Below are 144,179 nucleotides of genomic sequence, written 5' to 3'. Positions count from 1 at the left end.
GGTGAGTACGAACTGTTACTTTCTGATGTCTAGAATTTGTTTTGATGCTTCTTTTCCAGATAGACCCCCTTCTCCCTCCAAGAAGCGGGTGGCGAGTTCCGTTGTGAGCCCAGCTGCCTCGACTCCTGCTACGCCCAGTGAGTCTGGGGGGAGTGGTTCTGCCAGGGGGCAGAGTGCTTCGGGGCTGAGTGGTGTCCCGAAGTTTGTCAAGCTGAAGAAATTCGTGTTCAAGCAATCTTCTCAGTGAGTGTAACTCTTGTTGATAGATCACTCGTCTTTGCTTTCGTACTGATGTATCGAGTACTTTCCTTGTTTTGTAGCAACCCCGATGCTCTTGGAGTTATAGTTCGGAGAAGGATATCTTCGACTCCTTGAGCACCATTGCCCAGTTGCCCCCCTAATCCATCAAAAGCTAGGGATCGTCCGGACGATTCTGCTATTCGAACGGCAGAGAGTCCTGCGACTGAGGAGGGGGAGGGCAAGAAATCTCCTGTTGCTGACACTGGTGAGTAGTTTTCCACATATAGTTGACTGGTTGTGTGTTGAGCTTTGCTGACTCTCTTGTATCTTTCAGATAAGTGGGCTGAAGATCAGCCGAAGAGTCCTGTGGTTCCTTCTAGTGCCGACTTGGTTGTGTGAGAGATGCTGCAATGAAAGGCGGAGAAGTCGATCGAGGGGTCGATTGCTGTGGCCCAGGGGATCCTGGGCCGTCATTCTGTTCTTGTTGCAAGTAACATGTGTACTCGGGTACTCATATGTTGTCGAGTACTTTATCTTGATTGTGTTTTGGTGACAGGATCTGGCTAAGCAAGTCGCTGAGCAGGCTGAGTACCTTCGGTGGACCGGACAGGGTCTCCAACTGTCTGTTGACCAGGCGCAGCAGTTGTAGAAGATGGCTGATGTTGAGCGATCTTCTCGGGAGTAGCTGGAGAAGATTAATCTTCTGGAGGTTCGAGTTGAAACTTTGGAGCAGGGCAATTCTGCTCTCCAAGAGAAGGCCTCCAAGTTGCAGGAGAAGGCGAAGGCCCTAGCCAAGGAGAAGAAAGGTATTCTTTTCTTTCTTTGATGCTTGTATTTTTCGAGTAGCTTCTTTTGCGCTCATGTTCTCCTTGCTTTAACAGAGCTTAAAAGCCTGTTGTTGAGAAAGGGTGAAATGGTGACTGACTTGACCAATGTTGTGTATCGCTAAACAGATGCTGTGGAAAAGCTGACCAAGATCAAGGCTGATTCTGACAAGCAGATGGTCAAGGACATGAAGCAAATCAAGGATTTGGCGGCTGATCGTGATCAGAAGGCCCAGCAGCTGGCTGATCTTGAGGCGGCGGCACAAGTAGTCGTCGGGATGGTCGAGGAGGGAGATGCTGGAGACAAGAGTCTGTTGGAGCGTCTTCGTGAAGCCCCCTAGCGACTTAGTAGTTTCTTCTCTGACACGTCTAGGGAGTACTTGGCTCATGCCTTAGGATTAGTGAAATCCTTTATGTCTTCTGTGAACTTGGGCCTTATTGGCGATGGGGTGGCCGTTAGCTATTCAGAAGAGAAATTCTCTGGATATGTCGCAGAGATGAAGCCTATTGCTGATAAGGTTATCAGTGGTTTGGAGCCAGTGCCTGAGGGAGAGGCTTGAACATTTTGTTGTAATATTCTTTTGGCTCTTGTGTGGATGTGTGTCCACTGCAGTACTTTTAACATTTGGATGTATAGTACTTTTCTTTTAAGTTGACGACTGATCGGGTGGTTGCCTTTTCTCGAAGTTTGTCGTTGGCTACCTTGGGTTGCGTCTTCGAGTACTGTAGTAGTTGATTTGTTTGTCATCTTGTGGATGAATAGTTCCTTTTAGGAAATGGAGATCTTGTCTTGTCTTGGGTCGAGTACCGTAGTAGTCGACAAGTTGTCATCCCATGGATGAATAGTTCCTCTTGGGAGATAGAGATCTTGTCTCTTCATAGGTCGAATACCGTAGTAGTCGACAAGTTGTCGTCTCATGGACGAATAACTCCTCTTGGGAGATAGAGATCTTGTCTCTTCATAGGTCGAATACCGTAGTAGTCGACAAGTTGTCGTCTCATGGACGAGAAATTCCTTTTAGGAAGTCGAAGTCTTGTATCTTCATAAGGTCGAGTATCATAGTAGTCGACGGGTCTTCATCTTCGTGGATGAATAACTCCTCTTGGGAGATAGAGATCTTGTCTCTTAGGGCCGCGGAGCTCATGTCTCTTAGCCCCAGCTACTCGATTCGCCATGCCTTTTACTTTGACTTAACAAAGAAAGGTTGGTATTCGAAGTAGCTGATAGAGTAACAACCCCTGAAGACAGTAGAGAACTTGTCTCTAGGGCCGCGGAGATCGTGTCTCTTAGCCCCAACTACTTTATACGCCGTGCCTTTTACTTTAACTTAACAAAGAAAGGTTGGTAGTCGATGTAGTTGATGGAGTAACAACTCCTGAAGAAGGTAGAGAATTTGTCTCTAGGGCCGCGGAGATCATGTCTCTTAGCCCCAACTACTCGATACGTCGTTCCTTTTACTTTAACTTAATAAAGAAAGGTTGGTAGTCGATGTAGTTGATGGAGTAACAACTCCTGAAGAAGGTAGAGAACTTGTCTCTAGGGTCTTTGATGACGAATTTTTCTTTCTACACTCCTCCATCAGATTCTGAAGCACTCGATTTCTTCTTTATTTTTGAATCTTACTCGGGCGGACCCAACCTATCCTTTATTGGGTGTAAGACCAGGGGTTGGCCCTGAGGGGATTCGACTTGAGTATTTGTCTTCTGCCGACACAAGTAGTTTGGATACCGAATCAGAACTCAGGCTGACCCATCCTAGCCTTTATTAGGTATAAGATCGGGGGTTGGCCCTGAGGTGACTCGAGCGAGTAGCTGTTATACTCCTATCTTGTTTTTGGTTGGTAGTTCAGGGGTGGAACCTCCCTCAGGCGGACCCATCCTAGCCTTTATTGGGTATAAGACCGGGGGTTGGCCCTGAGGTGGTTGGACCCAGCCGACTATTTTGTGTGGAGTACTTCCTCTTATTTGATTTCGAGTAGTTCGGGGGTAGAATCTGAGCTCGGGCGGACCCATCCTAGCCTTTATTGGGTATAAGACCGGGGGTTGGCCCTGAGGAGATTTAACCCATCCGACTAGCTCCTTCTTCTTTGATTGTCAAAAGAGATTTTGCTCATGTTGGCTCTTTTTCTTGTTGTCTTTGTCGGCAGAAGGTGGAGGTGCTCCGAGTGCTTTGCGAAGGATGACGCATTGGAAACTCGAGTGCTTCCCTTTGGGGTGCAGAAAACATCTTGAATGATGTTTTTGATGAGTGGAATCGATCTTCGACTGCTTGGTAGGTTGAGGAGGAGGTATTGTTCTGTCACTGTGTTTTTTTCGCGAGTTGTACTCGTAGTTCTCAGGTAGTTGATAGTTGGATGTTGGGCTGTAAGCTTCGACTTCTTCCTGATCTTCTCCTTTGTTGATGATGACTGTTTTCGCATTGCGACCAATGTTGATGACATTGTGTAAGTTGTTGTTGGAATAGTCAAATGAGTCGCCAAGTTGTTGATGGTATTCTGTCTTGAGATTGATATGTCTTTTTTTGTCTTGAATCTTCTTCGCGTTGTTGTCCAGGTGGACGGTGACCGTGATTCCTGGAGGTGGTGGAGGGATTTGGTAGCTGACTGCTACTGATTCGCTCGCCTCTACTTCAGACAGGAAATCATCATAGTCGAGGTCTTCTAGCGCCGTAGGATTGATCTTTTGATTTGTGGGATCCGACAGTATGGCCATGAAAGTTTCGCGGTCGTGACCGGGAATTTTTGACTTATTGTTGTCTTGCTTGAGCGGAAGGCCTTACTGGAACGGTAGTTCTTCGAATTCTGAAAACTATCTCCTCTCCCTCCGATTTGAGGGCTCTAGTTCTCTTTTTGTAGTAGCGGCAGAAATCAACTCCTTATTGGATTCCATCCCGCTGCCCGAAACGGACAGTTTTGCAAATCGGTTTCTTTTTGGGATTTGATCCGAGTCCGAGTAGAATTCTTTGTTTGTCTTGACTCGGGGAGATAATCCGAGAGTATGTCGCAGAAGGTCTTCGTCATTTGGGATGGTGTCCGCTGGGGGCTATCCACCTTCGATTCGGACTGAGAATTCATTTCTGAATTTATTGTTTTTGTCCAAATTGTCACGCTCTTCCAGAGAAAATAGCGGCAGCATGAGGTGATTTTCTTGTGGAGTAGGAGAATTTGGAGTTTGGATGACATTGCACCTTTTCATGTAGTCTTCGATTGGAACAGAGTCCTCTGCGGGATGAATTTCAGACAAGTACCGGTCTAATCGAGCTGATGATTTGTCTTGCGATTCATCCCATAGTTTTTTCGCTTTGGATTGTTCCGAGAGTGCTTCCAGTTTATTGGGATTTGACAGTCCTTCCATAAACAAGTCGATGTCGTTTGACCATTCGGCTAGTTCGTCTTCAGGAATTGGTTCGTCAAGTTCTTCAACATATCTGATGAATGCTTGATCTTGTTCCAGCTCTGCAGGACTGAGAGCCCAGGGGTTGGAGAGTTCTTCGAATTTATGATCTTATGATCTTTCGTTGTTGAACATGTCTTCTGCTAGCTGAAGGCAATGTTCGATCTTTTCATCGATGTTATCGATGTTTGAAAAAATGCCTTCTGAAGGCTTCTTTCTGGTGTAGTTTTCTTGAAGCTGGTCTTTGACTTTTTCTTCCGAAGACTTGGTTTAGCGAAGTGGATATAGTCGGAAGATAGAATCTTTTCGTCCATGGAAGTTTCTTGCTTGGTATCCTCTACCAATCTATCCAGATCCTCTTCTAGTTCAGAGAGTGTTTTGGTTTCAACCATGCCGAATTCGAGTTGAATTCGGGTTTCGAAGTAGGAGGCCGGATGTACGACTTCTTCGAGTTGATCAATGAAGTCATCAATTTCCTGGCGACTTGTAGCTTCTGCAATTTTTGGAGTGCTTTGATCGATTGTGCGTCTTCTGAAACCGCCTGATCTATCAACGACGAAGATCCAGGAGCCCACGCAGAAGGAGGTGCCTTCAGAAGGCACCGAGTTGTCATCGAGAGGAGCCATCGAGTTCTTCTGACGATCATTGGCGAGAGGCCCCATGGTGGGCGCCAACTGTCGGTGTTTTACCGTCGATAAGCTGACAGAGAGTGAGACTCGGCGGCTCGCTGCAGTCCTGGAGAAATATCGGTCCGTCATCTGGTATTCTCTCCAAGACTTGAAGGGGATCAGCCCCAACTTATGTACCCATGGCATCCCTATGGAACCGAAATATAAGTCGTCAAGAGAACATCAACGATGGCTCAATGATGCGATGAGGGAGGTAGTCAAGAAAGAGGTACTAAAACTACTACATGCGGGTATCATATACCCCGTGCAAGACAGTGAGTGGGTCAGCCCAGTTCAAGTGGTCCTAAAGAAGGGAGGCATAACAGTTGTCCGGAATGAGAGAAATGAGCTCATACCTCGGCGGACAGTCACCGGATGGAGGATGTGCATCGATTACCGGATGCTTAACAAGGCCACCCGAAAAGATCACTTCCTGTCGGTGTTTTACCGTCAAGTTCTCCAAGGGGTGTCCAGAGGAGAGTGGTTGTAAGTAGGGACTCGCCGAGATCAGAACGCGATGGTGCAAGGAACACAAGGATTTGGACAGGTTCAGGCCACCGGAGCGTAATACCCTACGTCCTGTGTGGTGGTTTGTATTCTCTTAGGTGTTGTTCGATGTGTTTCCTCCTCTTTTGGAGGGGTCCCTGTTCGCCCTTATGTAATCTGGGGGAATAGGGTTACATGGGAAGTCCTAGTTGAGTTTTGTTTGGGCCCTAGTCCGAGGAGTTCGGCTAGTTTCCATGTATATCGACTAGTTCTACTCCTATTCAGGTAGATACAATAGAGGTAAGGGCATATCCACGTGCCACTCCCTACTCTAGAATATTTCGTGCCTGTGAACAGTCCCACTGTCCCGGGTCTGACACTTCCCTCTACCCTTCATCGATGAGATGCTTGAACGGTTGGCAAAGCACTCATACTTTTGCTACCTCGATGGATACTCTAGTTATCATCAAATTCCTATTCATCCTGATGATCAGAGTAAGACTACCTTCACCTGCCCCTATGGAACACTCGCCTAACGGCGAATGTCCCGGGTCTGGCTTCCATTCAAAGGTGCATGATGGCGATCTTCTCGGACCTGATTGAGAACATCATGGAAGTGTTCATGGATGATTTCTCAGTCTATGGCAAGGATTTCGATTAGTGCCTTGAGAATTTGGACAAGGTTCTCAAGAGATGCCAAGAGACACACTTAGTCCTTAATTGGGAGAAGTGTCATTTCATGGTCAGAGAAGTAACAGTCCTCGGACATAGAGTGTCTGAAAGAGGGATAGAAGTGGATCAGGCAAAAATCGATGTCATCGAGCAGTTGCCACCCCCGACAAATGTCAAGGGAGTCAGAACTTTCCTGGGCCATGCCGGCTTCTACAGGAGGTTCATCAAAGATTTCTCCCGTATAGCCAGGCCCTTGACAAACTTGCTGGCAAAAGATGCCCCGTTCAACTTCGACAAGGAATGCCTCGTAGCCTTCTATACCCTCAAGAAGGCACTCATATCAGCACCCATCATTCAGCCACCCGATTGCAAACTTCCATTCGAGATCATGTGCGATGCGAGTGACCATGCCGTGGGAACAGTGCTGGGTTAGTGCAGAGATAAGCAGCATTATGCCATATCCTATGCCAGTAAGACGCTGACCGGACCCCAGCTGAACTATGCCACAACGGAGAAGGAACTTCTGGCAGTTGTATTCGCCATGGATAAGTTCAGATCCTACTTGGTCGGTGCTAAAGTGATTGTATACATGGATCATGCAGCACTGAAGTACCTCCTGACCAAGAAGGATGCTAAGCCATGACTCATCCGTTGGATTCTGCTCCTCCAAGAATTTGACTTAGAAATAAGAGACAAGAAGGGAGCAGATAACTACGTGGCAGATCATCTCTCAAGGATGCAAATACAAGGGTCGGATCTGCCGATCAATGACTATTTGAGAGATGACACTCTCTTGAAGGTTACTACAACCAGTCCATGGTATGCAAATCTGGAGTTATTCGAGTTAGAGCACACATCTACGGTCGTCGCGGTACCTTAAACGTGCCATATCTTAGGTTAGATATCCTTTCTCTTCTCCTCCATGCTTTTCTTTCCTTTCCTGGACCAAAGCACCCAAAATGCCCAGAAATAGAAAGACCGGGGAGGAATCTTACAGAAGCCCGGAGCCACACTTGACAAGGTGGGGCCGGCCAGTGTGACAACCCAGGTTTTAGGGATTAAAAATAAAAAAAATTTGTGTTGATTTAAAAATTTTAAACCATGATTTTCTATAGCAAGGGTATTTTTGTTATTCTGGAAAAATTCAAAGTCCTTTTTACAAAATTGTTTTAATGAAAAATTTCAAAATTTATGAGGGATTAAAATGCATATTTCATTTTTCACTTTTACCCTCATAAAAATGTGTTTTTATGCTTAAGGATACCCTTGCAATTTCAAAACTTAAGTTGTGTTCTTTTGCATTTTAAAAGATTTGACGGATTTGAAAATATTTCAAAATCCTTTGATCTAGTGAAAATTTGTACAACATGAAAGTTGTAGGTCTTGAAAAACTGAACAACTTTCATGATAGGCACTTTTTCATTTGAGCCCTAAAACAGTGGGAAATTTTGTGTTTACAGACAGCCCACTGTACTTTTTCCTTTTTTGCAAAACAGCCCTTGGAAGCCTTCTTCTTCCTTCCTCCACTGGAAACAGGGGCGCCGCCTCTTCTCACCGTGGTTTGGGCCGACGCCGTCGTTCTCGCCCCCAGGAAGGCTGCACCGCCTTGAAGCACCGCCCTTGGAGTCCACGTGTCGCCAGCACCCTTGCCGCCGCCTCTTTTTCCCTATGCCCGGCGCCATCGGCGCACGCCACGCCGCCGCAGCACACCCCGACCGCCGGCCGCCCCTGGACGAGCAGCAGCACCTCCGGATCTTGCCCACCGACTCCAACGAACTCACTCCCTTCCTCTCTTGCTTATCCTTCTCTTCCCTTGGCTATAAATAGCCCCATCGTCCTTTCCCTTCATCACACACCACCGCCCTGCCCGCCATGGCCACCGAGCTTTGAGCTCACCATGGAGCCCGCCCTTCCACTCCATCTCGGCCCAAATTGGCACCTCAGTGACATTCCCCTCCTCCTCCCGAAGCCCCTAGACCCAGCTGCCCCACCCCTTCGCCGCCGTTGAACCACCGCCGCGGCACAGCGCTATCTCCGGCCACCTACTCGCATGGCGCCGCCGCTACAGGCCACCTCGAGCCCCCCAAACCACCACCTACAGGTTGCTCTCAACGCCCTCTTACTCCTCCCCCACTTTCCCCTCACTCCCATGGTCTACACTCTCCGAAATCCGACCGGAGCAGAGCTCCCCACGCCGGCCATGACCTTTGGACCCAATTGCTTTGATTAGATTCTTTTCAGGGTCCCTTTTGCAAAAAGTCCAGAGTTCCTTTTATGTTTTTCTTTGTGAACTTTGAAAAATCCTAGAAAAATGTAGAAAAATCAGAAAAATGCCAAATTAATTTTGTTGTGTTCCTCTTGACTATATCTATAACTTTGGCTCCTAAAGTTTATATGAAACTTTATTTTGTGTGCTCTAGTTTAATTTTTTGCAAATGAGTAATTTATTTATATCTTTTTAACCATAGCTTTGTTATACTTGATTTTTGGAACCTAGCATCCTTTTACCATGATTAGTATTGTTTGAAATTTGTGGCCCTCATACTTGATTTTTTCTTGTTATTTCATGTATTTTATTTTAAATGCTTGGAAATTCATGCTTTATTTATATCTCATGTTCCAATGCTTTGTTATTTGAGATCTTTGAACCATGTGTTGTATATATTATGAGTAGGCTTGTATAAAATTTGTAGGCCCAATACTAGCCTCTAGCTTGGGTTCTTAAATATTTTTGATATATGATGCTTAATTCATGTTTATTTTGTGAGGCTTGTTCCTGTTAGATTTTATAGCTGAAATATTTATGCTAGCCTCTACTAGTCATGTGTAAGCTTTGGTAATTTTTGTAGCAATAATAGCTCTGTTTAGCTTAAATTTTTTATTTGTTCTTAAGTTCTAGGATTAATTCATAAATGCTAGTTCCTATTCATGCAAAAGTATGAAAATATTCTCGAGAGCTATTGCTGAGTAGTATGTCATGTCCATAAAGTTTTAGTCTCTAGTTATGCCTGGAGCTTGACATATAAATAGATCTTGTTGTACTAGTGTTGTTTTTGCTAAAATTAAATCCATGTTTGAGCTTGTTTTATATGCATGATCTTTCCTTTTAGACTTTGAGTTGATGTTTAATGTTTGAACCCTAGTTGTTGAATTCTTTTGAATTCAAATTCTAAATTTGAATTCAACCCATCCCATGCTCCTGAATAGAACTACCTTTACTTTCTTTTGATTTCAAACCATGTTTCTTAGTGTAATTAATCTTGTTATTTTGTGGAGTTCCTTATGTTTACCTTTACCCTATAAACGATTACCCAGTAAAGTAACACTTTTAAGCTAGTCTTAAATGTTTACTTTATTGGAAAACAACTTTTAGTGAAGGAAAGCTATACTTAAGCACTTCACTGATTTCGAGTACTGCATTGCATATAGAAACGATATCGCTAGTCGACGGAACGTACAAATTCATCCAGGAACCAGACGAGAATACTTCTAAAGTCCAAGTCAACATTTTGGAAGACAACGAAGACCTGAACGTGAACCCGGAATCCAAGACTGGACTACATGAAGTTCAACCAATGTCGTGGAATTAACTGAAGTTTCGAACTTCGATTCGGAAGAGCTGAAGTTTACTGACTTTATAGACTCTACTAAAGGCAAGCCCCGGTGCATAATCCTATTATTTTATGCAACTTTTTACTATTTGTTTGTGCATTTAAGTTATTGGAGTTGAATGAAAACCTTAGATGCATAATCTTAGATACCTATTGATTGAACACTAGTTCTGAGTTCTGAATAGATGCTATGCTAATAGGACCGGTAAAAGTTGAGTGATTGCCTGTCACTCGCGAGCTTTATAGGAGTTGATTGTTTACTCTTCTGCAATCACTATAAGGACCATGGACGGATTGGGATACAAGTTTCATGGTGGTAATCCGTCTGTGTTGATAAAACTTGATAAGGCCGCAGTGTGTGGTAGTGTTGATTAAGTGTTTGAAAGTACTAGCCACATGCTGTAAATATGGTACGTGGCAAGCCTAGTAACCAATCGGCCCGGCAAGTGGACATACACCCCCACTCTCTCTTAGGGATAGGATGGATAAAATGAATAAGATGGAAATTATGTTAAGTAGCGCTACAACTACGGCTATGAGGGACGAGGAGTGGTGCCCTATAGTCGGGGAGAGTGACCCTGATCCACAAACCGGAATGAATGGCAAACGTTTGCTTTGGAGTGACTCCACGGTACTCCAAGCATGTGTGTTAGATTTTACCTTGCAAGGATTGAAATTCGGTTTGAACTGTTCCGCCTCTCACGGATATTGAGACTGCTTAATCTCTTTGCCACATAGAGTAAGAAGTGAAACAAAGGTGATACTTAATCTTGTTGTATGCAAATAATTCTCTACCATGCTTGTATAGATAGGTGCAAACCTAGAATGGTTAATCAAACTAGAACCTAAAAGCTAAAACTTGAAATTAAGGATCTACTCTTTATTGCTTTTCAGCAAAATAAACCCCAGAGCCTTCACAAGCCTTGCATGTCTAGTTATAGGGATGTTATACCCTTAGTCGGGTTAGCTTTGCTGAGTATTAGTATACTCAGTCTTGCTTTTAACATTGTTTTCAGGTAACGTTTGAAATACTTGGTGTGATTGACATCATGTACGGGCTTCATCACGCTATCATATATCATCGCTAGATATCATTATCTTTTCCACTGTTTAAAAACTCTGAAGAACTTATCTACTTTCAAACTTCTGAGGTACTCCGTTTGAATCCTCAAACTCAGTTTATAATAACATTTACTATTGAAGTTTGTGTGGTAAAATTTGTGTTTATTGTTATATCTGGGCTCACCTTCGAGTGATGTATGTTGTTTCGATCCGAAATCCAGTGGTGTTATCGGGATTTTACCCGACAGACTGTCAAATTTCTCCATTTGAAGCGCGTGTTAACCATTTTAGCAGTACTAGTACTGATTAGCGCACCTAAATCGGATTAATTCTGGCGGTTCTACCACATCGAGCCTAGGGGAGGTCGGCCGGCCTGGCTCCGAGCCCATTCACCCTCATCCTTTCGTGTAACATTACACTCATTGTAAACGTTCATCTCTTGGGTGTTTGGGCCGAGTGGAGATGATTTAAACCGAGAGGCTCCCCCTTCCTCCTCATTCCAAAACTCTCCACCAGATCTCTCTTCGTTCACCCACTTCTCCACCGAGATCACACCCATGGACTCGCAAACCTCCCCAAAAACTCCCAAATCCGCATCCATGGAGACATCCACTCCAAAAGCGCCCTCCAAGTCTAGCCATTCGCGTATGTCGTCCAGTAGGGTCAGGATCCTAGGATCCCTGGAGATCACCGCCCTCTCTCTGTTGCCGCCTGCCGGCCAAGGGTGCCAGCCCCAGGCCGGCCAGCCTCACCCTGAGGCTGGGTGTCTCCCGGTTCGGCGAAGAGCATCACCAAGGGCTCTAGAGCAGGGGCCATCGTGCGCTCCTGCGTGCACAAGGGTTCTCTCCCCTAGAAAGGTTGTCACCAAGCGCGCGGGAACATCCTTCGCGAGTCGTGTCGCACAAGTCGCTGCCATCCAAGTGGTGCAGATCAACTCATCCACGTACTCCTCAGAGTACTCCCCCGCCAGTCCTAGCCCTCCACGCTATTGTGTGACCGGGGCCAAGGCTGGGCGAGGGAAGGTGCTCACCCCACTACTGGATCGCAGTGGTGTGGACTCCCCACCAGACACGGTGCGGCGCCACATCAAGCCACCACTGATCCGTGGTCCGCCGGAGATCCACGCCTACACGGATACCGAGGATGAAGACGACGATGAGGACAAGGAGCCCACCAACGTCGCATCTCTCCATGAGCAGCTCGTTGCCCTCCGGCTACACCTCAACAACATGGATGAGTGTGTAGCCGAGTCAGAGATCGAGAGGATGGAGTTGGGTGATAGGGTTGACACCCTTCGCAAGTCCGTTTGTTCAAAGATCAAACGTCTTGCGAAGGCGACCGGGAACGAGGATCTTTACCGATCCCCGGACCCGAAGTAGGTGCTAGGTCTAGTCCTAGGTTTAGATTTAGTGCTGCATTTAAATTCTTTTATTTCATTTGTTTAAGTTAATTTCAGTTGTATGCAGCAGCACCCCAATTTTCTTTGAATAAAAATAAAAAGAAAAGATGTTCCTCCTTGTGATCTTGTGGTTGGTGCACATGTGTGTGCCAACCACACCCCTGCTCTAATTTTTCACCGAGTGCATAGTGAATTCAAGTAAGGAGGACGACACCAACGCTCCTGAGAAATTCGAATGTATTCCGAGGGGAATTCAGGCCGGGCGGCCCACACCAGGCCGGGCGGCCTACATTCTCCGTCAATTTGACCGAGACACCTTTCCTGGAACTCAGCACATCGAGCCTGCACATTTGCAGAAGGGCCACAAAAATTGGCCACAGGTGCAGACTGAATCAGCATGAATACACGTACACGGCTATCACACCAAAGTCCTTTATGTGGTTGCATAAAGCGCTTCATCCCCCTGAAATAAAAAGAAGAAATATATATGAACGGCATTCCTGCCGATTCAGTAAAAAAAATGAATGAAAAGGGGAGAAATGAAGAATGCTTAAGTCAGTACCACTAAGGACATGTATCTCCAATCGCATCTGCATATAACCCGAGTGATGAACACCTTAACTACTGGGAGACATTATGTTTGCGCTTGCAATATGAATGTTTAAGATATGCAATCACCCTTACCTGAGCTCCTCATACTCCTGGAGAGAAAATGACAAGGCGAGTGAGGTTTGAAGAGGATGAGCGAATGAGTGGTTTGAGCAAAAGAGTAAGCCTTGAGTTTATCAAATCTCGAAAAACCTTCCAAGTACTACGAAGCAAGGGGTAGTTACAACCTTCATTGACTCATTCTGGAGATCAATGGGTACAGACGGCAGCGCTAGCCACCCGAAATCCAAGGTATGAAGAGAAAGTTTTGAAATAACACTTATGCATACCCGATCTTATGAACCCTGGACTTTGCTTGATCCTCAGGTTCTATTTGGACTCTTTTTGCTCGGGACGAGACGAGTCTACGTGTGGGGTCTGTTGGTGATCATTTTCAGTGAATTCTACCACCAACTTTCCTTTGGATTTCATACTTTCAGGACCATAATACCAATGTTTTAACTAACATTAATGAGTTCCACGAGTTTTGGTGCATCTATGATTTTAGGAACAAAACATACGAAATTGAGCCAAAACGGGAGAAATCCCAGGCCGGCCGGCCTGCCCCTATGCAATCTCATCATGCAACCCCTTGGAGACGGTCCTGAACACAAGATGAAGCAAATATCAAGTTCTCTACACAAGTGCCACAAGTTAAGACCGAAAGGTGTACACCAAGTCCAATTGGGTCTACTTTCAGTGACAAGATGATCAATCGGGACCCAAACCGATTTGAGAACAAATGTGCAACACGTGATCAACATGACAGAACAACGGACGGATGAGGCAAGTGTGGCAGAACCGCCTAAATTATCCCGGCTCAAGTGCGCAGGCCATCACCATAAAGGCAACATTAGCTTAAACGCACTTCAAACGGAACAATTTTTGGTCTGTTGGGTAACGTCCCGATACAACCACCGATTCTCGGATCGAACAAGCATACCCCGCACGAAGGCGAGTTCAGAGATATTACAACCACAATTATATAACACAGGCATAGTAAAGATTACAAACCAGTTCAAATGATTATTACAAAACCAACTTAAGTAAAATAGTTATACAAGCCATAAGTGTAAAGCTTCAGGGTTTAAACAGCGGAAGATGAAACACGACGACTACAACATGTCGCAAAAGTATACCAGGCTAGCCCAAGCATGGTATCACTCGTCATAGTCATTGCCGGTCGCAGACGTATCCCACTCTATGGACCAGCCAGGAGGCAACGAGCAAGGATAGGTCAAGCTAGCGATCTGATCCTCAAAACTCATACCTGAAAAAGGGTTTCAACAGCAAGGCTGAGTATTCTAATACTCAGCAAGACTTAACCGTCAACGGGTATAAGTAGCCCACTTTAGCTAGACTATGCAAGGTTTTGTGAGGCTCTGGCTTTCCTTTTTGCTGAAAAGCAATAAAGAGTACGTCCTTACTTTCAAGTTTTAGCTTTCAAGATTCTAGTTGATTAACCATTCTATGTAAGCAACTACTATTCAATCATGGTAGAACTTCTAAACAAACATCAAGATTGATCATAATATTGTTGCTCTTCTTACTCTGTGTGGCAAAGAGATCAAGCAGTCTCATTTCATCGTGAGAGGCGGACGATTCTGAATCGAAATTCAACCTTGCAAGGAAAACCTAACACACACGTTTGGAACACCGTCGGGTCGTTTCCAAACAACCGTTTGCCTTTCTTTCCGGCTCGTGGATAGGAACACTCTCCCCGACTACAGGGCTCCAAGGTCCACCCGTGCCCGGTCCACCCTTGTCCCTAGAAGTCGTAGTGTTGCGCAACATAAAATAAAACCTATCTCTAAGAGAGAGTGTTAGGTATATCCACTCCCCGGTCCAATCGGTTACTAGGCTTACCGCATACCATATTTACGGCATGTGGCTAGTACGTTCAAAAAACTTAACCAGCGCTACCACACACCGCGACCTTAGCAAGTTCATCAACACAGACGGGGTCTCACATAAGGTCATGATATCGATCACAACCCCGTCCGTCGTCCTTATATTGATAACAAAAAGTAAACAGGCAATTCCTATAAAGCTCGCGAGTGACAGGCAATCACTCGACTTTTACCGGTCCTATAAGCTTAGCAAGTAGTCGAACTCAAGTCTAGTGTTCAGTACATAGGTTCCTAGGATCATGCATCTAGGGTTTCAATTCAAATCCTAAGAACTGTAAATGCACAAGTAAGTAATAACAGTAAATGATAATAATTTGAAATATAGATTATGTCCGGGGCTTGCCTTCTCGGTAGTCGCTAACTATTTCAGCTCTAGGCTCTTCCGAACTTTGGTCCGGGGCTTCAGTTAGTTCAGCCGTGTTAACTTGAGCTTCGAGATCACCTCCGTCAGACTCTGGGATCAGCTCGTACGTCCCGTCCGATAAGGCAGTCGCGTCTATATGTAATGCAAGAACAACATTAAAAACATACATGGGCAATCGTTTATAGAGTAGTTAAATAACAAATTTAACTACACAAGGCATCATGATCAACAGCACAAGCAAGTTATACTAACATCATAAAATGAGTGGTGGTTGATTCCTATAGCATTTAACTCAAGGTTTGCTAATTAAATAAACAACTCAGATCACAAATAGCAATAAATTTAGCAAAAATTACCCTAAACAGAACATGAACAGACTAAGCTACCCTGCAAAAATCATGCCAAGACATGTAGCCAATTAATCACAAAAATTAATTCATTCAAACAACACCTAGCACAATCTTGAATTATACAGGTCAAAATATAGCAAAGCAGAGGCTCAAAAATTAACAACAGACCTACACAGGGATGATCTAGCTACTATGCATTAAATGCACTGAAATTTTACAAAAACACCCTCTACAAAAGCTATAATCAGAAATAACTATATAAAGGACCTAGCATAAAATCATAATTACACATATAACCTTTCACAATTACAAAAAGATCCTTTTTAAGAAATTCAAGCACATGATGCATATCAAACATACACAATTACTGTGCAGACACCTATTTAATTACTGTGCAAACACCCGGGGTGTTACAGCAAGCCACAGCCAGGCCGGCCGGCCTAGGTGAGGCCGGCCGGCCCCTAACCGCCACCGTTGAAGCCATGCAACCTCCACCGACCGCAAGACTCAGTCAGGAGCATCCAGGAGAAGGCGGTGGGAGATCCACAGCAATCCTAGGCCGGCCTATGGGAGGCTTGCTGGCCCCACCTGTCAACCTCTGGTGCTCTCCCTTGGCGTGGAAGTTAAGCACAACCGTCTTACCTGCTTGCAACTGTCGCCAAGCTTCATACCGACCCTGAAGCACTATAAATATAGCTCCACCTCTCACTTGTAACTTACACCATCTATTAGAGAAGAGTGTTCCATTGTGCTCTCTTTGTATTAGAATAGGGAGAGAGTGAGGTGAGAGCTTTGGTGAAAACCAAGCTAAAGGAGAGAACTCGAGTTCTCTCGGTCTTACTCCATATTTTGTATCCACCTCAGAGGAATATATCTTTTGAGTAAGTTCCTCATCTCAACTTCAGTTTCTCGCTGGCTTTCACTTTCTGCTTTAGTTACTTGTTTAATTAATTTCTTTGATCTGCGAGATCCTGAGTCTGCGTAAGTAGCAAGTTCTACTTATTTGAGGTTGCTTTCTATAAGTACACGGTAGGAGCAAGTAGCTCGATAGCTGTGGGCGTGGTGCCCAGTCTTGGCTAGCTATCTCGGGTTGTGTTCCACCCCACGGAACCATTGTGGTAGGCGGCAGGTGGTAACAGCCATGTCCGTCCCTCATAGTCCACCACGTTCGGGTGTTTTCATAGCAGTAGTTGCAGGTTGCCGTTGGACCCCCCTCTCATCCCTTTCTGAGGTCCTTTCTCTTCCAATTGCCGAAGCAGATCAAGTTAGTAGTTAGCTCGTCACTAAGTAGAATAGTAGTTTTTTTGGAGTTAGGCCCTCTTCCCTCTTACCTTTTCTCTTTTGGTGTGTCCGGTTGAGTAGTTATAGATTGGGTCGAAGCTTTACCATTCCTTGGATTCGATATCCCAGGTATACTCCTTGGTGAAGGCTACATCAGTCTCTGTATGCTTGCAGAGTAATTCGTTTAGGCTAAGGAGTGCCAACAACGACATAATTTGCGGCTCGGCGGGCGAGTCGCTCATGCTCCTTGTCCTTCGAGTAGGACTTGTTGTTGATGATGAAATCAAGGATTGGAGCTCGCCAATCTGGACCGGCGACGAGTACTTCCTGACCTAGGGCTGGCACTAGGTCAGGCTTTGTTGGAGGCTCCTCTTCGACTTTGATTGTGGGAGAGTTGAGGGCCTGTATGAAGACTCTGGCAGGGACAAGGGCCCGCTTGGAGCCCATCTTGGAGAGTACATTGGCTGCCATGTTGTAGTCTCGGAGGACGTGGTGGAACTCCATCTCCTTGCAGTAGGTGTCCATCTTCTCCTGGGAGCATTCCCAATCCTTGTTGACTTATTGTATGACGACTTTGGAGTCGCCGTAGGCGAGAAGCCTCTTGATGCCGAGGGAGACCGCGATCCTGAGACCACGGATGAGGGCCTCATACTCGGCTGCATTGTTAGTGGACTTGAAGAGTTGTTGCAGGACATATTTTAGCTGCTCACCTCTCGGAGAGATGAAGAGAATGCCTGCGACAGCACCGTAAAGGTTGAGGGCACCATCGAAGTACATGACCCTGTGCTCGGGTCGTTCGTCGGGAGGAGAATCCTGGATCTCTGTCCATTTGGTGATGAAGTCCGCCAGGTGATGAAGTCCGCCAGAGCTTGTGACTTGATGGTGGAGCGGGGGAGAAACTCGATTGATAGGGCCCCGAGTTCCACCGACCACTAGACAACTCGGCCGTTGGCATCTCTGTTGTGGAGTATGTCACCGAGTGGAAAGGAGGAGACCACCTTGATGTTGTGCACCTGGAAGTAGTGTCATAGCTTCCTTGACGTGATGAGGATCGCGTAAAGGAGCTTTTGTACTTGAGGACCGTGGGGTTCTTGTTGTGCCGGGGTGGACGATCGCCGCCTGGACGCGCCAGGTCATCGTCCCTCGGGCGAGGATGATCGACGGGATCGCGACGATCCTTGTGGCGATGGTGTGCACGCTCGGCGTCCTCCATGTCGGCGTGCTTGTTGACGACGGCCATCATGTCGGAGACAGTCTTGGGGTTGCTCTCGAACATCTTCCTCCATAGTTCGATGCTATGGAGGCCTTGGTGGAAGTGGTGGATCATGTCCCTGTCATCAACCTCCATAATCGTGTTACGGTTAGCAAAGTACCTCTTGATGTAGTCCCGTAGGGACACGGAGGGAAGCTGGGAGACACTAGCCAGATCCCATCTGGTTTTGGGACCCGGGCAGGCTGCTTGGTAGTACTGGACGAAGTCGGTGCAGAGGTCCTGCCAGCTATTGACCGAGCTGGCAGGAGGAGCTTCAAGCCAGTTAAGAGCCGGGTGGCTCATCATCACCGGGAAGTATGCCGCCATGATGTCGTTGTTGCCGTTGGCAGCTCGGACGGTGATGCAGTAGGTGCGCAGCCATGTCTTGGGGTCGGACTCACCATCGAATTTCTCGATGCCGACCGGCTTGAAGGTCGCGGGCCACTGGATGGCTCGCAACCTGTTAGAGAAGGCGGAGAAGCCGTTGAGGTCGTCCGCCGGGTTGTAGTCGTTGCCGCGAGGTTGATGATCACGGTTGTTGCGGTTGGCGCTGGGTATGTCGTACTCCTCGTCATATCGGCGGTGGCGCTCCCACTCGGTGGCGTCCCACTCGCATTGGCGGTTGTTTATGCGGGGTCGAAGATCGCGACAATCGAGGCGGGCGCGAAGATCTGGCTAATCGACCTCCTCATCCTGGTGGTGGGGGCGTACCGAGCGGTTGGAGCTCGATTGCGTACGGTAGTTGGAGTACTCCTTACTCAAGCCCTGGGTCTAGGCTGCAACATGGGCTTTTGCAATCTCAGGAGTTTGAGTAAGATTCTCGAATACCTGGAATACGGCGGCCATGTTTGCAGATGGCGTGGCGAAGACTTCATGGCTGTCGTAGTCCAGGACAAACTCGTTCTTGAGATTCCTGGGCCTTGGTGGAGATCCATGTGGAGGTGCAACCCGGGGGTTATGATGCTCGAAGTTCTCGAGGTCTTCTTCGCCCCGGTGGATGGTCTCTTCATTGGCCCGACGATCGGCGCGGAGAGTGTTGCGGTGAAGGCGATCTTGCCGATGTTGATCGTCCTTGCCGTCGAAGGACGTAGGCTGTCAGGGCTATTGCGGTTGGGCGGGAGGGTGTAGACGGTGACCTGATATTCGGCCTTAGGATGTTAGGGCGAACCAGATCGGATCTGTTCCGAGTCGGACTGATCCAACTCGGTGATGTGCAGATTACCCATGCGTACTCGGACCTGATCTAAGTACGCCGCCGAGTTGTTGTGGAAACCGTACAGTGCGGAGGCCGAGTCGCCTGGACGACCCAGCACGTTCTCGCCAAGTTGAATGCACTCGGTGATGGATCTGGTAATGCGATCTATCCCGGAGATAAGATCGGCGTTGGAGATGACAGGGCGACGTGTTGCCCTGGGGCGAATGATCGGAGGATCGTTAATGTCAAGTTCAGAAACTCAACGAGCGATGGAGCTTTGCGCCATCAGATCGGATCTGACGCTTGTGGAATTGCCGCTCTCGGTGCTCGAGGGGCTGGTGGGTGGGTTCCTGAGAACCATAGTTTCCGGGAAACTACCGGAGGTGAAGGAGAATCCGGCGGCGGCCTGCATCTGGATGCTGACGCTGGCGGAGAAGAAGACACCGGATCTTGACGCCATTGAACTCGCTACAAGGACTCCTAGGAAATCTCCCCTACCTGGCGCACCAACTGTCGGATTGCTTATCCGGCAAGTCCACCAGGGGTATGCCCGGCAGTAGATTTGTAGGTGAAGGGGGGATTCCGGAGCCAAGAGTTAGATAGTTGCGAGAAGACGCTAGGGTTTAGACAGGTTCGGGCCGCTCGAGAGAGTAATACCCTACGTCCTATGTTTTGTGTATTGTATGAGCTAGACGACGATGAAAGAATGAATTGTTTTCTATGGGTCTTCTCACGGCGCCTTTATAGGCCAGGTGCCGTGGGTTACAAGTAAGGGAGGATATCTACTCGGGTTGTTACATGGAATCAGGTCAGTTGCGATCCCTATATATCAGGAATCCTTATCCGTGCCTTGATCCTGATCCTCGGAGGAACCTTCCGACGTCCAGCCGAGTTCCTGTCCGCCAGGTAGCTGAGCAGAGTGGTCCTGCCCGAGTAGGTACCCAGTCGGGAGATAACTACTTGGTTGGGAGGTACCCTGGTGTACCTTCGTCAGAGGTACGCTGCTGAGGTCGATCGGCGATGGCAACGGTGTTGTCGGGGTCGCGCTTGTGTTTGCAGGCCTTGGAGGAGTTGGCGCGGTCGCGATTCTTGCCGTGGCAAGGTGGTCGATCGCCAGCTGGACGTGCCGAGTCGTCGCCCCTTTGACGAGGACGATCCTCCGGGTCTCAGCGATCCTTGTGGCGACGGCGGGTGCGCTCGGCATCCTCCATGTCGGCGTGCTTTTTGACGACGGCCATCATGTCGGAGACGGTCTTGGGATTGCTCTCGAACATCTTCCTCCATAGTTTGATGCTATGGAGGCCTTGGTGGAAGTGGTGAATAACATCCCTGTCATCAACCTCTGTAATCGTATTTCAGTTAGCAAAGTACCTCTTGATGTAGTCACACAGGGACTCGGTAGGTTGCTGGGAGGCGCTAGCCAGATCCCATCTGGTTTTGGGACCCGGGCATGCTGCCTGGTGTTGACGGCTCTTAAGTACCAAATCTAGGCCATCAACTCCTGCATCAATACATAAAATGTAAACATCAACATAGTGGTAGGTGTTTATTACTGATCATTTCCACGAGTGTTGGTAAATATTTGTATGCAGGTGAATTAAGAGAGAAAACTCACATCATGAGTAGGAAAACACACTCCACAGATCAAGGCAAAATGCACAACCGTGTATAAGTATCAAATGGCCCACTAGATAGCCTCACATGAGAAGGAATGCAGCCCACAAGCAAGGCGACACGTCATCAATCCATGGCAACACTTTCTCGACGAATCAGACGCATTCACGAGGATCCACGGGCCCACCAGAGCTACCAAACCACCTCAAGACAAGCCATGACCCACATAGATAACATGGGGGCCCAGCAAGCAGCCTACCAGACGAAAATGGGGCCGTTTGGCCACACTTTTCGGTCGGCCGACCAATGAGGTCGCCCGACCTAAGGTCGGCGCCTCTCGGGTCCATCTTCCATGTGTCAGCTCCTTGTGACATATCAAAGGCGGTTCTGATAGGCTTGGGGTGAAGTTACCGACTCAAGATATGCTAGGTGGCACAAGGAGAGGAGTTGAAGGCTTGGAGGAAGTCCACTCTCCCAATGCACCTCCCCCTTGCCACCCTCTATAAATACTAGGTGGGGGGCTCATATTTGAGACACACAACATCCATCAAGTGCTCAACTTCAAGCTTCCTCTTGTGTTTAGAGTTGTGTTAGCTTAGGGAGAGGGTAGAGGTACTCAGGAGGGGCGCCGGTCTTCGGCGTTCTTCTCCATTTTGTACCTCTACGAGAGTGAGAGATAAGTTCGGGAGAAGCGCCGGGGTGTCGGCTCTCTGCTCCCAGCTTGTACCTCTACGGATGCTGCTACATTCTTCAGGTTTAGTAAGTATTCGTGGTTCCTATCTCTAGTTTTATACTTGGTATAGTATATGCTAGTAGTGCTTGTAGTTGAGTGAGATCAGTTCTCTTACTCGCGGGTTCGTCGCTCTGTATTCATACAGAGTGCTGTAGTTTGGTATGGGAGATAATACGTAGTTAGACTGCAGTAGTAATCAATAGCGTAGGCATGATGTCTAGGCTAAGGGTTATCCTTCGTTTGCCTTATATCCCACGGTTTAGTAGAGGTAGTCCGTAGGTGGTGACAGCCCTATTGGTCCTTCGTAATCCTCCACGTTCGGATATAATGTAGAGCTGTTGGCCGGAGTCGACTGGCAGTCCAGTTGTAAGCCGGTGCCCGAAGCGAGTATTGTGCCCGAGAGATTGACCTTTAACTCAGCAGTAGCACTATCTTAGGAATTCTCTCTACCCTTCTACCTATCTTGGTGTGTCCTTGGACCGATTAGAATAGAAGAGAGTGCACACACGTTCCCTGTGGATTAGATAACCATTGGAATACTCTGAGGTGAAAGCTACAACGGTATCCGTGCGCTTGCGGATTTATTCATGACGCTAAAATACCCAACACCTGGTAGTACTGCACGAAGGCGGTGCAGAGGTCCTGCCAGCTGTTGACCGAGCCAGCAGGAAGAGCTTCCAGCTAGTTGAGAGCCTGACGGCTCATCATGACTGGGAAGTACACCGCCATGATGTCGTTGTTGCCGTTGGCAGCTCGAACAGGGATGGAGTAGGTACGTAGCCACGTCTTGGGGTCAGAGTCGCCATCGAACTTTTCAATGCCGACCGGCTTGAAGGTCGCGGGCCATTGGATGGCTCGCAACCTGTCGGAGAAGGTGGAGAAGCCGTCAATGTCATTCACCGGGTCGTACTCATTCTCGCGCGGTTGATGATCGCGGTTGTTGCGGTTGGGGCCGGCTACGCCATACTCCTCATCGTAGCGGCGGCGACACTCCTGCTCGGCAGCATCTCGCTCGCGGTGCCGGTTGTTGATGCGAGGTCGTAGGTTGCGGCGGTCTAGGCGGGTGTGAAGATCCGGCTGGTCAACCTCCTCGTCCCGGCGATGGGGGCATACCGAGCGGTTGAAGCTCGATTGCGCCCGGTAGTCGGAGTACTGCTTCCTCAAGTCCCGAGTCTGGGCTGCTGCAACGTGTAGACGAGTACGGGCTTTTGCAATCTCAGGAGTCTGAGGAAGATTATTGAATACCTAGAATACGGCAGCCATGTCTGCAAATGGGGTGGCGAAGACTTCATGGCCGTCGTAGTCCAGGACAAACTCAATCTCGAGGTTCCTAGGCCTTGGTGGAGATCCGCGTGCTCGTGCAACCCTGGGGCAGCAACGTTCGTGAGCCACGAGGTCGTCTTCGCCCTGTAAGATGGCCTCATCATTAGCCCGGCGTTTGGCACAGAGAGTGTTGCGGTGGAGGCGATCTACTCGATGTTGATCGTCCTCGCCGTTGAAAGACTCAAAGTCGAGAGAAACAATGGAGATCTAGCGCCGACCATCGGGGTTGTTGAGGTTGGGTGGGAGGGTGAAGACAACGACCTCGTATTCGGCCTCAGGATGCGAGGGTGAATCAGATTGGATCTGTTCCAAGTCAGACTGATCCAACTCGGTAATGCGCATATTCCCCATGCGTACCCGGACCTGATTCGAGTACACCGCTGAGTTTTTGCGGAGACCGTAAGGTGCCAAGGCCGAGTCGCCTAGGTGACCCAACTCATTCTCGCTGAGTTGAATGCACTCGGCAATGGATCTAGTAACGCGATCTATCCTAGAGATAAGATTGTCATTGGAGATTGTGGCAGACCACCAAAATTAATCTGGCTTAAGTGCGTTAACCATTACCATTAAAAATGAAATAGTCAACACACACTTTCAACGGAGTAATATGACAGTCTGTCGGGTAAAATCCCGATTAAACCACTGTATTTCGGATCGAAACAACACACCTCACTCGAAGGTGAGCCCAGAAATTACAATAGCCATAACTTTTATAACATAAACTTCAATAGTAAATGTTATTACAAAATGAGTTTGAGAATTCAAATAGGATACCTTAGAGATTTGAAAGTAGATAAGTTCTTCAGAGTTAATAAACAGCGGAAAAGATAACGATATCTAGCGACTATATATGACATCATGATGAAGCCCGTACATGACGTCAATTTGTGGCAGAACTGCCAAAATTAATCCGGCTTAAGTGCGTTAACCATTAGCATTAATAATGAAATAGTTAACACGCACTTTCAACGGAGTAATATGACAGTCTGTCGGGTAAAATCCCGATTAAACTACTGTATTTCGGATCGAAACAACATACCTCACTCGAAGGTGAGCCCAGAGATTACAATAGCCATAACCTTTATAACATAAACTTCAATAGTAAATGTTATTACAAAATGAGTTTGAGAATTCAAATAGAATACCTTAGAAATGTGAAAGTAGATAAGTTCTTCAGAGTTTATAAACAATGGAAAAGATAATGATATCTAGAGACGATATATGACATCATGATGAAGCCCGTACATGATGTCAATTTCACCAAGCATTGCAAAAGATCACCTGAAAACAAAGTTAAAAGCAAGACTGAGTATGCTAATACTCAGCAAGGCTGACCTGACTAAGGGTATATAATATCCTTTTAACTAGACATGCAAGGCTTGTGAAGGCTCTGGGGTTTTTTTTGCTGAAAAGCAACAAAGAGTAGGTCCTTAATTTCAAGTTTTAGCATTCAGATTCTAGTTTCATTAGTCATTCTAGGTTTGCACCTATCTATTCAAATATGGTAGGGATATTAATTGCATTCAACCAGATTGAGTATCATTGTTCCACTTTTTACTCTATGTGGCAAAGGGATCAAGCAGTCTCAATATCCGCAAGAAACGGATGATTCTGAATCAAATTTCCAACCTTGCAAGGGTAAACCTAACACACATGCTTGGAGCACTGAAGAGTCACTCCCAAGCAATTGTTTGCTTCTCATTCCGATTCACGGATCAGGGCCACTCTCCCCGAGTACAGAGAACCGCTCTTCTCTGCACTCATTGTCGATTGCGCAACCTATCATAACTTTCAACATAAATTAATTTCCTATCTCTAAGAGAGAGTGGGGGAGTATGTCTATTTGCCGGGCCGAGGAGTTACTAGGCTTACCGCGTAGCATATTTACGGCATGTGGCTAGTACTTTCAAACGCTTAACCACCGCTACCACACACTATGGTCTTATCAAGTTTTATCAACACAGACGGATTTCCACCATGAAACTTGTATCCCAATCCGTCCATGGTCCTTATAGTGATTACAGGAAGTAAACAATCAACTCCTATAAAACTCGCGAGTGACAGGAAATCACTCGACTTTTACCGGTCCTACTAGCATAGCATCTATCCGGACTCAGATCTAGTGTTCAATCAATAGGTACCTAGAATTATGCATCTAAGGTTTTCATTCAACTCCAATAACTTAAATGCACAAGTAAATAATAACAATAAGTGGCATAATTTAAAATAATAGGATTATGCACTGGGGCTTGCCTTCAATAGAGTCTATAGAGTTAGTAAGCTTTAGCTCTTCCAAATCGGAGTTCGGGACTTCAATTAATTCCATAATGTTTGGCCTGGACTTTGGAAGTATCCTCGTCTGGTTCCTGGATGAGATCGTACGTTCCGTCGACTAGCGATGTAACTTCTATATGCAATGCAGTAGTTGGATTTAGTGAAGTTCTTAAGTATAGATTTCCTTCACTAAAGAGTTATTATCCAATAAAGTAAACATTTAAGACTAAGCTTAAAAATATTACTTTACTGGGCAATCGTTTATAGAGTAAAAGTAAACATAAAAGACTTCATAAAATAACATGGCTGGCTACTCTAAGTAGCCTAGAATGATTTCATACAAATCCAGAGTTTAAATTCAAAGGAAGTCAAACGACTTAGATCTTAATGCAAACAAGGCATGACTCTGTAGTCAATCATTTTAACCTAAACTTGGTATACATTGGTGGAGTAGTACTTTACAAAAAAAACCCAACTAGAGGAGCATGATTACATTCACATGGCAACTAGGGTGGGATTTATGTCTATCTAAGACATGATTAAAGAACAAATAACAAACCTTACACTATAAAGTAGAACAAACATTCTAAATTAGGCATATTAAGATTTATTCATAACTCAAGTTTCAAAAAGGTTTTGAAATTTCACGAGTATGAGATATTACTCAAAGTAGATTTCAAGAATAAATTTATAAATTTCCATGGTAAGGAAATATTAATTATGAATCTAATTCTACATTCAAGGCAAAAATTAAAAACCTAAGCTAGATACAAGTAAAATTCTTCAAAATTTTACCATGAACTACTAGTAATTAGTAGAGCCCATGGTAAAAATATGACCTTAAGGAATCAACAAAAACATGCTTTAATAAAATAAACAGGAGCATATGCTAGAAATAAACAAAGCACATGAAATAATAAGCAAAAATCAAGTATTGGGGCCACAAAATTTACACAAGATTATACATGGTAAAAGGATGCTAGGTTCCAAAAATCAAGCATAACAAAGCTATGGTTAAAAAGATATAAATAAAATACCCATTTGCTATCAATTAAACTAGAGCACACAATATAAGGTTTTGATACAAACTTTAGTAGCCAAAGTTATAGATCTAGTTAAGAGGAACACAACAAAATTTATTTGGCATTTTTCTGATTTCTCCACCATTTTCTAGGATTTTTCAAAATTCACAAGAAAAACATAAAAGGATTCTGGACTTTTTGCAAAGAAGACCCTAGAAAGAATTCAAATAAAGCAATCAAGTCCTCAGTGCCATGGCCAGCACTGGGGGCTCTATCGGGCCAAATTCCGGTGAGCTCCCTCACTGGGGGTGGGGGCTTGGCAGGGGAAAAGCAAGAGGGCTCAAGGGCTACCTCTAGGTGGCTTCGGGGTGAGGAGTGATGGCCAGAAACGGCGGGGCCACGGCGAGCGGCGGTCGGCGGTGGTCCTGCTCGCCGGCGGCGGCGTTTCAGTGAGGCAAGGAAGGAATGGCTGGACTCAAGAGCTTTGCTAGGATGAGGTGAAGCTAGTGGTGGTGGTGGTTTAGGCAAAGCGGGGCTGAGGAGGCGCCACGGCGAGGTGACTTCGCCAGCGTTAATGGCGGGACGGGGCTGCGTTGGGCTTGTGCACGTGGGAGGGGAGTTCGGCTCTATTTATAGGCGCAGGGAGGAGAGGGAAGAGCGAGCTGAAGGATAAGCGTGGCAGACCAGCAAGCTAGGGGCAGGTGCTGGCTCGGCAGCGCCGCTGCTTGGTTTCCAGGGGCGGCCGGCGATGTGCGCGAGAAGGGCGGCGTGGCGCTGAGAGCAAGGGCCAGGAAGGGGAGGGGTGGGGTCGAGGAGAACCAGAGTGGGCTGGGTGGCGAGGTTGGGGCGGCGCGAGGCCAAATCGGCGGCAGTGAAAGGACGGCGGCGCCCCTGTTTCACAGAGAAGGAAGAAGGAGATTTCCAGGGATTGTTTTGCAAAAAAAAGAAAAAGGCGAGGGGGTTTTCTGTAAACATAAAATTTCCTGTTGATCTAGGGTTCAAATGAAAAAGTGTTCAACATGAAAGTTGTGTAGTTTTTCAAGATCTACAACTTTCATGTTGTGCAAAAATTCACTAGATCAAAGGATTTGAAATTATTTTGAAATTCACCAAATCTTTTTAAATGCAAAAGAACACAACTTAAGTTTTAAAATTGCAAGGGTAGTCTTAAGCTTAAAAATAGCTTTTTATGAGGGTAAAAGTGAAAAACAAACTATGCATTTTAACCCCTCATAAAATTTGAAATTTTTGCCTTTTGCAAAACTATTTTGTAAAAAGGACTCTGCACTTTTCAGAATTACAAAAATATCCTTGCTAAGGAAATCATGGTTTGAATTTTTAAATAAACATTAACACAAAAATTATATTTTTATCCCATAAAACCTGGTTTGTCACAGAGATGGCGGAGCGGCATGTCACCCTGGGGTGAACGATCGGAGGATCGTTGATGTCGAGTTCGGAAACTCGACGAGCGATGGAACTTTGAGCCGTCAGATCGGATCTGACGCTTTTGGAATTGCCGCTCTCGGTGCTGGTGGGTGGGTTCCTGGGAACCGTAGTTTCCAAGAAACTACTGAAGGTGAAGGAGAATCCGGTGGTGGCCTGCATCTGGACACTAACGCTAGCGGAGAAGAAGACGCCGGATCTTGATGCCATCGAACTCGCTGCAAGGACTCCTGAGAAATCTCCCCTACCTGGCGCGCCAACTGTCGGATTGCTTATCTGACAAGTCCACCAGAGGTATGCCCGGCGATATATTTCTAGGTGAAGAGGGGATTTTGGAGCCAAGAGTCGGATAGTTACGTGATGACGCAAAGGGTTAGATAGGTTCGGGCCGCTCGGAAGCGTAATACCCTACGTCCTGTGTTTGGTGTATTGTATGAGATAGACGATGATGAATTGAAGCGTTTTCTATGGATCCTCTCACGGGCCCTTTATAGTCCAGGTGTCGTGGGTTACAAGTAAGGGAGAATATCTATTCGGTTTGTTACATGGAATCAGGTCGGTTGAGATCCCTAAATATCCAGAGTCCTTATCCGCGCCTTGATCCTGATCCTCGGAGGAACCTTCCGACAAACAGCCGAGTGCCTGTCCTCCGTGTAGTCATGCAGAGTAGTCTGGCAGAGTAGGTACCCAGTCAGGGGATAACTACTCGGCTGGGAGGTACCCTAGTCTACCTCCGTCAGACACTTTTACCAATTAAGGACTAAGTGCGTCTCTTGGCTCCTCTTGAGAACTTTGTCCAAATTCTCAAGGCATTGATCAAAATCCTTGCTGTAGACTGAGAAGTCATCCATGAATACTTCCATGATGTTCTCAATCAGGTCCAAGAAGATCGCCATCATGCACCTTTGAAAGGAAGCCGGAGCGTTGCATAGACCAAACAACATACGTTGGTAGGCGAATGTACCATAGAGGCAGGTGAAGGTAGTCTTACTCTGGTCATCAGGATGAATAGGATTTGATGATGACCAGAGTATCCGTCGAGGTAGCAAAAGAATGAGTGTTTTGCCAACCGTTCAAGCTTCTCATCAATGAAGGGGAGAGGGAAGTGATCTTTCCAGGTGGCCTTGTTGAGCTTCCGGTAATCGATACAAATCCTCCATCCGGTAACTGTCCTCTGAGGTATGAGCTCATTTCTCTCATTTTGGACAACTGTCATGCCTCCCTTCTTTGGGACTACTTGAACTGGACTGACCCACTCACTATCTTGTACGGGGTATATGATACCCGCGTGTGGTATCTTAAGCACCTCTTTCTTGATTACCTCCCTCATTGCATCATTAAGCCGCCGTTGATGTTCTCTGGACGGCTTATGTTCTGGCTCCATAGGAATGCGATGGGTGCATAGATTGGGGCTGATCCCCTTCAAGTCTTGGAGAGAATATCCAATGATGGACCGATATTTCTACAGGACTGCAACGAGCCGCCAAGTCTCACTCTCCGCCAGCTTATCACTAATGATGACTGGCGTGGCTCTATTGTTGTGGAGGAATGCATAGTTCAGACTAGGAGGCAGCGGCTATAGCTCAGGAAGAGGAGGTTGCGGTGTCTCCTCTTCGTTGAGCTTACTCTTGCTGTCCAGATCTATTTCCTGGGTGAAGTGTGAGACATCCACTTCAAGAATGGGCTGAGTTTGCTCTTCTTGACTGATGTTCACTACTTCCTCAAATGGGTCTTGCTCTACTGGGATTCTTTCTTTGCCAACCTTAACCTCGAGGGTCGCTCGGTCTCTATTTGGGTTGACAAGTGGTTCTATTGGCCGCCCTATCTGTTGGATTGCTTATCTGGCAAGTCCATCAGGGTTATGCCCGGTGGTAGATTTGTAGGTGAAGAGGGGATTCCGGAGCGAAGAGTCGGATGGTCACGTGATGACGCAAAGGATTAGACAGGTTCGGGCTGCTCGGAAGTGTACTACCCTACGTCCTGTGTTTTGTGTATTGTATGACACTACTACAAAGTTCTATTAACTGAGTCGTTTTAAAATTGCCTCAGAGGCGGGCATATTAAAAAACCGCCTCGGTTAATGCCTTTGATTAACCGAGGCAGTCATTTTTTATTAATCGAGGCGGTAAAAAAACATCTCTCAAAATCGATCAACAGAGGCGATCATCATTAAAATAACCGCCTCGGTTAATAGTCCTATTTTCGGAGGCGGTCACCTTATAACAGTCCGCCTCGGTTAATAGACTAAGGCCAGACGAGGCCCATCTGAGCCCAATTGTCGAGAAGGAGTATATAACAGAGCAAAACCCTAACTCCCTCGCACTCCCTTCCCTCTCCCAGCCACAACCCTCTCCTCTCTCTCTCTCTGTCTCTCTCTCTCTCACACACACACGGCGGCAACCCTGCACTCCGCCCTGCACGGCGGCGGCCTCCGTCCCCTCAATCCGGTGCTCCTCGATGGCGGCCCTCCCTCCAGCACTCCCTCCCTCCCTCACCCTCGCAGATCTGGCGGCCCCCTCCCCACCCTTGGCGACGGCGGCCCGGAGTGGGTTCGTGGCGTGGTGGGCCTCGGCGGGCAGACCCGACGGTAGTCCGCGGGCGGAGGGCTCAGTGGCGGCTCCTAGCCATGGATCTAGGGGGCGCCCCCAGTGGCGGGCCTCGACGGCTGCTCCCGGCTGCGGATCCAGTGGGCAGTCCCCGGCCATGGATCTAGGGGCGGCTCCCGGCTCCAGGCCACGTATCCAGCGGTGAGTGCCCCGTGCGGCGGGCTTCGGCGGTCCGCGGGCAGTGGGGCTCCGCGGCGGCCCCCGACCGTGGGATCTGGGGGCGGTGCTCAGCAGCGCACACCCCCAGAGGCGGGGCTCGGCGGGTGTCGGATTGCTTATCCGGCATGTCCACCAGGGGTATGCCCGGCGGAAGATTTGTAGGTGAAGGGGGGATTCCAGAGCCAAGAACAAGATGGTTGCGAGATGACGCTAGGGTTTAGACAGGTTCGGGCCGCTTGGGAGCGTAATACCCTATGTCCTGTGTTGTGTGTATTGTATGAGCTTGATGATGATGAATGATGTGGATGAGATGTGCTCTATGGGTCCCCTCACGTCGCCTTTATAGGCCAGGTGCCGTGGGTTACAAGTAAGGGAAGATATCTACTCGGGTTGCTACATGGAATCAGGTCGGTTAAGATCCCTAGATATCTGGAATTCATATCCGTACCTTGATCGTGATCCTCAGAGGAACCTTCCGACATCCAGCCGAGTGCCTGTCCACTGGGTAGTCGTGCAGAGTGGTCCTGGCCGAGTAGGTACCCAGTCGGGAGATAACTACTCGGCTGGGAGGTACTCGGATGTACCTCCGTCAAGCCCCCTTGTGCTAAAGAGCTTGAGCCGAATCTTGATGGTTGACTTGTGCAAAGTTCTTCGGGACTCATGATGATGTTTGACTCCCTTCAGTCTTCAACGGGATGCGCCCCTTGGCGCACCTGTTGGGTGCAGCCCCCGAGCCTCGAAAGGTTTCGAAGAAGCTTTTCAAGCGTTAATAAAGAAGCCTTGTTTGCCTGAATTCCCGAGTTGCCTGAGCACTCAGTATGTCATGCTGCCTTGCCGCTTTGCCAATCATTCGCCAGACCGGGTCCACCTGACTCTAAAGTCATGGCGTCCAGCCCCTAAGCAGGGTCACTGGCGGAGTCGCGAAGACACGCCGAGTGGTTGCGGCGCCCAGCCCCAGAGCAGGGTCGCTGGCGGAGTCATGGTGACACGCCGAGTGGTTGCGGCGCCCAGCCCCCGAGCAGGGTCGCTGGCGGAGTCGCGGAGACTTGCCGAGTGGTTGCGGCACCCAGCCCCCAAGCAGGGTCGTTGGCGGAGTCGCGAAGACACGCCGAGTGGTTGCAGCGCCCAGCCCCCGAGCAGGGTCGCTGGCAGAGTCGCGGAGACGCGCTGAGTGTTAGCGGTGCCCATCCCCCGAGCAGGGTCGCTTGGCGGAGTCGTGGAGGCACGCCGAGTGGTTATGGCGCCCAGCCCCCAAGCAGGGTCGCTGGTGGAGTCACGGAGATACGCCGAGTGGTTGCGGTGCCCAGCCCCCGAGCAGGGTCGCTGGCGGAGTCGCGGAGACACTCCGAGTGGTGGCGGCGCCCAACCCCCGAGCAGGGTCGCTGGCGGAGTCGCGGAGACATAACGAGTGGTAGCGGCACCCGATAGTTTGTATTTTTACTGTTGGTCTTTACTGCAACGGGCAGAAAGTTACCGTTGACGGCCCGCTCCTTGCCGAGTACGACTCGGGTTGTTTCTAGAAAGTCGATTCAAATTCCACCCGATCTTCGGGGTTGCCGTTGCACGTGTGTCTGATCCTCTTTAAAAGGGGAAGGGCCTGGCCCATGGAGGGCTACCCGTTCCCTCGCCTTCTTGCTCTTGCCTTCTTGCCTCCTCGCTGGCGATCGCCCCCTTCGCATTCCTGTAGATCCGATCGCCGCCACCTAGAATGGCCAGCGAGTCACCGAAGTCTTCCTCCTCCGCGTCGGGGAGATCTTGGGGTGGAAGTGCTGCTTCGGGGAGGACTTCCCGATAGAGGACCAGCCGGAGACGTTGGTCTTCCGCTCCTTCTACGAGAAGGGCTTCGCCTTGCCCGCGGGGGCCTTCTTCCGCGGGCTCCTTTTCTTCTACGATCTTGAGGTAACACATCTCAAGCTGAACTCCATCGCGCAGATCGCGACCTTCATTCACCTGTGCAAGGCATTCCTAGGAATCGCCCCGCACTTCAATCTGTGGCGGGCGCTGTACCACATGAAGGGGTACCCGTCCGCCGCCCGCCGCAACGTGGTGGGCGGCGCCGCCTTTTCCCTGTGCTAGGGCCGATCGTACCCAGCCCTGGAGCTCCACGACTGCAACAAGGGGTGGCACAAGGAGTGGTTTGTGGTGTCGAACCCGGCTCCTTGTCTGCCTGCCCGCACCAGCCACGCACCAGACTCTCGCGCGTGCTGGGAAGAACTGCCGACCGAGGAGGAGATGGTCTAGGTAAATCTCCTTCTCAACGAGATCGCCGGCCTGTCGGCCCAGGGGCTGACGGGCGCCGTGGTGGCCTTGTCCTTCAATTAGCGGCTGGTGCAGTCGATTCGGGATAGGGTGCACCCCGGCTTTGAGTACTGGGGTCGCCCACATCATGCAGGGGGCGATCCGTGACAGAGGGTGCCAAAGGCACATTGCTTGAAGCGGCCGACCAGAGCCGTGAGTCTTCTTCGTCTTTCTATGTTGTTCTATTTTTCTGTTCCATGTTGTTCTGTCTTTGCCTTGGAGTCGTTTTTACCCTGCTTTCCGTATGCGGCGCACCTGTTGGGTTGTAATAAACTCAGATACTCTTCTTGCCTGCAGGCTAAAGTTTTGGAGTATTGGTCCCCTGCTCCCCTGCCAGAAGGGGATGTCGATAAGAATGCCGCCGCCCCAGCCAATCTGAAGGAACCGGAGGCGGCGGAAATGGAGGCGTCGTCCGATTCGTCCGTCGGGCTCCTCACCCGCCCGCGTCGGCGCGGCGGAGGAGGAGGCAGGCCATACGGAAGATCCCAGCCTCAAAGGCCGGCATGAGGGGAGCCCTGCCCAAGGGCACCCATGTCACGGCCTTGAGGTTGGGGAGCGAAGAGTTGGGGCGGATGATGCCCCCCCAGTTATCTAGTGGCGGTGCTGGCGCCGGCGTCGCCCACGTGGAGGAGGGCGAAGCAGCCCTGGGACTGATGCGTGTTGGGTCTCCCCTGCTCGTGGCCTGATCACAGCCGACGGTCGCACCGTTGAAGCTGACGTTCAACGTGCGCCACAGCGGGGGGTGAATAAATCTGGATTGTAGTCCTTTTGTTATGTTTCGATACTGAATTGTTCTTTGACACTGCCAATTTTTGAATTTTGTAGGAAGAGGAAGGCGGAGGAGTCCGCTGATGAGACCCATTGGGTCGAGGCGGCTATATCCCCTCCGTCGGCGGGGAGCCCACCACGGACCCGCGCCTATCTAGAGGCGGTGCGGGAGGAGGAGGAGGTGATTGCGGAGGCCGGGAGGACCACAACCGAGGATGCTGAGAAGGCGGCAGCTGACGGTCACTAACAACCTATTTTGACAGTCAACTCCTGCACAAAAATGAACCATAATGTGGAATGAAAGCTAGGATAGACTTATTTACTAGCGAATTCCACAGATGATGTTCTAGAATGTGTGTAGGTGGTTTTTAGCTATTTTTGCAGCATAATGGTGTGGCATGATGTTCTAGTGAATCAGGACGCAACACGTGTCAGAACATGGATTAGAGGGCCTACCAGAGCAAGAAACTGACATACCAGAGGCTAATACCCATGCCATTGACAAGTGGTCCCAAGAAGTAACCCACAAACCAAAAGGGAAGGTCGGTGGGCCCACTGGGTGGCCGGCCGACCACCCTGGTCGGCCGATCAGCCTGTGGGCCCCACCGACTTAACCTTGCCACATGGAGGAAGCTCATTGGATGCCTATGTCGGTTTGGAGAGGATCAGCTGCAGAATGGACTCCCCTTGGCCGTGGCTCCCTCCTATAAATATAAAGGGGGTGGAGAAATGAAAAACACAACACACCCAACTCAACTCACCTTTCTCCCTTGGAGCTTGAGGCCTTCATCCTAGATGCTTAGGTAGACTAAGAGGTGTAGAAGAAGAGGAGAGTGAGGAGGAGCCGGGGGAAGTGCCGGGGTTGTCAGCACTCTTCTCCGCTTGTACCTTGACGGATGCTTATTCGGTTGTAAGTCTTCGAGACTTTCTTATTTAGAATTAGAGTTTAGATCGCAAGTTATCATATTTGCCTTATATTAGTTGATGTGTATGCTTAGAGAGTAGCATTTGATCTTAGCTTAAGACCCCGGATAGAAAAGGGTGGTCTTGGCCAGGGCTAAGGTTAGTAGGGCTAAGGTCAGTTGTCTGCTAGTCCCACGATTTGTCGAGGTAGCCGGTAGGTGGTGACAGCCCTATTCGAGGCCTAGTAATCCTACATGTTCGGATATTGGATAGAGCACGTATTACTGGAGCTATCGGCTTTTATAAGCTGGTCGAAACCAGTAGCTCGAAGTATAACGATGACATGATCTCTTCTTCTAGGCATAGATTCTAGATCTTAGAAAGTCCTCTCTTCAATCTTTTCTACACTAGCGTGTGTGTCCTTGGATGAGCCTGAACCCGTAGATAGTGTACTCACGTTCCCCAGTGGATACGATACCCTGGAATACTCTTGGGTGAAAGCTACAGCAGTATCCGTGCGCATACCCTGGAATACTCTTGGGTGAAAGCTACAGCAGTATCTGTGCGCTTGTAGATTTTATTCGTGGCGTTACAAAGTACCAACAAGCTTTTTGGCGCCATTGCCGGGGAACGGTAGCTACATTATCTTCAGACTCTGTCGTCCTCGTATCTTCTTTTTTCCTTTTCCTTGATTCTACCTCAACCCCCGTTACTCATGGAGCACCTATCCCTTTTACAGCTCTCTTCACCCAAGAGCGAGTTCTATGAGCCAGTAGCCTCTGCTGACCCATGTTGACGGCTCTTAAGTACCAAATCTAGGCCGTCAACTCCTGCATAAATACATAAAATGTAAACATCAACATAGTGGTAGGTGCTTATTACTGATCATTTCCACGAGTGTTGGTAAATATTTGTATGCAGGTGAATTAAGAGAGAAAACACATATCATGAGTATGAAAAACAACTCCACAAATCAAGGCAAAATGCACAATCGTGTATAAAGATCAAATGGCCCTCTAGATAGCCTCACATGAGAAGGAATGCAGCCCACAAGCAAGGCGACACGTCATCAATCTGTGGCAACACCTTCTCGACGAATCAGACACATTCACAAGGATCCACGGGCCCACCAGAGCTACCAAACCACCTCAAGACAAGTCATGACCCACATACATAACATGGGGGCCCAGCAAGCAGCCTAACAGACGAAAATGGGGCCGTTTGGCCACACTTTTCGGTCGGCCGACCAATGAGGTTGCCCGACCTAAGGTCGGCACCTCTCGGACCCATCTTCCACGTGTCGGCTCCTTGTGACATATCAAAGGCGATTCTGATAGGCTCGGGGTGAAGTTACCGACTCAAGATATGCTAGGTGGCACAAGGAGAGGAGTTGAAGGCTTGGAGGAAGTCCACGCTCCCAATGCACCTCCCCCTTGCCACCCTCTATAAATACTAGGTGGGGAGCTCATATTTGAGACACACAACATCCATCAAGTGCTCAACTTCAAGCCTCCTCTTGTGTTTAGAGTTGTGTTAGCTTAGGGAGAGGGTAGAGGTACTCAGGAGGGGCGCCGGTCTTCGACGCTCTTCTCCATTTTGTACCTCTACGAGAGTGAGAGAGTAGTTCGGGAGAAGCGCCGGGGTGTCGGCTCTCTACTCACAGCTTGTACCTCTACGGATGCTGCTACATTCTTCGGGTTTAGTAAGTATTCGTGGTTCCTATCTCTAGTATTTTACTTGGTTTAGTAGATGCTAGTAGTGCTTGTAGTTGAGTGAGATCAGTTCTCTTACTCGTGGGTTCGTCACTCTATATTCATACAGAGTGCTGTAGTTTACTACGGGAGCTCATACGTAGTTAGACTGCAACAGTAATCAATAGCGTAGACGTGGTGTCTAGGCTAGGGGTTATCCTTCGTTTGCCTTATATCCCACGGTTTGTTAGAGGTAGGCCGTAGGTGGTGACAACCCTATTGGTCCTTTGTAATCCTCCACGTTCGGATATAGCGTAGAGCTGTTGGCCGGAGTCGACTGGCTGACTAGTTGTAAGCCGGTGCCCGAAGCGAGTATTGTGCCCGAGAGATCGACCTTTAACTCAGTAGCAGCACTGTCTTAGGAATTCTTTCTACCCTTCTACCTGTCTTGGTGTGTCCTTGGACCGATTAGAATAGAAGAGAGTGCACGCACGTTCCCTGTGGATTCGATAACCCTTGGAATACTCTGAGGTGAAAGCTACAATGGTATCCGTGCGCTTGCGGATTTATTCGTGATTCTAAAATACCCAACAAGCTTTCTGGCGCCGTTGCCGTGGAACGGTCGCTGTATCTTTCTTCGTACCTAATCGTCCTCGTATCTTTTCCTTTTGTTTCCTTCTACCTTCACCCCCGCTATCCATGGGGAAGCTGTCCTTTAAGAGCTTCTCTATTCTACGGAATTTATTCCATATCATCTTCAATTTTCTTTCTGCTACCTCAACCCCCGCTACCACGGAGCAGCCTTCCATCCGAGACTTTTCTGCTCCTATGGGCGAGTTCCTTGAGCCACAGCTCTCTGAGCACCCAATCCTTTCATCCGGCTATGAACTCCGTCCCGACCTTATCGCTATGGTTCGGGAGCTTTCCTTCTCTGGGTTAGATAGCGAAAACCCATACCTATAGAAGGAATCTATTGGTGCGGCTTGAGCCAGATTTTTACTTTTAGTAAAATCCGGCCCTGTCTTATCGTTACCCGATTATGTGTTGCTTGAACACTTTTACTCGGGGCTCGACATGGACTCCGCATCTTACCCTGACATGACCGCTGGAGGGTCTTTTGCCCACAAGACTCTAGCCGAAGGCATGGAAATCTTAGAAATTATCAGCGAGAACACTTCCTTCATAGCTGAGTCTACACCCTCTCAAGAATAGCGCAAGTCAAGTGATGAGGACATTCTAGTAGCTGAACCCAATTGTTCACTATCCATACCCTTAGATTCAGCCCTAGAAACCTCTCCCGAACCATGAGTTTTGGAGAAAGAAGAAATTCGACCTCCAGAACTCCATTTCAAATTTGAGGATAATCTTTCTAAAAATTTTGAAAACACCTCGAATTATGACTGCAAGAGGAGACCACCGGTTCCCGTTGCTTCTACATACCCCATAGAAGTTGTCTTCTGTAGGGAAAATGTTAACAAGTCAACGACCATTATGAGCAGCAAGCGGTTAAGAGAGATGGAGCTATCATCAGAAGTACTTCGGATCATCTCTCTTCCTTCAACCCTTCCTTGCACCATAAAAGGAACCCAGGTAAGCACCCTCTATAGTCCCACTGTCGAGCCTAACATCATCTCAAGCGAATGTGCATTTCGCCATTTGCAAGATGAGCCGTTGGTTCAAACCGACAAGACCTTCCAGACTCCCTCCAGAGAAATCCTGGAAGCATATGGGACTTTGCAGAATGTGTCTATTAGACACGAGGACATCGAAGTAATCCTTGACTTTCATATATTCGACGTCCAAGACTTCGATCTCTTAGTCGGGCAACCCATCGGGAAATTTCTCACGAATGCTCCGACTCAAAATAAGCTCGAAGTCCATCTAGGGAAGGAGACCATTTCTGTCCAAATCGCTAAATCCACAAACTCCACGACAGAACCATCCCTTGACTCTGAACCAATCGAAGAGGTTACGGGAATTCTCCTTGTTGACTCACCGGAATCTCTCCTTGAGAAAGATGTTGAAGAATTCATCAAGGAGGAGGATGAACACACTGAACCCATATATATATATCCCAGTTCGAGACTCCCCCTAGACCTCCGATTGAGTTTGAGCCTCTTCCCTCTGGCCCCGAGAAAGTGTTCTCGACCATGATCAAGATCCAACTACGATTTCCCATGATGAATCTCTTGAGATGGAGAATACATGGGCCATGGAATTTGATGAGGCACCGACTCTGGAGTCCAATGAAAAGGATTCCTTAGATGAGCATGGGAGTTTCACCATTGAAATACCACAAGAACCATGCTCATTTAATGCCTCTCCAGAGTCAGGCATGCTTAGTGCTTCGCGCACACACGAGAAAAGCAATCACTCCAAGGTGTTTTCCTACAAAATCTTCAGGAGGGTGGTTGTAGACGCATTTGTTTATCGTAAACATTGCAAATTTCGTGGGTGCACCGTGGCACTAACCTTATAGCTAGCTTTAACAATTGGTGGTGAAACAATGAACCATCACCAATGATGGCTACAAGGGGTCTCATGGTCGAGCTTATGACCATAAAAACAAAGCACTGCCGGGAGATAGCCCGGATTATCATTTATTTATTTACTTATTTATTTTCCTTCAATAAAAGCAAGGGCATGTTCTAGGATGTACTTTTTTCTTCGGGTATTTTTGGTCGCTAACCTTTCCAGGGGAAGATAAAAAAGAATGACGGACAAGCAACACCTACGAACATGAGAGCTACACCAACTACAACCCCTCGATAGGCCTTGATGAAGGAACAACTACAGAAGGAGACTTGAACTCCATACACTTGAAGTTTTGCAAACTCCAAGTGTGGGGGAGGTATGTGAATGCCCTGAAGTAAGTTCTTTCTCAATCCATATCTTGTCTTTGAATTGGTGCTAGTCCTCGCATCTTGCCCCTTAAAAAAATATATAAAATTCAAAAAAATATGAGCGGAATTGCCATGGTGACAACATTGAGTCTTCATCAACAAGACACCGTGGTAAGTGCTCTCAATGTCCTACTTTTGACATTAAACAAAGCCTTGCCGGGAGGTCCCCCGAGGATCACCAGGTACGTGCTCATGCTTATCTCTGTTTGAATAAAGCTCAATCATGCTTCATGTTTTCTTTGTCTGTTCTTGTATGCTCTAGTTTGAATGTGTGTCTGCAACATACATTCATAGGCATTTTAAATTAAGCATGGTGCTTAGGTTAAAATGTCCTTGTCAGTCAAACTAGACTTTGTGTCAAGTTTGATTGATGTTCTAGAGTTAATACTTGTATAGATATTGGTTGCATATGTGGACTAACCCCTGCAGAAATCTTCAAATCCGATTGGGTGAGTCATTGAGCTGAATTCAAATGGAAAGGTAAGAAAAGGTTTTGGATTAATGTTGCACAACATACTCATGTTGATGCAATCTTAGTTCAGCCTTGCTTGAGTAAGTATCTTGGTGAGATTAAACTTTAGTTTGAATAAATTCTAGAGCTCCCTGGTTCATAAAACCAGCAGAGCCATTCTTTTGTTTCCACTATCTCGTTGAATACAGCACCAGGTACAAGTACAAGTGTGGGGGAGATTTCTCAAGATCATCATCGTCATACACATTCAAGATCTCCCACAAGATGCATCGCACAACATCATCTGCACCAACATGACAAGAGACAAGGCATGGACACCAAATTCAGCCAGCCACCTAGTGGTTTGGCTGAATCACCATTGCCTTGATCCCCATCATCTTCAAAAGCGATGGCTTTGTGCATCCTCTACCTCTCAACTCTCTTTGATTCATGAGTTTGAATGGTTTTCAAATCATGCTCACTAAAATCAAACTCAAAGTGAATCAATGTGTCGCACCTGCTCTACATATTTCCTATGGTTGGCTTGCATATGTTTTATTCCATGCTTATCATCTTGATGCTTGTGAACAAAAATCCTTAGGAAACCACGCTTATCTAAGTTGTTGATGTTTGAGATATGGTTTGAATGATATGATCTTCACTCTTTATTGTTTAAGTGCTTGGGAAATTTATTTGAAAATTTGGAAAACCCCCTTGCAAGCTCCTTTTTGATATGCCAAAGTCCTACCAAAGCCATATGATGATACTTCCTGAAAACCATACACACATATGCTGCTTGTTTTTGCATTGAGCTTTGTCAAATTGTTGTGACCCTTGGGAGAATTCTTTTCATGCTTTCATGATCAAGATTCACGTGCACACCATACACCCCCTTGCTATACTTCTTTGAGAAGTCAGCATTGTACCATCCACTCATTCCACAAAATAAATGCTCCACAATATGTGTTGGTCTCCCTCTCTCCAGTTTTTGTTAAAAAAAAGAAGAGAGGCATGGGCTATCAAAAAAAAATATGGACACATGAAGGTCCAAGTATTGAAAAAAAAAGAAAGGAAAAAAATGTGGGCACATGAAGGTCCATGAAAAAAAATAAGAAGGAAAAAAAAGAAAGAAGAGATAGCCATGCTGTCAAAAGAATTTATATAGGGAGAGAGATCATACAAAAGGAGTTTCCATTCCATCCACCACAATCCATACACGTGCACATCTTGATCTGATTGTATGACTTGTTTTTCTCTTTGGATCCGATCTTTGACTTTGCAATATATGTAATACAAGTATGCCTTATCCTTCATACCCTACCTTGAGCTCCACATATAGCCATCACTAGAAGTAGGATGAAAAAAGGCAAGTTAAATGCCTTGGTAAGGACACATACACATTGAGCGATCTGAGAGAGTCAAATGAGGAGCTAAGCAAGGTTTATTTTGAAAACTTATTGAAAAATCCCAAGCTACTTGACATGAGGAGTAGAAGTGATTTGATTCGCGGCCATTCCATTCCTCAACTACCCAAGATGGCATGATAGACACTTCAAAGTTCACAAGTGCAAGGTATGGTTTGGAATAACTCTTATGCTCGCTTTATACCTTTGGAAGTCATGTTCCACCTTAGTCCTTTCTGCTTTACTCAAGGACGAGCAAAGGCTAAGTGTGGGGGAGTTGTTGATGCCTCTTAAGTACCAAATATAGGCCGTCAACTCCTGCATAAATACATAAAATGTAAACATCAACATAGTGGTAGGTGTTTATTACTGATCATTTCCACGAGTGTTGGTAAATATTTGTATGCAGGTGAATTAAGAGAGAAAACACACATCATGAGTAGGAAAACACACTCCACAGATCAAGGCAAAATGCACAACCGTGTATAAGGATCAAATGGCCCACTAGATAGCCACACATGAGAAGGAATGCAGCCCACAAGCAAGGCGACACATCATCAATCTGTGGCAACACCTTCTCGACGAATCAGACGCATTCATGAGGATCCACGGGCCGACCAGACCTACCAAACCACCTCAAGACAAGCCATGACCCACATACATAACATGGGGGCTCAGCAAGCAGCCTACCAGACGAAAATGGGGCCGTTTGGCCACACTTTTCGGTCGGCCGACCAATGAGGTCGCCCGACCTAAGCTCGACACCTCTCGGGCCCATCTTCCACGTGTTAGCTCCTTGTGACATATCAAAGGCGGTTCTGATAGGCTCGGGGTGAAGTTACCGACTCAAGATATGCTAGGTGGCACAAGGAGAGGAGTTGAAGGCTTGGAGGAAGTCCACTCTCAAAATGCACCTCCCCCTTGCCACCCTCTATAAATACTAGGTGGGGGCTCATATTTGAGACACACAACATCCATCAAGTGCTCAACTTCAAGCCTCCTTTTGTGTTTAGAGTTGTGTTAGCTTAGGGAGACGGTAGAGGTACTCAGGAGGGGCGCCGGTCTTCGGCGCTCTTCTACATTTTGTACCTCTATGAGAGTGAGAGAGTAGTTCGGGAGAAGTATTGGGGTGTCGGCTCTCTGCTCCCAGCTTGTACCTCTACGGATGTGGCTACATTCTTCGGGTTTAGTAAGTATTCGTGGTTCCTATCTCTAGTATTTTACTTGGTTTAGCAGATGCTAGTAGTGCTTGTAGTTTAGTGAGATCAGTTCTCTTACTCGCGGGTTCGTCGCTCTGTATTCATACAGAGTGTTGTAGTTTACTACGGGAGCTCATACATAGTTAGACTGCAGTAGTAATCAATAGCGTAGACGTGGTGTCTAGGCTAGGGGTTATCCTTTGTTTGCCTTATATCCCACAGTTTGTTAGAGGTAGGCCGTAGGTGGTGATAGCCCTATTGGCCCTTCGTAATCCTCCACGTTCGGATATAGCATAGAGCTGTTGGCCGGAGTCGACTGGCAGACCAGTTGTAAGCCGGTGCCCGAAGCGAGTATTGTGCCCGAGAGATCGACCTTTAACTCAGCAGTAGCACTATCTTAGGAATTCTTTCTACCCTTCTACCTGTCTTGGTGTGTTCTTGGACCGATTAGAATAGAAGAGAGTGCACACACATTCCATGTGGATTCGATAACCCTTGGAATACTCTGAGGTGAAAGCTACAACGGTATCCGTGCGCTTGTTGATTTATTCGTGACGCTAAAATACCCAACAACCCAATTCTTTCCACTAGCTATGAACTCAGCTCAGGCTATATAGCCTTAGTTAAGGGAAATTCCTTTTAAGGAAGGGATTGTGAAAACCCCTACCATCATCTGCTCGAATTTGAGCAAGTGTGTTCATGCATGAAAATTTCGGGCATGGCACACGAAAATTTCGGGCATGACACACGAAACTCTTAAATTTGAGGAGGCGAAGCAATGGTATATTCGTGTCGTAGGCTGCGTGAATGGAAGTTGGATTGAACTTCGAGACAGATTCTGTTCTGCATTCTTCCCGCTTTCACGAATATGTGCCTTATGAACGGAAATTTTAACTTTCTGTCAGAATGATAAGGAATCAATCGGTGTAGCTTGGGCTAGATTTACCTTATTGGTAAAATCAGGTCCAGACTTGTCATTAGCCGAGCATTTATTGCTCCAGCATTTTTATGCTGGTCTTGACAAGGAGTCTGCACACCATCTCGATCTTACTTCTAGAGGATCTTTCGCTCATCTTACCCCATCCGAGAACAGGGAAGTCCTTGACAAAATTTTGGACAAAACCTCTTTCATTTGTATCCACGAGCCAGTTCCCACAGAACCCGAGATGTGTCATGCAGAACCTTTAGAAATCGAATCGGAACCCTCAGAAAGCCAATCAGTAGATTCGATCTATGAGACCGCCCCTGAACTTAAATCCGAAACATCGGAGGAAGAAGACTCTATACCTCCGGAGTTTCTTCGAAGTATCGAGCCGGATGTTTTTGAAGATTTCGGCAACACCTCAAGATACTTCTGTCAGAAGCGACCACTGAGTCCCGTCACTCCTATGGATCCCTTAGAGGAAGATTTTCTTCGGTAGACGATTCAAGAGTTGATGATGTTGATAAGCAACGAATGGCTGCAGGAAGGAGAAGCATCTTTAACCCCAATCCATCTCAAATCTCCATCCTCATCATTCTGTTGCCGTCTACGAGATCAAAATGTGGATGCTCTCTATAATCCCACTGTCGGAGCTAATCCCATGTCAGATGAGTTTGCCTTAACTTTTCTATGCAACTACAAGCTCACTCCGACAGACAGACAGATCAAGAGACCTTCAGGTTCCCTTACGAGCATTTACGAGATACTCACCGATGTGCCATTTTGGCACAATGATGTTAAAGTCCGTCTAAACTTTCATGTCTTCGAAGATCTCAACTTCGAATTCTTGATAGGACATCCCATTAAGGCTCTCTTTAAGGATGTTCCTAAAGACGGATGTTTAAACATCAAGTTAGGGAAGGACACTCTCCACATTCTCGTGGATCGAGCATTGAAATGTTCAGTGGAAGATCTCCCTACTCTAGAGCCAATCGAGGAAATCATGGCCACTTCCACCTTTGAGTCTTTTGACTCAGACCTCGAGGAGGATATCGAGGAAATTCCGGAAGAAGTCAGCTAGGGAGAAGAAGACTCCGATGAGACCTTTGAACTGCCTAAGACCGAAAAGCTATCACGACCTCCGATTGAGCTGAAGCCTTTACCTTTTGAGCTTAGATATGCCTTCCTAAATAGTGATGTATGTTGGGTATTTTAACGATGCGAATTAGATCCGCAAGCGCACGGATACCATCGTAGCTTTCACCCATGAGTATTCAAGGGTATCGTATCCACAGGGAATGTGTGTGCACTAACTTAGTCGGTCCAAGGACACACCAAGGATAGGTGGTAAGACTGGAGAGGATTCGTGCGGTAGCACTAGGGATGAGTTAAAGGTCGATCTCTCGGGTAAGACTCGCTTCGGGCACTGGCTTACCCCTGAAATGGTCTGAAGACTCCGGCCAACAGCTCTACGCTATATCCGAACGTGGAGGACTACTAAGGACCAACAGGGCTGTCACCACCTGCGGCCTACCTCACAGACCGTGGGATATAAGGCAAACAAAGGTAACCCTTAGCCTAGACACCATGTCTACACTACTGATTACTACCATAGCCTGACTACGTCTGAATTCCCGTAGCAACCTATGGCACTCTGTATAAATACAGAGCGATGAACCCGCGAGTAAGAGAACTGATCTCAAACAAAAGTACTATGCAAGACAGGAATCACAAATACTAACTTACTCATACTGAAGGAAGCCAATATCCATAGAGGTACAAGTTGGAGAAGAGCGCCGACAGACCGGCGCCCCTCCGAACTACTCCTCGCCCTCCTACTACTCTAAGCACTAGCCTAGGCAGCACCTCGCCTTTGCAATGGAGCACAAGTTCTACATGATGGTGGTGTTGAATGGGGGCTCTCCTCCTCCTTTTGTAGCCTCTCCAAAGGTGGATCCGTGGTTAGACTCGTGAGGTGGTACTATGCACGCCCGGGATAGATGTAGGGGAGCCGTGGGAGACTGCTGGACAAAACAGGGCCCGAATGAGACCATTAAGGGGTTGGGCGACCTAGGGGGTCGCCCGAGCCCAAATGGCACTCCCCTGGGCTTGCCTTCCTCTGGACAGCTGATAGGTGGGCCCTGGTCTTGATCCCTGGGTGCATCTTGCTTGGCATGCCCATTTCGACTAGTTTGTGGGCCCTTCTTCTAAGTGAAACACAGGTGCAAGATATTCTGTGCATTTCTTCTGTGTTCACTTGTGTTTTTCTCATTTTACAGATGTGGGTGCCTACAAATGATAATTCACCAAAACTCGTGGAATTCGATTAGTCATAAGCCCTATAACTAAGTTTGGTGATTATTGAACAAGAAATGTTGCAGGAGTTGACGGCTGATTTTAGGACTTAACAGCCATCTACAATGTAGAGTCTCACGTGATCATTAGTGACAAACTCTCAGAAAAGGAGACACACAAGCTCATCGCCATTTTAGAGAAGCATCGATCAATCATAGGCTATACCCTACAAGATCTCAAGGGCATCAGCCCCGCTCTTTGCACTCACCGAATCCCTTTGGATCCCGAAATAGCACCTTCTAGGGAACCCCAAAGAAGGTTGAACAATGCTATGAGGGAGGTGGTGAAGATAGAGGTTCTCAAACTCCTAGATGCCAGAATTATCTATCCTGTTCCGCACAATGAGTGGATAAGCCCAGTTCAAGTCGTGCCCAAGAAAGGAGGCATGACGGTGGTGGAAAATAGTAAGAATGAGCTAATTTCGCAACGAACCGTCACGGGATGGAGGATGTGTATAGATTACAGAAAACTCAACAAGGCCACAAAGAAGGGTCACTTCCCACTACCCTTCATCGATGAGATGCTAGAGCGGTTGGCGAAGCACTCCTACTTCTGTTTTCTTGATGGTTATTATGGTTACCATCAAGTACCCATCCATCCCGATGATCAGAGCAAGACCACGTTCACATGCCCCTATGGAACATATGCGTACCGACGAATGTCGTTCGGGCTATGCAACGCACCCGCATCATTCCAAAGGTGCATGGTGTCCATTTTCTTCGACATGATTGAAGAAATTATGAAAGTTTTCATGGACGACTTCTCGGTCTATGGAATGACCTTCGATCATCGTCTAGAAAACTTGGATAGAGTCTTGCAGAGGTGCCAAGAAAAGGACCTGATCCTCAACTGGGAGAAATGTCATTTCATGGTCCGTGAAGGCATCGTTCTAGGACACTTGGTGTCCGAGAGAGGGATAGAGGTGGACAAGGCGAAGATTGAAGTCATTGAGCAACTTCTGCCTCACACCAATGTAAAAGGAATCAGAAGCTTCCTCGGCCATGCTAGATTCTATCGAAGGTTCATCGCGAACTTCTCCCAGATCGCTAGACCCCTCACAAGTCTCCTAGCCAAGGATGTTCCTTTCCAATTCACAGATGAGTGCCATAAAGCCTTTGACACTCTTAAAAAGGCACTCATCTCAGCTCCAATCATTCAACCCCCAGATTGGAAGCTCCCATTCGAGATCATGTGTGATGCTAGTGACTATGCGGTGGGGGCCGTACTTGGTCAAACCAAGGATAAGAAGCATCACGCGATCGCGTACGTAAGCAAGACACTTACTGGAGCTCAGCACAACTATGCCACAATAGAAAAAGAGCTCCTAGCAGTTGTCTTTGCTATCGACAAGTTTAGATCCTATCTAATGGGGACAAAGGTCATCGTCTACACCGACCATGCAGCACTCAAGTACCTCCTCACTAAGAAAGATGCTAAACCAAGGTTGATCAGATGGATTCTCCAACTCCAAGAGTTTGATCTAGAAATGAAAGATAAGAAAGGAGTAGAGAATTCAGTTGCAGATCATTTATCGCGCATGACCAATACTAACACCCAAGACCCGCCGATAAATGATTTTCCTACGGGATGATATGCTTCTCAAGGTAACAGCTTCGCACCCCTGATATGCAAATATTGTCAACTTCATGGTTTCAGGGTATATACCCCCAGAGGAGAGCAAAAAGAAGCTAGTCTATGAGAGTAGACGCCACCTATGGCATGCACCATATCTGTACCGAGTTTGTGCAGATGGGTTACTCAGACGTTGTGTACCTACAGCAGAAGGACGTGAGATCATAGAAAAATGTCATGCAGCACCATATGGAGGTCATTATGGTGTATTTCGCACTCAAGCTAAAATCTGGCAATGCAGATTCTATTGGCCATGTATGTATGAAGATACAAAGAACTTCGTCCGAAGATGCTCAAACTGCCAGAGGCATGGAGGGATCACAGCTCGCAATGCAATGCCCCTAAACTATAATCTTTAGGTCGAACTTTTTGACATATGGGGTATTGACTACATGGGACCTTTTGTAAGACCCGAACGATGCGAGTACATCTTGGTTGCCATAGATTACATCTCCAAATGGGTCGAAGCCATGCCATGCAAAGCCGCAGATGCAAAGCTTGCCCGTAAGATGTTCCATGAGATTATCTTCCCAAGGTTTGGCACACCACGGATGGTAATCAGTGATGGAGGGTCACACTTCATTGACTCGGCCTTCCGGAACTTTCTCAAGGAGCTAGGGACAAGGCACAACATTACAACTCCGTATCACCCTCAGACCAGCGGTCATGCAGAAACATCTAACAAACAGATCAAGAACATTCTGCAGAAGACCGTGAATGATATGGGGAAGGGATGGAAGCTGAAATTACCGGATGCACTCTTGGCATACCATACAGCATACAAGAGACACATTGGAATGTCACCCTATCAGCTCGTCTATGGGAAAACTTGCCATTTACCCGTAGAGCTGGAGCACAGAGCGCACTGGGCTATCCGGAAATGGAATATGGATCTAAAACTAGCCAGAGAATACCGGAGGCGTCAGATCACGGAACTGGAAGAGTGGAGACACAGAGCTTATCATAGTGCCCCGATCTACAAAGAAAGAACTAAGAGATGGTATGATAAGCGGTTGAAGCCCAAGAACTTCAACCCTGGAGACAATATTACTTTTCAATTCTAGGGTCAAGCTGTTTGGTCATGGAAAGCTACGAAGCAAATGGCAGGGACCGTACCAAGTCATCGACACATCATCTCATGGAGCTATCACAATACAAGTTGACGACAGTAACGCCTATAAAGTAAATGGTCAATGACTCAAGCTTTTCCTAGATCATAATAAAGCTCTTGATGAAGAGATAGATGTGATTGACTTAGTCGATCACATGTTTATATCTAATTAAGAGCCATATAAGGCAAAAGGGCAGGTGGGCCCATTATACCTCTAATCAACTCGACCCCACATGCTGACCAGCACAAGCCGGGGGCCACTGGGGCCCAGCTATGGTCGGCCGACCATGATGGTCGGCCAAGCATGGGCCGACCCCGATGTGGCCCAACTTCGGTACACGGCCTCCTTGACCCAACTAGAGCCCAAGTCCATGAGGGACGACGGCGATCCCGAGGAGAAAACAGGAGTTCTCGTGCCTCTCTCCTAGAAAACCTAAGACCCTCTCTTTTCCACCTTGTTTCCATCTACTCCAAACCTCCATTGATCCCAGCAGCATCCCACCATCTTCAACCTATGGCCGGCCAAGGAAATCCCAAAACCGTAGCCACCACACCGGCCGCAACACGTCTTGCGAGTCCTCCACCATCCGGAGCACTAAATCCTGCCGCTGAAGCGATGCTGGAGGATGAGGCGACCTTCGTGCAGCCCCTGGCGATGGTCCTTGCCGAGGGGAGCAGCGGAGGGCCGGTGGGCGCCACCCACCGGTCGGTCGATCAGCCTGGTAGGCCGACCAGGGAGCGCGACATCCACCGTCACTGCTCCGCTGCATGGTCACCCTTGCCCCTCAAGATCGCGAAATCCAGGGCACGCGCATAGAGCCTGTATAGAAGACCCTCCAAGGAAACTCCATCCCCATTGAGGTCGATCGCAAAGCAGCTCTTCAAGGATGGAGCAGGAACAGGATCGTCTGCGCCGCCTCAGATTGCGCTGACCGCTCCCATACCTCAAAGGAGCGTCACAGAGCCTGTACAGGGGGCAACCCCAACTTAGACTCTAGACACTCAAAGGAGGAGCGCAGGCGCCAGTCCATCCCCGAAGAAGACTAGATCTCAGTCGTCGCTTGCAAAGCCCAAAGGCGTCGCTGCACCAGAGGGATCTACCATTGCCGACCTCACCGCGATGGTCCACAGTTGCCCCTAGAGAACAGGCGCCTCGAGGACCAGCTTGCGGAGAGGAAGATCGAGGTCGAGGAGCTTCGGGATGACCTTTGTCTTCTACGTCGTGGTTTGAGCGCTAAGATGAAGCGCTTGTATGAGGCTACGGGTCACAAGTACCTCTATTAGGAGTCGCCTCCTAAAAAGGGTCATTAACATTAGTTTAGTTCGGGCGCTAGTCTTAGTCATTTCGTTTAGGTTTAGTTCAGTTTAGTCGCGCCCTAGTCTTATTTGGTTTATTTTGGATTGTGAACTTTGGCTCCACAGTGATAATGATGGCAGAGCCCCTTTATCTTTCATGTTTTGTTTTGTCTATGATCGATGAGCAGGTCGAAAACAAGTGTGTGGGGGGAGATCCCATGACACTACACATTCACGATCACATTCACACGTCACGCGCACCTTCCGCTCCGACTTCTGAGTTTGCACTACCTCACTTGTTTCCACCCTTTAGCGTTTCTAAACATGAGCATAACGTTCCAAATACCTGAAACTATTTAAGAATATGCTAACAGGAGTTCTTGATAGATGCCTTGCATAAATGTTTTTCATGATGCGCTTAAGTTTGTGAACCATATCTTATAGGACCCCATGATGCTTAGTTGTTGACTAACGTGATATGTTTGGTTTAAAGTTGTTCATCTCTTTCGTGCTGACCAGTTTGGGAATTTTATAAAAACAAAACTGATTTCATGGTCTTTCCTCTTTAAATACCATCCTACCAAAGCCATATGTTACATTCCACTTGAAAAATCCTATGCATATGTCTCTTGGCTACATGTTGAGCTTGATCAAATTTTGTGACCCATCATGGTTTACTTTATTTACACTCTTGATTAAGGGCTATATGTTCAGATGAAACCCATGCTCCTTAAATATTGTCTAACAAGAGTATTCAAAGAGAGAGAGAGAGAGATGAAAAGATGGCATGCCAAAGAAGCATGACCCAAAAAAAATAGAGAGAAAAGATGGCATGCCAAAGAAGCATGACCCAGCAAATAAAGTCAGACATGAAAAGGAGCATGTAATTATCTGTGCACTAGCCTAATCAGTTCGTAAATATAAGTATCAACCTATGGATCCAATCTTTGACCTTGCAACGGATTTGAGTCAAGCAGATGCCCTTCTACCCTATCTGTCAAACTCCACATATACCGTCAAAGCTGGAAAGGTAGAGTAGGGGTAAGTTCTGGTAAGCTATGAGTGACTTTGAGAGATCCATAGAAGAGAGTAATACCATGAACACCTTTTTCTGTGAAAATTCTTTCAAAAATCCCCAAGTCCGGCAGCATGACAGGATGACACTTGAAGCCAGGATCATTCCGTTCTTCAACAACTCAAGACATCATGGCAGACACATTCAAGTTCACAAGCAAGAGCAAGGTATGGAACAACTTTTGTGCAGGATGTTCTATCAGGAAGATGCCAAGGCACCTCATTCCTGACCTTTACTCGGGATGAGCAAAGGGCCAAGTGTGGGGGATCTTGTTGACGGTCTCTAACGACCTATTTTGACTGTCAACTCCAGCACAAAAATGAACCATAATGTGGAATAAAAGATAGGATAGACTTATTAACTAACGAATTCTACAGATGATGTTCTAGAATGTGTGCAGGTGGTTTTTAGCTATTTTTGCAGCATAATGGTGTGGCATGATCCAAGACTTGATGTTCTAGAGAATCAGGACGCGACACATGTCAGAACATGGATTAGAGGGCCCACCAGAGCAAGAAACTGACATACCAGAGGCTAATACCCGTGCCATTGACAAGTGGGCCCAAGAAGTAACCCACAGACCAAAAGGGAAGGTCGGTGGGCCCACTGGGTGGCCGGCCGACCACCCTGGTCGGTCGAGCAGCCCGTGGGCCCCACCAACTTAACCTTGCCACGTGGAGGAAGCTCATTGGATTCCTACGTCGGTTTGGAGAGGATCAGCTGCAGAATGGACTCCCCTTGGCCGTGGCTCCCTCCTATAAATATAGAGAGGGGGTGGAGAAGTGAAAAGCACAACACAACCAACTCAATTCACCTTTCTCCCTTGGAGCTTGAGGCCTTCATCCTAGATGCTTAGGTAGACTAGGAGGATGAAGAAGAGGAGGAGAGCGAGGAGGAGCCGAGGGAAGTGCCGGGTTGTCGGCACTCTTCTCCGCTTGTACCTCAACGGATGCTTATTCGGTTGTAAGTGTTCGAGACTTTCTTATTTAGAATTAGAGTTTAGATCGCAAGTTATCATATCTGCCTTATATTAGTTGATGTGTATGCTTAGAGAGTAGCATTTGATCTTAGCTTAAGACCCCGTATAGAAAAGGGTAGTCTTGGCCAGGGCTAAGGTTAGTAGGGAAAGGCTTAGACATGGTGTCTAGGCTGGACTATACCACTCAGTTGTCCGATAGTCCTACGGTTTGTAGAGGTAGCCAGCAGGTGGTGATAGCCCTGTTCGAGCCCTAGTAATCCTCCACATTCGGATATTGAATAGAGCACGTATTACTAGAGCTATCGGCCTGTATAAGCTGGTCGAAACCAGTAGCTCGAAGTATAATGATGATGTGATCTCTTCTTCTAGGCATAGATTCTAGATCTTAGAAAGTCCTCTCTTCTATCTTTTCTACACCGGCGTGTGTGTCCTTGGATGTGCCTGAACCCATAGATAGTGCACTCACGTCCCCCAGTGGATACCATACCCTGGAATACTCTTGGGTGAAAGCTACAGCGGTATCCGTGCGCTTGCGGATTTTATTCATGATGTTACAAAGTACCAACAGCGGCGTCGGCGGGCGAGGTGCAGACGCCGCCCGTGTCGCCGCAGAGTCTGCCACTGGAGAGCCCAGCCAGGCTCTTCCCAGCTAACCGGAACCAAGCGCCGCCTGGGGGCCATCCCGTGGAGCAGCAGGAGGCCGGGCGTAGCGAGGTTGCCGGGCTGGTCGTTGAGCTCCTTGCTGCCGCACGCCAAGCGGCAGAGTCAATCGAGGTTAGAGCTTTTTCCTTTTGCCGTGTAGTTTTCTTATGCAAACGCTACTCGTTGTTGATTGTATTTTTCTTGTCAGTTCCTGGCCGGCCTGAGCCAGCGGGCTGCCGAGAGACTGCAGGGGTTGCCGGCCAGAGACGGCCGACTGGAACAGCTCGAGTCTCGGGTGGCAGAGCTGGAGGCGCAGAACCGCCAGCTGGAGAAGCAGCGGGCGGAGACCGAGAAGGACCTCGTGAAGGAGAAGCGTGGTAAGGAATGTGCCATGTTCTATGCTGACTCCTTTGCATTCGGGCTAATTGGTACCCATTTAGGGCTGGAGAAAAGAGATTCGGGCCCTGAAGCGCGAGCTGGAGGCCTCTACCAAGGCCAATGCCGACCTGCAGGAAGGTCGGGAGGCCGCGGAGGCACGGGAGGGGGCTGCCGAGGGCAAGCTCCACCTAGACCAACAGGCACGCGAAGGTATGGTTCGGAAACCACCCTACCTTCTTTTGGCTGAACTCGCGTGGAGTTGATTTTCGTTTAATACTCAGGCGCGGAGGCTCGGCTTGCCGAGGCACTCGCTGCCATGGAGCAGTTCACCGGCAAGATGGATGCCATCCTCACCGCCTTCGAGCCGGATGGCGTGGCTTTGGCGGAGGACCTTGGGCCACGTCTGGAGGCGGCGCATGGACGATTGGAGGGCTTCGTCAACAGGGTCACTGAAGACGCGGCCCAGTACACCTAGGGGCACGTGAAGTCCCACTTCCCGGAGGTTGACTTGGAGCCAGTGGGTGACGGAGTCGCGCCGGACACCTCCGACCTTGCCTGGGCGGACTACCTCTCTAGCGCCAGGCCCATCGCAGAGCGGGTGGTGGCCGACCTTAATCTATAGCTACAGGAACTAAGAGGGAAGTGGTCAACGGATGATCAAAGAACAATATTTATTTTGTATGTAAATTGCGTGTTTAAAGTTTATTATTCCGTAATCCGAGAAGTTGCAGAGTTAGCCAAGTAGTCAGGAAAGACAACCCTGCGATGTGCCTTTACTTGCCGGGTTGAGAGCTGATCATCAAGCGCGCGATTAGTAAGAGGTGACGCAGGGTAGTTCCATGACTAGCAGGGTTGTTCTCGCAACTGCTGGTTACGTTGGGGTTGTCTATGCTGGGTAGACTTGGGCGAGTCGGGCTGGCCGAGCCCAGCCCCCGAGTGTGGTGGACGAGTTGGACTGACCGCAATGCAGCCCCCGAGGGTGCAGAACAAGTCAGAGGGAAGCGAAACAAGAACTTTTGCGAGAAAAGAACTAAAATTTTGAACTTATTTAATAAATGGTGGATCGGGTTCATAGCTCTATTTAATATTCTTCTACGGATAGAAGCGACGAAGGTGTTCGATGTTCCATGGATTGCCCACGTTAGTCCCATCTCCGTATGGGAGCCTGAAGGTTCCTGGGACGACTACACTGCTCACGATGAAAGGACCTTCCCAGGGGGAGGTGAGCTTGCCTCCGGGGGACTGGACCCGATGGATTACTAGGTCGCTGACTGTTGGCATTTTTAAGTCACTACCGGGTTTGCGAAGACCTCGGCAATGGCCTCAGAAACACCTATTGGCGGTCCTTAGTGCAATCACTAGAAATGAGGGCGCCAAAGCCATCCTAGCAACTGCACAGATATACCATTGTAGCATTTCACCCGGAGAGTAAGGGTATCGTTATTTATTTGTTCCCAAAGGATGGCAGCGGCAAAGGTATTATACTCAACATTAACCATGGCATTGTGCCTCAAGTAATAGGCAAAACTCTAACAGGGGTAAGTCAAGATAAAAAAATAAGCAAGGGTAATGTGACACAACACACAACCACACTCCAAGAGGAAGGAATAAAAGAGAGAAACGACAAAACAAGGACTAATCTATCCTACGTTAAGTCAGCTGGAGCTTAGGCTAGGTGTTGACGGTCACTAACGACCAATTTTGACCGTCAACTCCTGCACAAAAAGGAACTAAAATATGGAATAAATGCTTGGATAGATTTATTTACTAACGAATTCCACAGATGATGTTCTAGAATGTGTGCAGGTGATTTCTAGCTGATTTTGCAGTATAATGGTGTGGTTTGATCCAAGACACAATGTTCTAGCAAATCAGGATGTGACATGTGTCAGAATATAAAGTAATGGGTGCACCAGAGCAAGAAACCAACATTATAAAAGCTAATACCCATGCCAATGACAAGTGGGCCCAGGAAAGAACCCATGGACCAAAAGGGAAGGTCGGTGGGCCCACTGGGAGGCTGGCCGACCTGCCTAGTTGGCCGAATTGCCCGTGGGCCCCACCGACTTAAGCTGGACACGTGGAGAAAGCTTATTGGATGAGTATGTCGGTTTGCCGAGGATTAGCTCAAAGATGATGCCTCCCTTGGCCGTGGCTCCATCGGTAGAGAAATGAAGACACACACAACACACTCTCTCAACTCACCTTTCTCCCTTGGAGCTTGAGGCCTTCATCCTAGATGCTTAGGTAGACTAGGAGTGTAGAAGAAGAGAAGGAGAGTGAGGAGGAGTCGGGGGGAAGTGCCGGGTTTGTTGGCACTCTTCTCCACTTGTACCTTGACGGATGCTTATTCGGTTGTAAATGTTCGAGACTTTCTTTGTTTGTTTATTTAGAATTAGAGTTTAGATAGCAAGTTATCATCTCTGCCTTATATTAGTTGATGTGTATGCTAGCGAGTAGCATTTGATCTTAGCTTAAGACCTCGGATAGAAAAGGGCAGTCTTGGCCAGGGCTAAGGTTAGCAGGGAAAGGCGTTGACGTGGTGTCTTGGCTGGACTATACCACTCAGTTGTCTGATAGTCCCACGGTTTGTAGAGGTAGCCTGTTGGTGGTGATAGCCTTGTTCGAGCCCTAGTAATCCTCCACGTTTAGATATTGGATAGAGCACTATTACTGGAGCTATCGGCTTGTATAAGCCGGTCGAAACCGGTAGCTCGAAGTATAACAGCGACGTGATCTCTTCTTCTAGGCATAGATTCTAGATATAGAAAGTCCTCTCTTCTGTCTTCTCCACATCGGCGTGTGTCCTTGGATGAGCCTAAACCCGTAGATAGCGCAGTCACATTCCTTCGTGGATATGATACCCTGGAATACTCTTGGGTAAAAGATACAGCGGTATCCGTGCGCTTGCAGATTTTATTCGTGACGTTCCAAAATACCAACAAGCTCTCTGGCGCCGTTGCCAGGGAACAGTAGCTACATTATCTTCGGACTCAGTCATCCTCATATCTTCTTTTTTTTCTTTTTCCTTGATTCTATCTCAACCCCCGCTATCCATGAAGCAGCTATCCCTTTTATAGCTCTCTTCACCCAAGAGCGAGTTCTATGAGCCAGCACCTTCTGCTAACCCAATTCTTTCTACTAGCTATGAACTCGACTCAGGCTATATAGCCTTTGTTCAGGGAAATTCCTTTTTAGGAAGCAATTGTGAAAATCCCTACCATCATTTGCGCGAGTTCGAGCAAGTGTGCTCATGCAAGAAAATCTCGGCCATGACATACGAAACTCTTAAATGGAAGTTGTTCCCTTTTTCCCTTTCGGGAGAAGCGAAGCAATGGTACATTCGTGTCGTAGGCTGTGTGAATGGAAGTTGGATTAAACTTCGGGACAGATTCTGTTCTGCGTTCTTCCAGCTTTCACGAATATGTGCCTTACGAACGGAAATTTTAACTTTCCGTCAGAATTATAAGGAATTAATCGGTGTAGCTTGGGCTAGATTTACCTTATTGGTAAAATCAGGCCCAGACTTGTCATTACCCAAGCATTTATTGCTCCAGCGTTTTTATGCTGGTCTTGACAAGGAGTCTGTACACCATCTCGATCTTACTTCTGGAGGATCTTTCGCTCATCTTACCCCAGCTGAGAGCAGGAAAGTCCTCGACAAAATCTTGGACAGAACCACTTTCGTCTGTATCCACGAGCCAGTTCCCACAGAGCCCGAGATGCGTCAAGCGGAACCTTCAGAAATCGAATCGGAACCATCTGAAAGCCAATCAGTAGATTCGATCAATGAGACCACCCCTAAACATAAATCTGAAACATCAGAGGAGGAAGACCCTCTACCTCCGGAGTTTCTCCGAAGTATCGAGCCGGATGTCTTCGAAGATTTTGGCAACACCTCAAGATACTTCTGCCAGAAGCGACCACCGAGTCCTGTCACTCCCACGGATCCCTTAGAGGAGGATTTCCTTCGGAAGATGATTCAAGAGTTGACAACATTGATCAGCAACGAATGGCTGCAGGAAGGAGAATCATCCTTAACCCCAATCCATCTAAACTCTCCATCCTCGGCACTCCATTGCCGTCTCCAAGATCAAAACATGGACGCTCTCTATAATCCCGCTGTCGGAGCTAGTCTCATGTCAGATGAGTTTGCCTTAGCTTTTCTGGGCAAATACAAGCTCACTCCGACAGACAAACAACTCAAGAGACCTTCAGGTTCTCTTACGAGTAGCTATGAGATAACCACCGATGTGCCATTTGGCACAATGATGTTAGAGTCCGTCTGAACTTCCATATCTTTGAAGATCTCAACTTCAATTTCTTGATAGGACATCCCCTTAAAGCTCTCTTAAAGGATGTTCCTGAAGACGGATGTTTAAACATCAAGTTAGGGAAGGACACTTTCCACATCCCCATGGATAGAGCATTGACATGCTCAGTGGAAGATCTCCCTATTCCAGAGCCAATCGAGGAAATAATGACCACTTCCGCCTTCGAGTCTTTTGACTCAAACCTCGAGGAGGATATTGAGGAAATGCTGGAAGAAGTCAGCGATGCAGAAGAAGACCCCAGTGAAACTTCTGAACTACTCGCAACTGAAAAGCCATCACGACCTCCGATTGAGCTAGAGCCTTTACCTTTCGGGCTTAGATATGCCTTTCTAAACAGTGATGTAGAGTCTCCCATGATCATTAGCGACAAACTCCCAGAAGAGGAGACGAACAAGCTCATCGCCGTTTTAGAAAAGCATCGATCAGTCCTAGGCTATACCCTACAAGACCTCAAGGGCATCAGTCCTACCCTTTGTACCCACAAAATCCCATTGGATCCCGCAATAGCAACTTCTAGGGAACCCAATGAAGGTTGAACAATACTATGAGGGAGGTGGTGAATAAAGAGGTTCTCAAACACCTAGATGCCGGAATTATCTATCCTGTTCCGCATAGTGAGTGGGTAAGCCCAGTTCAAGTCGTGCCAAGAAAGGAGGCATGACAGTGGTGGAACATAGCAAGAACGAGCTAATTCCCAAACGAACCGTCACGGGATGGAGGATGTGTATAGACTACAGAAAACTCAACAAGGCCACAAAGAAGGATCACTTCCCACTACCCTTCATCGATGAGATGTTGGAGCAGTTGGCGAAGCATTCCTACTTCTGTTTCCTTGATGGTTATTCTGGGTACCATCAAATACCCATCCATCCCGAAGATCAAAGCAAGACTACGTTTACATGCCCATATGGAACATATGCCTACCGACCAATGTCATTTGGTTTATGTAACGCACCTGTGTCAGTCCAAAGGTGCATGATGTCCATTTTCTCCGACATGATCGAAGAAATTATGGAAGTTTTCATGGACGACTTCTCGGTCTATGGAACGACCTTCAATCATTGTCTAGAAAATTTGGACTGAGTCTTGCAGAGATGCCAAGAGAAGGACCTGATCCTCAACTAGGAGAAATGTCAGTTCATGGTCCGTGAAGGCATTGTTCTAGGACACTTAGTGTCCGAGAGAGGGATAGAGTTGGATAAGGCGTAGATTGAAGTCATTGAACAACTTCCGCCTCCCATCAATGTGAAAGGAATCAGAAGCTTCCTTGGCCATGCCGGATTCTATCGAAGGTTCATCGCAAACTTCTCCCAGATCGCTAGAATCCTCACAAGTCTCCTAGCCAAGGATGTTCCTTTCCAATTCACAGATGAGTGCCATAAAGCCTTTGACACTCTTAAAAAGGCACTCATCTCAGCTCCAATCATTCAACCCCCAGATTGGAAGCTCCCGTTCGAGATCATGTGTGATGCTAGTGACTATGCGGTGGGGGTCGTACTTGGTCAAACCAAGGATAAGAAGCATCACGCGATCCCGTACGCAAGCAAGACACTCACTGGAGCTCTGCTCAATTATGCCACAATAGAAAAAGGGCTCCTAGCAGTCGTCTTTGCTATCGACAAGTTTAGATCCTATCTAGTGGGTACCAAGGTCATCGTCTATACCGACCATGCCGCACTCAAGTACCTCTTCACTAAGAAGGATGCTAAACCGAGGTTGATCAGATGGATTCTTCTACTCCAAGAGTTTGATTTAGAAATTAAAGATAAGAAAGAAGTAGAGAATTCAGTGGCGGATCATTTATCGCGCATGACCAACACAAATACCCAAGACCCGCCGATAAATGACTTCCTACAGGATGATATGCTTCCCAAAGTAACGGCTTCGCACCCCTGGTATGCGAATATCTTGATCTTCATGGTTTCGGGGTATATATCCCCAGGGGAGAGCAAAAAGAAGCTAGTTCAAGAGAGCAGACGCCACCTATGGGATGCACCATATCTGTACCGAGTCTGTGCAGATGGGTTACTCAGACGTTGTGTACCTACGGCAGAAGGACAAAAGATCATAGAAAAATGCCATGCAACACCATGTGGAGGTCACTATGGTGTATTTCGCACTCAAGCGAAGATGTGGCAAAGTGGTTTCTATTGGCCATCTATGTATGAAGATACAAAGAACTTCATCGGAAGATGCCCAAACTGCCAGAGGCATGGAGGGATCATAGCTCGCGATTCAATGCCCCTGAACTACAATCTTCAAGTCGAACTTTTTGATGTCTGGGGTATTGATTACATGGGACCTTTTGTAAGATCCCAAGGATGCGAGTATATCTTGGTCGCTGTAGAATACGTATCCAAATGGGGTCGAAGCCATGCCATGTGTGGCGGAACCACCCAAAATTACTTGGATTAGTGCGTTAACCATCGTTGCGAAGGCAACTCTGATCCAACTCGCACGTACCTCGGCAGTTCCTCGAGTAAAATCTTGATTAAAGCCACAAAAAAACTGGGATCGAATAAGCAAACCTCACACGAAGGCGAGTCCAGAGAGTACAACAACACGCATTTCATACATCATAGAGTCTTGCAGCGGAAATTTAAAATTATTACAAACCAATTCTGAAAGTAAAATAGTAGTACTACAGAAGTTTCAACTACTACAGTTCATCAGAGTTCATTTATTCAGCGGAAAGTAAAAACACGATAACTAACGATAACATGACATCTCGATAAAGCCCGTACGAGACATCACTCGGGATTAGAAGCGTTAGTACCAGCTGAGGATCCATCCCACACCACAGACCAACCCGGAGGTAAAGCAGTTAAATCAGCAAACATATCTTCAAAAGCATTACCTGAAAACAAAGCCACAAGCAAGGCTGAGTATACTAATACTCAACAATACTTATCCGTCAACGGATATAACTTAGTCCACTTAACTAGACATGCAAGACTTTTTGGCTAGAGGGGTTTGTTTTGCCAAAAAAGCGACTAAGAGTAGGTCCTTAGTTTCAGATTTTAACTTTTCAATATTCTAGTTCAATTAACCATTCTAGATAAGCATCTACTTCTAAACAAGCATGGTAGTGAAAAACATTAATCATACAACAGTATTATCATCAACAACATATTCCACTTGTTACTCTATGTAGCAGAAGTGTTAAGCAGTCTCATTGTCCGTGAGCGGCGGAACGATTCGAATCGAGTTTATTAACCTTGCAAGGCAAACCTAACACACACGTTTGGAGCACCAAAGGGTCACCCCAAGCAACCTTTCCCCTTTCTTTCCGGGTCGTGGATCAGGGCCACCCTCCCAGAGTACATGGCCCCATGGACTATGGACGGCGCCGGGTCGTGCCAGCACGTATACTCACCATTAAATGGGACCGAAGTTAGAAGGGTTGGAGAAGTCCACTTGCCGGTCCAATCAGGTACCGAGCTTACCGATTACCATATTCTCGACATGTGGTTAGTATATTCAAACGCTTAACAAATGTACCACACACTGTGCCTTAGTACATTATCACTAAACCGACGGGGTCCCATGATCCCGCCGTGAGCCTTATGATTGCAGTATGTGGTAAACCAGTCAGAACCTATAATCTCGCGAGTAGCAGGAAACTACTCAACTTTTACCGGTCCTAGTTAGCAGAGCATCTAGTCGAGCTTAACTAAAGGTAAACAAACCATAGGAATCTAGGATCATGCATCTATGGTTACAACTAACGCCTAAAACTTAAATGTACAAATAAATAATAGTACAACATAGATTGCATAGATTGAAAATAATAGGAATTAGATGCACCAGGGCTTGCCTTCTTGGGCACTGCTAGCCTTGGGCTCTTCCGAACTTTGGTTCGGGTCTTGGATCAGTTCAAGAGCGTTCACTTGCGCATCAGCAGTGTCGGCCTCGTGCGTTGGCACCAACTCGTAGGTACCGTCAGCGAGATTGGCAGTTTCTATATGAATGCAACAATAAATTTTATTACAACATGATACAAACACATTTCTTTCCTTCACTATAAAGTTATAATCCAACATAGCATGTGTTTGTTGTGGTGATCTTAGTTAACTTTATTTTCTGGACAATCATTTATAGAGTAGTTTATAACTTTACTTTATTTCATAAAATGAACTGGGTGGCGATTTTTATTTCCAAACACTATACATGAGATCGTTTGACTATTTAATAACTTCATAACCTAGGAATAGTTTCTGGTTCTACAAAATTTATACAAAGTAGTACATCTAATCAACAACTTGCAGTAAAAATTTCAGACAAAAACAGTAAAGCATGTATATATGAAAAATACTCAAAACAGACCATGTTTAAAAGAAGATGAATTTACACAGATTAAACTACAACAGTTCTGAAGCTCAAAATTTAACAGAGAAGTCTACACATGGTTCTAAACATACTGTAAATGTTTCAGAATTTTTCAAGGATTAAAACAGAAGTAATAAATTTGATAAACTTAAACCACATATAATAAAACTAATTAGCACAAAAAGTTATATAGTGTTTCTGGATCTTAAATTTTGTAGACATTAATATATGACCAGAATAAAGTTCCACAAATATTTCCAGATTTTTCTAAGCACAGGAACTATTTATCACCATTAAAACCTACATAACAAGCTTTAAATCAAATATATATTTAAACAGATCTAAAAATTCCCAAACTTCCTCAACAGTAAGGTTTTAATGACAAGCATGCAAGGAAAAAGTTTCAGATACAGAACTACAATATTTCTACCAGAAATAATACAAGAACAAAGCTTGCAGATTTAGGAATCTTGGAGTTTTGAGCTAGTAAATGATGTCCTTTTGTGTTCAAAATTTTACCGGAGACTAGAAACAGTACAAGACACATTCTAGCCAAAAATCACATAAAGTTACTGAGTGGAACTCCTAGAACATTTAGAGCCTATTTAATATATTTTTTTACTAGATTAAAATGTAGACATGACCTGAGTATGTGTATGTAACAAAATTTGTAGATCTTGTTGCAAGGATTCCAAAACATTTGGATTTTCATTTTTCTAATTTTTGTACAAATTTCTAGGCATTTTCAAAGTTCACTATTTTGGAGTTGAGTGTTCATGTACATTTTTCGCTTAGACCCCTGGACTTTGGTTTCTTTTCAGGGGAAGTCCCTGGCTGATTGGGAACAGAGGAGGGGTTGGCGGCGTCGTTTCCGGCGAGGAGGCTCGCCAGTGGGGAAATGAGAGAGGGGACGAGGGCTACCTCTGGAGGGTCTTGGCTCGTCGGGAGATGGCCGAATTTGGGCTCGCCGCGGAGGAGCAGGGCCGGCGGTGGCGGTTCTTGCCGGCGGCGCAGGGGTCAGGTGGCTAGGTTGTCGAGCTTCAGTGGAGGTCTGGGGAGGTGGTGGTGGTGTTAAATCGGGCAATGTGTGGGTGGAGGACGGCGGTCCGCGGTGAGCTCGAGCTCGCCGGCGGCAATGGCGGCAGAGGCGGGTCAGGCGCATGTGTAGGGGGGTGCTGCTCCTTTTATAGGCGAAGAAGGAAGGGAGGAGGGGGCTTGGGAAACACCCACGACGCCTGGGAGGCCGGTTTGGCGTCTGAGACGGGCGGACGATGCCGGCCGACGTCAAATGGCGATGGCGGCGGCTCTGATGAGCTGGGCGAGTGGCGTGGCGCGCGGACAAGTGGTCCAGGACGCGTGGCTTGCATCCACGAAGCTAGCTGGCATGCCCAGGACCAAAACCGGGGGCGGAATAGTGCGGACCCAGAGGAGTTTACCGTCCCCGGGCGCCGGCGCGTACGGACGGCGTGAGGGAGGAGAGAGAGAGAGATGGGCAGTGGCATCTTTGTAAATAACTTGAACTTCATGATTCAGTCTACAGAACTCAATATTTCTCCCTCTTCTAGGCCTCAAATGAAAAACTGTTGAATACCATTTTTGTTCAATTTTTCAAGATCTACATCTTTTATTTTAGGCACTTTTTCATTTGAACAATGGTTGTGAGTTAATTTAAAAGGTTCAAAAACTCCATAAAATGATCATTTTAATTTGTTTAATTGAGTTGAATTTGGGCCCACTTCCAATTGAGCACATGTTACTAAAGGTACCAGATTTTTGTGTACAATATTTTGGTGAGGTGATTTGGATATGAAATATAGTTAGAACTTTCTTTATTTGTCCTCACAAAAGTGAAACCAATATTTGAATTTGAATATCCTTTATCTTGTGTTGTCCTTTAATACTTGTTTGCTCTCTCATTAATTCTCCTCTTTGTTCTAATTTGTCTATTAATGACTTTTGAAAACCTAGGGTGTCACACCATGCAGAGCCATAGATGCAAAGCATACCCGTAAGATGTTCCATGAGATTATCTTTCCAAGGTTTGGCACACCACGGATGGTAATCAGTGATGGAGGGTCACACTTCATTGACCCGGCCTTCCAGAACATTCTCAAGGAACTAGGGACAAGGCACAACATCGCGACTCCGTATCACCCTCAGACCAGCGGTCAAGCAGAAACATCTAACAAACAAATCAAGAATATTTTGCAAAAGACTGTGAATGAGATGGGGAGGGGATGGAAGCTGAAATTATCAGATGCACTTTGGGCATACCGTACAGCATACAAGACACCCATTGGAATGTCACCCTATCAGCTTGTCTACGGGAAAACTTGCCACTTACCCGTAGAGTTGGAGCATAGAGCGTACTGGGCTATCCGGAAGTGGAACATGGATCTTAAAATAGCCGGAGAGTACCGGAAGCTTCAGATCTCGGAACTGGAGGAATGGAGAGACAAAGCTTATCATAGTGCCTCGATCTACAAAGAAAGAACCAAGAGATGGCATGATAAGCGATTGAAGCCCAAGAACTTCAATCCCGGAGACATGGTATTGCTATTTAACTCCAGGGTCAAGTTATTTGGTCACGGAAAGCTACGAAGCAAATGGCGATGACCGTACCACATCATCGACACATCGCCGCATGGAGCCATCATGATACAAGATGACGACGGTAACGCCTATAAGGTAAATGGTCAACGACTCAAGCTTTTCCTAGACCATAATAAAGCTTTTGATGAAGAGATAGATGTGATTGACTTAGTCGATCCCGTACTTATATCTAAAAAGAGCCATATAGGCCAAAAGGGTAGGTGGGCCCGTTCTACCTCTCAAACATCTGACCCCACCTGCTGACCCATGCAAGCTGGGGCCCACTAGGGCCCAGCCTGGTTCGGCCGACCAGGTGCCCAGCTTCGGTGCACGGCCTTCTTGACCCACCTAGAGTCCAACTCCGTGAGGGGCGACGGCGTTTCGCGATAAGAAAAGGAGTCTTGCACCCTTCTTCCTCTTTTTGGAAAACCTAAACCCTCCACCTTGTTTCCATCTACTCCTCAAAATCTCCATTGATTCCATTAGCATCCCATCATCAACCCATGGCTGGCAAGGGAGATCCCAAAACTGTAGTCACCATGCCAGCCATGACTCATCTAGTGACTCGTCCAGCAATCAACACCCCGAACTCTACCACTGAAGCGACGATGGAAGAGGCGGCGACCTTCATGCAGTCCCTGGCCATGGTCCCAGCCAAGGGGAGCAGCGGAGGACCGGTGGGTGCCACCCTCCTATCGGTCGACCTGCCTGGTCGGCTGACCAGGGGGTGCGACATCCAGCGCCCCCGCTCCGCTACACGCTCCCCCTCACCTCTCAAGATTGCAAGATCCTGGGCATGCGCGAATAGCCCCTATGGAAGGCCATCCAAAGAAGCTCCGGCCCCAGCTAGGCCAATCGTATAGCAGCTCTTCAAAGATGGAGTGGCAACAGGATCACCAGTGCTGCCTCAGATTGCGCGGGTTGCTCCTGTGCCACAGAAGAGTGCTTCGGAGTCTGCACAAGGGGCAACCCCAACACGGACTCTGGATACTCAGAGGAGGAGCGCAACTGCCAGTCCATCGCCAAAGAAGACCATATCCCAGTCGTCGCCTGCAAAGCCGAAGGACGACATGACTTTAGAGGGATCCACCATCGCCGACCTCACAGCGATGGTCCAGCAGCTACGTCTGGAGAACAGGCGTCTCAAGGACCAGCTTCCGGAGAGGAAGATCGTGGTGGAGGAGCTTCGGGACGACCTCCGTCTTCTGCGTAGAGGGTTGAGCGCTAAGATGAAGCGCTTGTTTGAGGCTACGGGTCACAAGGACCTCTATTAGGAGTCACCTCCTAAGAAGGGTCGTTATCATAGGTTTAGTTTGGGTGCTAGTCTTAGTCATTTTGTTTAGGTTTAGGTCAGTTTAGCCACGCCCCAGTTTTCATTTATTCAGGATTGTGAACTTTGACTCCCCGGTGTTAATGCCGGTAGAGCCCCATTATCTTTCATATTTGGTTTGTTTTGTCTATGATCGATGAGTAGGTCGAAAACAAGTGTGGGGGGGAGATCCCATGACACTACACATCCACGATCACATTCACACGTCACGTGCACCTCCCGTTCTGACTCCCGAGTTTGCATTACCTCACTTGTTTCCTCCTTTTAGTGTTTCTAAACATGAGCATATCTTTTCAAATTCTTGAACCTGTTTAAGAAATCTGCTAATAAGAGTTCTTGATAGATGCCTTTCATAAATGTTTTTCATGTTGCGCTTAAGTTTGTGAACCATATCTTATAGGACCCCATGATGCTTAGTTGTTGACTAATGTGATATGTCTGGTTTTAAGTTGTTCGTCTCTCTCATGTTGGCCAGTCTGGGAATTTTATTTATAAAAAAACAAAAATGAGTTCTTGGTCTTATCTCTTTATCCACCATCCTGCCAGAGCCATATGTTACCTTCCACTTGAAAAATCCCATGCTATGTCTCTTGGCTACATGTTGAGCTTGATCAAATTTTGTGACCCATCATGGTTTTACTTTCTTTATGCTCTTGATTAAAGGTTATTTGTTCAGATGAACCTCATGCTCCTGAAATACTATCTGACAATAGTATTCAAAAAAAAAAGAGAAAGAGAGATGAAAAGATGGCATGCCAAAGAAGCACCCAAGAGAGAGAGAGAGAGATAGAGAAAAGATGGCATGCCAAAGAAGCATGACCCAGCAAATAAAGTCAGACATGAAAAGGAGCATGTATTTATCTGTGCACTAACCTAATCAGTTCGTAAATATGAGTATCGACCTGTGGATCCAATTTTTGACCTTGCAACAGATTTGAGTCAAGCAGATGCCATTTTACCTCATTCATCAAAACTCCACATATACCATCAGAGCCGGTGAGGTAAAATAGGGGATAAGTGCTGGTAAGAAGCAATGAGTGATTCTGAGAGACACATGGAAGAGAGTAAGATCATGAACATCTTTTTCTGCAAAAATTCTTTCAAAAAATCTCCAAGTCTGGCAGCATGACAGGATGACACTTGAAGCCAAGATCATAGATCATTTCGTTCTTCAACAACTCAAGGTATCATGGTAGACACATTCAAGTTCACAAGCAAGAGCAAGGTATGGAATAACTTTTGTGCAGGATATTCTATCAAGAAGCCACTGCTTCACCTCAGTCCTGACCTTTACTCGGGACGAGCAAAGGGCCAAGTGTGGGGGATCTTGTTGACGGTCACTAACGACCAATTTTGACCATCAACTACTGCACGAAAAGGAACCAAAATGTAGAATAAATGCTTGGATAGATTTATTTACTAACGAATTTCACAGATGATGTTCTAGAATGTGTGTAGGTGATTTCTAGCTGATTTTGTAGTATAATGGTGTGGTTTGATCCAAGACACGATGTTCCAGCAAATCAGGATGCGACACGTGTCAGAATATGGAGTAATGGGCCCACCAGAGCAAGAAACCAACATTATAAAAGCAAATACCTGTGCTAATGACAAGTGGGCCTAGGAAAGAACCCATGGACCAAATGGTAAGGTCGTTGGGCCCACTGGGAGGCCGGCCGACTGCCTGGTCGGCCGAACTGCCTGTGGGCCCCACCGACTTAAGTTGGATATGTGGAGAAAGCTTATTTGATGAATATGTCGGTTTGCCAAGGATCAGCTAAAGATGACGCCTCCCTTGGCCGTGGCTCCCTCCTATAAATATAGAGGGGGGGTAGAGAAATGAAGACACACACAACTCACCTTTCTCCCTTGGAGCTTGAGGCCTTCATCCTAGATGCTTAGGTAGACTAGGAGGTGTAGAAGAAGAGGAGGAGAGTGAGGAGGAGTCGGGGGAAGTGCCAGGTCTGTCGGCACTTTTCTCCGCTTGTACCTCGACGGATGCTTTTTCGGTTGTAAGTGTTCGAGACTTTCTTTGTTTGTTTATTTAGAATTAGAGTTTAGATCGTAAGTTATCATCTCTGCCTTATATTAGTTGATGTGTATGCTAGCGAGTAGCATCTGATCTTAGCTGAAGACCCCGGATAGAAAAGGGTAGTCTTGGCCAGGGCTAAGGTTAGTAGGGAAAGGCGTAGACGTGTTGTCTAGGCTGGACTATACCACTCAATTGTCTGATAGTCCCACGGTTTGTAGAGGTAGCCGGTAGGTGGTGACAGCCCTGTTCGAGCCCTAGTAATCCTCCACATTCGGATATTGGATAGAGCACTATTACTGGAGCTATCGGCTTGTATAAGCCGGTCGAAACGGTAGCTCGAAGTATAACGGCGACGTGATCTCTTCTTCTAGGCATAGATTCTAGATATAGAAAGTCCTCTCTTCTGTCTTCTCCACACCGGCGTGTGTGTCCTTGGATGAGCCTGAACCCGTAGATAGCTTACTCACGTTCCTCAGTGAATACGATACCTTGAAATACTCTTGGGTGAAAGCTACAGTGGTATCCGTGCGCTTCCAGATTTTATTCGTGACATTGCAAAATACCAACACTAGGTTAGGTGTCCTAGTGCTTCTATCCAAAGCTGGGGTCATGTTAGGACATGGTTAGGACTACAGGTGCCAGAAAAATGGGATAGCGGGGAGAAGTACATCCAGTCCCGTTACCTCTTTGCATAAACTCCTACACCAAACCCGAACGTTGGGGAATACGCTAAACGAAATACAACTGTTATGCTGGATGGACAGGGCTATCACCACCTACCATCTACCCCAGTCACACGTGGAGCACGGTAGTGTAGACGTCGCCCATGTCACCATCGAGCCAGCTTGAGGGGAGCCCGGCCAGGGAGCTCTTCCCTGCCATTTGGGCTGGGCAAGAAGAGGTGTCACCCGAGGCCCGCCCCGTGGAGCAGCATGAGGTCGGGGGGCACGAGGCCGCCGGGCTGGTGGAGGAGCTTCTCACCGCCGCGTGCCAGGCGGCGGAATCGATTGAGGTAATTGTTGTTCTGATTGCCAAGTTACTTTCTTGCATAAGCGCAACTTGATGTTGATGTTTCTTGTCATCAGTACCTGGCCGGCCTGAGCCAGCGGGCTGCCGGGATGCTGTAGGAGGCGCCGACTGCGGACGGTCATCTTGAGGAGCTCGAATCCCGAGTGGCGGAGGTGGAGGTGCAGAACCGCCGGCTGGAGAAGCGGCAGGTGGAGGCCGAGAAGGAGTTCGTGAAGGAGAAGCATGGTAAGGAACATGCCATGTTCTATGCCGACTCCTTCGCATCAGGGTTAATCTATACCCTTGTAGAGCTGGAGATGGAGACCAAGGCCCTGAAGCGCGAGTTGGAGGCCTGCACCACGGCGAATGCCGAACTGCAGATGGGCCAGGAGGCCACCAAAGCACGGAAGGGAGCCGCCGAGGGCAAGCTCCGCCTTGAGCGGCAGGGTCGCGAAGGTGTGGTTCTAAAACCACCCTGTTTCTTTTGGCTGGACTTGCGCCATGGTTTACTTTTGTTTGATATACAGGTGCGGAGACTCGGCTGGCCGAGGCATGTGCCGCCGGGGAGTAGTTCACCGGCAAGGTGGACACCATCCTTGCCGTCTTTGAGCCGAACGGCTCGTCTGTGGCCGAGGAGCTCGGGGCACATCTAGAGGCGGCGTGGGGACGGCTGGAGGGCTTCGTCAAGAGGGTCACCGAGGACGCGGTCCAGTATACCCTGGGACTTGTGAAGTCCCATCTCCAGGAGGCCAACCTGGAGCCGGTGGGCGATGGAATCGCGCCAGTGTTGGTACTTTGTAACGTCACGAATAAAATCCGCAAGCGCACGGATACCGCTGTAGCTTTCACCCAAGAGTATTCCAGGGTATCATATCCACTGGGGAACGTGAGTACACTATCTATGGATTCAGGCTCATCCAAGGACACATACACACTGGTGTAGGAAGGATAGGACAGAGAGGAATTCCTAAGATTTAGAATCTATGTTTAGAGGAAGAGATACTTTGCCATTATACTTTGAGCTACTGGTATCGACCGACTTAAACAAGCCGATAGCTCCAATAATAATGTTCTATCCAATATCTGAACGTGGAGGATTACTAGGGCTCGAACAGGACTGTCACCACCTGCTGGCTATCTCTACAAACCATGGGATCATCAGACAGTGGTATAGTCCAACCTAGACACCACGTCTACACTATTCCCTACTAACTCTAGAGGCGATCAAGGTTATCCTTCTCTATCCGGAGCCCAACTCTAGAGTCAAATGCTACTCTAAGCATATACTCACCTAATATAAGGCAGAAGAAATAACTTGCAACTAAACCCTAAGTCTGTGACAATCCAGGTTTTAGGGGTTAAACATAAAAATTTTCGTGTTGTTTTAAAAATTTAAACCAAGTTTATCCTAGCAAGGGTATTTTTGTAATTTTGAAAAAGTGCAAAGTCCTTTTTACAAAATAGTTTTGCAAAAGGCAAAAATTTCAAATTTTATGTGGGGTTAAAATGCATATTTTGTTTTTCTCTTTTCCCCTCATAAAAAGGTATATTTAAGCTTAAGGATACCCTTGCAATTTCAAAACTTGAGTTGAATTCTTTTGCATTTTAAAAGATTTGACGGATTTCAAAATATTTTCAAATCCTTTGATCTAGTGAAAATTTGCACAACATGAAAGTTATAGGTCTTGAAAAACTGAACAATTTTCATATTGAACACTTTTTCATTTGAGCCCTAAAATAGTGGGAAAATTCATGTTTACAAATAGCCCCTGTACTTTTTCCTTTTTGCAAAACAACCCTTGGAAGCCTTCTTCTTCCTTCCTCCACTGGAAACAGGGGCGTCGCTGCCATTTCACTGCCGCCGCCGGTTCCTCGCCCCAGGTTGGCCGCGCTGCCTCGGACCACCGCCTGCACGCGTCAAGCAATCCTCCTCGCCGCCATTCGAACCGACTTCTCTAGCCTCCCTACGCGCATGCCACATCGCCGCGCCTTGCTACCTCACCAGCCCGCCCCCTGGAAGAGCCGCCTTCGCCAATGGAGAAACTGCTCCGCCGCCATCCCTTGCCCACAGCTCGACGGAGCTCATACCATCCTTCTTTTACTTATCTTCCCTCTCCTTGCGCCTATAAATAGCCGAGCTCAAGCTCACTGCCTGCACGTTGAGTGGCCACGGCGATCTCCATTACTGCCGCCCCTACCCGCACATGGAGCCGCCCCTCCGCCACGTCTCGACCCAAACCAACCCGACCAGCACCTTTCCCTCACTGCCCTGATTCTCCTCGGCCCGGCTACCCCCTCCACACCTCGCCGGAGCGCCACCGCCGCAGTCCAGCACCGCCGCCGGCCGCCTGCTTCCGCGGTCAGCCCTCCTCAGACCACCCCTTACCCGTTTAAGACCATCTACGGGTTGCTCTCGATGCCCCCTTCATTTCCCCCAAGTTTCCCTGTGCTCCCATGGCCAAGGCTTGCCAGAATTTGGCCAGCCAGAAGTTTTCCCCGCTGGCCATGGCCCCAAGGACCTGATTGCAACAATTGAAATTCTTCCAAGGTCCTTTCTGCAAATAATCAGTCCCTTTTTCTTTTAAACCTTGTGAACTTTCAAAATTCTTAGAAATTAGTGGAAAAATCAAAAAAATGCCAAATTAATTTTGTTTTCTTCCTCGCAACTAGTTCTATAACTTTGGCTACTAAAGATTGCATGAAACCTTATATTTTGTGCTCTAGTTTAATTGTTAGTAAATGAGTGATTTATTTATATCCTTTAAACCATAGCTTTGTTATACTTGATTTTTGGAACTTAGTATCCTTTTGCCATGCATAGTCTTGTGTGAAATTTGTGGTCCAAATGCTTGATTTTTGCTTGTTATTTCATGTGTTTTGTTTAATTCTAGCAATTGCACTTGTTTAATTTACTAAAGCATGTTTTTGTTAATGAATTAGGGTTATATTTTTATCATGAGTTCTTTTAATCACAAGTAGTTTATGATAAATTTTTGGGATAAGTTTTGCATTACTTAGCTTAAGTTTTTTATTTATGTTTGAGTTTTAAGGTTAATTCATGCTAGTGTTGTTTCTAATAAAATAAGCTCCATGTTTAGACTTGATTCATATGCACAGTCCTTCCTTTTTAAAATTGAATTGATGTTTGATGTTTGAACCCTAGTTGTTAATTTTTCTTTTGAATTCAAATTCTAAATTTGAATTCAACCCACCCCATGTTCTTGAATGAAAATACCTTTCTTTCTTTTGATTTCAAACCTTGTTATTTAATGTAATTAGCTTTGTAATTCTTTGTGTTCCCTTTTACTCTATAAACGATTACCCAATAAAGTAACACTTTTAATCTTGGTCTTAAATGTTTACTTTATTGGATAATAATTTTAAGTGAAGGAAAGCTATACTTAAGCAGTTCACTAATTTTGAGTACTGCATTGCATATAGAAATAATATCGCTAGTCGACGGAACGTACGAACTTATCCAGGAACCAGACGGGGATATTTCCGAAGCCCAAGTCAACATTACGGAAGATAACAAAGACCTGAACGTGAACCTGAAGTCCAAGAGTGAACTATGTGAAGTCCAACCAACGTTGCGGAATTAACTGAAGTTCCGAACTCCTATTCGGAAGAGCTAAAGCTTACTAACTCTATAGACTCTTCTAAAGGCAAGCCCCGGTGCATAATCCTATTATTTTAAATTATGCAATTTATTTTCTTATGCATTTAAGTTATTGGAGTTGAATGAAAACCTTAGATGCATAATTCTAGGTACCAATTGTTTGAACACTAGAAACAGAGTCTGAAATAGCTGCTATGCTAATAGGACCGGTAAAAGTCGAGTAATTGCCTGTCACTCGCGAGCTTATAGGAGTTGATTGTTTACTTTCTTGCAATCACTATAAGGACCATGAATGGATTGGGATACAAGTTTCATGGTGGTAATCCGTTTGTGTTGATAAACTTGATAAGGCCGCAGTGTGTGGTAGTGTTGATTAAGCGTTTGAAAGTACTAGCCACATGCCGTAAATATGGTACGCGGCAAGCCTAGTAACTGATCAGCCCGGCAAGTGGACTTTACCCCACTCTCTCTTAGAGATAGGATGTTAATTTATGACAAAAGTTTATTATATGTTAAGCAACAACTACGGGTACAGGATGTGGACTGTTCGCTATACTCGGGGAGAGTGGCCCTGATCCATGAACCGGAATGAGAAGCCAATGGTTGCTTTGGAGTGACTCAATGGTACTCCAAGCGTGTGTGTTAGGTTTACCTTGCAAGGATTGAAATTCGGTTCGAACTGTTCCGCCTCTCACGGATATTGAGACTGCTTAATCTCTTTGCCACATAGAGTAAGAAGTGAAACAAAGATGACACTCAATCTTGTTGGATGCAAATAATTTCTATACCATGCTTGTATAGATAGGTGCAAATCTATAACGGTTAATCCAACTAGAATCTGAAGGCTAGAATTTGAAATTAAGGACCTATTCTTTATCGCTTTTCTGCAAAAGAAACCCCAGAGCCTGCACAAGTTTTGCATGTCTAGCTAAAGGGATGTTATATACCCTTAAGACGGGTCAGCCTTGCTGAGTTTTAGTATACTCAGTCTTGCTTTTGACTTATTTTTCAGGTAACTCTTGGAATGCTTGGTGATATTAACATCATGTACAGGCTTCATCATGATGTCATATATCATCGCTAGTTATCGTTATCTTTCCACTATTTATAAACTCTGAAGAACTTATCTACTTTCAAATTTCTGAGGTACCCTATTCGAATCCTCAAACTCAGTTTATAACAACATTTACTATTGAAGTTTGTGTTATAAAAGTTATGGTCATTGTAATCTCTGGGCTCACCTTCGAGTGAGGTATGTTGTTTCGATCCGAAATCCAGTGGTTTTATCGGGATTTTACCCGACAGACTGTCAGATTACTCCATTTAAGTGTGTGTAGATGATGGTTAGGGCACTTTAACTAGATTAATTCTGACGGTTCTGCCACAGCTGGTATCAGAGCCGAAACATACACATTAGAGGTTACGATGAACTCTAAAACTACTTTTGGAATAAAATATGTGCTCAACGAAGTGTTTACAAAAACTACGTTGGACTCATTAAGGAATGTGCTTAGATCATAAAGCCCTAGAGTGATCTTATGGGAGTTATAAGGTGGCTATTAGTATATATATATATATATATATATATATATATATATATATATATGCTATATATTTTTCTGTAGGTACACTAACCATGATTCGACAGGTTAAGAACGGTTAGGAATTATCGATTAGATATTATAGGGAGAGAAGTATCTATTTTGCCACCGAAACTAACCATGTAAGGCCAAAAATATTTGGCAGTTATTTTTTGTTGTGAGGACGATAGAAGGTGCATGCATTAACTAGAATGCTTTAATTCTTGTTTAAGTGAGTAAATGTTTTGTGTATCTTTCTAAGGATCTTTATAGTGCTTTATCTTGTTTGATTGGCAAGTGATAATTTGGTGTGTGCCTTGTTTTTAAAACCTCTAGCTCTACCTAAGACAACTAGCCTTTTTAGGTAATTGTGGACCTTGACTCTTTCTCAGGCTCTACCTAAGTTGTGGACCTTAGGAAAACTAGTCGTGTTTAGCTACATTAGATAGAACTTTTGTATCCTTGATCTTTTGTTCAAGGAGTTTCAAATGATCAACTATGTCTTGTTTGTAGTTTGTTCATTTCTGGATTCTTATGAAACCTTATGTTTCAATGAATCACAATCACATCTTTCCCCAATATTCTTAAAGCCATTTCAACAATCTTTTATCATCATCTCGCCATTTGATCCTTTGATGTAGATGGCAAAACATTGTCAAAATTTCTAGTCTTCCAAGATGATTATTGTTATAATATTCATGCCATCCACATATCTATTTTACTGCCCGATGCATTACCCTTGATAGACCACAAGCATCAAGCAAGTCTGACACTGGCACCCTATCTTCTAGTCCTTTTCTACTCTCGAATCTCGGGATGAGATTCTTTTTAGGGGGGAAGGCTGTGACAATCCAGGTTTTAGGGGTTAAAAATAAAAAAAAAATTGTGTTGTTTTACAAATTTAAACCAAGTTTATCCTAGCAAGGGTATTTTTGTAATTTTGAAAAAGTGCAAAGTCCTTTTTACAAAATAATTTTGCAAAAGGCAAAAATTTCAAATTTTATGAGGGGTTAAAATGCATATTTTGTTTTTCACTTTTCCCATCATAAAAAGGTATATTTATGCTTAAGGATACCCTTGCAATTTCAAAACTTGAGTTGAATTCTTTTGCATTTTAAAAGATTTGACGGATTTCAAAATATTTTCAAATCCTTTGATCTAGTGAGAATTTGCACAACATGAAAGTTGTAGGTCTTGAAAAACTGAACAATTTTCATGTCGAACACTTTTTCATTTGATCCCTAAAATAGTGGGAAAATTTATGTTTACAAACAGCCCTGCACTTTTTCCTTTTTGCAAAACAACCCTTGGAAGCCTTCTTCTTCCTTCCTCTATTGGAAACAGGGGCGCCGCCGCCGTTTGACTGCCGCCGCCGGTTCCTCGCCCCAGGTTGGCCGCACCGCCTCGGACCACCGCCTCCACGCGTCAAGCAATCCTCCTCGCCGCCATTCGATCCGACCTCGCTGGCCTCCCTACGCACATGCCACATCGCCGCGCCTTGCTACCTCGCTGGCCCGCCCCCTGGAACAGCCGCCTCTGCCCTTGGAGAAACTGCTCCACCGCCATCCCTTGCCCACAGCTCGACGGAGCTCATCCCTTCCTTCTTTTACTTATCTTCCCTCTCCTTGCGCTTATAAATAGCCAAGCTCAAGCTCATTGCCTGCACGTTGAGTGGCCACGGCGAGCTCCATTACCGCCGCCCCTGCCCTCACGTGGAGCCGCCCCTCCGCCATGTCTCGACCCAAACCAACCCGACCAGCACCTTTCCCATACTGCCCTGATTCTCCTCGGCTCGGCTACGCCCTCCATCCCTCGCCGGAACGCCACTGCCGCAGTCCAGCACCGCCGTCGGCCGCCTGCTTCCACGGCCAGCCCTCCTCAGACCGCCCCTTACCCCTTTAAGACCATCTACGGGTTGCTCTCGACGCCCCCTTCATTTCCCCCATGTTTCCCCATGCTCCCATGGCCCAGGCTCGCCGGAATTTGGCCGGCCAAAAGCTTTCCCCACCGGCCATGGCCCTAAGGACCTGATTCCAACAATTGAAATTCTTCCAAGGTCCTTTCTGCAAATAACCAGTCCCTTTTTCTTTTAAACCTTGTGAACTTTCAAAATTCTTAGAAATTAGTAGAAAAATCAGAAAAATTCCAAATTAATTTTGTTGTGTTCCTCTCAACTAGTTCTATAACTTTGGCTACTAAAGTTTGCATGAAACCTTATATTTTGTGCTCTAGTTTAATTGTTAGCAAATGAGTGATTTATTTATATCCTTTAAACCATAGCTTTGTTATACTTGATTTTTGGAACTTAGTATCCTTTTGCCATGCATAGTCTTGTGTGAAATTTGTGGTCCAAATGCTTGATTTTTGCTTGTTATTTCATGTGTTTTGTTTAATTCTAGCAAATGCACTTGTTTAATTTACTAAAGCATGTTTTTGTTAATGAATTAGGGTTATATTTTAATCATGAGTTCTTTTAATCACAAGTAGTTTATGATAAATTTTTGGGATAATTTTTGCATTGTTTAGCTTAAGTTTTTTATTTATGTTTGAGTTTTAAGGTTAATTCATGCTAGTGTTGTTTTTAATAAAATAAGCTCCATGTTTAGACTTGATTCATATGCACAGTCTTTCCTTTTTAAAATTGAATTGATGTTTGAACCCTAGTTGTTAATTTTTCTTTTGAATTCAAATTCTAAATTTGAATTCAACCCACCCCATGTTCTTGAATGAAATTACCTTTCTTTCTTTTGATTTCAAACCTTGTTATTTAATGTAATTAGCTTTGTAATTCTTTGTGTTCCCTTTTACTCTATAAACGATTACCCAATAAAGTAACACTTTTAAGCTTGGTCTTAAATGTTTACTTTATTGGATAATAATTTTTAGTGAAGGAAAGCTATATTTAAGCACTTCACTAATTTCGAGTACTGCATTGCATATAGAAATAATATCGCTAGTCGACGGAACGTACGAACTTATTCAGGAACCAGACGGGGATATTTCTGAAGCCCAAGTCAACATTACGGAAGATAACAAAGACCTGAACGTGAACCCGAAGTCCAAGAGTGCACTACGTGAATTCCAACCAACGTTGCGGAATTAACTGAAGTTCCGAACTCCGATTCGGAAGAGCTAAAGCTTACTAACTCTATAGACTCTTTTAAAGGCAAGCCCCGGTGCATAATCCTATTATTTTAAATTATACAATTTATTTTCTTATGCATTTAAGTTATTGGAGTTGAATGAAAACCTTATATGCATAATTCTAGGTACCTATTATTTGAACACTAGAAACAGAGTCCGAAATAGCTGCTATGCTAATAGGACCGGTAAAAGTCAAGTGATTGCAGTGTGTGGTAGTGTTGATTAAGCATTTGAAAGTACTAGCCACATGCCGTAAATATGGTACGCGGCAAGCCTAGTAACTGATCGGCCTGGCAAGTGGACTTTACCCCACTCTCTCTTAGAGATAGGAAGTTAATTTATGACGAAAGTTTATTACATGTTACGCAACGACTACGGGTACAGGATGTGGACTGTTCGCTGTACTCGGGGAGAGTGGCCCTGATCCATGAAGCGGAATGAGAAGCCAACAGTTGCTTTGGAGTGACTCAACGGTACTCCAAGCGTGTGTGTTAGGTTTACCTTGCAAGGATTGAAATTCGGTTCGAACTGTTCCGCCTCTCACGGATATTGAGATTGCTTAATCTCTTTGCCACATAGAGTAAGAAGTGAAACAAAGATGACACTCAATCTTGTTGGATGCAAATAATTTCTATACCATGCTTGTATAGGTAGGTGCAAATCTAAAACGGTTAATCCAACTAGAATCTGAAGGCTAAAATTTGAAATTAAAGACCTATTCTTTATTGCTTTTCAGCAAAAGAAACCCCAGAGCCTGCACAAGTTTTGCTGAGTATTAGTATGCTCAGTCTTGCTTGTGACTTATTTTTCAGGTAACTCTTGGAATGCTTGGTGAGATTGACATCATGTACGGGCTTCATCATGATGTCATATATCGTCGCTAGTTATAGTTTTCTTTCCGTTGTTTATAAACTCTGAAGAACTTATCTACTTTCAAATTTCTGAGGTACCCTATTCGAATCCTCAAACTCAGTTTATAACAACGTTTACTATTGAAGTTTGTGTTATAAAAGTTATGGTCATTGTAATCTCTAGGCTCACCTTCGAGTGAGGTATGGTCACTGCTGCGTGGCGCTCGAAGGCACGGGCGAGGTGCATGACCGTCTGGAGATCCTGAGGGTTGCGCAGCTCGACGTCCACGCGGATGTGGTCCGGGAGGCCGCTGATGAACAGTTCCGCCTTCTGCGAGGCGGACAAATCCTGTGCATGGAACAGGACGGCTCTGAAGCGGTCGGCGTACTCTTGGACCGAGGAGCCGAAGGGGAGGCGCGCCAACTCAGAGAGGCGCGTGCCGTGGAACGACGTGCCGAAGCGGAGGGTGCACAGCTCCCTGAATCGGTCCCATGCAGGCATGCCCTCGTCCTGCTCGAGGGCGTAGTACCAAGTCTGGGCGCTGCCGGTGAGATGGTACGACACCATCCACGTATGATCCGACGCCGGGGTGCACTGTCCTCAAAAGAACTGCTCACAGTGGTTGAGCCAGTTCAGGGGGTCGACCGCGCCGTCATACTTCGGGAAGTCGAGCTTGTAGTAGCGCGGCGGGTGGGGGGTGCCGCCATGGCTCGCCACCTCCCCGTAGGGCAGGGAGCCATCGGACGAGCCGGAGTGGCCGCCGTGCGCGCCATAGGTCAATGGCAACGTGACCGTCGGCTGGGAGCTCGCCATGGTGAAGACTGGCAAGGGTGAAGGAGATGGCGGCATGCTGAGCATGTGGATGGGAACCGACCCCATCCCCATCGTCGTGGATCCATAACCTGGAGACCATATTGGAACCCTGGCGACATGGAACCTTGTGGTGGCGGCGGCGGCGCCGGGTGGAGGGCCGCCAGGTGGCCGTAGATGTCGCGGATGGCGAATGACATGTTGGTGAGCACCTTGATCAGAGGGTCCTGTGACCCCTGGGCGCCTGTGGACATGGCATATGTCGATGATGATGGCGGCGGTGTGGGGGGGGGGGGAAGAGTGGAGGGCGGCGGCGTGGAGGTGGTGGGGGGATGGTGGACGCAGGCGGGGGACCTGACATAGCTGATACCAGAATGGTAGGAACTCGGGTTCCGCTATGCTAGGCGTATCAGCGAGGAAGATGATCGAGAGCGAGAGAGAGGAGAGGGGGTGGCTAGGGCTTCCAGAGAAGTCAGCAACAAAATATTTGTTGCAGCTTGATTCTTCAATGAGCAAATGTTTACAATATATAAGAGTTTCTTGGGTTTCCCTCTAATCAAAAGACTAATAATCCTATGGCCCATGGGCCATGAGGCCGGCCGTGGCTTGCTAGCCACTAGCCCGGCGCCGGCTATACTGAATGCCGGTCATAACAATTCCACTTCCAGAACACCATCCATGGTTTTATTTATAGGCATGACCACAATCCTTTATGAATATTACATTTTGATTGTGCAATTATAACTGACCGGAGTGTTCAAAATGAGAGGATGTTTGAACGTTTTCCTTTCAAATAACTTCCTAATATGAGCTGAATATGTCTTTGAAAAAAATGAGCTTAATATGTCGATTAAGATTATATAACTTGTTAATACTCCATAGTTCTGTGCAGTGAATTTCAAGTTTAGAATAGCTGGGAAAATACATTAATGATTTATAAAGGATTTGATAATTAAATATTATATTGAGTTCTTTTGTGGGCTATATCTTTCCTTTAATTATTTTCGAACTTTTGTACCTTCTGTTGTACCAATGTGCATGCCTTGTGACATCTGGGATAGCAGCAGCAGCACACTTGGTTAATGACTTGGTTTTTTTTTGTAACGCTAAAGTTTTAATCTGGTTGCAATATAATACCATGCATTTTTGTTTTTTCCACTCCTGCATGACATTGTGTGACTGTGTAATATAGTACTGTTTTCTGGGTAGCATAACACAGATACCTTTGACCTCTTGCATTTCAATATTTTGCTTTCATTGAATTCAGGTTCCTGATGACATTCTAATCGACAGATGTGTTGGAAGACGGCTGGATCCTGTTACTGGGAACATTTACCATGTAAAATACTTCCCCCCGGAGAATGAGGAGATTTCTGCCCGACTTATTACACGTTCTGACGATACATTTGAGAAGGTTCTTGTGTTGTCCACTTAGTAACTTTTTTATTTTGTTTTCTGTCATCTTAAGACCAAAGATCCAAACAAACAGTTTTTGTATGGTGCTAACAGAAACAGAAGTGACTTCCTATCACCCTCCTAAGGAAACCAATATAAATATAAACCAAAACAATTTTATTAGGCTCACAAAATGGCACAAACACTCCTCAGTTTAGAAATGAGATCTGAATATCTATTTATGCTATTCAAATAAGGTACTAGTCTGAAAACTTGAGACTGTCGAGACATGATTTGCAAGCATTCCTTTCTGTTTTGTAAGATGCTGTTGGCATTTGTGAAGTACAATTTTTTTTAACTATAAAGACAGTAATCCTTGTAGCTCGGACATGTTTGTAATATGACTTGAAGCCATCCCAATTTACTTACTGTACTTGACAACTTATATGGTTTCTTTACCCTTTTTTTTTTTGATGCAGTAATATTTGCATATCGCTGGGATGTCTTTTCTAAACTCAAGTTTCTTCTTTATTTTTCAGGTTAAATCGCGTCTTGATACATACAAGCAAAATTCTGAAGCTATTCTTCCTACATACTCAGATGTGCTTAAGCAGGTGGTTGTGTGTTCCTAGTGATTATCAGAGCAATCCAAACTACAAACTTGAGAGTGATATTTTGTTGCTCTTTTGAGCAAGAATACAGATCGATGGAAATCGCCCAGTTGAAGTCATTTTTCAGGAGATAGATTCCCTATTACAGAAGATCTGTGAGAACACTTCAGCAAACAAGTTGACCCAAACAAATGGTGAAAGCATAAAAAATAAGTTCTTTACTAGCCTCTTATGCCACCACTGAAAAGTTATAACCAACAAAAAAAATAAGTTCTTTACTATTGTGAAAAAACTATTGTCATTGATAATAACTATAGTGTGGTAGTTTTGGGTTAACTAAGAGATGTAATTATAATGGTATAGCAAACGCATGTATATAATCAATTCATCACTTCGGTCTTTTTTTCTATACACAGGAGAGCTGTGTATCATTGTATTAAGAAGAGAATGATCCAATTACATCGAGCTCACCACCTTGGATCAGAGTGATGAGAGGAGAACAAGTTTTCCCTAGAGAGGACTGTTAAAAAAAAAAGGAAGGGCCTGACCAGGAAACAAAAACACACTAAAACAAGCCTAGGTAACCCTTCCCAGCCCCAAACCAGCAAGGCCTCCGGTAGGCCTGGGCGGTCAGGTTACCCGAAAAATTCGGGTCGGGTTTTTCGAATTTCGGGTTTTGAAAACAGTAACACAATATATTCCAAAAATAAACAAAACCCGACATTTCGGGTACTTGATAATTTCGGCTTCGAGTTCGGGTTAATCTGTACTACCCGATATCGCCTCTGGCCAGCTCAAGCTAGCACGCCGCCCACCACCGCAGAGCCACAAAGCCGCCCGCCACCGCTCGCCGCCCTGGACGCGGACGGGGCCGGATCTGCCGGCTGCCGCCCCAGCGACTGCCGCGCCAGAGAAGATGAGGGCAGACTGGCGCACTGCTGGGTGCTGGCCTACAGTCGAGGACCCCGGGGCCGCCGGGGGTAAGGAGAGGAAAGCGACGCGCTGCCGCCGGGGGTCTGCGCAGTTGTGCTGATGGTGGGCATTGGCGGGGGGCTGGTTGAGTCGCGCCGCCGGGGGCCTGCACACTCGCGCCGGTGGGCGGTGGCGGCCGTCGAGGTAGAGTCGTGGTGGCCGGTGGCTGGCGGGGGCGGGGGCGGCGGCGGCGGCAGCATGCCTCTACGTGTGTGTGCGACATACCCATAGGGGATGGCGGCTGGGAGATTCGGTGCATGAGGGGCTGGGAGCGGTGGGGGTTGGGGTTGGGGGTGGGCACCTAGGGTTTTAGAACTGGGAAGGTTTGGTGGGCTATTGGGCTGGGCTGACTGAAAATGTTGGGGTTGGACTGTTTTTCGTTTAGTTCGGGTACCGTGGTCTGATATCTGAATTACCCGTAATTATTTCGGGTACTGTGGGTTGAAATCTGAATTAGGGTTCGGGTTTTTGGGGCTCGGGTTTTTCGGGTATTTTGCCCACCCATAGCCTCCGAGGCGTATCTAGGGAGTGGGCCGGGTAGCCCCCGTCCCACCCTAAGATTTGGCCCAAGCACTCTAATCCTTATATTTTCTCTTATATATCCTTATTTATTACTCACAGAAAAGTAGTTACTAATTGTTATCTTATATACAATACTAATTGTTTTCTTATATACATCAATTGATAATTGAATTCAGAAGACAAAAAGTTAGAAATTATATATTTGTGTAATATTAAATTGACTTATTCACTAATATATCTAAAAATTTGTTTATTGGACCACCGTAACTAGAAATCCTAGATTCATCACTGCCTTTAGGTCCCCCTATAATCCTCAAATGAGATTCGTTTTTGAAGGGCCTGTAGAGCGGTCGGGATGCTCGAAGCAAATCCATCGAACACACAGGCATTCTTGTGTTTCCAGAGGATCCATGCACCAAGAATGACAAGGGAGTTGAAGCCCTTTCTGTGCTGCTTTTGTACTCTCCTTGCTGATTTCCTCCACCAATCTGCAAAGGATAAAGTTTGACGACTAGGCACCGAACTAGTTAGGTTCAAAGGCTGCAAGATGTGGAACCATAGTTGCTGGGCGAAGACGCAAGAGGTGAGCAAATGTTGGGCGGTTTCATCCTCTTGGTCGCAGAGGGGACAGTGATCAGGGTGCGGAACTCCCCTTTTTTGCAACCGATCAGCTGTCCAACAGCGATTGCGGATAGCAAGCCACACAAAGGTCTTGCATTTGTTAGGAGCCCAAGCCTTCCACAATCTTTTCCATGGTTCAAACTGCAAGGCTCCGACAAAGACAGCTCTATAGGCTGAACTTGAAGGAAAAATACCTGAGCTTTCAAACTTCCATTGATGTAGGTGTTTGGTTCTTTCGATCCATAGCCAGCGCATTTGAAGCGCCCAGCACATGACCTCCAAATTGTGAATCCCCAGCCCTCCAAGATCAAAAGGCCTTGTGACTTTCTCCCAAGCTACTAAGCAGCAGCCACCATTCACTAAACTTCCGTCCTTTCCAAAGAAAACCTATCCTGATTTTGTCTATGGCATGGATCAACCATTTGGGGACTTTGAGTGCGATCAAAAGATAGATGGGGATGGCTGTGAGAACAAAATGGACCAGCACCGCGCGACCAGGTTCATCTCTTCAGTCTTAAGGTATTTCTAGGGACGTTCGAGAAAAGGTATTTCTAGGGAGATCCATCTAGGTAGGGCATCCTAACAAGACAAAATATGCAGTTGGTTCTTCACTTCTAGTGAATCAGAAAATAATATGAAAAGGATAAGAAATGAAAAGGCAGCAGATTTGGCAACATCTCTAGCCACTTAGCCACTGTACTTTAAAATTTGATTCTTTTCTCGAACCCATAAATCACTGGGAGTTTTGATAGTTATATAAATTAAGCGTTTTTCAGTTCTCATTATTTTTTTTATTTTTTAACAGTTACATTGAAATATGCTCCTATCATACATAAAAATGATCAAGCCTTTTTATTTGACAGGAAGACCATCTGATTTTGTGGATACAGGTTCAAAAAATGTATGCACTAGATAATTGTTTCATCTTATGCAAGAATTTTGAAAGTGATGTACAAAGGCTTCTATCTGTGTCATTCATGTACTTTTAATGGTTGTGACCCAGGAGTGGCGTGGAATTCCGACAAGATTGAATAACATTCCACATTCCAGGGAAATTAGGAAATACTTCTACGATGATGTATTACATGCTACAAAACGTGCTATTGAAGACAAAAAGACTCGGTTGCTGGTTGCATCTTATCTTTCAAATTCAATTTATGTTAATTTCTTTAAAATATTGGAAGCACAGGACATAGTTTAGGCACCTTGTATTATTACTATTAAAATATGTGAGCTTTCATGTGCTCGATTTATCTAGCTGTACAATTGAATAATATTTTCCAGTTCAGTTACCTACTATTTATGAATAAACTGAGATATGCTGATCTCTGTCCTCATTTCTCCACACATGCAGATAGACATCAACATTCCTGAACTTAACCCTGAAATGGTAAGAGTGCACGTGCTTATACATATATATTTTGTGACGACCATCAGAAAACACTCCTGATTTTAACTTCAACCAAATCTTTTTTATTGGCAGGATGTTTACCGCATAGGTACCCTTATGGAACTTGTAAGAGAACTTTCTCTATCCTTTGCTGATGATGGAAAACGTGTCAAGGTGATTATTGCAACAAATGTATATATTTTTTCTTCTTTTTTTTTTCTCTCGAATATGCAGGAGAACAAATGCATGTATATTATTTGTCATCTCCTTCCCTTCTCCCCAGCAACAAAAATATGAGACTAGTCACTTGATACCAGGTGTGTGTTCAAGGCTCCATGGGGCAAGGTGCATTTGCTGGCATCCCACTTCAACTGGCAGGAACCAGAAAATTTTTAGAATTCATGGACTGGGGTGACTATGGGGCGAAGGGTACCTTCATTAATATTGGAGCAGTAGGTGTGTTCCTCACTTGCACAATACTTCAGATAGCAATAGCATCAAAAGAATGAAACGAAGCATCATTACTGTTAGATTAAATCATCACCCGTTGCATCTTGAAGAGAACTGCAATTGATATAAAAATGAACTGACAAGGAATATGAGCCAAATGCTTCAGTGAAAAAAATATTCTTAGTAGAAAAATCTTGACATTCATGTTTGTATAATCATTATACTATTATGGTAGATTTTAATGTTCCAGTAACTTTTTCAACAGTTGAGTCTTGTAAATACTAACTATTGCTCAAAAGGATATCACAGCATATGCACAGTTCTTGTTCTCTTCTTCTCATCATTTGTCTGCCTGGGATTCCTGATCTTTTTAGTATCGTAATGTTTTGACTGAAACTACAGGTGCTAGCGAGGTTGACAAACAAGATGATATGTTTATCCTCATTGCTCCTCAAAATGCTGTTGGAAACTGCATAATTGATGTAAAGATCCCATACCTTCTGTGCTATTTAGTTAGTTGTATAATATCCACCTTGCGATCTTCATTGTCATTTTGGAAAATTTGCAGGATATGAGAGCTATGACTGATGCTGCTGGTGACAGACCTGTGATTCTTGTAAACCCTCGCCTAAAGGTTTTGTCCAAAAATATTTCTCACTTTTCGTCATTGCTATCATGTCTAATCTGAAGAGATCATATCTATACATTGTGCCTATTTTGAGGGATATTGCATGTAATTGTTCAAAGATTTTCTGTTTTTTTGGATAGTTACCGTTACAATTATCGCACTTCAGAGATATACTATTACTATTCGCGATACTGCAAATGTGCCATTATGATTTCACGATTCTTGAAGATATACCATTACATAGCAAAAGATCCTCATTGTTGAAACAGGTTCGACTGTGTGACAAGAAACTCTATTATTTACTCCCTCCGTCCCAAAATAAGTGTTCGTTTAGCCTTCAAATTTTGTCCCACAAAGAGTGTTGTTTTATATTGTAGCAAAGTCCATCTACACAAAAAATTGTATAGTGAAGTGCCTGGAGCCAATCAAATGCTTAATATATGGTACTTTTCAGGTTCAATGCATTTGCATTTATTGAGTATCTACTATCTAGGGAAGCAAATAAATAGCGCGGTTTTCAATCACAACTGCTATAGTTAGTTAATTAGGAATAGCATGATCATTTTCTACTACTGGTAATGTGTCTGAAATTTTCTAAACGAACACTTATTTTGGGATGGAGGGAGTAGTATGTAAGATACTTTGACATGATGAAACTGAGCTAAATTTCTGATTCTCTTCCAGGACATTGAATTTCTTAACATAGATGAAATAGAAATCATGAGGACCCTTTCACCTTTAATATTTAACTTTTCCCAGTTTCCAATCTTAGTGATTTATAGGTCCATATTTCGGGAATATATATTTAAATGTTTGTCTTCGTAATGTATAAATAAAAATATGGTGCATCACTATTGGGTGCTAACTAAATTGCTAAATTTACATTTTGTAGGATATGCCTGGATCAAGTGGTGTAATGCAAGTAAGTGATTTTTTTGAGATTAGAGCTTATCTTATTACTGCCACCAGTATATTGACTATTCAGTTGGCTTCATAACTTGTGATGATCAGACAATGGGAAGAGACATGAGGCTAAAGTATGCTGCATCATTCGAGACCTGCTATTCATTTCGGCTTCTCTACTATGCTGGCTCATTCTATCCTATCATGGGAGCTTTAAGGTTTATATAACCAGTTTCTGTTGTTCCAAATAGCACACTGTCTTACTAATGTTTCTGTTTTGTTTTAACCATTCTAAATTAAATTGACTTATTGCTACAGGATGGCTTATCCAAATAAATATGAGATTTATCGAAGGGTTGATGAGCCCAATGGGAAAGAGAAATATGTTCTTATAGCTGAATTCACAGACAAGCCAACTCCTGATGACATTACAAGTGCTTTCAAAGGACGAAAAAAGTAAGATTGAGAAACACATTATATAGGCAAAGTATATTGCAGTGGAATTAGATTGATTACTAGGGATACAAGGTACATGTATATATAGGCTAGAATCCTAGATGAGCTTATGGAAACAGAACCCGATCAGGATCCTTGTTATAACCAATCAGGCCAGGAGAGCCGCTGTCCATAACAGAGCCTAGGCTCGGTCCTACACACGCACGGCACAATGTCTTACCGCCCCCCCCCCTTCTCCCGAGTCTGATCGTCTGTAAACCGGACGTTCAGACTGGACTTGAACTCCATGAAGACCATAGAAGGTAGACCCTTGGTGAAGACATTGGTGAGGGATATGCCAACACTTCTATCCGGGTACCTGCTGTTACGATTTGAGGAGGAAGAGAGACTGAGAATGCTTATCTCTGTTGGATAGCCCCAAATGGGGTATATATAGTACATGAGCACCCAAACCCTAGACAATAGGAAAAGACTAAACTACACTTGACTCATTTACCCTTATACCCTTGTTAGAGTATAATAGTTAAGGGTATAAGTGTCATTGTACTAGTCTAGGGTTTGGGGTGTCCTCTTGTATATATAGCCCTTTGGGCATGGGCATATCTCAATACACAGTTCACTCTCTCTTCCTCTCCTCAATCGTGACATGGAATCAGAGCTCTAGGTTGCCTGATCCGGCCGCCACCCTCGTCGTCACCGCTGCGCTGCCCCTGGGAGCTTCATCTTGTTCCTGGGGGCGGCATTCCTCAGCCCCAAACATATTTTTTTCGTACCCTAGTCATGTCGCAGCAGCATGTTTCGCCGCCCCGTCGGTCCTGTGTCTTAGTAGCAGCAGCAGCAGCAAGATCTCCGCCGCCAGCAGCAGCAGCAGCAAGATCTCTGCCGCAGCCGTCCTCTCCGGTGCTCATCGCGGGTGGATCCACTCTTCCCGGCCGCCAGTCGGGAGGCCGCGGGCCTCCGTCCGCGCGACCGTCCACCTGTCTTCGCCGCTCGTCGCGGCCCGTCCCTTCCGCCGTCTTCCGCCCGTGGGGGAGGACCAGCGCCCTTCATGGATTTGCCGGCCGCCGTTGGCCACCTCCCCGCGGATCTCCGCCGTCGCGACCTCCCCGCGGGATCTCCACCGCCACCGGGCCTCAATTCGTCATCCCCGGCCGCGGATCGAGGGGGCCCGTCCTTATCTCCGCCGGTTGCAGAGCCGTTCATCCACGCGGCCGTCCGCTTGTTGCCGGCCGCCGTCGCAGCCACCTCCCTCGCTGCCGCCGTCTTCTCGGCCCTCCGTCCGTGCGAGCAGCGGCCGGCGGTCCGTCTGGCTGTCCGCCCGTTGCCGCCCCTCCTCCGGCCGTCTGTCAAATCAAGTCGCCCAGCAGCCTCTGCCCCTCCGTCCGCCCGTCGTGGACGTACTGCTGCTGCCCGCCTGGGTCTTCTTCCTAGCCTCCCATTGGGGCCTCTGCAGTGTAGACAGGGGGTGCGGGTGCAGCTGTGCTGCTCTGGTCTGCTCTGCTCATATATGAACTGCTCTGTTCTGCTACTGCCTGCTGCTGGTTGGTCTTGTTTCCTGCTGGTTGGGCTGCCTCTCGTGGCTTGCTGGTTCAATTGACATATACATCAGTCCTTTGCTGCTCCTAGTGCAAGGCTCCACTGTCTCCTTTTACCTGTTGATTGCTGCTGCTTAAGTGCTTATAGTGTTGAGGCCAATTTCCTAAATTTCATTGCATCACTGTCAATCCATCCATCTTTTGCTTGTGCTTGCTGCTTGCTGCTGCCTATCCATAGTATATTGTCATATTTCCATCAGTTTCCATCCAAGAGTGCTGCTAGCATTGGTGTCATTTGCGTCAACATTAATCCAAGTCCAATTGCTCACATTTAGTTCGTCAAAGCTGTGTGTGCCTACATCCTAGTTGCCAAATCAGCCACTTTCATTTTCTCTTCGGGTTTGCCATGATGTGTGGCTGCCCCATCAGTTGTTGATGCGACCTTTGCCCTCTTGGTCCCTTTCGGAGCCGTTTTGCTCCACATCATGATCAATGGCCGTCTATTCGTCGTCATCAACACATGTCCTCCTGCTTGCTGTCTTCAAGCAGTGATCTCTCATTCCATCCTTTTGGCTGGTTTGACACATCTCTATGTTACTGTCGAGTTCAATTCTCCAAAGCAAGGCTCATGTTTGAGGAGTTGAAGTACTGGTTTGTGAAGACTTGAGGTATTTGCTGAAGTACGGTTGTGAAGGCGGTACCCTCTTGTGGAGGAGATTATCTACGTCGACAAGTTCAAGAGTTGCACGCTTTGATGACATCTTTCATTTCGGACTTTGGATGTATCATTTTTCATGTTTATGTTTAGTCTAGTGCTTAGTATCAACTCTCCAAATGCAACGTCATTGCATTCACGTTGCATTTGAGAGGGGGTGTTAGAGTATAATAGTTAAGGGTATAAGTGTCATTGTACTAGTCTAGGGTTTGGGGTCTCCTCTTGTATATATAGCCCTTTGGGCATATCTCAATACACAGTTCACTCTCTCTTCCTCTCCTCAATCGTGACACCTGCAAGCAAATCCTTTCCAACAAGTAGATCGGGAACAAAACCTAGAGAGAGCGGTTGAACCAAGAACTTCAACAAATCTCAAGAATCAACGACACGTACTCAGCGATTTGTTTACCGAAGTTCGGTTCCAAGGAACCTACATCTCCGTTGAGGCACCCAAGAAGTACGCATACTCCTTGAGTTATCTAGCCTCACCTTAGCAACCAAGGTCACTAAGGGCTCTTGCTCGATGTCGGGGTTGTACAAACTTCCCGAGGCACACCACAAGTTTGGGTGCTCAACGGGTGACGCCTAGCCGGCTAGGAGCTTGCAGCTCCAAGAGTAATAAACACGAAATCCACCGGCTTGACGACGAACGCGGTTCTCAAGAGATGGGAAATCAGCTCACTAGCACTCTTATTTGCTCTCCCACAAATTTACCTTCAATCCCCTCACTAAATCCTACTTGGAGGCAAAGGGGAATAAAAACTAGGGTTCTTGGAAGCTCAGAACAGAGAGATTCGAAACTGGGTCGGAGAGGGAACACTGAAGGGGTATGAGGGGGTATTTATACCCCATCCCCCAAAACTAGCCATTGTGTAGTTAAGTTTCGGAGATCCGAAGAATTCTCCGAACATTCTGAACTTCTTCAGACATTCCGGAAGTTTTTTTTGATACTCCGAACAACTTGTAGAGAAAGCACTTTAAACTAATCTGATGTGAAGTGCAAGTGCAAATGTGTCTCTCATAGGTTTATTTGGTCATCTTGAGCACCTTTTCCATGCAAGTCAATAGAAATCATGTCCCTCTTGATAGTATGGCATTCCTAAACTCAATTTCAAAATATAAAACAAATTAAAACTCCATGAGTTGCCGCTTTTACCCCTCATTTCCTTTTTGGTTGCCATTTCCATGACTTAGCTTCTGCTTTCCTGTCGATACCTGCTCACGATGCTCAATAAAACTATTAGTTCCACAAGTATGTATCATTAATCCACCAAAACCCACTAAACGGTCCTAGATGTACTTTCAATCTGTCCCTTTTTGGTGATTGATGACAAGACTCTTGTGGTTCACAAGAGAAATTATTTAAAAACAGAAGTTGTGAGGCAGTCTCCCCATTAACGTGTGCATATGCATTGAATGCAACAAGACTTTGACAAAAGTCAACTTTTGCACACATTTAGAGATAAAGTTCACAATGGGTGCCTATGAGTGTGCAACAAAAATAGGTGTGAGATGCAAAATGACAGATCATGCACTTCAAAAACCATAAAAGAAGTCCAGTGGCATAAGCTCTGGAATTTCCGGAGAAATGTTCAGATTCTCCGAAAAAAGCTTTGGAGTCTCCAGACAATTTTTCGGATACTCCGGAGAATCTATCAATGGAAAGAAAAACACACAAGTCAACCAGTACAGTTTTTCAACACACTAGCAAATATCCTGGGTGACTTAAAGATTTAAACTGAGTCTAGCACACACAGATCCACACATTACAAGTTCAAGGTCTCAAGCCACATAGTCTTACACAAATAAAGTCTAGAAACGAAGTCTCTAACGATAAACAGATACAAGACAGTCGAGATACATAAATAACTACTTCCACTCCCCTTTTGGCATCAAGGCACCAAAAAGGAAATGAGCAGCATCAGCAAAGATATCTACTCGTTGTCGTCCTCCTCGGTGTCATCCTCCTCCTCGTCATCATGCTCATGGTACTGCGGCAGAATTTCCTCCTCAGTGTCATCGTCATCACCGTGGGTGTGACGGGAACGGTGTGAAGCGGCACGAGTCCTTGGAGCAGGAGCATGAGGGGCAGGATCAACATTAGCTTGAGCAACTTGAGTTTCTTGAGCATCTCTTTCAGCAAACGGATCATCAAAATCTGGAAGCTCATGGTAAGGATCACATGGCAGTCCCAAATGACTCTTTATTTCAATCATATCCCTTCTATTTTCATTTACCGCCTTAACCATGGTTTGGCACATGCAAAAGATAGAGTGCAGTACCCTCTTGATCATGGATCTGTTACCATGCCGGCGAGAAGAACTAGGAGCATCTGAAGGTGCTCGATATGGAATAGGAATAGGAGGATCATCGACAACAGGAGCAGAACTAGAAGAACTCCGATGCCTAGAAGATGGAAGTGCATCTGCATCACGAGAACTAAGGTGAACTGGTTCATGCTTGACATCCTTTTTAAATGTGATCTTGGTAACCCTCTCTATCATATACATGAGATATGGAGCATAGGGAAGATGTTTCCTTGAATCATCCATAACTCTCCTCAACTCATTCCATATGTAATCAAAGATGTTGACGGGTCTTTCCCCTAGGAGCAAATCGGTTCAGGAGATTGACTGCAAAGACATGAAGGGCTCCGGAGTCTCCTTTATAGAACATGAAGGGGCAACTAAGCATGAAGTTAGCATAGTAGTAGTATGGCAGCAAATTCTTGGTCTTCCCTTCCCATGCAACCACAGGATTATAGAACATGAAGGGGCAACTGTCAGGCTTGAGTTTCCTCTCAACATGAATTGGATCACATTCCTCATCCTTGGAACCAAGACCAAGCAAGTGGGAAAAAGTCATGTAATCAATGAAATAATGCTGTCCCTCAGTGGTCCAATGGATGGTATTTTCACTAGCCGTGTAGTAGTATGAGGCATAGAACTAACATAAGTGTTCCAGTTATACTTGAAAGCCATAATCTCTCTCAATGCAAAATCTATGCATTTGGCTATCACTTCATTCACAGTTGAGTCATGCATGTCTTCAAAGTATTTCCAATCAATATACCTCATGGGCACAATAGGAGCAAGATCCTTTATCAGGATCATTGAAAGATAGAAGTCTTTGTGAAAATCACACCAAAATCTGTACTCAAGGCCCTCATTTTTCTGGTATAGATAAACAACGGTGGCTCGCTGATTTTTGAGAGCAATGGATTGCTTGTAGTAGTCTCGAGGAGCTGCTGCAGCAAAACCATGTATTGTTCCTGGAGGCCTAAGTCTAGGATAGGTGTTATGATTTCTCTGTTCATGAGTGAATGCTGCCACAAGATGCTCAGGAGTCTGTGGGCAGATGTCATGTGCTGCCCCGTGTTCTCTTGGATCAAGTCTACCTTGGGATGCTGGCATGGTTCTCGTCATGTAAGGTGCTTGACGGGGTGGAGCTCTAGGATGTGGAGCATACCTCCCGGTCACAATGTCTTTGCCAGCTCTCCTCCCTAACCTTCTAGGCAAAGGTTGTTCCTCTTCTTCACTTTCCTCCTCATCAAAATCTTCCTCTTCTTCACTTTCATCATCATATCGGGGAGGGCGATGTGGGTCATGCCTAGCTTTGGTCCTCCTCGATGATTCTTTAGCACAATTGCGAGATCGGTCTCTGGCCATCCGGAATGAATGATAGATATAGTATGAAGAAAAGGATTTATGACCCAAGTGGAATGACACAAGTGTAGGTTTTAGGCACAAGGATCGGAGTCTCCGGAGAAATCTTCGGAATCTCCGAAAAAGTTCGGAGACTCCGGAGATTTCATTCGTAGTTTTCGGAACTCGCAGCCCAAACCCTAAGTATGGTCATGCACACGAATCCTCCATGGGAACCTAATGAAACTCGAGATCCTAGTGCTAGAGACCCTATAGAGTAGTTCTATCCAAAGGCAACAACTCAGAACCCCCTACTTGAGGGATCGGGCGAGGTCAAGATTAGAATACCTTGGAGCTCAAAAACGAGAAAGTGAAATCCAAATCCAAGGACGCCATGATGATCCTTGCTCTTGATTGAGTCTCCCACGAAGTTCTTGAAAGATTTTATTGGTGGAAGGCAAAAATCGCCCGGAGGAGTGAGTTCTAGAGAGAGAGAGATGAGAGAGACGGCGGGGGTAAAAAGAACAGAAGTTACCTCTTCAGTTTTTCACCCCTAAGGTAAATATTAAGGATGCAAGTGGGAACCCAATGGTGTTTTTTGGGTCAGCTAATTAATTACAATGGCATGCCACTCTAGTTCATTTCTCCTCTCAAAATATTTACGCAGAATGCCATTCTAGTTCATTTTGTTAATTTTTTGGGTCGACCCAATGACCCAAAATATATCTAACTTGCATCCCTATAAATACCCTGACTTCTTCAGAGTTTCCGGAAATGTTTTGGGACTCTCCGGAGATTTCGGAGTCTCTGCTCCCCCTGAGTTCATGCAAGATTTTGTAGAAAAGGAGATCTAAGAACAGAGCCAAAACTGGAATAGACTTTCTTCACGAGTTCTATATGGCTTGAGAAAGTTACAAGCTTGAGATTAGCAAACAATCAATCAAGGGGAACAATAATCTCAAGCTAGCAACTAGAAGATGCAAAGGATTTTCAAAAACACACTTAGACAACTAGGGTAAAAGATTTTAACAAAAGATTATGCTAGTGTCACTCAAACATGTGCATGGTCTCAAGCTAAGTTACGAGAATCCAATATACTTAACTCACTCCGCAAAGCATAAAACCTTTTCTCATCAAGTGGTTTGGTAAAGATATCGGCTAGTTGTTTTTTGGTGCTCACATGACTCAAAGCGATATATCCTTTGGTTTCGTGGTCTCTCAAGAAGTGATGTCGTATGTCAATGTGTTTAGTTTTTGAATGGTTCGTGTGGCTATTTCATTGTCACATAAGAGCGGAATTTTACTAAACTTGCAGCGAAAGTAGCTCAAGGTGAACCTCATCCAAAGTAATTGTGCACAACAAGCACCTGCAGCAACATACTCAGCCTCCGCAGTGGATAGGGCAATTGAGTTTTGTTTCTTGGAACTCCAAGACATAAGAGACCGTCCAAGGAATTGACAAGTCTCAGATGTGCTCTTTCAATCAACCTTGCAACCGGCATAATCTAGTCAGAATAGTCAATTAGATCAAAAGAGGAGCCTTTAGGATACCACAAGCCTAGGTTTGGAGTATGTACTAAATATCTTAGAATTCTCTTAACAGCCATGAGATGACTTTCCTTGGGATTAGCTTGAAACCTAGCACACATGCACACACTAAGCATGATATCGGGTCTAGATTCATAAAGGTAAAGCAAAGAGCCGATCATAGAGTGATACACCACGCCCTTACCATCTTCATTTAGATCAAGATGTCCATTTGTTGGCATTGGAGTCTTGATGGGCTTGGCGCTGTGCGAGTCGGCCATGGCGGAGAGCTCCAAGCTGGCCGCCGTGGACGTCGTGGCCCCCGAGCCAGCGAAGCGCGCGCGTGTAGGGGTCGGACATCCCTAAAATAGCAGTCGAGCAAGTGGAGCCCGTCGGTGACTCCTGCGCCGGACACGGGGCCGCGGCCTTCTCCCCGATGCAGGAGGGACGGCTGGACTGTGCCCAAGCCCATTTGGGTGGCTACGGCTTGCCGACCTTCGTTTGGAGAAGTGGGCCCACTCAATCGGCCGGCGCTGATGACCCGGCGAGGTACAGGAGTAGTCTCTTGCTTCTTTTGTTGCATTTTCGTTTGCAACCTCGCCATCGGCGGGAGCCTTGCTGATCTGTGCACGGCTCCAGACACAGGGTCGAGTTTGCCCCCAACAACGGATTCATGGAGTGGCAGCCAGACCTATTATTGATGGGCAGGCTCGCCGGCAAGAAGTCGAGGAGCCCGATGTCGGGGGATACACCGGCAATGGCGGCCACTCCCCTGACGCAGTCGGTGGCTGTGGCGATACCACCACTGCCACGGTCGAGCGGCAAGCCAGCCGTTGGGTGCCAGCGGTGGTAGCAGGATGAGTCGCAGGTCGTTGCGAGTGTGTCCTCGGAGAAGGTGGCCGTGAGCTGACCTAGGATAAGACCATCGTCGACCTTGGTTGAGTTGTTGCTGGTCCCCTTCCGGTCGGAACCCAGCGCTTGTCGACCTAGCGCTGTCTTTCGCAGATGCCCTCAACAAATCTGATGACCTGCGCCAAGAGCTTACCCGGGTTGATGGTCTGAAACGTGACGCAGAGGCGATGGCGGCCTCGCTGGCCATCGATGTCGCCAACCAACGCGCCACACAACAGCAACTGGAGGCTACCATCGTGCGACTCCAGAACAAAGCGGCTGGTAAGTGTCTTTGTTACGTGCCTCTCTTTTGTTCCTTCGGTGGATCGCTTAATGAGGCGAACCTTGTTTCTTTAGCAGCTGCGAACTCTCTGCGCCAAAAAGCGGAGTCGGAGTGCCTAAAGATGAAAGAGGCGCTCGAGCACCAGATCACCAACGAGGGACGCGCTGTACACCGGAGTACATCGTGCCTTCGCCGTCGCGCGCAGCTACTACCTCAACATCGACTTGGTTGAGTTGAGCCAGGGGTATCCGTCGGACTACACCGACGCCGAGCTGGATGATTTCAAGGAGGAAGTCGCTCCGTAAGCCCGGATTCTGACAGATAAGATGCAGGAGAGCAACGGCGAAGGTCATTAGTCAAGTTGTCCGGGATCGGATCATATTTTGTTTTAAGTGTGGTATTTGGTTTTGTAAGAACTTTGAACGAGCTCGAACATCATATGTCTGGGGGATGAATGCGAGTCGAAGACCGTTAGAACAGGAAACCCTTGGCCGTGAACAACTACCGTGACCGTCGGGGTGTTGGTGTTTGCGCAATTCGAACGGCGACTAGGGATCATTCTTGGGTCAACGGGTTCGGCTTGTCCGACCCCCGGAGGAGGACCATTCCCAGCAGCCCCCGAGTGGATCCCGACCCGAGCCTAGGCAAGAGTCGGGAGCAACTCAGAAAAGAAATGAAAAATGTAAAGGGAAAAATCTTTTGCGAAACAGCTTTATTTTATTAACCATGATAGTGCTTGTACATAGGACAATACTAAGGATAAAAATGACGTAGTTGTTCGATGTTCCAAGCATTGGTGAAAACTTGGCCGTTGGCAGTCTGTAGCTTGTACGTGCTGGGGCGAAGCACTTTTGCCACGATGTAGGGGCCTTCCCATGGCAGTGATAGCTTGTGGCGGTCCTTCGTGCTTTGAACTCGTCGCAGCACCAAGTCCCCGACGTTGAAGGCGCGTCCCCTAACGCGGCGATGGTGATAGCGACGCAGCGCTTGCTGGTACTTTGCCAATCGTAGGAGGGCGACGTCACGTGCTTCATCAAGCTGATCTAAAGCGTCTTCCATGGCGGCATCCGACCCCTGCTCATTGTAGGCCTTCACCATTGGGGAATCGTACTCTAGATCAGTGGGCAAAATAGCTTCCGAACCGTAGAGCATAAAAAATGGCGTGAATCCAGTTGCCCGGCTCGGAGTCGTTCTCAGGCTCCATAAGACAGCTGGGAGCTCCGCGACCCAACGTCCAGCGATTTTTTTGAGCCTGTTGTAAATCCTTGGCTTGAGTCCTTACAAGACCATGCCGTTCGCACGCTCGACTTGGCCATTCGTGCGCGGGTGCGCGACCGCCGCCCAGTCAACACGGATGTGATGATCGTCACAAAATTCAAGGAAGTGCTTCCCTGTGAAATTTGCCATTATCCATGATGATGGAGTTCGGGACTCCAAAGGGGTGGACGATGTCCTGGAAGAAAGCAGCAGCCTGCGCCGACTTTAGCGACATGATCGGCTTTGCTTCGATCCATTTTGTAAACTTGTCTACGGCGACAAGTAAGTGAGTGTAGCCCCGGGCGCTTTTGTCAAGGGGCCGATCATGTCCAATCCCCAGACCACAAAGGGCCATGTGATGGGGATGGTTTGGAGCGCCTGCGCCTGCGCAGGCATGTGCATCTGCCGAGCATAAAACTGGCACCCTTGGCAGGTGTGCACAATTTGCTCGGCGTCGGCAACCGCCGTCAGCCAGTAGAATCCCTGGCGGAACGCGTTCCCAACCAAGGCTCTCGGCGCAGCGTGATGTCCGCATGCTCCACTGTGGATGTCGATCAGCAGCTGTCTCCCTTGCTCGACGGGGATGCAGCGCTGTAAGACTCCGGTGTTACTCCGTTTATATAGCTCTCCGCCGATGAGGACGTAGGATTTAGCTCGTCGAGCCATCCTTCGTGCCTCCGTCTTTTCATCGGGGAGGGTGTCATGGAGGAGATAGTCAATGTAAGGCCTCCTCCAGTCTTCTGCAGCGTCTGGTATCGGGTTTTCCTCTTCCTCCAGTTCTAGAACCTCGAAGCCGGGTGGGGGGAATGCCGACCCCCCAGCCCCCGAGCCCTGCTCGCGAGGGTCGGGGTCGCTTGGGATCGGGTCGTGGGCTTGCGACTCGCCCGACGATGGGCCGGGGTCGGGCGCATCGGGTATTTCCGGTGGGGACGCAGTGACGCCTCCGGATGTACCCGTCACGGGTTCCCTCCTTCCGTGAGACGGATGGAGGGTTTGTGCTGGTTGCTGGCGAAAATCCCGTTTGGGACAGGTCGGCGTTCCGACCCCATTTTTGCGAGCTGATCGGCGGCTTCGTTGAAACGCCGAGGGATGTGGACGACCTCTAAGCCGTCGAAATTTTCCTCGAGCAGCCGTACCGCCTGACAGTACGCCACCATCTTTGGGCTTTCGCAGGACGACTCCTTCATCACCTGGTCTACAACGAGCCGGGAGTCTCCCCTGATTTCCATGCGTCGGATCCCCAATTCGGTGGCGATGCGCAGACCATTGACGAGGGCTTCGTATTCCGCGACGTTGTTCGATGCCGTAAAGTGGAGGCGGACAACGTATCGCTTGCGGACGCCCTGTGGGGAGATGAAAACGAGATCGACGCCTGCTCCCGGCCTCATGTCCGACCCGTCAAAAAACAGAGTCTAATACTCCTGATCCACGGGGACCGACGGCAGCTGAGTTTCTGTCCACTCTGCCACAAAATCGGCAAGCGTTTGCAATTTGATGGCGGTGCTGGGGGCACACTCGATGCCTTGTCCCATGAGCTCAAGAGACCATTTGGCAATTCGCCCCGTGGTATCTGGGTTTCGCACCACTTCACCAAGCGGAAAGGTCGTGACCACCGTGACCGGATGCGGCTCGAAATAGTGCCTCTGTTTGCGCTCGGCGATCAGCACCGCGTAAAGGAGCTTTTGGATCTGGGGGTATCGGGTTTTGGTTTCGCTCAGGATTTCGCTCACAAAGTACACCGGTCACTGTATTTTCAAAGCATGCCCTTCTTCCTCCCTTTCTACAACTAAGGTGGCGCTGACTACCTGGGTAGTTGCAGCGATGTAGAGATGGAGGGGCTCCCCGTCTGCTGGAGGCACAAGGATCGGCGCCGTAGTCAGTAGTGACTTAAGGCCGTCGAGAGCTTGCTGGGCTTCGTCGGTCCAAGTGAAACGACCGCTCTTTCTTACGAGTCGGTACAGGGGGAGTCCCCGCTCTCCTAAACGGGATATGAAACGGCCGAGTGTTGCGAGGCATCCAGTAATCCGTTGCACTCCCTTCAGGTTTTGGATCGGTCCCATGCTTTTATGGCATTGATTTTGTCCGGATTTGCCTCGATCCCTCGCTGGGAAACGATAAAACCCAAGAGCATGCCACGCGGGACCCCAAAAACGCATTTTTTCGGGTTGAGACGAACTCCATTCTCGCGGAGTCGGGCAAACGTTAGCTCAAGGTCGGTCACAAGGCCGTCAGCTTGCTTGGTCTTGACCACGATGTCATCGACGTAGGCCTCTACGGTTCGCCCGATGAGATCGCCGAAGCACTTGATCATGCATCACTGGTAGGTTGCGGCAGTGTTCTTTGGACCGAACGGCATCGTCACATAGCAGTACGATTCGAAAAGGGTGATAAAGGAAGTCGCGAGCTGATCGGACTCCTTCATCGCGATTTGGTAATACCACGAGTAGGCATCGAGGAAGCAGAGGGTTTCGCACCCCGAAGTTGAGTCAGCTACTTGATCTATGCGTGGCAAAGGAAACGGATCCTTTGGACACGCCTTGTTGTGATTCGTGTAGTCAACACACATTCTCCATTTCCCACTTTTTTTTACAAGAACGGGATTAGCTAGCCACTCGGGGTGGTACACTTCCTTAATAAAGCCTGCATCTAATAACCTAGCGATCTCTTCGCCGATAGACCACCGCTTCTCCTTGTCGAAGCGACGCAGTCGCTGCTTTACCGGGCGCGAGCCCGGCTTGATGGGAAGGGCGTGCTCGGCGACCTCCCTTGGTATGCTCGGCATGTCGGATGGCTTCCAGGCAAAGATATCTCTATTCGCTCTGAGGAAGTCGACGAGAAGCGCTTTCCTATTTGGGGGTCAGCGTCGCGCTGACCCTCAGCTTCTTCTCGCCCGACCCCTAGGGTCGAGAGGGACCTCCTTGATGCCTTCCGCGGGCTCGAACGATCCGACCTTTCAGTTGGAGTCGGGCGCCTCCTCGGGAATGTTTGCCCTGATCAGAGCGAGCTCCTCCGTTGCGAGGACCACCGAGGCCAACTCGCAGCTGCCCACCTTGCACCTGTATGCGTGCTGGAAAGTTGACCCCACGGTGATGACTCCGTGCGGGCCGGGCATCTTCAGTTTAAGGTAGGTGTAGTTGGGCACTGCCATGAACTTCGCGTAACATGGCCGCCCCAAAATGGCGTGGTAGGCTCCCTTGAAGCCCACCACCTCGAACATAAGGGTCTCCTTCCTGAAGTTAGAGGGGTCCCCGAACGTGACAGGCAAATCGATCTGCCTGAGTGGTACCGCCTGCTTTCCCGGCACGACACCATGGAAGGGAGCCCCCGAGTGTCGAAGGCGCACCCGGTCGATCCCCATGGCGTCGAGCGTGTCGGCGTAAAGAATGTTGAGGCCGCTGCCTCCATCCACGAGTACTTTGGAAAGACGCTTGTTGCCGACGATGGGGTCTACGACCAGGGCACATCTCCCTGGCTGCGGCACGTTGCTTGGGTGATCGGCCCGATCGAAGGTGATTGGTGACTCTGACCACCGAAGGAACTTAGGGGTCGCAAACACTTCTCGGAGTGTGAGATTTTGCTTGCGTCACGATTCGTACGCGACCGGCCCTCCAAAGATCATGAGGACGTCATGTTCGGGGAAGTCTTCTTCCTTCTCCCCTTCGGCGTCACCCTCTGGCTCGGGCTTTTTCTTCGGCTCCCCCTTCTTCCGGTTCCCGGCGAGCCACTTCTTTAGGAGACTGCAGTGTTTCATGAGGTGGCTTACGCGGTGCTGATGGTTGGGGCAGGGTTTCTCGAGCATCTTCTCGAAGTGGTCGTTGGTTTGACCTGCCGGTTCCTTGCCAGGCTTGCGGTCGGCCATGGCCACGATGCTCCCGCCACCCTTCTTCTTGTTTTTCTTGTTCTTCTTGCCGAAACGGTCCGACGGGCCTTCGTCAACCGTGTCGTCTCGCTTGGCCGACCCTTGGACTTGATCGAAAATCGCGCCCACTACCTCCTCGCCGGAGGCGTGGTTGGTCGGGATGTTCAGGAGCTCCTTGGTGGTGCGGGGGTCCCTTGCGGCCCAGCTTGTGGACCAGCGATACGCAGGATGTCCCAGAAAGAAACACCCCGATGACGTCGGCATCGGCGACGTTGGGGACTGCGTTGCAGTCTTTTGAGAAGCGTCGGATGTAATCCCGAGGGGACTCTCTCGGCCTTTGCTGGCAGTTCTTGAGGTCCCACGGATTTCCGGGGCGTTCGTACGCGCCCTAAAAATTCCCCACGAAGATCTCTTTCAGATCCTCCCAACAGGCGATCCTATCGGAGGGGAGGTGCTCGAGCCAAGTACGAGCGGAGTCGGCCAGGTACAGCGGGAGGTTGTGGATGATGAATGCATCGCTTTCCGTACTTCGTGATGTTGGTGGGGGGTCGGTACTTGGCCGGCACGTGCGAGCTGCGGATGCCGACGGTGAACACCTAGGGCCCGGCGGCTCGGGGCTCATGCTCCGGTCCTCACCGCTGTCATAGCGGCCTCCCCGGCATGGGTGGTAGTTTTTTGCCACTGAGCCTGCCTCGTCGTCGTAGTCGTACTCGCGGCGGCAGGCCTTGATGGTATGACGAGCGTCACGATCGTGTCCTAGCCGCTGCTTGACTGGAACGTTTCCGCGTCTCCCGTCGTGGTCGTGGGACTGAGCGCGGGAGTCTCCCCGTCGCGGTTCATTGTTGCGCGGGTTACCTTGTCGTGGCGGGGAACCGCGCGCCTTGTCCTGCCCACGATGACCAGGCCGGTGGCCATCATTCCTCGAGGCGGACCGAACGGGGATGTTTCTTCCCCCCGGGGTGGCGGGGTCGGGCTGCCGTTCCAGAAGGTTATGCTGCCGTGACATTGAGTTCTCCGCCTGCTGATCGGCCGCGAGGTGTAGATGCTTGCACATCTTCTCGCGGGCGCGTTGCTCCTCCGGCGTCATTGCTGCGGGTAGTGCCTTGAGCAAGGCTGCTGCTGCGGCGACGTTCTGGCTAGCCCGGGCGAAAACCGGGGAGCCCTGTCGGTCCTCGACTATCTTGCAATTGACCTCGCCCGCGTGGGCGCGGGCGCGTCCTCTGCCGGCGCGTCGTCTGAGCTCTTGCTCGAGCGCCGCGCGCTCTTGCTCCAGCTGGAGCTGGGACTCCTCGAGCTCTTTTTGACAAGCGATGAGGTTAGCCCGCCATTGGCCAGTTTGGTGACCATTACCCCACCCCGATGGAGGAGCAGGTGGCAGTTGCATTGGCCATCCGCCCCCCTATGCCGGCGTGGGAGCTGGGGGCGGGACCTGATGTCTATCTCCCTGGACCGGCGCGGGGTCGGGTGGGGGAGTGCGATCGCGGGAATGCCGAGATGAATCCTCGGCATCCTCCACGTAACCTTCAGGAGTGCCTGTCACGAAGCACTCCAACGAGGGGTGGTGGCTCCCGGTGCAGGACCTAGTATCGGATCCTAGTAAGGAGTCCTCAGCGAGGAGGTCGTCGTCGGAGTCGGCGACAAGCTCTACCATCCCGACGAGCTCGCTATCGTTAGGATGGGTGGGGCCGTGCTACACCATATGGCGATGCATGCACTGGGTCGCGTTCTCCATGCCGAATGGAAACGACTTTGTGGCGTGATCTAGCATGGCGTCCGAGGATATGGGATTACCCCCGGCCAGCTGCGCGGCCACGTTGGCGAGCAAGTAGACGGTGCAGCGCAGATCATCCTGTGCCGGCTGTCGGCCCAGGAATGCCTGGAGCTGACACTCCAGGCGCGCGCTGTCGGAAGTCCCAGAAGACGAAACTGTAGGGACGTCTGGCTCCTAGCTTTGGAGGCGTAGGCCCTGCAGCGTGTCGACGAGAGCGTCGTTGTTGTCGGAGCGCACGGGGGTCTGGATTTGTACCAGGCTCCCGTCGGTGGCGACGATGAAGTCCAGGCTGCCGAAGCGTACGCGCGCGCCCGAAGCCCATCCTTCGGCGTGGCTGGCCATCCGAAGCCTTACTAAGCGTGACGCGCAAATCCCCTACCTGACGCGCCAACTGTCGGTGTTCCGGATTATCGGCTAGTGAATTTGTGTGCGCGTCACAAGTTCGGAGACACGAGGTTTTATACTGGTTCGGACGGAATGTCCCTACGTCCAGTTCGAGCTCTCATGCTCTTGTATTCAAAGTTTGCAGTAGGGGGTACAAACGGGCGAGAGAGGGAGCGAGGGTCCCAAGTCTCTGGTGTGTGTATGTGTGTGTGCGAGCGAGCGAGTGCGGATAGGAGTGTGAACGTTCGGATGCCCTGCAAGGGATGCGCATCCCCCCTTTTATAGCCCAAGGAGTGAGGATTTACACACAGAGAGAAGGAAGATGCGTGGGGGTCGGGCGACTCCCGACCCCCGCTTGCTAACTCAACGGTGGGTCCTGTTGACCTATCTTGACTTGAGTCGTTGGGGGTGTCTTGTCCGTACGTTCTGACACAATATCCACCGTAGCGTCGTGGGAGACGGGATTTCTGCCTGCCAGACGGATTCCCGCCTGGCTGCCGTGTCCTCCATTTGCGGGGCATGGCGTTCCATTCCATCCTGACGTGGCGTACGTCCCTTGGTCATTGTTGATGGCGGCAGGCGGAGTGGCAAGGCCGCGTCCCCACCCGAACGGCGGGAGCTAACCCGTCGCCCACTATGTCTCCGTACAGGAATGTGGGACAGTCACGTCCTTGGCATCCCGGGACCATGCCGGCGTCCAGCTTTTGGCCGGGGATACTCCCGATTTCCTGGACAACCATGACCGCGGGTCATGTGGGCCATGAGGGTCGGGCCGAGGGGGAGCTCCTTCGCGGAGGTCGGGCGAGGCGGAGCTCCTTCGCGGGGGTCGGGTGAGGCGAAAACCTCCCGCAGAGGTCAGCCATGACGGGCCCCCTCTTTCGGGGGTCGGGCGTCGGGCGAGACGGCACCCTCCCGAGAGGAGTGGGCCGTTCCCTCCATGCTGGGCCTTCTGGCCCGTCGAACGTCATGCTGGGCCCCGGTTGCTTTATACTGCCTTATTATAATTTGGCCTGATTATTCTAATGGACTATGTTTGGGGTATCTGTTATCCTTATCCCCAGGAAGTGGTTAGGTGGGAAGACAGCCAAGAGGGTTCTGAGGTCGAAACTCTAACTTACAATGGGCCCCGGGCTGAACGAGATACAAATGTTTCAGCCTATGTCTGGAAGTCCGAATGTCATTTTGGCGATTCCGCTTTGCTTTAGAGGAATTTCATCATGATATTAGATCCATCTGAAAGTAGACTTCAAGACATTTTCAGCAAGTACTCATAGGCCTCAAACAACCTTCAGAGCAAAGAATTATGTCCCGTGGAAGTTGTCAGTTCCTGGAGGTCCAAACTGGATGTCCGAACTTGCAATCTGATTCTTTGGTTTGATCCTTCCTGTCCTCATGCCTCCTTCCACTTGTTTGTTGTCATTGTAGTCCATCCTCCAATCTAATAGTTGAGTTATCGTGCACGAGTCGAGGCATTGGTCTTTGTTGTGAAATAGGCATTGGCTGTATTGGTAGAAGGGATGTCCTCATCATCTGGCTATATCGGTAGAAGGGATGTCCTCACAACCGCCTGACGCTGGTGGAGGAGGGCAGCTTGGAGGAGGCATCCCCAGCCAAGGCAATGAGGGCAGTAGATGGCGCCGGTGTCTGATGCTGCATAGTCAGTTCCTCAAGAAGCAAATCGCTTCGGACCTCGAGGAATGAGGGAAACAGTCTTTTACGCTTGAGGTGAAGGCCGATGGTGGAGAAGCGATCTTTGAGGCACGAATCACATTGAGCACGAGCGTGAGATCCATGATGACTTCATCGAGATCTGACCCAATAGAGGAAATGTAAATCGGCGCACAACACGCCTGCGAAAGCAAGATGAGAATGGAGCACAGCCTTCACGCGGCTCTCTGAAGAGAGGTCAACAGGAGCCGAGACGGAGCTAGCTGGCTATAATCGCATTGATTGGTCTGTTGAACAAGCAGGCGCTGGCCCACCAGGCAGGATAACAGCATAGAGGCCCAACAAGCGGACTCCGGACACGTGGTGCTTCCCCAACCCAGGACAAGCCCCACGGGGTTAGGGAACTAGCGCCAACCCAACGACCAAGTGCATCCCCTCCACCCCTTAGGGAGGGCGCAGGGGTAATTAATGCACTGAATCGACATGATGCGTATGCACGCCTATGCTCCTCGTCTGAAAAACAGGGTAGGGGAGCCACCTATGGACCAGAGGATCAGTGGGGGCGCTCCTGGTCGGCCAAGGCATCATGACCCCGCAGACAAGCTATCACACCAACTGCACCCTCCGTGACAGAAGCGATGGGATGGGCCATAATCGGGCTAGCGGGGCCCGCTGCGCACTATTGCGGCCGGGAATGGGAGGCCTGACCTCCCGATCTCTAGAAACGACGTAGATCCCGCCAGCAGGACAAGCGTTGCCCTGATGGACTAGGGCTGTCGTACAATGAGCACGCTCACGCCATGCCCTGCTAGAGTGATGGCCAACACAATCGAAGCCATAATAGGTGGCGTTGCGGAGTGGGCGGACAAGACTTGGCTTCGGGACATGGCACGACCACTGAGGGCCCTAGATAGAAATTGCGTAAGGTTCCCGACCTCCTCGCCGGAATGTCAACCCGGGGTGAGGGTGAGTTACCCCTTTCTCTCACATTGTAACAGCCCACAGATATAAAGTAGAGCTGGGCCTCCTTTCTCTCTCTCTTAACACTCTCTCTACACACACCACATCTGTTTGCAAGCGCCCCATTGTAAGCACCCAGCACTCGAACACAAGGAACACGAAGAACACCACCCATACTAGATGTCGAGCACTTGCCCGAACCAGTCTAAACCATTATCTTTGAGTGTTAGCCATTGAGCCACGGAAAAGCGCGGCACAAATTTACTAGCTGGTGATCGAAACACCGACGACAGCAAATTTCAAAACATGCAAATTGTGTTATCTGAGTCCATACACTGAACCACATAACAAGACTACCTCATTAAACCAAACAAATTGGAATATATATGCAATTTCTCTCGTATATATCAATCCAAGATGTCCACATTAAGTTGGTGGTGCAGGGTCCAGTTGTTGCTAGCAAACGTACATGTGTTTTTTTTTTTTTGAAATGTCAACCTTTTTCTGTGTTACTGACTTTTACCTTATTGAAGCCAATGTGTTTTCTGTCTATGTTCTATAACAGGAATGCTGCTACACTCACAATAATCTTTCATCTACTGCTATCGAACAACTTAAGGATAAGAGTGCTGGTGTACTTTAATGTTATCTCACATGAAGCACATAGTTTTACAGGACATGCGCACCAATAGCCCTAATAAAAAAAAATCTTTCACAGAAAATTTGGAGTGTTGCATTGACAAAAAAGAACGTATCATGTGCAAATGGCATCCACATCTATTCTATTTCTGTACTGATATGGTTCCGGATACCTTTTCAACACTGTAAAATATGTTGGAATAATTTTTTCTCATATTTGATGCAGGGATGAGGAAAAGGCATCTTCGGGATTCTGGTAACTTATGCCCCTATTTTCCTCTCTCTATACGAATGCTTGCTTGTTATATTATTGTAATGTGAAATATGGGGATATTGAATTGTTCGATCCTTGTGTAGGGGTTTCTTAAGTGGTATATTGTGAGGCAAGTGGTCTACTATAAAATGACGCCATCCATCTTTCTTGGTATTATTTCTATCAAAGCTCAGAATTGAATGGAAGAAGCAAATATGAAACCTTTACCTTTTCCAATCTGATACATCAGCTAAGAATGGCATTGTTGATCCGTAGGTTTTGTATGCTTTCCCCATTCAGCCTTTTTTAGTGCATCATCGATTTCCCCGTTCCTTAGATTTTTTTTGGAGAAAAGGAGTATTCCCGCTTTATTTCAAGGAAACAGAGCATAAGGTCCAAGTTATTCAGTTAAGTACAGCAGGAATCTCCCGTTCCGTAGATTCAAAATGGCTACTAGAGATTTTTTGGTCAGCTTATTATCTAATGAGTACCCTACTCTCATAGGTTGATGGCTGATATGCAATTTTACAATATGCGGGATTCAAAATTTCATCAGAGTTTTTCATGTTTGAAAAATTCTGTTCCGAACTGCTTTGCATTAGAAACCTGAATACCTAGTTATAAGTTGGAATAATGAAACTGAAGTTTTTGGTTTCAAGTCCTCCATTTTGAAAGTTGAATGGAATCTGCATACTTATGACTGCATGGTATCATAAAACTACCATCTTGGTTGCTCCAAATGCAGGGTTACTTTCTTGAACTAGTGAAGATGCACGAGTCATAGGTACATATTTTTAAAAAGTTATATGAAAAATAATTTGATTACATTAAAATGACTACTAAAAAGTTATTTTCTTTATTATTGCCGAGCAATTCACTCCACTTGAAAATTACTACACGAGGATTAAATATTATTCCATCACACACGCACTATTGTCACACATCATCTGCTTGTTACACAGCATTTAAATAATACTCTTTCAATTCTATTTGTTACTGTATAGAAGAATATGTGGTTGTTTTATATGTGAACCGTGACTAAGCTTCTGCAGGTATATATATACAAGGAGCAGCATGCACTATTTGCCGTCATATGGATAGTCTGATTGGCCGACCAATATATTTCCTAATTGGATGAAAATTCGATTATAGAAGATGTATATGTACACATGGAGCCGCATGCACTCCTATGGATAGCTTATTGGATAGCCAATACATTTCCTAATTGGATGGGATTAAGATTACAGAAGTTACCACCCAAACATAGCCGGCAAATACATTTTCTAATCGAGTTGAATCAATTATAAGGATTCATTGGCCGGCCAATACCTTTCAAAATTGAGTTGAATCAATTTGGGTGATTGATAGGCCGATCAATATTTTTTTAGGTGTATTGGAGTACTGTATCTGTATTGGATTACTAATATAAGCTAATAAGAATGAAAAAGTTATTTTCCTTCTAAACATAGCCGCCCATTACAGTTCCAATTAAATTGGTGCAATCTTTAGAATACTATAATATGAATTTATTTCCCCCACATGCATAGCTATCTTTATATCTATATATATACTTTAAGAGGCTTTGGGGTTCTTGCCCCTATTTCGAAGTGAAATGGTGATTTTCCTTATATTTTTTGAACTTTGTGAATTTGCCCCTGCTTTTTGAAAATGAAGGTAGAGTTTGTCCCTATTCCATAAAAGGTAGTTTATGGTGTTAAAATTCTTTGAAAAGACCAATTTGCCCTTGTGGATTTGCCCCTACTATTATCTAATTTTGGTGATTTACCCCTGTTTTGAATAGAATAACATTTTGATTGGTCTTAAATGAACTTTCTCTAGCAAATTGAAACCAGATTTTTATGACTTGCAAAAATGACCAAAATTTGATAAACTTTTCAAAATTTTGGCAGCAATATGACACAACATGATAAGTTCAAGTTCACATAACTTGCATAACATACGTATATATGTCCACAAAAGTAACATATCACATTCCATCATGTCCAAACAGAGGCACCATCATATTCATATCAGATTCCAAAACTCAAGTCCAACAAAAGGCAAAGTTTTGGAGAGGTTATAGAGGTCAAATGAAAAGCATCACATCTGAGAATCTATGCCGAATAATGCGGCCAAACTTTTTGTGGCTCTTCCTCCTCCTCCCCTTCCCCTACCTAGTCCAGTTGTTGCCCCTGCCGTTTTCCCTCCTCTTTCCGGCCCTCTTCCCCTACTTGTAGTTGCACTTGAAGGTAGTAAAATCTTCGATAATATTCGTGGCGGGGGAGGCGCCGGGGCAGCTTGGACACGTCGGGTTGGCTAGCACCAATCTCTGGCCCCTGCAATGCCGATCGGTTGGCTAGCGCCGTATTGGAACATGCGATCCTTGCATCTCAATCGTTGGGCTCGCGTTGCGTTGCCGAACAATCAGGTGCCTGCCTAGTTCTGCGCTTCGCCTGTTGGTGCAGTGTCTCCAAACTGCACGGACACTACAACAGTCTCGGAGAGCGCGTTAGGTGAAGATGCAAGAGCACAATGAAGAAGTTGTGGTCTTCAGACTGGTGTCCGGCTTTCTCACTCTTTGTTTTCAATGTCCCATCAATGATTGTTACATGGGTATTTATTAGGGCGTTGTTCACCTCCCTTGGCTGATTACGATCCAAAACTCTTACAACGGCCATATTCCTGGAATATTCTAGGGGCATAGGGTAATTTCCCTCCTCATTTCCCTAAGTGGATTACAGCTCATCTTGGACCCTCCTGTCAGACGACCTCGATGTTGGCGGCCAAAACTGGCAAATACTGTGGCCGATTGGTCTGACCGGTTGGGCCGATAGGTCGGACCTTGGCGGCCAAAATTGGCCAATACTGTGGCCGATTGGTCTGACCGGTTAGGCCGACAGGTCAGACCGGTCTAGGCCTATAATCTGAGTCTGGTTAGGGTTTTAGATTTGGAGTCCTTTTGTAACCCGATTTGGAAGGGGTACATCCTCCCCGGCCTATAAATATAAAGGCTACGGCCGATTGAGGGTTTTCTAAACACAATCGAATCAAAACAATTCTATTTACACTATTTTCCAAACCCTAGCTTTTTCAACCCCTTTGATGTTCTTTGCTCGTCTCTACAGCATTCAAGGGCGTCTTGGGTGGCCTGCCGACCTCAAGACAACCCTAGTTCTTCAAGCTCCGACAGGGTCTCTCCCGAGCTTGAGCTTCTAGGTCTATGCATACTTCTGCTTCCAACCGGTCAGTTCGGTCGGTCTGACCGGTTGCTGCCTGAAGTTCGCTGGTGATTGATCACTGCGATCCACCCATACTAGCGCATTGGTGTGTTGACCGAATTAGCGTCAACATACTTTTTGGCGACTCCGCTGGGGAAGAAGCAATCTACACCGGTTCCCATTATCTCAAGGTTGTGAATGCCCAGCCCCCATAGATCGATAGATCTCATAACCTTTTCCTAGGATACTAAACAATTGCCGCCATTGGCTTGTTTCCTGCCCGTCCAAAGAAATCCTCTTCTTGTTTTATCAAGAGCTCGCAAGAACCACTTGGGAACTTTTATGGCGACCAGCAAATGGATGGGAATTGCTGTGAGCACGAAGCGTACAAGCACTGTTCGACCAGCCAAGGTTAGCAATTTGTTAGCTATTTTCTCAATCCAGATTGTTACAAAACATATGTATTTGCCCCCACAAATGCAGCAGCCATGGAGTTAGAGCAATGATGTAACATTCAAGGAGTTAATGCCATGGTAACAGCCATGGTTAAAGACTATAATCCTACCTTATTGCTGCTCTTACAAAGAGTCACTAATTTCTAGAATTAGTGACCAAGTAATCTCTTGTATATATTGTAACCATGAGATCAATGAAAATTGCTACAACAATTCACTATTCTATTGTCTCCACTATTTTTCCTAACACAGATAAGCAAGTCTCCTCTTCTCAGCTTCTTGTCAGCAATAGGCAGACCCAAAATGGTAGTGGGGAAACTAGAAGTATTGCACTGTAAAGTGTTGTTTACTTCCTCCACAATTCCCTCACCACATTGTATGGGTATCACACAGCTCTTCTGCCAATTAGTTTGTAATCCTGAGGCTTCTCCAAAAATTTGCAGGATATCTTTTGTGAGCTGGAGATCTTCAGCATTTGAACTGATAAAGAGTGCCACATCGTCAGCATAGAGAGAGAGTCTCTGCCCGGTGGAATGCAAAGGTGATAGCAGTCCTTCAGCATCAGCCTTGATAAACAAACTGCTTATGTGTATATAAGCTCATTATTAGCAATCAAGTGAGACACCAAAATTGATATGTGATTCTAGGTATCTCTTTAGTATTTTCAGTACTACATTGAGTATGGGTTAAGCTCCTATTACTTTTTCTGAATTCTGGAGACAATTTTATGTTGTTACAAACTTATTCAACTCCTTTTTTTGGTTTGAAATTCATGCTGATTCTTAAATATAGCTTGAAATTCCTTTCTTTGCATAGTTGCTGGTATCTGATAGATGTAAAATTATTCGGTAAGGTAATGTTACTTTTTCAGAATCACATGATTGTCTAAGATTCTATTGAAATGTTACCTAAATCATGAGGTTTTGGATTTGATTGAAAATGAACCTCCAAGGCAGTAGAGATTTATCATGGCCGAAAAATTCCATTAATTCCCTTACAAAATTACAGACATTGAGCTACAGAATAAAAAAGGAGATACTCCTACATTTACTCTCTAATCTCTTACATTCGGCCTCAACTCAGGTTCTTCTAAATGGAGAGCCGGGAGCTTTCATTACTCATCGGCGAGGGCTTCGGCAGGGAGATCCCCTCTCCCCCATGCCGTGTATCTTGGTCATGAATGTTCTAAATAGGGTGGTTTTCAAAGCTGAAGCGGAAGGCCTGCTCATACCCCTCCACTCTACTGGTCAGCGATTGTCCTTATATGCAGATGATGTGACACTCTTTATTAGATCAGAGAAAGAGGATCTTCATATTACTAAGGAGCTCCTAAAAATATTTTGTGATGCTTCTGGACTGCAGACCAACATACAGAAAAGCTGGTTTATTCCGATTCATTGTGATGGGGAAATTGTGGAGGTTGTGAACACCACCCTGCAGTGCACAACAACTAATTTCCCTACCACTTATTTGGGAACACGACCCTGCATTAGTAAGATTTTTACTAACTACCATTCCTATTTACTTGCTAGTCGCCATCAAAGTTCCTAAATGGTTTATCCGAGCAGTAGACAAAATCAGGAGAGTTTTTTGTGGAAGGGAGAAATGAGACCCAAAAATACTTTGCAGGCTCGAGAGCACAGTCCTCTCCCGCTTTGACGCCTCCTCCGCGTTCGACAACGCGGCATCGCATCCCTGGATCGCAGCGTCGCGCTCTTTGGCGGCGGCATCGCGGCCCTGTATGGCGGCGTCGCGCTCCCGCAAGGCGGCGGTCTGGAGTCCACTATGCAGCTCGTCCCGCTCCTTTCAGAGTTGTTCAAGCTCCATAGCGACGATGACCGATTGGGCGTGCGCGTCATCCAGGGTCTGGCGTGCGGCATTGAGCTCCGCCAACCTGGCGCTCGTCCTCCAGGGCTCGGTGTCGGTGTTTTACCGGCAAGTTTTCTGAGGTATACCCCGAGGAGATTGATTGTAGGCATGGACTCGCCGAGATTATAATGCGATGGTGCAAGGAACACAAAGATTTAGATAGGTTCAAGACACCAGAGCATAATACCCTACGTCCTGTATGGTGGTTTGTATTGCCTTAGGCAAGTGATTCTGTTTGGCGAAGTACTGGCATCCTGGACACCGTCTGACGAGTGCTTCTGCATCTGATAACGCTGTTGGCCATTAAAATCCTAATCTGAAGACTTTGCCGACTAAGGTACGCGAGGCAGCATGGTTTCCACATGTTCCTTCATGAGGTTCTTGTACAATCTCTTTTCCTTCTTCTGCTATGACACATTTCATGAGTACACCAGATCCCACGCCTCGTTTGTAGAGTTTATCATCAACGAGGATGTAGTTCTTGCTACGACACATGATACGTATTGCTTCTACGTCGTCCTTTTAAATACTCAGAGGAAGTACTTTATCTTGATGTAGTCGATGAATGTAGCACGCTAGTCAACTTCGATCATCATGACCAATTGACTAGTTTCTTGAGGAGCCGTGTCGACTTCCATTGGAGTGGAAGTGTTGATTGAAGGGTGATGTAGCTCATGGATAAAGATTCCTAGGGGGACCTCTGCTCTGTCGGAACCAAGTTTTGACATGACATCGGCTGCAACATTATTGTCACGGATGACGTGATGGATCTCCAATCCTGAAAACTTGTTTTAAGCTTCCTGATTTCTGCGATATAAGCATCCATGGTTTCTTTGTTGATATCCCACTCCTTGTTCACTTGCTGGACCACAAGGAGGGAGTCTCCGTAGACGAGTAGTCGCTTGATGCCAAGGGATATGGCCGGTCGAAGGCCATGTAGGAGCACTTCGTATTCTGCTTCATTGTTGGATACTTCGAAGAGGATCTGGAAAATGTACTTGAGTTGTTCACCTCTTGGAGAGATGAAAAGCACGCCTGCTCCCCCTCCGCCTAACTTGAGTGAACCGTCGAAATACATGGTCCCAATTTATCCCGGCTTAAGAGTGCTTGATCATCATTTAAAGGGATAATTCAGCCAACGCTCTTAAAATGGAATAAATCCGATAGTCTGTCGGGTTTCACCCGAATCGTCCACTGTACAACCATGTCTATGATGTGCGTACATGATCGATTTGCATTGGAGCATCAGATATCACACACAGACGTTGAAAGTTTATATATATATATATATATATATATATATATATATATATATATATATATATATATATATATATATATATATATAAAGATGAGATTTATTACACAATAAGAACAAACCTTAGTGCAAACCATTTCTATAGAGTTCGAATGCGTAGACCTATAGCCGTAGGGTTGGTTAACATGCAGGTCTTATATCATAAGAGTTTATAAATCATTCAGAGATGTATGGACTCAACATACTCTCTGAGTCTTGGTGCTACACTCCTGCGGCTCCTCCGGCGGCGCTGCTAAAAACATTTAAGCACAAACACTGAGTACAAAATAGTACTCAGCAAGACTGACCCGACTAACTGAAAATAAATTTAAAGGATCAAGGAGTATGCAAGGCTATTTAGAGTGGACTGGTACTTTGGTTCAAAAATTTGGTCGAGGCCACGCCGGAGGAGGCCGGCGGTGGCGGATCGGGCCCCGCCCCGGCGCCTCCCTCCATGCTGAGGCCCGAGGCCGCACTGGAGGGTCGTGCTCTGGACGAGCGCCGCTCGCGCCGTTCGCCACCCGTCCACCTTGCACCGCGGTCCGCCGCCGGTCCTGTGTCGGAGGGAGAGAAGGAGGGGCGCCCGTGAGCCACCGCGGCCGCCGCACGCCGCGCAACGTAGGGGGGACGAGGAGGAGTGGCGCTGGCGGGTCGCCACGGCCGCTGTGCGTCGCGGGGGACGAGGAGGAGGGGCTCCGGCGGCACGGGTAGGGAGGGGGGAGGAGGAGATCTGGGAGAGGGAGGGGGAGAGGGAGAGGGAGCGGCAGCGGATGTGGAGAAGGAGAGTGAGAAATTTGGACTCCAAACCCTAAGAGCTACATATATACTTGTGCTTGCAACTGGGCCATTTGGGCTAGTGGGCTGGACTTTTTTTACCGAGCAGTTGAGTTACACTGGTCGCCTCAGTTAGTCATTAACTGAGGCGGTTAAATAAGGATGATCACCTCAGTTAATGTGTATTAACTGAGGCGGTTATATTAGTAGTGCCCGCCTCAGGTAATCGATTTTGCGAGGCAGATTTTTGTAACCGCTTCGGTTAATATAAAATAACCGCCTCGGTTAATGCCCGGTTAAAAATTGTGCCCGCCTCCGAGCCGGTTTTCAAGTGCCTCGCAAAATAGAATTTTGTAGTAGTGGAATTAAAGTTTAGTTGCAAGTATTTCTTCTGCCTTTTACTGGATTGAGTGTTTGCTTAGAGTAGCATTTGATCCTAGCTTAATACTCCTGATAGAGACGGATAATCTTGGCCAGGGTTAGGATTAGTACGGAATAACGTAGACATGGTGTCTAGGCTAGACTTTACCACTCAGTTGTTTTGTATGCCCACAGTTCATGAGGTAGCCGGCAATTGGTGAAAACCCTGTCCATGCCCTAGCAACCCTCCACATTCGGTAACATAACAGAGCATTTTTTCCAGAGCAACTGGCTTAATTAAGTCAAGGAAACCAGTATCCCGAAGTTTAAGGTGAAGTTATTTCTTCCTCTAAGCATATATTCTAGATCTTAGGAAGTCCTCTCTATCCTATTTCTCCCAGGCAAGTGTGTGTGTCCTTGGATGAGCCTGAACCCGTAGATGATGTATTCACTTTTCTCAGTGGATACGATACCCTAGAATACTCCTGGGTGAAAACTATAGCGGTATCCGTGCGCTTATGGATTTTATTCGTGACGTTACAAAATAACAACACACACACATGAGAGGACGCTCCACGGGTGATTCCTAACCATCTAGAAGCAAGCTTCAAGAGGAACAAATGCGAATCGGCAGATGAAGATGCTTCTAGTGCTCTTGAGAAGAAGATGGCTGCACTCACAAGTCAAGGGTCAACCTCACACTCAAATCTTGCTCTCACCCAAACCCTACCTCAAATCCTCGTAAAGGTTAGCTCAAGAAGGGATTGGGATGAAGTATTTGAAGCTCAAGAGTGTGTTCTTCACAAGAAAGTCAGCAGCCCAAGCAAGAGGGGGTATTTAAACCCGAGCCCCCAAAACTAGCTGTTATTGTGCATGTTATGTGTTTATCAAAACTTCCGACATAGGGTCAGAATGTTCAGTCCAGATAAGATCACTTGGCCGAGAACCCTTTGTCGAAGGCAGCAAGACACTTCCGAGGGTGGTCGGAACTTCTGGCCACATATAAACCAACTGGCCAAGAATTCCTTATCGGAAGCCGAGGCACTTCTGATGGGGGTCGGAACTTCCGACCTGATGAGGACATCGCCATGCTGGACACGATCATGCCATGGTCTTCTCCAAGTTACAAGTCGTCACCAACTCGGTCATCGCGTTCGTTTCGGATTCAGCCGACACCCCTGCACGGTTTCAGTGATATCTCCCTCATACGGCGTCCAAATGAGGTGATCTTGAGACGCTTCATTTGGTTCTGGTCCTAGCTCTAGAAGATTCGTGGATCATTCTGTGTGACCACGGAAAGGTGCTGCATCATCTATTTTGAGCCTTTTTAGGCTTTGTATCGTGTCGGGCCTTAAGCCCATATTGTGGGTGCCCCCTGGTCGCCCCCCAACCCTAGGACACCCCTGGTGTCTCCCATAAACTCAGTAGCCGCCGCTGATTAGACTTGGGTTTTGTTTAGTCTTGTGTTTTTCTTCGAGGAACAGACATTGCATCGTTGTATCTGTGGCGACAAGTCCTTATACATTGATCCAGGGCCCCCGTTCTTGATCTCCTCCACTGTGTCGATTAGTCCTTTGGAATCGAGTTCTTGAACCCTTTTTCGTGATTCGCTTCATTCATATTTGCAATATCAGATTGCGTGTTTACATCTTCTTGCTTGTGTCCTTCGATTCGCTTGCAGGAAAAGCCTTCTTGGCGAGGTCAATCAAATTGTGCTTGGTTGATAACGAACGGAGCAATGGTGTAGCAGTTGCAGGGTTCGAATCTTGCTGATTTAAAGCCAGATCGTCAACGTCGAGACCTCCACCAATCGAACGTACCCTTACCTCTCGGAAGATCGGACCTACTCCTCATCACGACCTCTACAGAAACTGTAGGAACTAAAGTGTTCAAGGGTGATTTGTGTCTCTCTCAAGGGTTGTTAGCTTTTGAAGTTGGCATTGTGGCATCACCAAACAATCTTTTCGCATCCCTCTTAGTAGTACGATGTTTCATATACTCAAATTCAAAATAGATATTTATAAAAGATCTTCAATGACACTCAAACACTATCTCTTTAGCAAATATGGCATCGTTTGTTGCTCTTTTTCATTTCAGTGATCTTTGAATCTGTTGGTACTTTGTAACGTCATGAATAAAATCTGCAAGCGCACGAATACCGCTGTAGCTTTCACCTAGGAGTATTCTAGGGTATCGTTTCCACTGAGGAACGTGAGTACACTATCTACGGGTTCAGGCTCATCCAAGGGGACACACACTTATGTAGGAGGGATAGGACAGAGAGGACTTCCTAAGATCTAGAATCTATGCTTAAAAGAAGAGGTAGCTTCGCCTTATACTTCGAGCTACTGGGTTCCCCTGGCTTAAACAATTCAGTTGCTACAGTAATAATGCTCTATCCTATGATCAAACGTGGAGGGTTACTAGGGCTCGAACAGGACTGTCCCCACCTATCGGCTACCTCTCAATCTGTGGGAATATAGAACAACTGAGTGGTAAAGTCTAGCCTAGACACCATGTCAATGCTATTCTGTACTAATCCTAACCCTGGCCAAGATTATCCTTCTCTATCCGGAGTCTTAAGCTAGGATCAAATGCTACTCTAAGCATACACTCAATTCAATAGAAGGCAGAAGACATAACTTGCAACTAAACTCTAATTCTAAACAAGAAATTCTTGAACACTCACAACCAAATAAGCATCCATCGAGGTGCAAGCGGAGAAGAGTGCCGACAAGCCCGGCACTTACCCCGACTCCTCCTCACTCTCTTGTAGAGGTACAAAGTGGAGAAGAGCGTTGTTACCGGCACCCCTCCTGAGTACCTCTACCCCTGAACTCCCTAAGACAACTCTCAACTCAAGTAAGAACTCAAGAGGAAAGTGAAGTGTTGATGTGTGGTGTGTTCCTATTCTCACCCCCTCCCCTACTATTTATAGGAGGGAACCATGGGTGTGTACGCCATGTTGCTGCAGCCATGCCTCATCAAACCGCCTTCTAGAGCCAATAGGGAAGTGACATGTGGAGGATTGAGGCAGTGGGGCCCACTGGGCCGTCGGCCGACCATGGTGGTCGGCTGTCCTGGCCCAGTGGCCCACCGACCTCTTCTTTGGCTGGGTGATTGACACGTGGACTCCCTCATGCAGGGATGAGTGCATGCCAAGTTTTCTCCTTGTGCATGGCTGCCATGTGGGCCCTTTAATCCTCGCACTTGTGTCTGATTGGTCGAGAGGAGATCGCCTTGGATTGATGACGTGTCATGCACATGGGCTGCTTCTCCTCCTCTTGTGTAGCTGCCAAATGGGCCTTTTCCGCCTTTAGGCTTGTTTATGCTTGGTCAGGAATTTGTGCCTTGGGTAATATGCTAGTTCTGTGCAGTTTTGGCCCAAATTCTCCTGCACATATTCTCAGATCAGCATCTGTGGAATTCGTCAAATAATCATCCTATGCTACCATTTACTCCTTCCGATGCTCAATTTTTGCACGATAGTTGACAGTCAAAATGGGTCAATAGCGATCGTCAACAGAACCTTAATTATGGTTGTCATCAAGACCAAAACCAACTTAGAGGGCCAAATGCACTTTCACAATCCGGACTAAAGGGTCATCCACGTGTTAGTTCAAAACGATAGCATTCCAACTATAGTTACTTATGTTGTGTAGGTGGGGTGGCAGCGAGGAAAGAGGTCTCAGGTTCAAGTCCTAGGTGCAAAGTAATTTTTGTCTTGCCGACCCTTTAGTCCCGGGTGTAGGAACCGGGACTAATAATCCAGGTCTTTAGCCCCAGATTCGTAGTCCCGGTAACTAGGACTGAAAGGGTTAGAAACCGGGACTACTAGCCAATTTTGTACGGATCGGGTGTGTTCATTGTGAAAAATTGACGTGACTATGTGGTACAAACTTGTGCATTAATTGTACCAATTTAGCCCGTTTTGCATCGAATTTCGCGCAGCAATGAAATGGCCCGAAACACCCCAAAGATACGAGTTTAGTGGAGGATGCGCCCATTACCTGAGAAATCAAGATGCTGCCATAACTACTAGTGTTTTCAACCGGTGTCGCGTGTCACGTCGTTCAATCGGCTAATCTCCAACGTTTGCTTGAGTGGATCCATGTGTGCAACTTTTGTAGAGTAAAAACTATATGTATAATCACATGCACGATCGTGTGACAACCCCACGTTATATTGCTTTTGCTAAAGCAATATTACTTATTTTCTACCTCCCTCTGGTGGTTACTTTCTGTATGTAGACAGCTAAGGTGCAAGTAGCGAAACTTTTTACATCAACTTGCGGGCAGAAACTGTGGGTTTACCGGAGTCTGGGTTGCCAGGTTGACCCGTGTCAAGGTGTGGTTGATGGTGAATTGGTACAACTGGTATGGTATGTGATGCTCGTACCTAGCGACGGTGGCGGATGGAGAACGGAAGGCGAAGCGAGATGGATTACGGTGGTGGCGGGCGACGGAGCAAAAGCCCGAATCGCTGGCTCACGAGCAGACGGGAGGGGATTGATTTCAGGCAAATGTGCACTTTCACATTCCAATGAGGACTATATTGCAAACCTCAGTCGACGCTGCCGGTACCACATAGGCAAATCTCCTCCCCTTCAACACAAAACTAGATCTTGGACTTGGATGACCGTTTTGAAAGTACATGGACCTAGATGGGACTTCACGAATAATTTGAGGACCCAATGAATTTTACTCAAACTTAAAAGGACCTACACTTCAGAACCATATATCTTACGATTTATGAACAAGCTAGGTTCAAATACAAGAGGCAAAAATAAATCATAATGGAGTCCGGAACCAAAGCCCAAAAAAAAAAAAAAACAGACTTGTAAGCAAAGCAACGGGTTGTACACAAGACGGGTAAACATTCAGCCCAAGGCATTCGAAAAAAGATCCTGATCTAGGAAAATTAAGATTTCAGATGAGCTTGATATGAAGTTTTGCACATTGTACATATCTGTAAACATCAGCCTTATTACGATGTTGTTACAAAATAACATCTTTGAGTTTTGGAACAGAAACCAATAAGTTTGTCTCCAATCCTCTCATGTGTAGTACGGGCCATACAAAGCAAGACCGTTATTTCTGGCATGCTGCTGTTGAAACAGCATAGGGGAAGTCCTACCAGTCCTCTCGTCGATCCTATATCACAAGAATTGATTCCTATTAAGAATATACTAATAAAGTAGGCAAATATCTGTGCTATATGAGACACCAAATAAACGACAAATAGCTCCTGCATGTAGTGCTGTTTTTAGTTGAGATTAGACAAGTGGAGTTCCTGTTCAATTCCTACATTCCAAGCCAGGAGTTTATGTATGCACAATGAAAATTATGTAGTTCACTTGTCCAATGGAAACAGAATGTAATAATACCTATGCTGGTTAGTTATAAACAAGGATATATTCTACTGGGAGGAAAACCATGCAGAGAAACATCAACTTGTGTATTTGCTTTTGAGTTTCAAAATGATTGAATGACACGTGGTATTTCAAGTTTACACTCCAAATGTAGTCCTTGGGTGCAAGACATCGCTCTACATTAGCAAAAGTGTGTCTTAACATACCTAATTTAGTTTGATTCCTCTGCTGACCGGCAAGTCCAAAATTTTAGTCTTTCAATATACCAAACTGCAGTAGAGCTGATTTTAGGTTGTCTGGACCATATCCCTCAACTGAAGCAAGTCCTGGTTTCTCAAAGGATACAACATCTTGCAATGAATAGCTCCTAGCAGTATGAACTTGGTTTGGAATAGCATTGAACGAGCCTTTGAGTATGATGGTCTTGTGCACACCTCCAAGTAAACCATCATAATCTGTGTCACCACTTTCACCAACAACCACTGTCATGTTCGAGAGCTCAACACCCCATCTTATATACAGATACCTGCAAAAACATAAATGAACAAATATATTAACATCAAGGACTATACTGCTCAAATGGCAGTTTTGCACTTTCTAGTGGAGAACTCCAACTCCATAAATCAAGAATTGCAAAATGATTATTTAAGTGAAACTAGAAAAACAGTAAACTATATAATATCTTGGTACCTTCTAGTTTCTAAATCCCTTTTGTAATGGGGTACCACTGCACTTCAACAGTCCATGCACAATAGATGGATTAACATGTTCTAAACTCTTCCATGCTCGACTTTAAGAATTTTCACTGAAAACAAACATGTTATGGCGTCCTGGATCAGGTAGAGGTAGAGGTGGAGGCGGCGGGCCTTGGCTACGCAGGATGTAGCCGTCAGCAGGGGAGAAGCGAGGTTTTGCCCCTCGGCTCCCAATTTTGCTTGGAGAGCAACAAGGTAGAGATAGGAATAAGATAATTGTATTGCATGATTGTTTCCTGGGTTCCCTCCATCTTACATAGGTCATTGGCCAACAAACCTTCCTCAAATTACTCTCAAATATTCCTTAATAATCTCAACTCACTTTCTAAAGAAAATCCCAACTAATTGAGCTGCAAGAAACCTCCCCCACAGGCCCCATTCCAGCCACTCAGCTGATTTTATGGGCCTGAATTCTTAGCCCTACTTGAGTACTTCTTGGCCCACATGACCCCTCCCCCCCCCCCCCAACAACCAACACACACACGCACACCTTTGACGAGCAGCTCGTCCGCAAGCTGGAATTGTGGGTAGAGCTGGATGAAGAAGTCGACATCATCGCAGGTGGCTGATGAGGGAGCCTCACCCTGCCACTGAATGAGCACCTGGTTTATCCCTTCTGAGAAGAGGGGTAACCGATGAACACGAAGACGGGGATCGTGCCGAAGCCGGACCTAGGGCTGGTGGCCGACGAGGTGGAGGAACTCGTCATGGCGTAGGTCAGCGACCAGCGCAAAATAGGGCGGCGACGCAGCGAGGAGGGTGGCGCTGCCTGGGGGCGGCGCGGCTGGGTGAGGTGCTGGACGTGCGGGCCGGCCAGCGGCGCACGGGATCTAGGGCAGCGGAAGGGGTGAGAGCCAGGAAACTAGGGCCCAGACTCTTGATACCATGTAGAGAGCTGGAGAGATTGGGGAAACACCGCACACCCTATTCGGGGGGGTGACCTTTCATATATATATAGCTGAGACGGCTTGATGTATAAGTAAGAGTCTATAAGCCCTGGAGTACAATATAAGTTAGCTATACATATCCCTAATAGGGAGGTGTATGGGCACGATAGAATTGCCACAGCACGATATGGGGATGCACTGACCATTGCCTACTATGATAGAGGAGTGGGTGGGGGTAGGCGAGAGGTTAGTGTGACACCCTAGGTGTCTGCACAGTAGAACTGTATTTCTTTTATGCATCATGTGCTTAAATTGCTTGCAAAAGGGTCTTATTTTAAAAATATAAGGTTAAATGTGTAAATATGAATTTATGCAAGGTCTTTTCTATAGTTTAATTTGAATAAGAGGGGTAAATGTTGCTTTTGTGGAGGGTTTATTTGCAAAATTCAGTGTAATCATTACATGGCAGAAAATTTTACATTTCAGTCTAAATTTGAGGTGAATTTGCTTTGGAAAAGACAAAAGTCCATTAAAATTCAAAATCCTTCCTATGTTTTCAAAATAACTCTTTAACCTTTGGTCAAATCAATTTTTGCACAACATCAAAGTTGTAGATCTTGAAAAGTTGAACAACTTTCATGTTGGGCACTTTTTCATTTGAGCCCTAGTTTAGGAGTTATTTTTGTTTTACAGTAGGATCCCTGGATTTTTCAGAAATTGCAAAAAGGTCCAACAGTCTTCTTCCACCTCTCTCCCTCTCTGCTTCATAAAGGTATTATTGTCATTGTACTCTAGTCTAGGGTTTGGGCTCTCATGTAGTATATACCCCATTTGGGGATGTTCAATACTAACATTCATTTAGCCATCTTCCTACTTCCCTCTTGTTATGAATAGCACTTGTATTCATTATAAGGACTCTAGGCCTGAATATATATATGTACAGGTATTACGAAATATGCACAAAAACCTTTATACAGCGGGGAAACTACAAAAGGTACATATACATCTAACAGCCCCCTCAAATTCAAGGTGGATCAATGACACTGAGTTTGGAGAGATAGAATCTGTGTTGAACTCTAGTCTACCTAGCGCCTTAGTAAAGAAATCTGCCAACTGAAGCTCTGAAGGCACATACTGGTTTTTAGAGAAGTTCGGTTCTTAAAAAATAGGGACCGATCGGTTCTTTTCAAAATCAAGAACAGAGCAATTTCGGTTTCGATTAGTTCGGTTCGGTTCCGGTTTTAACAGAAAAAACCGAGGCCATCTAACCCGCACAAGCGTTCAGAAGAAAAGACGAGGGGGGAAAAGAAATTTGGATCTCGTCGGTCGTCGACTCGTCCGAGCCTTGGAGGCCCCGCCACACCAGACCTCCAGGGGGCCACTGCCGAGCGCCGATTGCGCCTACCAGGAGCTGCCACCGCACTTGAGGCCGCCGGCGTCGCTAGCAGGGGGAGTCGCGCCGCCGCCGTCCGCGGGGGCGGGTTGCCGGGACCGACGGCGTTGCAGGGGTAGGTGCCGCGGCCCACGGGGCACGACGCGCACGGGGCGGGTGGCCGGGATTGGCGGGCTGCGGTGGGGCAGGCGAAGGGGCAGGGGCGCGGCGGCGGCGCACGCGGGGCGGGGGAGGTGGGTGAACCTGCAGCCGAGCAACGAGTGGGCGGCGGGGGTCGGGGGCACCGTCGAGGTGGGCCGCCGGGTGCCTGGGTAGGTGCTCGGCTCTGGGGAGTCGGGCGGCGGGTGGGGGATCTGGGGTTGAGGAAGGGAGATGGGAGTGGGTGAGTGGGATACTAGGGTTTCTTAGTTGGGCTGCTTTGGGCCTTTGGCCCGCTAGGCTAAACTTGGCTTGGGCTCGGTTCTTTCGGTTAACCGGGTTAGGAACCGAAACCGAACCGATTATTTCGGTTCCTGAGAACCAGGAAGCGAAATTCTCGGTTTCGTTCGGTTCGGCTCCGGTTCTCGGTTTTTTCGGCTCGGTCTTCTCGGTTTTTCGTGCCCAGGGCGATACTGAAGAGCAATAACATCATTCTGTACCTGTGCTCGTGTATAGGAAGCATCAACACCAATATTCTTAGCGAACTCATGCTTCACCGGATCACGAGCAATGCTGATAGCACTTGTAGTGTCAGACAAAAGAGGAGTTGGCCTAGAAACAGAAACACCAAAATCCTCAAGCAGCAACCGCAACCAAGGAACCTCTGCTGTCACAAGAGCCACAGCTCGCAACTCAGCCTCTGCACTCGAACGAGAAACTGCTACCTGCTTCTTGGTCTTCCTAGCAATGAGAGAACCACCAAGAAAAACACAATAAGCAGAAAGAGATCGACGATCAGAGTAATCACTAGCTCAAGTAGCATCAGAATAGGCATGAAGCTGTAAAGAGCTGGAGCGAGGAAAGAACAAGTAACGAGATATAGTCCCACAAAGATAACGCAGAACACAAAGAAGATGACTATAGTGGATCTAAGTGGGGGCAGAAACAAACTGACTCAGGATATGTACAACATATGAAATGTCGACGAGTAACACCAAGATAAACAAGACTCTCAACAATATGGCGATAACGACTCCCAACAATATGGCGATAACGAGTGGGATCTGCAAGGGGCTCCCCATCAGTGGCACGAAGATGATCATTAAGTTCCATGGGAGTCTTGACACTACGATGGTCAGTGAGAGAAGCACGATCAAGAAGATCCTGAATGTAAATTTCTTAAGACAGGTAGAACCCCAAAGGTGTGGAAGAAACCTCAATCCCAAGAAAGTAACGAAGAGGATCTAGATCAGACATAAGAAACTGCTCACTGAGACATGCCTTCACAAAGGCAATATACTGAGAATCATCTCCAGTGATGATCATGTGATCAACGTAAAGAAGAGTCCGACCACGAGAGGAAGTGTGAACGAAGAGCGCAGGATCATGAGTACTAGCATAAAAGCCAGCAACAATGGCCACAGAAGCAAAGCGCTGGAACCAAGCACGAGGAGCTTGCTTGAGGCCATAAAGCGAGCGGTGAAGACAACATACCATGCCCTCAGGGACCGAATACCCAGGTGGTGGCTGCATATACACTTCCTCACAAAGTTCACTATTAAGAAAGACATTCTTCACATCAAGCCGAGATAGACCACTCACGAACAGAAGCCACAGCAAAAAGAGTGCGAACTATGGTCATATGAGCCAGAGGTGCAAATGTCTCATCATAGTCCCGACCATGCTCCTGCTGAAAACCACGCGCTAAAAGACGAGCTTTGTAGCGCTCAAGGGAACCATCAGAGCAGGTCTTAACCTTGTAAACCCATTTACAAGTGATAGAACAAACATGTGCGGCAATAGGTACACATCCCATGTGCCAGTGTGCTCAAGAGCAGCAATCTCCTCGGCCATAGCATGCTTGCCACTCCTGACGATGAATGGCATCACGGTAAGAAGTCGGCTCAGAGAGAACAGTACCAACAAAACCAAGCCTATCTGGAGGCCGAATCGACTGCCGATCATGAAGAGCATATCGTAGAGAACACGCATCAAAAGCTGTCAGAAGATGCAGCAGAAGAAGATGGCTCATCAAGAGAAGGTGCAACGGAGGAAGATGGCGCATCAGAAGGAGAAGGTGCATCAAAAGATGATCTCATAGCCCGCCGAGTACGTGTGTAGACACGGGTGACAGGCAGTTTACTGTCATAAGCAGTACCCATAGGAACCTGTGGAATATCCTCCGAAAAAGAAGGGACCACAGTTGAAAGGGCCGTAGAAGAAGGCTCCACAGGTGAAGGTGAAGGGACTACAGGCAACTCAATCGGAACCACAGACGAAGGCACTACGTGTGGAGTAAATATAGGGGCAATAGGAGTATCCGGAAATAGTAGGAAAGAAAGTGGCTCAATGACAGATGCATGAGAAGCATCAGGAGAAGTACGAGGATAGAAGGGACGAGACTCATCAAAGTAACATCCTGTGAAATCCTCATCCGATGGCCAATAGGATCCCAGCAACGATACTCCTGATGCTCAGCACTATATCCCAGGAAAACACGCTTGACAGATTGAGCGGTCAACTTAGTGCGCTCACGAGGTGCAAGAAGCACATAGCACACACACATCCAAAAAGGAGAAGACAAGAATAGTCAGGAAGCTTGCCACAAAGACGCTCGTACGGGATCCCACCATGAAGAGAAGATGAGGGCTAAATATTAATTAGATAAGTGGTAATGGAAACAGCTTCAGCCCAAAAATGAGGTGGAATAGAAGAAGCAATCATAAGAGCACAGGCAGTCTCAAGCAAATGACGATGCTTACGCTTAGCAACACCATTCTCAACATAAGCGCCAGGACAAGAGAATTGAGCAAGAGTTCCTTGCTTAGAAAGAAACTAACGAAGGGCTCCAGATAGATACTCCCCAGCAGAATCAGCACGAAAAACCTTAATAGAACTATCAAACTGAGTACAGATCATGTTTGCAAAATTTTTACAGATAGACAGAGCCTTAGCACGATTTTTCATAAAATAAATACATGTGTGACGAGAAAAATCATCTATAAAAATGATATAGTATCGATGGCCTCCTCTCGAAACAAAGGGAACCGAACACCATACATCAAAATGAACAAGATCAAAAGGATGTTTCGACACCGACTCACTAGAATAATAAGGAAGCTGAAGCTATTTTCGTAATCGACAACCTTAACACTGATCTAGAGATACATCACCAGAGACTGGCCCTAAAGACCACAACGAACTAGCGTAGGGCGAGAGCCACATAGATGTCCCAAACGATGGTGCCACTAAGCAAAAGATGATGCGGATGGCGTAGACGCAGCAGAACCCATGAGACTGGCAGAAGGAAGACGAAGCTAGTCAAGCTCCCAAAGACGCTGAGAATCACATCGACGAGGGCCAGTACAAACCAAGAGACCTATGATGCGATCCTTGAAACAACAAGAGTCCAAATCAAGGATCACACAGCAACTATGATTAGTGAGCTGGCCAGCTGAGACTGCATGGTTAGTTTGGGAACATAAGAAACAGCAGGAACATGAAAAGAGAAAGACAAAAGAGTTCCCTGCCCTGCAACAGAGAGAGATGACCCATCTGCAATTTGAACAGTGATAGGACGAGGTTGGTGTACTAATGGAAGAAAGACTGATTCGATCAAGAGTCATATGAAAAGAAGCCCTAGAGTCTAGGATCCATGGAAAATTACTTGAAGAAGACTAAGAAGCAGTGGCAGTATCTGACTGTGCAGAGGCCTAAGTAGCAGAACCAACAGCTCCTGAAGGTGCAGAAGTAGCTAGGCAACGAAGCAACATGAGCATCTCCTGTGTCTCAAAACAAGCAGAACTCCGCTGAGAACCTCCAGTATCAGAACCACCAGCACTACCTATACCTTGTGAAGAACGACCACTACCACCTCGGCGAGACTGAGCCTTCTTTTTCTTGTAGCAATATGCCTCCACATGAGTCTGCACCTAGGCGACGAAGCAACATGAGCATCTCCTGTGTCTCCAAACTAGCAGAACTCCGCTGAGAACCTCCAGTATCAGAACCTCCAGCACTACCTATACCTTGTGAAGAATGACCACTACCACCTCGGGAGACTGAGCCTTCTTCTTCTTGTAGCAATATGCTTCCACGTGAGTCTTCTTACCACAATAGTCACAATGAAGACGACCACCCCCTCCGCTCTCAGAAGAAGGCGATGCTGAAGGAGGCACCACAGATGGAGGAGCTGTAGACGACGAAGGAGCAGCCAAAACAGAGGAAGGCGAAGACTGCAATCAGCATTACGAAGACGCGGCTCCTCATTACGAACAGCAACAAGAGCCTCCATCAGAGAAACACAGGGCACACGAGAAACCAACTGAGCTCGAAGCTGCTCAAACTCATCACGAAGACGAGTCAAGAAGTCATGAGTGCGCCTAGTCTCCAGAGCAACCTTCTGAGCCTTACACGAATCACAAGTGCTGGGAGATAGACCAATAGAATCAAGCTGACGCCACACTGCATACATCTGAGCATAGAAATCATCAACTGTAGAATCACCCTGGCGCAACAGTTGTTCCTGACATAGAGCAGCAATATAGGTAGACTGACTGGTGGACTCATAACACTCACGAAGAAAAGCCCACATCTCATATGCATGGTCAAAACCAATAATATCTGCAGAAAAACGCTCAAGAACAGCACTAGCACGAGCATCCTGATCCAACCATGTAGGCAGCAAATTGAGACGCATAGGACTCCATACTAGCCTCACACTCATCAAACAACTTCGTCTTCTCCGCATCAGTAGTTTTATCAGGAATAGTAGGCCTGAGGAGGAGGTGGGCAGGGTATATCACCAGTAAGAAATTCCCAAGGACGAAGACCACGCGTGTGCCAGCGGAGACGACGAACCTAGTCGTGATAGTTAGTGCAATTGAAAAGCAACGGACATCGTGTAATCTGCACAACACCGGATGACGGAACGGAAGAAGACATCATCCCAAACAGCAACAGTCGATGTCGAGAGCGCAAAGAGAAAAGCGGCGGGCGACAGTGAGTGCAAACAGAAAGCGACGGCAGCAGCAGCGATTTTTTTTTAGTACCCTACTGATAAGTCTGGGGCAAAATCACACAACAGAACAAGTCAGGAGAGCCACCAGATCAAAACAGTAGTACTCTTTTTTTTTTACACGAGGGCGTAGCTCTGTTTTAAAACAGAGCTCCCCTCTCCGACGGCGAGGACCAGACGGCGGAGGCCGCCCAGGTAAGGGCGCGGCCCAAGACAGGGCGGCGCGCAGCCTGGTGGTAATGCGTTTGCGTCCCAACGCGGGCGGCAGATCGGCGGGCAGGCGAACGCTGGCGAGCGGGCAGATTCCGCGAGTGCAAATGCCGGCGGGCGGGCCCGAAGCGGTGGAGCAGACAAATCCCGAGGAAGGGGAGGCGGTGGCGCGACCCGAGGAAGGGGCGGCGGCGCAGCGGCCGGAGTAAGAGCTCCACGGCGGCGTGGCCACGAACGGGGAAGCCCGGCGGCGGCGCAACCACAGAAGATGAAGGAGCTCAGCGGCGGCGCAAATCGAAGAAGCAATCAGCAAGCGTGTCGTGGATCTTCTCAAAACAAACAGGAGCAATCAATTTTGCTGGAATATGAGCACGCAAGTGCGATGTGCGGTGGGGGAAAAAAAAGGTCGCTAGGGAAGATTGAGAATAAACACCCTAGTATGGCTGTGATACCATGTTATGAATAGCACTTATATTCATTATGAGCTCTAGGCCCGAATATATACATATACAGGTATTAGGAAATATGCACAAAACCTCTTATACGACGGGGAAACTACAAAAGGTACATATACATCTAACACCTCTCATTCTAACAGATACCATGTAGAGAAGATTAAGAGGACACCTCGCACCCTAATGTGGGGGGTGGGGGTGGGGGTGGGGGGGTTGGCTGTTTTATATATAGCCAAAGGACAGGTACAGATGGTAGTACAGGATTACAGGGAATAAATGTAATAAATGCAATGAATGCCTATACAAATCCTAACACTCAGTTACATGGCCAACATTCATATATTTAAAAACGGAGGGAATAATCACAAAATATAGGCATTTTGTACATCACTCTTCAATATTACTTCAATGGCTCAACCGCTGATTTCAATATACAATGATTGTAATCACAAAAACTATGGATGATGTATTACGGAATAGAATTTACAAGAAATATATTAAATTGAAAATTCATACCATGGATTCCTTTTAAATGTTGGTCAAACTAAGGCATATTACTGTAAATGTTCTAGGGCAACCCATATTTGGTGAAGTAGGTAGTATAGCATTTTGCTCAAATAGTAATATTAATAACATGCTTGTGGAAATAAAGGAAGGCATTAAGGTAACAATCACACCTTAAAGCCTGCAAGCGAGAAGCTAAAACAGGAATAACATTCAGCTTGCTGCCATCATGGCTGTACAGAACATGACAGCGCAGGGCTTGAATTCTCATTGTCCGCCTAATCTCTTTCACAGGCGATGCCTAAACAAGTAAAACATAATAAAGAATCAACAGCTGCTGAAGATAAAAAAAAAATCAGTGGAAAATTTGACAGAGGGAACAAGAAGACTAAAGAAACATACAGCCTCAGTATTCGTCACTTTAAACGAAATGCAATAAGTGGATGAACATTCTTCATCCTCAACAAATACATTTTGTCCACTTTCATTGTTTTTTTCAGCTGCCCAACGAATTAGTGTCTTCCTTAAACCTTCTCCTCCCCAGCGATATTCAATTTGGGAGTGATAATCAAGATCAACCATGAATGGGAGCTCAGCAGGGCTAAGCATGTCTTCAGGGCTTGAAGATGGATAACAAAGATCACTGCCACTGTTGCATATGAAGGCATCAAAATCACTAGTTTCTATGCCTCCGGATATTAGCAAAGCATGTATCTCTGATATTGATTTAGATGTAGACAATACAAAACCAACAGAACAACTTAATCTCCCATTGCTTGAAGCTTCAAAAATATTTTTAACAACCTGAAGAAAGTCTGCATCTTGAACAGAGTCTACAGCAATCACAATGATGTGCTTCCTCCCACGCAATGATGGCCATCTACCATTCTCACTTAACCCCTCCACACTGCTGGCATTAACACCTCCTGACAACTTTTGTACTGCATCCTCAAGATGTCTTCTCACAATATTCGAATTTCCTTCTTTGCTGCCTGATTTTTCACTGTCCAAGGAAAGCTTTAAGTTAAGAGATATGTCATGAACGTCCCTTAGAGAGTCTTCAGGTGAATCTGCTTCAGATATTTCAGTTGCATCATTATTCTTTTGCCAGCGGGGATGTCTAGGCTTGAGTGTGCCAACACGTGACAAGTAGTTCTTGCAATGTTCAGGCCATGAAAATTGATGGATGTTTTTCAGACCATTCTGTCGGCATTGTGCCCACAAATGCTTATCTGATACAAGCTTATAAAGTGCTTCAGCTATTTCATTTTGATTGTGGGGATCAACAAGAATTCCATTATCAAGAACCTGGGTCAAGGAAACAAAATATACACAACATTAACTAGAGCAGGAAATTTTCCAATGGTAAGAAAGAAGGCTTGTGCATCAATACCCGATGTATGTCGACGGGCCCACCATTTTGTGTGGCAACCATTGGTAAACCATATGCAGCAGCCTGGAAAGAAACAAGGTGTCATGTTCAAATAATCATTGTTAATGCAGGCAAAGGAAAGAAAATGATGCAGAAGTAGCAACCTCAATCAAGGTAAGTCCAAATGGTTCAATGAACGCACAATTGATAAAAACCCCCTGAAAAATAATTGAAAGATAAGCATGAGCTCAGCATGTAAAAGTAAAGAATTAAGTCAAGATGAAGCATAATCAGTAAATTTCTAAAATTGAAATTTTGAAGCAAAAATGCAAATTAACAAGTCAAATAGCTAATATTTTACATAGCAAACACCAAAATCCATTAGACGACATATCATGTTGAAAACTAGTTACCAATACTTGTAGACCTATAAAGTTTCGTAAATAATCATTAACATCCGATCAAGAGTGAATACTATAAAGTAATATGATCTCAATCAAGAAAAGACGGAATCCCCTAGCCTCTAATCTTATAAATCATATTCAAACATTTCACACATTAAAAAAAAAAAGAAGGCTTGGTTACCTTTGTTCTCGCCGCTAAACGATAAATATCAGGAACTTCTGATTGCTTATGATGCTTGGGATATGCCACCTGCCCATATAGATCATATTTATCAATAAGCTTGAGTACTGAAGTCAAAACAGCTGCATTTGTGCTTGACATTTCATCAATGACATCACGATTGCCCATGATCAGTGTCTGCAGGAAAAACAATTACAAAGTGTTGAGCACATGCATCAGTAATCAGCACACAACTAGCCAAATACAAAGAATTGTCATACATACTAGATTTGCTAAATTTCTCAATTCACGATGTTCACCAAATGCCTTGATTAGAGTTGTGATATTCTTCTTGGGATCTGGACGAGCAAGAGCAAGAATCATGGGCTTACGGGGGTTTGAGAAGAAGCGCATTATCTGAAATTATTTCAAATAGAAGTCATAAGTAAATAAAGCAAGTGGTCTATGTGTCACATACTCACATCTGCATATTCTTTCACTCTGGCTATCTTATGGGAGAAAAGAATAGAAAGAAACGCACATCAGCCCAAATAGGTAGATCTGGTGAAGCTGAGCCATCTTCATTTCCTTCTTCACCATCCAGATCAACATCATGAGGTGCTATATGGCTAAACTCCATGCCAGGAGGGATTGCCTGATAATATAACAAAAAAACATCAGTTAATATAGAAAGAATGAAGATCTTTAAAAGTTGTGTTCGAGAAAAAGATCTTTGAATGTTGATGAAGATGTACGTACAATCATACGGGGCATGTAACGACCAAAGCAGCTCACACCACGCTTTATTCTTGCCCTAAGTTTCCGGGCCATAGTTAGATCAAAACCATCATATAATCCCCATTGTTGTTCTATTTCTTGCCTGGTGCTTGTAATTATGATTTCAGATGCATCAAGACAAAGTTCTTCAGCCTCAATTCGGCGCATTATCTTGTAGGTTGCATTTATTTCATCCCTGGTTTGACGCCCTTGCTTCAAAATCTGCTCCAGCTTGTCTCTGCCAAGAGAATGGCCTGTGAATACCATAGGTACATTAAGTGCCCCAGACAGTAAAGCAGTAGAATCACCAGCATCAGCATAGTGTCCGTGTATAACAACAGGCCATACTGGCTGCCCACTACCAACTTGTTCTCCAAGTACCTTGGACATCTGCACAATGTGAACAAGTGCACCATCAATGAATTCCTGGATGTACGGCCACAGATGCTCTTTAGGGATGTATTTATCTCTTGGTCCAAATGGTATACGAACAATGTAGGCACCACTGCTTTCGCCCATCTCATGCACAAAGTTCTCTGAACATATTGGGCTGAGCATCTCAGTAGGTTCCCCATAACTCCAATCAACATCAGGTGCAGAAATCTGCCTTGTAAGTAGATCCACTCTGTATACACCTGGTGTTGAACCTAAAGCCCTAGCAAGTTCTACAACATATTTGACCTGCAAGTTGTTGAATAAATTATTTCAATTTGCAACATGATTGTCGCATACTCCAAACTGCAGGGAACATGTAGAGGAAAGGGCAGGCATATACTCCACTAGCAACAAGTATAAATAATTAGGCACAAACATACTGAAACATGTGGATAGGAAAAACAAGGATAAATTGTACCTGGCCACCTGTATCTGAGTCACGCCCTAGCTCCATATTCTCACCGCGTATTAGGCCATGAATGCTGTGTAAACAAGCAATTATCAAATGGAAGGGGAAAAAAAAGCTTCGATGTAAATGATGTACAAACAAAACAGAAAAACATCAAATCGACTCCTACAGAAAAATATCAAAGTAGTGTAAAAAATTCTACTGATATTTTTGTTTATTTTCTTAGATCAATAACCAGAACTCCATAAGATAAATCAATGGCTGCATCTTTCATCAACATTAAGCAGCCAAGAAAGCAAAACGGAAGTCAATTGCAACTGGTTAAATATTATTGTGTTATGTTAAGGACATGCTATGTAATAACAGTGTACCAAGTGGAATATGGATCTGTCCAATACACAGAAAAAACATAGAGGCAGAAAAGGTATGGACTCAGTAAAAAAATAATAATGGCATATATGTAGAAGAAGGCAAGAGGCAACGAATACAAGCAGTAGTGTACAATTGGAATAAGTAAAGCTACACTAAACAAATCGCAAATGTTTAGGAACAAATCGGAGAAAATCCTCAAGTACCCTGGATGATTACTATGTTGTCAAGTATGCATGAATTCTAAGAACCAAGACTGATAAAAGGGATTGGCATTAAATGTTAAACATGAAATTGGAAGGGAAAAAACGCTTAACAAAAAGCGGTGTATCAAAAAATTAATAGAGGCTACCCTCAAAGAGAAAAACAATCATAGATCATCTGAATGTCCATCAGTTATGTATATAATAATTGGTGTTTGAATTTGAAGCATCTATAATCGGACCATCATCCAATGCATGGAAGCAGCTCCCAGGCTGATCAAAAATGAAACACTGCAAAATGATATTTTACTAAGAATTGATTCTAGGCTGATTATGTGAAGTGATTCTCTGAAATGAACTAATGATATTTTATTGAGAATTGATTCTAGGCTGATTATGTGAAGTGATTCTCTGAAATAAACTAAGGGGCTAGAAGTTGTGTTTCACTTCCCAAAGAAATCAATTTCTCCTTAAAGTTTAGATTTAGCTTGCATCACTTTCAGTCATAGAATCACTTCCCTCAGAGAATCACTTTCTATAGAGCATTAGAAGCAGAAGGAGCTCCAACAAACGTCCCTAGCAGATATAGTGCATTTCCAATGTTGACTCTAAGTATCATCAGTTAAACTTGTTTAGAGAAGAACAATCGATAAGCCTCTACTAAGAGCATTTGATATAGGGTCACTCCAACCAGTATTCACATTGAAAGAAAAAAGAAGATTAGCTGCAGCTATTAGCTCCAATGCTCCATACCTTATCAAAACAATGTACAATTTTTTATCTTTGTGCTGGCTTGTCCATGCCTCAATAGCATCAGTTGAACCAATCCTTGGCATCCGCGTCCTTGTCCTCTCATCGTGAATAGATGGTTCATTACTGTTTTCTCCTTTTTCCCCTTCAGATAGATCTTCAGAGAAATCAGCAGCAGCATATTGACGAGCTTTCTCACGTTCCCGGCGCTGTTTAGACAAACGAGAGGTTTCCTCTCCTTCAATCTGTAGTTAATATATTTAAATAAATTTAAATACAGGAAAAATAATTGCTGAAACCAACTCGCAATCTGATGGGAAAAAGACACAATAATTCATCTTAAATGGAACTTGCATGAAAAAATTAGGAAAATCAGCTAGCTTATATGGCATTCATGCTGTATTTGATTTATTCTTCTAAAAAAATATGGTAATCTACACAACCAGAAGTACTTCCTTTCAGCAGAACACATAAGTAAACATCGGACTGCCAAACCACCATCTGAGAAATTCACGTCAAGCAAGAAACAGTACATAACACAGCCCTTGGGTATCCACCAGAATAGTCAAGCAAGAAACAGTACATAACACACTCCTTGGGTATCCACCAGAATAATCGATTCAGGCACAGCACAAGTAGTCTATATCTATTCCCACATGCAACAAAAGTTAGCTGGGGTGCCTGACTACCCAATCGACCAGAACCCACATACACAGAATAAGTCAACAACCAGCACTATATATAAATCCGTAAAGTCCTCAATAATCACTTAATAGCACGATCCCCAAAAGTTTAATTGGTTACTTAATGCCATTATCAACATGGTATGTAAATTTGAGAAGGAAGGTAATACCGTTATCAACTTATGTTAACAGCAGACGTGTATACCTGCTTCTTCTTCCTGGCGAGGTTCCAGATCCTCCAGGACATGTTCTCCAGCCGCGTGTTCCTCTCCTGAGGGCTCCTCATCGCCGATGTCTGAATCCAGCATCCAGAAATAGGCCAAAAAACAATCACACCAAAAACAAAATAGCGCCAGAAACCTCGGAATAGGCATCAGCTGGAGACGACAGCGGCAGGCAGTGAAAGGACTTACTCGGACCCAGGTCTTGTAAAGGTCAGTCTCGTCGAAACCGGAGATGACCTCCTCGACAAAGTATCGCGCGGGGCTGAACCGGCCGCGCTCCCGGAGCATCAGCGACGACTTGTCCCGCTTCTCTCCGGATGCCCCCTCAACCCCGCTGCCACCACCTGCGGCTGCCGAGATCTCCCCCGCAGCCCCGCCCGCGTCGAGGATAGCCTCCAGGTAGCTATTGATCCAGTCGTTCCCCGCCATCACGCCCCTCCGAGCTTGGCCCGCCCGTGCGCGCCCTCTCTGCTCAGGCGATGCGATTGGAGATGCTTGGAGTGGGAGGGTTCTGGAAGGGATGGAAGGGTTGGAGCCTGGGAGGTGCGCCTGGAGGACGAGTTTACAGGAAAAACTGCTGCAGAGGGTACTGGATAGCAGTACACTGTCTCCTCAAATCGCCGGCCATGCTCAAGACGTTCGCTATTGACGGGTCCTGCGCGCCCGCTGCAACCACCGAGCTTGAGCGCCTGGAGGGGGAAAAGGGGAGGGAGCAGAGGTGGGGCGGCGCCGTCGAGGTCGAGGGAGCAAAGCAGAGTAGCGGCCGCGCCGCGCCTCGGAGCCGTCCGCGCCACTATTGCGTTTCTTATGCGCAATAGAATGTATATTGCGTGAGCGCACCTTGGAGTATTCTAAGATATCAATTTTTCTCGGAGAATCACTATGGTAAAGAGTATCGTAAATCGAGTGATAACTGTACTAGCTTAATCAACCGACTAACTAGACGGGATAAGCCAGATATGTAGGTAGGATTAATGGCCAGTCAATGACCGAGTGACACACGGAGGCTCAACTCCTTAGAGAGGTAGTAGCTGGGAGAACAATGAGTGAGATAAGACACCTAATACACTTCAGAACTATTGAGCTACCAGATCAGACTAAACACCTAACTAATCTTCGGGATAGCGGAGCTTACTTCGGCGGGTGGAAGAGAAAAGACTTCCAAAAGAGATGAGAGGGGAGTCCAACGACAACCTGCACTACTGTTATGAAAATACCCGAACGTGGTGGACCTACGAGGGACGGACAGGGCTGTCACTACCTGCCACCTACCACAACGGTTCTGTGGGGTGGAACACACTTTCTAGCTAACACCGAATTCGGACGCCACGCCCGCGATCAGTGTTAGGATTCTCTCGAGGCCTTCGAGAGAAATCTCCCTCAACCTAGAGAACTAACTTGAGTCACTCTAGTACGGGCGAGAAAACTCGTAAGGTAAGATCCCGAACACTAGAAAGATAACTTAGCCTAAGCCAAAGGTACAACTTCCGCGCTCGAGCTAAACACTCAGACTCGAGAGGATAAAAGAATGCGGAAAGTAAAGGTGACTCAGAAAAGTAGAGAAGATACCTTATATTTATAAAGTCAAAAGAAGGATACAAGAGCTATACCAGACTTCCGACGACTCCGGAATCCCGAGCAAGCTCGACTCTAACTCCTAAACTACTAACCTACTATAGAAAGTAAAGAGAGATTGAGCTCCAATGGTGTGTGTTACAAGTGAGAGATGGGAGGCTATTTATAGCCTTCCAAGGTCGACTCCGAGCAGGTGAAGTACGTGGCGTCAGTTGTAAGCAGGTAAGGTCGGTGTGCTTGTCTTCCATGCGAAGTCGGGAAGAGATGGGATGCAAGGTGGGGCCGGCCGTCCTCTCCTAGGCCGGCCGGCCTAGGATTGTAGCCACGTGGCCACCGCCTTCTCCCGGACGTCTCTGATCCTTCCCTTGTGTCGGTGATGGTTGCTTGAAATGTACACGGACACGTGCTAGGCCGGCCGAGCTTTGGGTTTGATCGAAGTATAGGTGGTTTCATCGAAGCATAGGTGGTTTCATCGGGACTTTACCCGACTGAGCTGCCGGATTACTTCGTTTGATGTATGTGTTAACTCATATGACCATTAAGGTGATGGTTAGCGCACTTGAGCTGGATTAATTCGGGCGGTTCTGCCCATTCTGTAATGTTGGTTTGATGTGCGTGTTAACTCATATGGCCTTTAAGGTGATGGTTAGCACACTTGAGCCGGATTAATTCAGGCTTTGTACATCTCTTTCCCCGATGGGACCGGTTGAACTAGTTCTAGACCTAGTCGAAGCTTTACCGTTCCTTGGATTCGATATCCTAGGTGTACTCCCTGATGAAAGCTACATTGGTCTCTGTGTGCTTTCGAAGTAATTCGTAAAGGCTAATGAGTGCCAACACCGGTCGGCCTGGGTTCTCGCCCATTTTCGTCAATTTTTGGTACATGTTCACCTGAAATCACAACTCATCAAAAACTTGTGGAACTCGTTAGAATTAAATAAAATATGAATAGAATATAGTGTAAAGCTCAATTTATTTTCAAGAAGTTGACGGTCAAAATGTGAAATAATGGCTGTCAACAATGCCATCATGAGTGTGATGCGTCGGAGCACCGCGCGGGTGGGCCGCGTCGGCCTGCGCTTCTTGATGCAGGAGCGGAGCACACGGCGACGCCTCATCCTGATGGGCTTGGAAGGCGGAGGAGATGGCTCCTCTACGTCCTCCGGGGCCGCCGGGGTGGCCTCCTCCTCGCGAAGGCGGAGGGTACCGAGCTGATCGGTGATGAACTCTAGGCTTCCAAAGTGGAAGCTCTGGGACGGCTAGAATAGAGGAGGCACCCACAACCCCTCGCGGGGGATTGCGGGGAACTCCAAGGAGCCAAAGCGAATTGTCTCGCTATGGCTTGCTGCTGCTCCGGCGGTGGGGGTAAAGGAAACCATCCGATCACCGGGGCGATGAATGCGTGAAGTGCTCCCCACGGACGGCGCCAATCTGTCGCAACCGAAAATGGGCGACTACAAAATTACTCGGTTGCTCGTGTCTCGCACATCGGATCGGAATGGTCAAGCACACAATGGCTCGAGGGATTTAGACTGGTTCGGGCCAGAAATGCCCTACGTCCAGTATGGGGGGTGATTCTCTCACTCTATTGTGCTCGAGCCCAGGTTCTCAAAATTTCAGAGGGGAGCTTACAAGCCTTCAAGCAGTGAGAATGGTTCGATCTTTTTCTACATGAGCGGGATCCCCTTTTATACTTCAAGAAGGTACCCCCTATTTACATGTTTCTAGCATGGTCTTCTTGCCCGCCGGGGGGCTCTTCGCTTTTGTCAGTTCGCGTGTCCTGCACCATCGATCGGGAGTGGTGGAAATCCTCCTGGTCAGTTTTCTTGGGCGACGGGTCTTCGTGCTCCTATCGCATCCCAGTCGGTCAGGATGGTCTCTATTGGGTATTTTAGCGTCACGAATAAATCCGCAAGCGCACGGATACCGTTGTAGCTTTCACCTTAGAGTATTCCAAGGGTTATCGAATCCACAGGGAACATGTGTGCACTCTCTTCTATTCTAGTCGGTCCAAGGACACACCAAGATAGGTAAAAGGATAGAGGGGATTCCTAAGATAGCACTATAGCTGAGTTAAAGGTCGATCTCTTAGGCACAATACTCGCTTCGGGCACCGACTTACAACTGGTCTGCCAGTCGACTCCGGCAACAGCTCTACGCTATATCCGAACGTGGAGGATTACGAAGGGCCAATAGGCTGTCACCACCTACGGCCTACCTCTACAAACCGTGGGATATAAGGCAAACAAAGGATAACTCTTAGCCTAGACACCACGCCTATGCTACTGATTACTACTGCAGTCTAACTACGTATGATATCCCATAGCAAACTATAGCACTCTGTATGAATACAGAGTGACGAACCCACGAGTAAGAGAACTGATCTCACTCAACAACAAGCACTATTAGCATATACTATACAAAGTATAAAACTAGAGATAGGAACCACGAATACTTACTAAATTCGAAGAATGTAGCAGCATCCGTAGAGGTACAAGCTGGGAGCAGAGTGCCGACACCCCGACACTTCTCCCTAACTACTCTCTCACTTTCATAGAGGTACAAAATGGAGAAGAGCACCAAAGAGTGGCGCCCCTCCTGAGTACCTCTACCCTCTCCCTACTCTAAGACAACTCTAAACCAAGAGAAGGCTTGAGAGGGCACTTGAATTAAAAATGATAGTACGAAACCTGTCATTCTGATTTTTGTGGCATATCCTTGGCCTGGCCACAGTTCTCCTCTTTAATTTACTAGAAATTTGTAACATCCCGTAATTTTACGGAATGTTATATTCTCCAAAAATGCGAGTTTTCAAAAACTTTTTGTGTGAATGTGTTAGTAGCCAGAATAATCTAAGAATGTCTTTCTTTCTATCCCCAAATTTCTAGTAAATTAAAACCAAATAATTATAAGGACTATATTAGTAGTGTGAATTATTTGGATTTTATTTGGAGTCTTTGGATCTACCTTGTATATCTGAAATCAAGTTGGGTTTATTTTCCATTGTTTGAAATTGGGTGAGAATTAATTTGAATTTGGCCATTCAAATTAATTCCAAAATCTAACTCAACACCCCTAACCTCTAATAGCCCCTAACCTCCAACCTAACGTAACCTGCCAAACCCTCTCAGCCCGGCCTGCTAACCTTGCCTCAGCCTGTTACCCCGCCGGCCCAATCCGCCACCACCCTTTCAGCCCAACCCGCGCGCGCAGGCCCCCCTTGCGGCCCAACCGGCCCAGTCCGCCACGCCAGCCTGTTTACCCGCACACCCCATCACCCCCTCTCCTCACCGAGCCACTGCCAACCTGGCCCCACCTGTCAGCCGCCATGCCCCCTTCCCTGTTCTTCTTCTCCCTCACCTTTTTCCCCTTTCCAACCACCCGGCACTGCCCCGTCTCTGCCCCGCCTCTGCCTCGCCTGCTTTTGCCGACGCCAGCAGCCAGTGGAGCCAGCCCGCGTCGCCCACCACGCCTCACGCCACCAACCCGGGCCTGCGAGCAACCCGACCTCGAATCGGAGAAGCCGTGGATGCATGCCACATAGCCCCGTCGGCGAACCGCCACCCGCGGTGCGATCCTCGGCGTCCGTGCCACCGTGAGGCCCAAGTTGAAGCCCCGGCGCCTCTATAAGAACCCCTCAGCCGCCGCAGAAAACCTAGCCACCCCTGGGGTTTTCCCCTCTCAAATTGAGCGCCGCCGCCATCAGTGGAGAAGAAGAAGAGGAGGAGGAGGAGGAACAAGGAGGAGGAGCGCTGGGAGAAGGAGCCGAGCTCGAGGAGGAGGGCCGCCGCCACCAGAGCTCCGTCAAGCCGGCGCCCACGATCGACCACATCGCCGTCCCGGCTCTGCCTGCACAGCATCGTCCCGCCACGGCATCAGCTCGCCACAAGTGCCGCCTCCTTTCGTCCCCAATCCGTCCGGTAGGTGCCCCGCTGCCACCCCCTGTCCCTTTGTGATGCCGGTGTGCCTCTACCGCCGAGGAACCTCGTAGCCAGCCCTAGGACCACCCCAATCCCCTTTGTGTGCCTCGTCTGCAGGAGCCCTCGCCGCCGTGCTCTGTTTTCCCCTTTTGCCGCAATACCCCGAGCGCCGCCAGCCGGCCGCGCCATGGCTTTGCCGTGGCTGTGCCCAACGCATGCACACTGCACTGGCCTTAAGGCCGCCCCTGGAACACATGCGCGTGCCGTGGCATGCCACCACCACTGCATCCCCGACCTGGCTCTCGCACACATCGGAACCACACCGCGGCCCCAGCAAGTCGGGTGCTCACGTGTCTACCTTCGCCGCCGGTCTGCTCTGCCTTTGCTACCAAGTTCGTCGTGGCCCGGCCCAGCCGGAGTCCCGCGCGCGTACGTCTCGCCGGATGCCTCTCGCACGTACACGCCCCCGTCCGGCCTCGCCGTGGCCCTGCCTTGTGCGGTGGCCGTGCACACACGCCACGCCTTTGTCCAGCCATGCATGCAGCGGCCGAGCCGCGGACTAGGCTTCCCGAGCGCCCTCCCCCGCGCGCACACCGGACCGAACCGAGTCACCATCGCCCTATCCTTGCCTAGCCCGGCCTTGTCTCGCTGGCGCCCACTCCACCGTGTCACGCTCGGCGCACGCGCCCCACACTGGCCCATGGCTGTGCCTAGCTCACACGCGCGCGTGCACCTAGATCACACACGCACAGCACCCTCGCATGTCGCCCGAACCTCGCCGTCGCCGCGAACCTGGATGCCAGGCTCCGCGCGCGCATTCCCGAGCCGCCCGTGCCCTGTTTGTGCCCTTGATCCCGTCATGGCCAGGAGCCCCTAATCTTGCCCTTCTTGGACCTCGCTGCCGCCGTGGACTGGTATGCCAGTACCTGTGCGCATGCAACCCCGGCCGAGCCCCGTTCCTGGATCGATCCGTGCTCGAGCCCTGCCGCGTTGACCAACCGCCGGTGCGTCGCGGCCTTGCCGCCATCGTGCCTTGCTCCAACCACCCGTGCACTGTCACCGCCGTCTTGTTGACGCGTCTGCTGGAGACGCACTCACCCATCGCAGTGAGCCGAGCCTTGCTCTGTTCTGCTCCACCTTGGCCTGCCCTTCCTCACCGCCACATCGCCGACCTTGCCTTGCCTCGCCGTCGCCGTTGCCGTCGCTGTTGGAAGCCTCCACCGCCGCCGAACCCTCGCTGTCCGACGCCGTTCTACCAAAGAGGAGGACCGAAGGGAAAGGTAGAGAAGAGAAGGAGGAGGCACCGCCATATGGGCCCACTCCGTCAGCGAGACAAGAGGAAGAGAAGGGAAGGAGAAGAAAAGGGAAGTGTGGGCCGCCGTCGCCCCGTCGGCCCAGTCCGCAAGTTGGCCTGCTAAGCCGTGGCCTGTTTCCTTGAGCTAAGCCGAGCCGACCCATGAAGCCGCGGCCCGATCCGACCTACCAGCCCGCCAAGCCGAGCCGCTGTTTCTTGGCTAAACCGAGCCGGCCCGGACTGCTTTGAGCCCACGAACACAAGCACCCTTTCCTTTTTTTTCATTTTAAACCTGGCTGACACGCGGGGCCCACATGTCATTCTCTCCTATGAGGATGACTGGTGGACCCCACTGACTGCGGACCCCGCTGACCTGGCTGTGGACCCGTTGACTGTTGACTTGGTCAACATTGACCAAGTCAACGCTGACGACATGATGACGTTAGCCCCTGCTGACCCCATGCTGACGTCATGCTGACGCCAGCATGACACATGGCGCGCCCAAAGGCTGCCACATGGCTGACTGTGTTTTTCTTTTTTTTAAAACCTTTTATCAGTTCCAGAAATTGTTTTAAGCTTCAAAAATTCATAATAAATCAACCGGAGCTCCAAAAATTATGAAATCAGTTTCATAATTCTTCTAAAATTATGATCTACGCGTTAGAGTAGGTTTTGTTGTGAGTTAGATCTTATTTGGGTAGTTTTGTGTATTCTTGCACTTTGGCCCCTATAGTAATACGTAATTATGACAACGGCGAACCTGCGTCTCCTCGCCACGGCACCGAGCACCGCATCCCCAAGCCTGTCTGGGGAGCCCTCTGCCGCAGCCGCTCGTCCACCTGTCCCTGCTGTCCGGTTGCTCTTGCCACTGATGAGCCTCCGTAGTAGCCCAGGCGTCCCGTCCCTCTTTCTGTGCGGGAGCCATTTGCCATGTTCCTGACCTCGCCACGCCTTGGCCTTGTCCAACCAAGCTCTGCGTCACCACTGCAGGCACGCCGCCGCGGACCCGGGTCGCCGGAATCCCGCGCGCGTGAGGGCGCAGCTTGATGTCGAGGCCGGAAGGCCATGCCTTGGACCTCGCCACGCACCCTCACCACACCGGCGTCACGCCGTGTCGCCGCCCCAGCGTGCGCAAACCGCGCGTGTGCACGCGTCCACGCCCTCGCCCTGTCCAGCCCTTTGGTGGCCGCCTTGCCTCGGCCATGCCGGGCAACCGCGCGCGCACCCAGCACGAGCGCAACCCCGGCCAACCTAGTTCCTCGATCGAGTCTCGCCGCTATTCAAGACTGGGCCTTTGCCCCGCGTTGGCATTGTCCCGAGCGCCTGCGCGCGTGACCTAGCCCGGAGTCTAGCCTAGCCTCGCCTTTGAACCCCGCCGCCTGGAACCTCGTCGCCGTTGCCGCCGGAAACCTTTGCCGTCACTGCCCGGAGGACCTCTGTCGTCTTCGCCAAGCCACGCCGCCAGACCTCGCCACCACCGCCTGAAGGATGCGCCGCCATTCCGCCTCACGCGTCTCGCCTTGACCTCGCCCGCGCCCGCGCCCCGTCGTCGCCGTCGCGCCATGGCCTGGGGAACGAGCAGCTGTTGGGTATTTTAGCGTCACGAAAAAATCCGCAAGCGCACGGATACCGTTGTAGCTTTCACCTCAGAGTATTCCAAGGGTTATCGAATCCACAGGGAATGTGTGTGCACTCTCTTCTATTCTAATCGGTCCAAGGACACACCAAGATAGGTAGAAGGGAAGAGAGGATTCCTAAGATAGCGCTACTGCTGAGTTAAAGGTCGATCTCTCGGGCACAATACTCGCTTCGGGCACCGGCTTACAACTGGTCTGCCAGTCGACTCCGGCCAACAGCTCTACACTATATCCGAACGTGGAGGATTACGAAGGACCAATAGGGATGTCACCACCTACGGCCTACCTCTAACAAACCGTGGGATATAAGGCAAACGAAGGATAACCCCTAGCCTAGACACCACATCTATGCTATTGATTACTACTGCAGTCTAACTACGTATCTCGAGCCATAGCAAACTACAACACTCTATACAATACAGAGCGACGATCCCGCGAGTAAGAGAACTGATCTCACTCAACTAAAAGCACTACTAGCATCTATTATACCAAGTAAAATACTAGAGATAGAAACCATGAATACTTACTAAATACCGAAGAATGTAGCAGCATCCGTAGAGGTACAAGCTGGAAGCAGAGAGCCGACACCCCGGCACTTCTCCCGAACTACTCCCTCACTCTCGTAGAGGTACAACAATGGAGAAGAGCGCCGAAGACCGGCGCCCCTCCTAAGTACCTCTACCCTCTCCCGACTCTAAGACAACTCTAAACCAAGAGAAGGCTTGAGAGAGCACTTGGATGGATGTGAAACTCCACTTGGTGGTGTGTCTCAAATGGAACCCCTCCCCTCATATATATAGGAGGGAGCCATGGCCTCTTCAGCCGAGGATTGCAGCTCTACCCCTTGGAACCGACCTTGGGAACCAGTGAGGTGCTGCCACGCATCAAGGGTGAGGCAGTGGGGCCCATGGGCTAGGTCGGCCGACCTGGTAGGTCGGTCGGCCTGCCCGAGGCTCCAACCGCCCCCAAACTTGACATTTGGGCTGTCCTGGTGTCCCTTGTCCTAAATCTATGGGGCATGGCCCGTCCTACGCTTGTTTGCTTGGGTATTTGTGCTTGTTTTGATCTGTTTCAGCCTGAATCTCATGCTCTGATTGGTTGCGCCTTTTGCCTTGAACTAAGAAGTGTGTTTCCCTGCTCATGAAGTGTGTTTTCAGCCTTATTTCACCTGCATACAAATAGTTACCAACACTCATGGAAATGGTCAGTAATAAACCCCTACCACTATGTTGATGTTTGCATTTCATGTGTTTATGCAGGAGTTGACGGCCTAAATTTTGTACTTAAGAGCCATCAACAACTCCCCCACACTTAGCCTTTGCTCGTTCTCGAGTAAAGCAGAAAGGACTAAGGTGGAACATGACTTCCAAAGGTATGAAGCGAGCATAAGAGATATTCCAACTCATACCTTGCACTTGTGAACTTTGGAGTGTCTATCATGTCATCTTGGGTAGTTGAGGCATGGAACGGTATTGAATCAAGTCACTTCTTCTCCTCATGTCAAGTAGCTTGGGGTTTTTCAATAAGTTTTCAAAACAAACCTTGCTTAGCTCCTCATTTGATTCTGTCAGATCGCTCAATGTGTATATGTCCTTACCAAGGCATTTGACTTGCCTTTTCTTCATCCTACTTCTAGTGATGGCTATATGTGGAGCTCAAGGTAGGGTATGCAGGATAAGGCATACTTGTATCACATGTATTGCAAAGTCAAAAACCGGATCCAAAGAGAAAAAACAAATTATACAATCAGATCGAGATATGC

At 47.1% G+C, this 144,179-nt stretch overlaps 2 protein-coding genes across 20 annotated transcripts; one reads left to right on the top strand and one right to left on the bottom strand.

Annotated features, from left to right (window-relative positions):
* Positions 1-79,401: 79,401 nt before the first annotated feature.
* On the top strand, positions 79,402-110,607 carry LOC120712040 (probable adenylate kinase 5, chloroplastic). Of its 18 annotated transcripts, none has more exons than XR_005690623.1 (19): positions 79,404-79,582; positions 80,103-80,177; positions 80,259-80,368; positions 83,153-83,190; positions 83,293-83,418; positions 83,644-83,679; positions 83,773-83,853; positions 83,997-84,135; positions 84,532-84,611; positions 84,698-84,763; positions 85,650-85,679; positions 85,769-85,878; positions 85,979-86,116; positions 90,264-90,537; positions 90,635-90,810; positions 105,476-105,505; positions 105,607-105,673; positions 109,619-109,716; positions 110,259-110,607. XR_005690623.1 is itself a non-coding variant. In XM_039997730.1 (16 exons), exons 1-15 carry the CDS (start codon positions 79,530-79,532, stop codon positions 105,629-105,631), a joined length of 1,137 nt encoding a protein of 378 aa, XP_039853664.1. In that variant the 5' UTR covers positions 79,410-79,529; the 3' UTR covers position 105,632; positions 106,576-106,966. The 18 variants fall into 18 exon arrangements, 8 of the variants coding, with proteins under 8 accessions (XP_039853666.1, XP_039853658.1, XP_039853659.1 ...); XR_005690619.1 differs by lacking the exon at positions 110,259-110,607 and adding an exon at positions 106,555-109,131 and having other exon boundaries at positions 105,607-105,909; positions 109,619-109,924; XR_005690622.1 differs by lacking the exons at positions 109,619-109,716; positions 110,259-110,607 and adding exons at positions 105,779-105,909; positions 106,576-106,966.
* Positions 110,608-118,296: 7,689 nt separating this feature from the next.
* LOC120712039 (probable sucrose-phosphate synthase 4) lies at positions 118,297-134,796 on the bottom strand. Of its 2 annotated transcripts, none has more exons than XM_039997723.1 (14): positions 134,181-134,796; positions 133,973-134,062; positions 133,088-133,329; positions 131,772-131,835; positions 130,901-131,599; positions 130,683-130,796; positions 130,427-130,558; positions 130,163-130,339; positions 129,742-129,795; positions 129,599-129,661; positions 128,608-129,513; positions 128,379-128,506; positions 119,053-119,372; positions 118,297-118,628 (listed from the first exon to the last, which is right to left on the bottom strand). In XM_039997723.1, the coding sequence occupies exons 1-13, from the start codon at positions 134,418-134,420 to the stop codon at positions 119,096-119,098; spliced, it is 3,186 nt and encodes a 1,061-aa protein (XP_039853657.1). In that variant the 5' UTR covers positions 134,421-134,796; the 3' UTR covers positions 118,297-118,628; positions 119,053-119,095. The 2 variants fall into 2 exon arrangements, 1 of the variants encoding a protein (XP_039853657.1); XR_005690618.1 differs by lacking the exon at positions 118,297-118,628 and adding an exon at positions 119,537-119,651 and having other exon boundaries at positions 119,230-119,372; positions 134,181-134,789.
* Between the last annotated feature and the right edge of the window lie 9,383 nt (positions 134,797-144,179).

The sequence above is a fragment of the Panicum virgatum genome, chromosome 6K (genome assembly GCF_016808335.1).
Source record: "Panicum virgatum strain AP13 chromosome 6K, P.virgatum_v5, whole genome shotgun sequence".
Classification (NCBI taxonomy): Eukaryota; Viridiplantae; Streptophyta; class Magnoliopsida; order Poales; family Poaceae; genus Panicum; species Panicum virgatum.
Note: the sequence above shows the minus strand (reverse complement) of the source record. Positions and strands in the feature narration are given on the sequence as shown.

Coding starts and splice junctions, on each gene's coding strand:
- LOC120712040 (XM_039997724.1), top strand. CDS start 79,530: ATGAGGAGATTTCTGCCCGACTTATTACACGTTCTGACGATACATTTG. Junction 83,854..83,996: donor ATGATGGAAAACGTGTCAAG/GTGATTATTGCA, acceptor ACTTGATACCAG/GTGTGTGTTCAAGGCTCCAT. Junction 85,680..85,768: donor GATCAAGTGGTGTAATGCAA/GTAAGTGATTTT, acceptor TGTGATGATCAG/ACAATGGGAAGAGACATGAG.
- LOC120712039 (XM_039997723.1), bottom strand. CDS start 134,420: ATGGCGGGGAACGACTGGATCAATAGCTACCTGGAGGCTATCCTCGAC. Junction 133,330..133,972: donor TCGCCAGGAAGAAGAAGCAG/GTATACACGTCT, acceptor TATTAACTACAG/ATTGAAGGAGAGGAAACCTC. Junction 130,340..130,426: donor TGAGAAATTTAGCAAATCTA/GTATGTATGACA, acceptor TTTTTCCTGCAG/ACACTGATCATGGGCAATCG.